Raw genomic sequence first — 144,179 nt, 5'->3', positions numbered from 1 at the left:
GACTTATTGTAGTGTGTATAGTAGAGAGAGAGAGAGAGAGAGAGGTGTAATGTAGGGGTAATTTGGAAAATTAGTTAAAAGTTAATTTTTAGTTTTTAATTCATTTTGGGATCATATCACCTCTCATATTTTTTATATATAAAAAGACAAAAAAAATTAAAAAAAGTCAAAAAGTTAACTTTTAACCAACTTTCTAATCACTCTATAATTACACTTGGTTTGATATAGGATAGGACATATCATGGGTGTTTGGGAAGTTACTATTTTAGTAGGTTATTTTAATTTTTGACTATTTTAATAGACTAAATTTTGTGTTTGGGAAGATAATTGAATTTTTTATAGTTGGATGTAATGTTTGTGAGAAAAAAAATAAAATAATTAAGTAAGATAATAATATTACTCTCTCCGTTTCAAAATAATAATTCATTTTTGGGAAATTTAATTTTTTTGATAGTATAATTATTACACTTTAAAAATATTAATTTTTCAAAATTATCTTTTGATAGTACATTTTTTTGGAATTATAAATTGTTATAATTGTATTTTTTGTGTTGTTAATAAATTTAAAAGAAAGACAAAATAAGAAATTTATATTATTTTAATCCTTGATTTTTGAAAAGTGATTAATATTTTGGGACAATGAAAAATGTATTAAGAAACTAATATTTTTGGACGGAAAGAGTATAATTTTATATTATAGTAATGGAAATTACCTAATTAAGCTCATGACAAAGGGGTGTTTGATAACATAATTTAACACTTAAAACTGAATTGATTAAGTGATAATTAAATAAATTTGTTTGATAATAATAATTGATATCACTTAAAAATTTAAATTCCTCTTAAAATGTAGACTAAAATTTAAAAAAAAATTAAGTCATATAAAACTTACTTAATTTTAATTGAATTTATAAATATTAAACATAATATCAATATATACTATTATAAACTCACCATCACCACCGCTACTACCACCACCGCCACCACTACAACTAACACCACCACCACCACAACAACAACCACCACCGTCATACCACCGCCACCACTACCATCACTACAACCACCACCATCATGCCACCGCTACTATTACCACCACCACCATGCCACCGCCATTGCCACCACTATCGCCATTACTATAACTACTACCACCATTATGCCACCACAACTACTACCACCACCACTACCACAATTATTATCACCATCACCACCACTACCACCACCACCACCACCACCACCACCATGCCACCGCCACCAGTACTTCCATCACATTCATTACCATTGTCATTATTGTCATAAAAACACCATCATTAACTACCATTACTATCGTTACAACCACCATGCCACTACCACTACCACTACCACTACCACTACTACCATCACAATATAAAAATTAAAATATATAATTAAAAATAATAAATTTTAAATTTGATTTTATACATATCAAATAATTTATTTTTAATTTAACATTTAAATTTTTTTATCAAATAACTTTTTAACTTAAAAAATTTAATATTCAATTTTCAATATTTAATTTTTAATCTTCAATTTTTAATTTTTAATTTTATCAAACATCACCAAACATGAAGCATTAACTTAATCATGTCTATAATATTTTATTAATTAATAGACATTATATAAAATCGTATCAACCTTTCATTTAATATTTGTTCACAACTCACGTGGTATGGACAGTGTCGTATTTTCGGTGTAACGGCTCTATCATTAGGGAACTTAGATGTTCGCTGGAAGTTTTGTATTCCATACTTCTCAAAATAAATCATCTTATTATTAATATATATCTTTTTAGATATTATTATTTTTTGTCCAGTCTCTCTATCAAATAAAAATGATTTAGAACTCTAAATAATAAACTCTGAAGTCACTACTAGTGTATTAGTAATGGGATCCATCACTGTTAATGTGATAGATGTGTCTCTATCAAAATAAGAAATCATAAAATCAAAATGTCCCGTGTAAATAAAAACTCTCATCATTAAAATCTACCTCTCATTTAAAATAAAAAGTCTATATTAGTTAGGAGAAATATTATAGAAGAATCAGTCACAAAACCAACCATTAAAACTCTTGCAACAGATGATTTTCTAATAATTTTCTAACTAATTCTGTGTGTATAATGCTATTGCATTAAGAGTATCTTCAACGGTGTATTAATTTTTGTATTAAATTTGAGCAATAGATTCTTTTGATATCAAGTGCTTTAACGTAGGAATTTCATCAAAATACCGATCGACCAGGCGGGTGACCAGCCAATATAATTTTTTTTTTTGCCTTGAGGCGGTAGATCAAGCGGTCGACTAGTCAGTGCAATTTTTTCACAAAATTTTGCCAAGAGGTGCTTATTTGGGAGGACATTCGGTGGTAAAAATCAAATAGCTATGAACAGTGATTCGATAAAAGATATATTGGTACTCAATTTGATGAAAGAAAAGTAAAATTCTGAATTTGATATCTATTTGATGAAACGGTTGAAACAGAAAAAAGAATAATATTTCACCAAATTCAAATTTGATGACAAATCTAAATAACCATTGAAAATGATCTAACAAAGATTAATTCTAAAAATATAAGTTGTATTTCTCCTTATGAATAATACGTTAGCAAAGCTTAAACATAAAAATTTAATTAATAATTTTTCTTGTTACAAAGGAAAAACAAAATGAATTTTAAATAAAAAATTACAATATAAAAATATGATTCTAACATTATTGTAAATGTTATTACCTCAGTCAAACAAAAATTTCAACTTCCTTTGGGTGAGATTGAGATTGTGACTAAAGTACTGGCAAAGTTGGTGGCTGAGCTGGCCTTTTGCCTTTCCACAGAGAGAATCACATGAACTAGATTAGATTATCAAATGAGTGCACATGGGGTTATTCGAATTCGAATCGAATCACATATAAATAGGTAGTTTTGTAGATACAATACGAGTATATACGGTTTAAAATATGACATTATTACGAGTTACAAGTGGACTGCGAGTTTTACCCGCACCCGTAAGAATCCGTCTACACTTAGACTCTTTCATATATATATATATATATATATTTAAAAAAATTTATGATGGAGTTTGTGAGTTTACAAATGTTTTTATTTTATTTAATGAGTTTGAATTGGATGAAATTTGACAATAATTCATTGTTATTTTATTATTACATTTTGGATAAATGTAAAAGTTAATGAAGAATTATTTTTATGTTAGTTTAGGATTTTGAATGATTTTACTTTAATTGTATTGTTGGATAGTGAATGATTTTGATGATTTAGTTTAGGATTTTGAAAAAAGTGCTTGTGTTAGTTTATAAGTTTAGGATTTTAAATGATTTGTTTGTGTTAGGAATTGATTTTGTTGTGTTTGTAATTTTATAAGTTTTAATTCATTAATTATTAATGTTGAGCATTTTAGAAAATGGAGGAAAAAATGCTTAAAATAAATATTTACAAAACGGAAAAAAAAAGACCCAACAATAAATTTTTAAAGAAAAAAATTCAATCCGTAACTCGCACATATGCAGGCGGGTCCAAACCGCAAACCAAACAGTCCAAAACCGAATCGCAAGCACTCCTGATCAGATTTAGATTCTTCCTGTAAGTTGAAACACAATATAATGTTTTTAGGTAATTGTAAAATAGTTAAATGAACTTCTTATTATTTCAAATTTTTTAAAAAGAAAAGTATTACATTTATTGGCATAAATTTTTCACAATACAGGATCTTATAATATAGATATTTCATTACAATTATATAATAGAAAGAATTTCAATCTAAGATTGTTCCTCACTTTGCATTCCGTTTTTCATTGAGAATTTTTTTGGGTATGAGAGGATCTCAATCTATTGAGATAATTTTTTAACAATCATTTTGGTGTAATTTCGTCTTCATCTCTTATGGATTATGGAGGCATGTGATTGCATTTTGAATTATGATGAACATGATGTTCAGAAATTTTTTTAAAAAAAAAAAATCAATTTACTTTAGCATAGTTCTAAATATAAGTTAGGTATACATTTTAGTCGTTTCGCCGTCAAATGAAAATTGGATTCAATTAAATATTGATAATTTTTGCTAAAATTTCAACTTAATTGTGCTTTGAGCCAAAACCATAAGACAATGTCAACTAGGTAGGTGCTTTTAATAGGCCACATTTGCAAATAGCCAGTGGTGCAAATGCAGACAGAATATTGTTGATACCATGTGTCTGAATACATAGAATCTGTTCCAAAACAATGGCACCTTATGAATCTCCTTCACAAGTCAACTATCTAATTAGACTTGGCAGCAAATTATTCTTGACACGTCTTCTAGATTGATTCTTCATAACCAAAGCATATGTTATTATTGCAACTAAGTGAAGTCCAAAAGAAAAAATAGGCAATAGAGTAGGGGCAGCAACATTACTTGCAATTTAAGATAGTTGGGGGTTTGTACTTGTGAACCTTATGCCCTAGGGCATTTCTTTCTTTCTAGTGTACACATCAGAAAGGTAGTTGGCAAAATTAGCATTAAAGTAGCTAATAGGCTTTTCAAACTTATGCCATTAGCACCACTTTAGGCATAAAAAAAGAGTTAACTGCAATTAACACATACTTTCATCAATATTTTTATATATATATATATATTTAATTGTGACAGTCAAGTGTTACACTTTAAATAATCTTTCAGTGTCATTCTTTTGTTCCTCTACCATTAATAAGACTAATGAAAATTAAAAGTGGAGTGACCAAATTACAAGGGAGGTGAAATTTTTTGATAACAGTTTAGAGGTATTAATGAGATGAGAAAAATGTCATGTGTGACTCATGATATGTTTTGTCAACTTTTTAATATCAAATGGATGAAAACGTGATATTACAATTTAATTAAGTATAAGGAGTTAATTGTTACAATTAAAAATTGAGAAGCCAAATTAAGATTTTAGTAAAAATACAAAGATGTTAAATGTAATCAATTCTATAAAAAATTATACTAACACATAATAAATAAATCACAAAATGAGGCATAAACACTTATTCTGTGAAACCCCTACAATATGAAACCCAGAAATGAGCAATATATGTTGAATCTGGGCAAAAGGTTAAATGGCCTTAAATATTCTCTTTAGTTCACAAATTAAAGATTAGCTGCTTCTTGTCTAAATTGTGAAATTAAACAATTAGATTCACAAATAAATTAAAATTATATACTAAGAATACATGCTAAGAATTACAACTAAATTACAACAGAAATACTCAATGCAATAAAATAGTAAAGAAAGCAAACCGAAATTTGCACGGTAACAGTTTCCTTAAAACCCGTGGCAGCACTCCCTTACTGTAGGAACTCTCTGGCAAACTGACTTGTAAAATAGAAGCAAAAATTTGTGTGTTTGAGACTTGACAGGAGGGTCTCAATTTATACATGTAGAGAGAAGAGAGGAGGAGCCTCCGGCCTTTATAGCTGGTCACTAATGCGCCATTAACCTCTGCAATAAAGAAATGAGTTACAAATTCCACTAATGCACCATTATGCTCTGCAATATTGCATGAGTTACAAATCCCATTATCTCTTTCATGAAGCTAACTTCATGAAGCAATTTCTCATTAAATTCTCAATGGTTTTTGGCCATTCTTTTTGTGGTGTAAAGATTTCATTGCAAGTATCTAGACCCACTTGAACCCAACACAATAGATGGTTGGGACCCACTTTAATATTTAATTAAAGTGACCAGAAACTCATTTTTTCTAACAATTCCCCACATGAATAAAAATTGACTGAATGACTCAACAAATGGACACCGTTCAACAATAATGACTCGGAGAGAGAGAGTACAACGGACTAACCCCGACATCAGAGAAAGTAGCTTTTAGTTTTGAACCTCTCCTAGTGAAAACCTATCGAGTTTATTGGCTGATCAGTAAATATGACATCTTGAACTGCTCTGTCGTTTATGTAAACTAAGACAATAAATCTCACATGGGAATTACTCGTACCACCATTATGTTCTCACTGGTATGCCTTGTATGGCCCTGAGCACTAGCCTGATTCAATGAGTAGTTTCAAAGAATTTTGGCCTTCCCAATTCTTCTAGAAATGACCCCACTTCACACTCACATAGGTGACTCTTCAAAGTATCTTGCTATACCTTGTTTGGATTCTCAACATATAAGAGTCGCTAAAAGCTTTGCTTAACCTTCAGCCCCTCAGGTATCACTGCTTAAAGGAATGGCTGGAGGGTTGTACCCCCACAGTGACATACCATTGTCATATGCAATTAGGTTGTCCCATTGAACCTAGATCTTAGGATCTCCAGTCAACTAGGTTGGTTTTCCATTCCGGTAAATTCTAAAGGCCTCAGCCCCATTCCTTTTGACGACGTCTCGACTAACACTCAATTTAGCCTTTTGGTTAGCGAATCCGCAATGTTATCCTTAGACTTTATATAGTCTGTAGAGATAACTTCATTCGACAGTAGTTATCGTGTGGAATTATGTCTACGACGAATATGTCTAGACTTTCCATTATACATATTATTCTGTGTTCTACCAATTGCAGATTGATTATCACAATGAATACAAATAACTAGCACAGGTTTAGACCAATGTAGGATATCTTCAATGAAATGGCGAAGCCATTTAGCTTCTTCCGTTGCTTTATCTAAAGCAATAAACTCTGATTCCATCGTTGATATAGATATACACGTTTGCTTGGAAGATTTCCAAGACACGACTGCCCTACCAAGGGTGAACACATATCCACTAGTGGACTTTGAGTCCTTTATATCTGATATCCAATTCGCGTCACTATAAGCTTCTAGCATCACTGGATATTGAGTATAATGCAGCCCATAATCCCGAGTGTAGCGTAAATACCTTAACACTCGCACAATGCCCTTCTAATGAGTAGTATCAGGATTACTCGTGTATCTACTAAGCCTGCTAACAGAGTAGGCTGTATCAGGCCTAGTACAACTCATCAGATACATCAAACTTCCAATTACCCGAGAATATTCTAACTGAGAGACACTCTTTTTATTATTCTTAGTAAAATGTAGACTTAAGTCTACAGGTGTCGGTGACACACTCGTATCTAATCCACTAAACTTCTCAAGTATCTTATCAATATAATGAGACTAGGAAAGTACAATTCCGCCAAATGTTCTGGTAATCTTAATTCCCAGAATAACATCTGCAACGCCCATATCCTTCATGCCAAACTTAGAGTTTAACAACTTCTTGGTAGTTTTGATCATATCATCATTACTACCTATAATGAGCATATTATCAACATATAGACACAAAATGATATAACTTCTGTTAGTGTCTTTGACATAAACGAACTTGTCATATTCGTTGATTCTAAACCCACTTGACAACATTACGTTGTCAAACTTCTCATGCCATTGTTTAGACTCTTGCTTCAAACTATACAATGATTTGACAAGTTTACAGACTTTTTTGCTTTGCCTTGGAGCTAAAAACCCTTCAAGTTGCTCCATATAGATTTTTTCATTTAAATCCCCATTTAAAAAAGCTGTCTTTACATCCATCTGGTGTATCTCCAGATTGCGCAAAGCTGCTATCGCAATCACCATACGAATGGATGTTATCCTAGTTACAGGTGAGTATGTATCAAAGTAATCTAGACTTTCTCATTGCCTGTACCCTTTGATAACGAGCCTAGCCTTGTACTTATCAATTTACCCATCGGACTTCATCTTTCTTTTAAAAATCCACTTGTAGCCTAAAGGCTTACTACTTGGAGGTAAATCCACTAACTCCCAGGTGTGGTTCTGTAAGATGGAGTCAATCTCACTTTTGATTACTTCTTTCCACAAAGGACTCTCAAGACCAGTTACAGCTTCGTGGAATGTTTGAGATTCGTTCTCAACCATATAAGTCAAGAAGTCTAGATCAAAAGACTTGGACATCCTAGCCCTTTTACTCCTTCTAGGCTTATCTAAAACCTCAATTTGATTATCACCTTGATCATCAAAATGATCATCATCACTAGGAAACTCATCAAATTGCTTCAAAGACCACGGAACCCCTTCTTAGGTTCGGCAAGGAAAAATGTCTTCAAAGAAACATGTATTCCTTGACTTCATGATGGTATTCCTATGTATGCCTGAAATTTCAAACTTATGTACAAGAAACTGATATGCACTACTATTATGTGCATAACCAATGAATATACAATCCACGGATTTCGGGCCTATCCTAACCAGTTTGGGTGTAGGTATCGCCACTTTTGCAAAATACTCCCACATTCGTAAGAATTTAGGCTTAACGCCTGTCCACAACTCATATGGGGTCTTGTCCACCTTCTTCCAGGGTACTTTATTCAGAATGTAATTCGTGGAGAGAATTATTTCCCCCATGTTGGAACAATCTTCTGTGTGAATAAAAAATTGAAACAATTCAAACAAAATAAAATAAAACTTACAGTATTTATTTTGTAGAACCGAATAAATAAATCAAAGACCAAGTTGAGTGTGTGACACTCTGTCCTTAAGACAGATTCACCCCGCTACGGTGCTTACGGTTGAGTGGCGTCTATCTCCCAAGACACAATGATCTTCACAAACTTGTACAAGCACTTCAAACAAATTTGTATGGCGAACGAAACCTGTGTTCTTATACTCTCTCTATTTTATTCTAAACTAGAATGAAGAATATAAAATGCAAAGAAGCAAAATGGATAGAAAAATGAAATTTTTCTAACTATTTTTTCAACCCTGATGACTGTTGGAAAATGTATGGTAGATATAGGAAAATATCTCTGTCCGAACAGATAAGTTTCTGTCTGTACAGATATGAAACTATTCTGTACAGATTCAAAATGGAAACTGGACAGATCTTGAATCTGTCCGAATTTTAACAGATTGAAACAAGTCTGGACAGAATTTTCTTGATGTTTTTTCCATCAACTCATCTGCAAAAACCAGTCCTGAATATATAGACCCGAACAGGTATAAAAAGAAGTGAACAGATGCTATTTGAATTGAACAAAGTCATTCAAAATTCAAACAGATTTGGAACAAAAACTGTCCAGACTGTTAAGAAACTGTCTGGTTTAAAACAGTTTAGAAAAATCTGTTTGAAACTAAAAATCTGTTGTGAAATATTTAGACAGAAAAAAGTTTGTTTGGACAAAAAATTTAAATTCAAATTTGAATTAAATTCCCGCAATAATTTTTGAAAAAATTCAAAAGAATTTTGTCCAAAAAATTAATACAAGAACCGACCCGACCCACAACCCACACCCGCGCCCAACACGGCTCGGCCGGACGGACGGACGGCGGCGACGCGCATGCACGTGTGTGGTGGTTTGGGCTAAGGTTCACTTTGTCCATAACTCCTCCCTTCTACAAACTTGGGGTGCCCCTTGGGACCCAACCCAAGTGTTGTAGGCTAGAGCTTAAAAACTCAACAAAACTCTCTTAAAGTTTCAATGTGGGACAAGCTCACAAGGAAACCCACATTAACACTTTAAATGTTCATTCTACGATCCTGAAAACGACGTCATGTTTCCATTCACTCATAAATGGTTTTGACGAACCGTCTTTACCGTGTGACTTGCCATGCGGCAAGGAACACTTCACCTCTTCGAATCCACCCCAAAAGACATTTGGGGCCCACTCAAATTTGGGCTCAAAGTCGGCCCAAAATAAGCCTAATAAACCAATTTTCCAACACCCCCCACATATTCTGTGGCAATCCAGAACTTATCAGCATTGCATTCATCATTTCCTTTAGCGTCCTATTCTTCCGCTCAGTAATTCCATTTGACTGAGGAGAATAAGACATTGTGGTTTGGTGGATAATCTCGGATTGAGCACAAATCTCAATAAACAGTGATTCATACTCACTACCACGACCACTTCTTAAAGCCTTAATCGTGCGGCCTAATTGAATCTCAACTTCATTCTTATAAAGAACAAACTTGTCAATAGCATCATCTTTACTTTTGAGCAAATAGACATAACAATACTTAGTACAATCATCAATAAAAGTGATGAAGTACTTATTGCCACCACGTGACTACATAAACTTTAAGTCACACACATCACTATGCACTAAGTCCAACGGCTTTGAACTTCTTTCAATAGAATGAAACGAAGATCTTGTCAACTTCACTTCAACACAAGTTTCACACTTGTGTTTTGGATTAATCTTAAAAGATGGTATGTGATCTAACTTGATTAATCTACGTAAAGATTCAAAGTTCACATGTCCTAGTCTACCATGACACAAATTGGAAGACTTAAGCATGTAAGCAGAAGAAGATGCATCTTTATTCATCTTTGGGATAACAGTCATTACATTGAGTTTAAACATACCCCCTAACATATAACACTTACCTACATACACTCCGCTCTTGGTCACAACGACCTTGTCGGACTCAAAGACCATGCGAAAACCATGTTTGCTGAGAAGAGACCCTGCGACAGGATTTCGTTCAAGGTCAGCTCCTTTCTTGAGGTTAACTTCAGGACTACCTTTCATTTCCCCTTAATGATTAAGGTAGCAGAGTTTCCCATAAACAACTTCTCACCGTTTGCAACCGTCTCGAAAGTTATAAACATTTTCTTCTCAGAGTAGATGTAACGTATAGCCTCAGTAGCAATCCACCATTCTCTTAGGTTTGAACCCACCATATTCATCTCAGAGACAACGGGAGACAAGTGCATGTCATCCTCATCATGTGAGTGCTCTTGCATATTTTTCATGTGAGCATGAGGTTTGGTCTTGTATGGCTTCTTCTGATTGCGACAGTCACTAGCTCGATGCCCTTCGCTACCACAGTTGTAGCACTTTCCTAAGAACCGATAACCAGGTTGATACGGCTTGTATGCCGGTTTCTTTGCAACACCACCCTTTGGCCCCAACTTTGAGCTCTTGTTCACAGGAGGTTTCTTCCTCACCCTAGAAGATCTGCCATGCTCAATGACATTGGCCTTCACTGAGGAGGTACTTCCTACTTTCTTTCTATTATCCTCCTCAATTTGGAGTCGAACAATCAGGTCTTCAACTGACATTTCCTTGCACTTGTGCTTCAAGTAGTTCTTAAAGTCCTTCCAACCATTGGGAAATTTCTCAATAATCACAACAACTTGGAATGACTGATTCAAAGGCATCCCCTCAGCATGAATTTCATACAAGATTACTTGGAACCCCTAGACTTGGCTTATCACAGTTTTTAATTCTACTTTTTTAAAGTCCAGGAATCGGCAAACCACAAATTTTTTTGCCCCGACATCCTCAGTCCTATACTTTTTGTCCAGAGATTCCCATAACTCTTTTGCTGAGCTCTTGGCACAAAACACACTGTAGAGTGAGTCTACCAAGCTATTGAACACACAGTTCTGGCAAAGATAGTCTGTCTGCTTCCATGTGTCAAGTGCCATGACTTTTTGCCTATCTGGCTCATTCTCTGTCACGGCTAGAGGATCCTCGCTCAAAACCTTTGCAAGGTTCAGCGTGGTCAAGTAGAACAGCATATTTTACTGCCATCTATTGAAGTTCACCCCAGCAAATTTCTCTGGGCACTCATGGTGACTGATCGGTCCCCTCGGAACAGTCAAAATGACCCCAAAGTTGACCACAAAGGTCACAGTTGGGGTTGGCAAGTCAGTTGCGCCGGGGATCAGACCCCCATCAACATTAATAGTAGTAGCATCATTGGTGACAGTTGCCATTTCTGAAAAATACAACAGAATATCACTTTCTGTATTTCCAGAAATTAAACTTAACACTAGAAAATCTCACAATTGAAAAGTTAATTCAAAATTAGTCTCACCACTAAATCTAGAATCGAACATGGTCAAGAATGTTTCCAAGAAGACTGGAGGGGTCACATCGGTCCCACTTAAAATCCAGTTAACCTTTTGACAAAACTTTCAAAAACATGTTGACTCCTAGTTCGTAAGAAACAATTTTCTAGAATTAAGTTTTTCCAATGGATGAACTAGGTTAAACAAACCAAGGTCCAACACTTACAAGCAATTTAAAAATTGCTAACCAAAATTACAAGCAATGGAAAGAAAAAAATTTGCTACAACAATACAAACAAAAATTCTTTTACATATTGGTAGAACTCATAACAAAATCTCAAGAAAAACATTGCTTCTAAATAAGATGAGTAAACCAATCCATAAGGATTCTATTTAGTCCAAAAATTCTTTCCTCGCTTAGGTATGCCTACAAAGAAAGTTAGTAGTAAACCACAGCAAAAAAAAAAAATACAAACTAAATAATCTAAAGAAAATAAATTATTTTAAACCTTCTAGCAAACTAATTAATAGCAAAATTGACTAATCAATTAACATCTTAGATGAGTTACAAAAATAAAATTATTACAAAGGTTACAAAACCTTATATTCCCTAATAAATTACAAACTTTTTAACTCTAAAATTAATTTACAAAAGTTATAGAAAAATTATTACACCATTAACATATAAATAAATGTAGTCAAGTTACAAAAAAAATTTAATAACTCCAAGATTAAATTAAAACTTTAAATTAAAATTTATAACTCCAAAAATTACATTTAAACTTATAACTCCAAATAAAAAAAATAAATTCAAAATTTAATTCACCCAATTAAATTACACAATATTCATGTAATAATTCTAGCAATTAACATGCAAACAATTTTAGAGATTAAAACATGGGAAAAACTAAAACCTAGAAAATAATTAACATGTCAATATTAACTAAGAATTTAAACACTGTAAAACATATTAGAAAAATACAAGGACATGCAAACCATGGTAAGAAAAATAAGAACCATGCCCATGAAATTAAAATTATATTATTAGATCTAAAAATAAAATATTCTAATCAACTTAACAATTGAAATAGAAAATTGCTTAATTCACAGTCATACATGTTTAAAAAAAAAAACCTAAGGCCAATCGTGGTAAAAGCAGCATGTATATATATATTTCTGTGTTTATTTAATATTCTAAGCATGCCATCAATTGGATGTACAAGCATGCATTGTGATATTTAATACATAAACACCACACCAGCCTATATGCACTTGTTGGTACCAAAAAAAAAAAAAAATCCATCTATTTATTGGTGGTCAAAGCAAACAGTGGGCTATGTATATATATACAGCAGAACAAAATAATTTTTTTCTTTCCATTATAAACATACTCTGTAAATGAAAACAATGGTTATAAATAACCAAATTGAATTAATTTAGTATGTAAACATATAATATGGTACTGTTGGTTTAGACCAAACAAAGCAATAACATGCATATGTATTCCTAAAAGTGGTCGAGAACCATACAAACAAAATATATTTACTGTTTTGTATTTATATGTAATCTTCACACAAGCATATAATTCTAAGTCAAAGAATCTAAGTACTGTTTTCCCATTTCTATTATTATCGATACACACAAGCAGTGGTAGCCTATTTATACAAAGAAATAGAGACTCTAATTAAACTGCTCATGACTATACATCATACAGGTGGTTCGGCTAGCGGGGCAAAACAGTAGCATAAACTCTCACACAATACATACGAATCTAATTAAACAATTAGATTCACGAATAAATCAAAATTATATATCAAGAACACGGACTGAGAATTACAATTAAATTACAACAGAAATATTCGATATAATAAAATGGTAAAAAAAAACAAATTGAAGCCTGCGTGGTAGTAATTTCTTAAAACAGATTTTCGTCGCCTCACGGGTCGAGTGTTTGAGGAATTCCGACATCTTTCTTCGAAGATACGACGGTCAAAAACCAACTACGGCAGAAGCACTCTCTGTCTAGCTTAGCGAACAAAACCCGTGACAGCACTCTCTTATTGTAGGAACTTTCTAGTAAACTGACTTGTAAAATGAAAACAAAAATTTGTGTGTTTGAGACCTGACAGGAGGGTCTCAATTTATACATGTGGAGGGCAGAGAGGAGGAGCCTCCAACCTTTATGGTTGGTCACTAATGCACCATTAACCTCTACAATAAAGGCAGGAGTTACGAATCCCACTAATGCACCATTAAACTCTATAATATTGCAGGAGTTACAAATCCCATTATCTCTTCCATTAAGTTAACTTCATGAGACAATTTCTCATTCAATTCTTAATGATTTTTTATCATTCTTTTTGTGAAGTAAAGATCTTATTGCAAAGTATCTAAACTTACTTAGACCCAACACAATAAATGGTTAAAACCACTTTAATATTTAATTAAAGTCATAAAAAAACTCAATTTTTCCAACACTGCTAATTAAACATATGCTCAAATCTTGACTCTATCCATTTGTCCAAGATATATAGTTTATTTAAATAGAAAAAAATTGGAATTGAATAACAACGGTTCTACGCCTTTTTTTTTTTTTTTTTTTTTTAATTTAATGATCTTTTATTTTTTAAAGGTCATTTATTGTACGAAGTGACAGGATTTTGAAGTACTAATCAGATCAACTTTACGTAAAGTTAACAATAATTTATTCCTAGAAAGTTATACTCTAATCCAAAAAGCGTCAAGAAAAAAAAAAGCAAACCGAAAATTTGGAGTTCAGATCTTCGGCCGCTCTTCCCAGTCGCGCTCTCAGCAGCGCTTCAAAACGACGCCGTTTTGTATATAATTTTTTTTTTTTTCCTTTCTTTTCGTCTTATTACCTTTCCCCTTTCCATTGAACCCTAGACAGAGGAGAGGAGACGAAGGAGACACGAAGGAGACACGAAGGAGAATAGCTGGTGAGGCCGTTTTGTATATATATATATATATATATTTTTTTCCTTTCTTTTCTTCGTATTCACCTTTCCCCTTTCCATTTTTGAACCCTAGACAGAGGACACGAAGGAGAGGAGAAGAGCTGGACGATCTAGAAGAGTGAGGCGACGATACAGGACGACACGAAGGAGAGGAGAAGATCTGGACGATCTGGAAGAACGAGGTTCGTTTCTCTCCCTTTCCATTCTTTTCGATTTTTCCCTTTCGATTTTCGATAACAATATTCGATAACAATTTAACAAAGCTTGAAGTTCTTGAAGACTCTGATGCTGGATTGAACACTGAATGCATATTATAAAATGACCTACAAATTCAAGAAGCATAGCATGTGTCCCCTTTACCATCTCAAATTTTCTACATAACTCACTCTGTGAGTGAAGAACATCAATGATGAAAATTAACGCGCTCTGTACCTATTTTATAAATCCCTAAGAAAATTATTTGCAAAAAGCTGAACCAATATTATAATCTTCCTTTCAATGACTCGATTAGGACAACAAATTATTTCGCAGAATTATCATTCTACTAATACAACAGCTTAATGTCTCATCCAATTAATCTTTGAATTTCAAATCCCAGTCTGTGAATTAATGACCATAAATAATGAAAATTAACCGGCATTGTACCTATTTTAAGGAAAATGTTATCATTAGATCTAAATACAATGGCTCCCATGTATATTTATTACTTTGTGAAGTGCTAAGAAAATCTAGTCAAACGTGTGGAGTGTAAACATGTATATAGTTACTCTTTTTTTAAATCTCAACAAAACTATTTAAGAGGTGGTACACAACTGCACAAAAACATCAGTACAGTCTAAATAGCCTGCAAATAATCAATATATGCCCCGAACTGTAGTGTATGGTTATTAAATTTGTAGCTTAAATAAGTGAGTTCAGATCTGAACTCTAAATAAGTAACCATGACTAGCATGTATGCAGCAATTGGGTAATCTTGGAATTGCTGAACACTTATTATAATTCTCCTTTCAAATGACTTGATTAGCATGAGACAATATTTGCAGATCGAGACTCTGATAAATTGGTCAATCTTTACAGCAATTCAAGCAGAAGAGGGAATATAGGACACAATTTGGATATAATTGTGTTTGAAAATTGGTTCAAAGGGCATGCTTCTAGTCATATTTAGAGTAGAACACAACCAAGAGAAATGATACACACCCATCGCATTTCTTTCTATTACAGAATAGATAACTAGAAAATAAAGTAGTATGATAATCATTTTTCATCTGCATCTGTTACTGTAATTGAGTAAACTGCAAATGAATTTGACCCAAGTTTGTCAAAGTATGCTCCTATAACCTGTAGACATTACAAATGCACCACATTGTTCTAAATTCTCAAATTGAAGTAGTTTTTAAATTTTTAATAAATTTATGTTATTCTCAAAGTCACCTAACCCAAACCTGGTAGTCCTATCCTACAATAGTGGAAAAAACCAAAGCATTGTTGCTTTCACATTGGTAGGATATCACATATTGAAGAAAATGATATTTTTAGACTAACCTGGTAGACTAATATTTGAAGAAAATTGAAGTAGCTTTAGCATAACCTGTAGACTAATATTTGTTGCATTCACATTGTTGCATTCAAAGTCACCTAATATACAAGTTCACTTTTTAAATCAAATGATATTTAAATGAGATTATTGATTAATAATTAGACAAGATATGAGAGAAAGAGTTGCTTTAAATATTCTAATAGATTGTTACATCATTAAGTTTATAATGAATATAATTTTTAGACTATAATAACACTAATTTTTTTTTTATTTTTTTTTATTCACACAACAACAACAAAAGATTAGTCAAACTATCATGAAATGAAAAAAAAAACTTTATCGACGTGAAGAACTTACACTTGATATGGGGCCAAAAAAATATATATTGATTTATTTATTTTGATAATTGGATATTTAATTAGGTATAATCCCAACTAATCCTCACTCATTTAAAGCATTCCCTTCATGCGAGTCGAGCAAATTTTGGGCTATACTAGTAGACATGGCCCCTAGTAGATTGATACTAATTTTATTTTTTTGCAAAAGGGAAGATTCAATTCAAATATGCCATCTTTGGCAATATTATGTATGATCACCAAACAAAACAATCAGTCCATTTATACCATTCAAGTGTTTATATATGTGTGTAGAAGAATGCCAGTTTAAGGATTTAGATTACAAACTGAGATATGACAAGTTCACAATCATTCAACAATATGTTTGACATACATAACTTCTTTCTTTTTTTAATTTATAAATATGTTTGGCATACATAACTTCAACAGTATGTTTGGATCTTGACGTTATTAATGCAAGTATAGATCCGTTTGTCAAGTGCACTTATTGATTAGGGCAACCTACAAGTTTTTATAATAACCTTCCTGTTTAGGGCAACGTAAGAGTTTTTTTTTTTTTTTAAAAAAAAGAAGCAAAAACCAAAAGATTGAAAAGTAGGTGTATGTAGGAATGATATGATTGAAGTTGAATGTGTATATAACTTTACTATGAATTGTGTGCATAATTTTGCAGATGTCAAGTTCAACTGTTAACGGAGGTACCTCAGATCAGTTGACGTTCAACAACAGAAATTGCCCTAAATGTCATAAGAAAGCAACTATTCAAATTTCGGAGACGGAACAAAACAGAAACAAATTATTTTATTGTTGTAAAAATTGCGGCGATTTTATGGGATGGTGCTTGCCTTCAAATTCACAAGGTAGACGTGAAGGAGTAGTGCAAATGGAAAATATGTCAACTGTCACCGAACAACAACTTCGACTTATGAATGAACAACTTCGATTTCAAAGCGAAGAACTGCAATTTATGAGGGCGAAGATGCTTAAGTTGGAAACAGACATAAATCAAAACTCGAGTCGTATTTATGGGTTGTGTATCTTGCTTGTAATTGGGATCATGTTAGTTATAAAAATGTAATATTTTTGTAATTTTTGCGACCCATGGCAGCTAGTGGCAGGTTGTATGGTTATGTGGTTAGGTAAACTATATCTTTGTATGGTTAACTGGACTTGTTAATTTTGTATGGTTATATGGTTATGTAATGGAACTTGGTTATTTTGTTCATTTTGTCCAGCAGAACTGTGTAATCAGTTTGTATGGTTATGTTGTGCACTTTGTATAGTTATGATTATGTTCAACCTGTCCGTTACAGGGTGTAATGAAAATAGGGAATAAGTGTATTTTCTCCATTACAGGGTGTAATCAAAACAGGAAATTAAATCAAACCTGTCCATTACATTACAGGGTGTAATCAAAACAGTAAATAATCGGAAATAAGTCCAACTTGTCCATTACATTACAGGGTGTAATCAAAACAGGAAATTTTAAAATTCAAATTGAAGAATGGCGTTTGAAGAATTATAATGGAAACCATAACATGAAGATTACCACAATTAAGTGGACAGTCCAACCAGTACAACAAATTGAATGGAAAAACAAAGTAAACTATGAATGACCGTATTAATGAAGAATTTATCATGTGAATAGTTATGAAGTAAACAAAAATGTCTTGCAACAGTAAAAATGAATAGTTAATACTAAACTATGAAACAAAGAATTTATCATGAAACAAATTTCTTGCAACAGTAAAAACAAAGTAAACTATGAAGTAAACAAAGGATTCTGACAGTTGGACTGCAGTACTATCTCGAAGCAATTTCTGAAACGATGTCGGAGTGGGATACAGTAAAGGCATTGAATCAGGCAGCATTGACTAAGGCGTGTTATTTCCCTGCAATAGTGATACATGTATTAAACTTTTTTTAGAATCTATACTACATTTTCAATGTAAAGTATGTAACCAATTACAACTCACATCATATGTAGGATACATTACATGATGTACACTTGTACGACCCATGGCAAATGAAGGTTGAGATTGGGATTCAGGTCGAGATTAGGATTGAGGTTGAGAAATATAAGTTGCACGACCATCACCCTAAAGTAAACCAACGTAAAAAAATAAAGTATGAAATGAACAAATAGTAATAAATTATTTTCATTTTAGAAAACATACAATATGAAATATTACCTCGGCATAATTAGTATGACACATGGCAAAAGAAAGTTGAGATTGGGATTCGCGACCATGACCCTAAAGTAAACCAACACAAATAAAAGAAGAATGTCCATCAAAAAAAAATAATAATGTATTTTATTTTTAAAAAACATACAATATGAAATATTACCTGAACGTAATTACTACGACCCATGCCAGAAGGGGATCCAGATTGACCTTGTGGAGTGTAAACACCCTAAAGTAAACCAACATAAAGCAAAGAATAAGACAATGCATTTTAAAAAAAAAAAATCATAATGCATTTTCATGTTCAAAAACAAACAATATGTGATATTACCCCAACATAATTACTACCCATGGCAAAAGGAGGTCGAGATTGACTTTGTGGAGTGTAAACACCCTAACGTAAACCAACATAAAGCAAAGAATAAGACAAAGTTCATAATTCCGTATGAGGTTCAATTTCCTAACGTCTATGCATGTCAAAGGTAAACACCCTAAATTACATATTACCTGTATCGAATGATTACCCATGTCTAAAGAAGGTTGAGATTGACCTTGATAAGTAGAAAAAGAACCATCCTACGTGCATCACAAAAGACCAAAAATAATCAATAAAACGCTACTAGTTGCAAGAATAATCAATCCATCAAATTAATACAAGGTTGCACACAAAAGTAAAAATTACCTGACTAGAAATATTACCCATGGCAATAGGAGGTCGAGATTGACCTTGTGGAGTGTAAACACCCTAACGTAAACCAACATAAAGCAAAGAATAAGACAAAGTTCATAATTCCGTATGAGGTTCAATTTCCTAACGTCTATGCATGTCAAAGGTAAACACCCTAAATTACATATTACCTGTATCGAATGATTACCCATGTCGAAAGAAGGTTGAGATTGACCTTGATAAGTAGAATAAGAACCATCCTACGTGCATCACAAAAGACCAAAAGTAATCAATAAAACGCTACTAGTTGCAAGAATAATCAATCCATCAAATTAATACAAGGTTGCACACAATAGTAAAAATTACCTGACTAGAAATATTACCCATGGCAACAGGAGGCTCATATTGACCTTCAAGAGTACAAAAACTAGCACCCTGCAAACAACCAAATTATTTAATAAATTATTTTCGTAACACACATAACACAAAATTGATAACACATAACAATCAGATATAACTTCAATTAATTACCTGCTTAGATTGCATTCTTTTCTTTTTCGCAATATATTTTTCCATCCCGCCCTTGATCCTCCTTCTTCCCTTAGTAGTTGCTTGTCTTTTCTTCAGTCCCTTGGCTTGGATTGGACAATCTACTTCATCACTCTGTGGGCATGTGTTAGCTGAGGAATTTCTGAATTCAGTGATCTCCACTTGACCAAAAGTGTGCACACTTAATTTGTCTTCAACCATGACACTCAGTTCTTCACCTTTTGCAAGTGACAAATGATAAGTTTCTTCACTTTCGGCGGCTCTACTTGCTATAGCTCTAAACATATTCATCAATGACCTATATCGATCGCTTTGATGTAGTTTGACATCAGCCTTCACATCATACCCACGCCTATCTTTCACAGTTTCAGCCCTTGCTTTTTTAGTCCATCGTTTGAGTATGTATTGTGCAGGAAGGTCCTTTGCATTGATTATCTCTCTAAGCACCTTTAAACAATGTTGACACACTATGCCCTTCACTTCAAATTTCTTGCAACTACAACTCAAAAAACCATCTCTATCCATTGTCACATTCTTATATTTTTTTCCATCTACATCCGTTTGAATTGTGAATATGGTACTCTCACCATCATGAATAGTGCCTACAATGGACGCTTCAATGGACTGCACGTATTCATTTTGGAATTCCTCAAAAATTGTTTTGGTGTAAATATCTGCCATTTGCTTTAACATCACAGTTGGAATGGCAACCCTTGGCAATTTTTGACACAAATTATACTCGGCTTCCAATTCTTTATACCTTTTGTCATAGAGCACCCTCTCAAAATGCTTGAAAAATTCCATCAAGTTATGATCACAATTGAGATAATCCTTCAAAAATGCATTGAATGATTCACTTAGTTGAGTAGTACTCATTCCAGCTGCCCAAGAATTCATAATATATGGCCATCCCCATTTCTCCTTCACACCAAAAGTTTGCGCCAACCAATGATTGTTGTGTGCATCATACCTATGAAGCATTTGGTCCCATTGTATTTTGAATTCTTCTTCATCATCAATTTGATGCATAAATTTTGAAAAGACACCCTTTACCCCAACATCTTGAAAGAGGGAACTCACATGCTTCACGGCATTTTGCATCAAATGCCATGTACAAAGTCGATGGTTTGTACTAGGCATGACAATTGGAATGGCCTTAGCCATCGCAGCATCTTGATCGGTGAAAATAGTTTTTGGAGCTTTGTTTGACATTGCCTCCAAAAAAATCTGAAACAACCATGTGAATGATTCGCCAGTCTCATCATACATCAACGCTGCACCGAATACAACAGTTTCTCGATGATGATTAAATCCAACAAAGGTTCCAAAAGGTCTATGTTCATTATTTAATTTGTAAGTAGTGTCAAAGGTCACTACATCACCAAATTGAGCATAGTCCATTATCATTTGTGCATCCGCCCAAAATATGTTACTTATTTGCTCTTCACAATCTAATTGGACTGCATAATAAAAGGATGGATTTTCTAAACTTTTCTTACGAAAGTATTGCAACACACTACCCGCTTCTCCATATTCCAAATCTTTTTGTCTCTTCGATCTCAAGTAATTTTTTTGGTCCAATTTGGTGAAGCCAAGTGATGCTCTTCCACCAGATTCCCTACCAAATAGCTCATAAGCAGACCTAAGAGGAATTCCAGATTCTGCAGCCAATTCTACTTCAATTGCTTGGGTGGTAGATATTTTTCTTTGGGATGGCAACATATGAATGCACTCTTGAGGCACAAGATCATGATTATGATGTTCAACAAAATCAATGGCAACATATTTTCCTAAATTTCTATCTAACTTGATACTAAATCGAGCACGACAACCACACCTCACCTCTTGTCTCGGAAATTTTACTAGTGGATCTCGCTTGTCAATACCCCGAGTTCCCTCTTTGTAACATACAAAAGTCCGTGAAGTTATTTCCTTAGTATGTTTGTTCTTGTGTGCATATAACTTCTTAATACTAAAGCCCACCTTTCCGCCATAGGTATTATAAAAATCATATGCAGCTTGTTCAGAATCAAATGACATACCCAATTTTGGCTTCCAACCACAATTAGCCAACTCATTAACACCATTATTTTCTTCGATTACCTGCAATTCGATTTATAGGTTCAATGAATCAATTTATATTACTTCAATCTATTGGTTCAATGAATCAATGAATGAATTTATATTACTTCAATCTATTGGTTCAATGAATCAATGAATGAATTTATATTACTTCGATTTATAGGTTCAATGAATCAATTAGCCAAAATCAAATGTGAACTTATTTTGTTATGGGGAGTGGTTTATTAAGGTAGTTTTATTTTATAATTTTGTAAATCTCTTTGAACTGATGGACCAGATCATAGTTATAAATGATATCTTTCATATATAACTATCATAGTTATAAATGATATTTAAAAATCAATCATAGTTACTAATCACTCTTCTTTATAATTACTAATTTCTGAATTCACAAAATCCTTAATTATATATAAATCCTTAATTATATATAAAAATTAACATAGAGAAATGTATAGAGAAAAATTAATTATTACTCCTTGTGGTTATAATAATATGAAAATGAGAAGTACATTGGTAAAATAATAGGCAAATAATAGGCTTTATTACTCCTTGTGGTTATGAATCCTCTCTGTATTTCAATCTCTCAACACTTTGATTAGTTCTCAACACTAAAGTGGTAGTCCAAACAGCTATGTTTGATCAAGAGGCATGAAAAAGTGGGCCCTCTTCATCCAAAATTTTTTCACCCTACATTGACATTCAAGGTTCTCCAAAAGCCCTAGTTTTCAAGCAGCAGAGAGAGAGAGAGAGAGAGAGAGAGAGAGAGGGCAAAGCTGTTCCATCCATCTAACACAAGATAATTTTAAAAACCCAATTCTCCAAGATACCCAGTAAGCATAAAAACTTAAATCAAAACCACAAATAATCTGGCAATGTAGGGCTTTTAGATACCCAGTAAGCATAAAAACCCAATCAAAACCACAAACTTAAATCAAAACCACAAGATAATTTGGCTGAGTTCAGAGCACAGTGCACTCTGTTTCAGAATCTGGCAATAGAATAGAGAATAGAATTACCCATTTGAAGAAGAAACAACCTGAAACTGCCTCAATCTTTGGATTAGGGGGGTCATCTTTGACATATTTGTAATGTATACATTGATTATCCAAACAAAATGTAAATATAGAGACTGAAATATACATATATACATAATATAGAGACTGAAATATACCTCGTCACAGCCGGACTCGCGTCCCTCCGCCAACTCTCTCCATTACCGTCTCCCTCCGCCAACCTCTCTCCATTACCGTCGCCTCCGTCCACCATTGTTCTCCGTCTTCGCACCAGCGCCTCTCTTCTCTCTCTCTCTTCTTCTCTCTCTCTCTCTCAAATTATCCAGCTGCGTGGTTTGTTGTTTGTTAGGGCAAAACAGAACAGAGGAGATAGGGACGAAGATGAAGTCAATCAGGCGGGAAATTCGAATTTTTCGGAACAAAAAAAAAAAAAAAAACCAACTAAACAAAACGACGTCGTTTTTTCACTCCAAAACAGCGTCGTTTTGAAGCGCTGCTGGGAGTGCTGCTGGGAAGAGCGGCCGAAGATCTGAACTCGAAAATATGGAACAGAATAGATAAATTAATAGCTGTCAAATTTCAATAAAATCAACTCATAATCTTACTTTTTGTGTATTTATTTTAAGGAGATGTAAAAATAGATTAAAAAGTCATGCGAAAATTAATGATTTTTTTTATAAATATTATTAAAAAATATCACTATTTGTTAATTTTTAGTGATAATTTAAAAATTGTCACAAAAAATATTACTAATTAAAAATTTTAGTGAGGGTTTAGAAAAATCATCACAAAAAATATTAATTTTTAACTTTCAAAGACAGTTTGAAAAATTTGTCACAGAAAAACGTCAGTAATTGTAAGTTTTAGTTACAATTTATAAAAATCGTAATAAAAAAAAGTCACTAATTATCAATTCTTAAGGCAAGTTTGGGATCTTTCAAAAAAGATAAAAAGACAAAAAGTTACTTAAAAAGTTAAAAAGTTAACACTATTCACCAAAAGTCAACAATTACGGCTGCATAACTCCCAATTCGAATTTTTCTCTACAAATTAATTTTTACAATTTTTTATTACACATTTTTTCATAAAAAGTCAAAAAGGTAACCCAAACATCTATATTTTCAACCTCAATTTTTTAGTCCAAAAAGATAAAAAAGTGCACTTATTTAGGACACCCCAAACAACCCCTTAGCGACATATACAAAAAATCGTCATAAAAAATTGTTTTTAATAACAATTTTAGTAAAACTTATTTTCAATAGGACTTAATAATGATTAAGTCTAACTATTAGGACCTATTCATAATTTACTCTTTATTTTAGGTCTTTTCTCTTTGTATTAATTGTATTGTATTTGATATAATCATTTTGATCAATAATACTGTACTTAAGTCTCGTTTGGAAACAAAAATTTTTAGTAACTTTTTGATTTTTTAACTAAAATATGATATAAAAAAATTAATACGTTTGAAATGACTTTTTGACTTTTTACGAAAAGATGTGCAAAAAGTAGAGAGAAAATGAAATTTTTGACTTTTTAATATAATTTGTTAATTTTTTAATTTTTTAATAACTTTTTAACTAAAAAAATCACTTGCCAAACGAGTCCTCAGTATCATGTTTATCACATGAGGTGACATATCCACAACCACGGTGCAGTAGATCTCATATGAGTTTCATTAATAATGTCTAACCATTGTGAATGTGTCACAAGGTGATAAACAAAATGTGATAAAAAAAAAATCTATAGTAAGTGTAATAGTATATATTGCAATATGATAATATGATTCACTAATAATAAGAAAACAATAAGTGAAATCAATACTAGTTAACCATCAATTTAATTGCTGGAATTTATAATATCTTTCATCCTTAAATCTTTTCAAGTGAACAAACTTCATTTAGGGTTCGTTTGGGAAGAACTTTTTTAATATGGTTATTTGATTTGTTTGACTAATTTAACCTGGTTAAATTAGCTTCATTTGAAAATAACTTTTTGACTTTTTTATAAGAAAAAAAGTAAAATAATTATAATTTAGATGTGATATTTTATCTATTAATTTATTTAACTTATTTTATCATTTTGTACTTTTTTAATCCCAACACATTCCAAACCAACTTGCCAAATGACAGCTTAAAACAACAAAGCAACTTACATAGTACATATCCATGGCTTTTATGTTGTCCAAATTTGATTGTAACATTCACTTAATCAAGTAAAACAATGACTACGATCTAGTAAAGCTCTTCAACAATGGCTAGGATCACTTAATCAAGTAAAACAATGACTAGGATCTAGTAAAGCTCTTCAACAATGACAAGGATCTATCATTCACTTAATCAAGTTACATGGATAGTCCTTGGACTATACCTTATAAAATTAGACTTATGTGTAGGTCATAATAAGTGAACTTATTATTCAATAGGTCTTATGATAATTAATGATATTTTTCATTAAACACTATTAAAAAATGTCGCCAATTGTTAATTTTTAGTGACAATTTAAAAATTGTCACAAAAAATGTCACTAAGTATAAGTTTTAGCGACAGCTTAAAAAAATCGTCACAAAAAAGTCAGTAATTTATAACTTTCAGCGATAATTTAAAAAATTTGTCATACAAAAATGTCACATGTTGTCATTTTTAACAATAATTTATAAAAATCATAATAAAAAAATGTTACTAATTGGCAAATTTTAGTGACATAAAAATCATCACAAAAAAAATATTTTAATGATGATTTTACTAAGACTTACTTTAATAGAACTTGATGAGAATTAAGTTTAACTATTAAGACTTATTGGTAGTTTATCCTTAAAAAAATGAATGCATAATATATACCTTTACCTTCCAATAGAGGACATCAAATAAGCCAACAGAAGACCCCTTTGAGAAATAATAATTATGGAAAAAAACAACACTTACAAGACTAACTAATTTTGATGTTGTTTGTTTTCAATGTTAATATACAAAATTTAACAAAATTTTCTTTGGACGTTTATGTGTGGAAGAGTTTGATTGGATTATTCAATTAGGAATGACAATTGAGTTTTTAAAATGAAAGTTTTCTTTGGTGGATAAGACAATTGGGTGGTTCCTAGGGTTCCCACTATTTCTTCCTTTCTTTCAACTATGCAAACAATTTTATCTTTTAGTCTCTTGAGGTTACCCATTTTGCTATTTCTTTATCTCAAAATTAATTTCTTTTTATAAAATTGTTGCCAATTGTTAACAAGTTCAAATCTCCAACGTTTCTAGTGGCACCAACCTATCCATTAATGAAATTTTTTTGTTCATGACCATCAACCATGTATACTTTGAAGAGACCGGCTGTGTCTCCATTTACATTCTTCGTTTGGATAGAGTTTTAAAAATGTGATTCCATCACACATTTCAAAACATTTTTTTTTTCACGTTTGGTACATCTCTCTCTTTTTCGTCTTCTCCATTCTTAAAAGCAAGAAGTTTTTGAATTTTGTGTCTACCCAGTCATCCTCTCGAACGTCCCTCCGGACGTCCGGCCAGTTGACCGGAATAGTATAATTTTTTTTATTTATTTTTTTTGTAATTATCAATCGCCACCTGTTGTTTGGAAAATATATATATATATATATATATATTTGTTTTTAATATTTTTTAAATATAGAATTTATTTTTTTTACACCAAAATGACACCTTATTTTTTTGAATTAAATGTTAAAAAGAGTTTGATTATGAGTTTTGAATAGAATTTAGAATAGAGTTTTGAGTTGTACGTTTGGTTATGAGTTATAACTTTTTGAATTAAGTTTTGAACACTCTTTTCAAAATTTATAACCAAACAAATTTTCTCAATTCATATGTCACATCAAAAATTCAAAACTTAATTTCAAAACATTTTCAAAATTCATAATCAAACAAATTTTCTCTTTTCAAATTATAATTTCAAAACTCACAAACTTAAAATACAACTCTATTCTCAAAGCATAATTCTAAAACTCTACCAAACGCAACTCATATTCTCTCTAATTCATTTTAATCATAGTCATATAATTTCATGAACGCTAAAAAAGGGTATAAAACTCCACCCTTGATTGTCATTACCGGCCAACTAGTCGGTGCTTCACGCCTTGTTGGAGATGCCTTGTTTTCTCTCCGACTTCTTCGCTTCTCTGTTGTCTTCAACGAGGTCTTGACTTTTATAATTTTTTTCAAACCCAAATCTTTAAACCTAGTTCTCTCTATACCGAGTCAACCTCCACTTTGCTAATTTCAGACCCAAAAAAATATCTCCAACTTTTGACACGAGGCTTGCTCTAAGGTAAGTTACGAATACATCCTTTAAGATTTGATTAAATACGAATTGTTTCTCTGTAATTTTGAAAATTACATTTCATCTCCTGAGATTTTTAATTTCATAACAAATCGCTCTTTTTATTAATAAATCATCAAGTCAATTAAAAATTTTTAATGATGTTAGAAATATTTTTCAATTAATAATTTAGGTAATTTTATTATTATATAAGAAAACAATTATAAATTTTATTTTTTTAGTTAATTCTGTTAAATAAAAAATACTAACGATGAAGTATTTGTAATTTTTCAAACTACAAGGGACAATTTATACTTTAAGCAACCTTAGGAAGTGTATTTGTAATTTACCTTAAAAAAAATACTTTTTTCACTGACAGTGTTTTTTGGGTGAATATTTTCACCAACAGTTAATATGTGCAAGTCTTTTGATTTTGTTGTGCATGAGATACTTATCATCATTTATAAACCCTTTTGACATTTACCTCAGCTCAGCTAGGCTCGTTTGAGTGGTGCGATTAGATTAAAGAATAAATAGATACTAAGTATTTACAAACAAACATAGTAATGTACACCTAAAATAATAGAAGAAATTATATATTTATATGATGAAAGTTGTAGATTCAGTGCCCCAACTCTATCTGCCGCCAAATTAAGTTGAAAACAATCAATTTTATTTATATCTTTAGATGCTTTGGCATTACATAAATTCATGTGTTGTATTCTAATGATAATTAACGAAAATGTCCACCTTAGTTTGGTTAATTTCCTTCTTTGTCCGTATACCCACCGAAAAGTTAGAAAGAGGAACAAAAATCAGATTAGGCCATTGCCACAGAAAGGGAAGCAAAGAAAATGATAGAGGATAATATTGGAGGAGAAAACAATGTTGTTTTGTTTGTTAATATACTCATTATTTCCAAAGCTAAGTTGTTTTAAATTTTAATGGAAACTGGCAACTTAGTCATTGGTTGGTCATCTTGGCTAGATGGTTACTAATAATGTAATCTCAACTGTTTGATTAAAATGCTAAAAATGTGAGTTTAAATTGTAAGGAACCGTACGATTAGAAGTTTGCATGGCTGACCTTGTGATACTAGATGCTAGTAGTTTGCTACCAAGTAATTTTGGTTTAAGCATTTTAGGTCATGTTAGTAAACTCACTTTGTTTATGTTTCACAACAAAAAAAAGGTGTTTTTTGCGACGGTAAAGAGCCGTCGCAAATGTCCCGGAAGCCGTCGCTAATACTTTTTGCGACGGTAATTTGGCTTTTTGCGACGGTAAGGGGGGGTCACGACAAAGGGGGTGGCAAAAGAGTTTTAACGACGGTAAGTACCGTCACCATTAGTTTCTGCGACGGTTAGGTGTGTTTTTTGCGACGGCACTTTTCCTGTCGCCAATAATAGAAAAAAAATCAGTTTTCGCAACGGCACGTAATTCCCGTCGCTAAAAGTGAGTTTTTGAGATGACAACATTACCGTCGCTAAAACTCTGGCATCTTATAAGTTTTGGCGACGGCAACAGTTACCGTCGCTAAAGGTGTCTTGTAAATTCCAATTGCACAGCTTTTGTGACTGTGTTGGTGCCGTCGCAAAAGCCTATTATTGTTTTTTGCGACGGGTTCTTCTCCCGTCTCAAAAAAAAAAAAAAAAAAAAAAAAACCTGCTGAAAAATTATTAAAAAAATTAAAATAACCTGTATTAGATAAAAAATAACTATAAAAAAATCGAAAAATTACAGAATAATATAAATACGTACATAAACAAAAATTGACAAATAATGAAAATTAATAATATTGTTCCATTCATAGCAATACATAAATAAAAATTCATAACAATAAAAATTATGCCACTACATAACGTCGCATAATACATACATAATGTTGCTCACAAATTTAAATAACATAAATCAAAATCAAAACCAAAAGTTTTCGTCTTCATTCGTTCGTGGGTTACAAAAACAAAAATTGGTCATAATCTTGATACGCCCGCATTCCAGAAGAAGCCAACTACTACTCAGGAAATATCTGAAAAAAACAAGATAAAAATAAATAAAAACCATATAATGGTGTTAATATTTTAATTATAGAAAAATATAAAAAAAAAATTGACTACTATATAATTAGAAAGATAGTTTAGTAAATAATTTTGACTGGACCGAAATCCGGCTCTAACTCCCAAACCGGGAACCCGATTCGAGCCCCGTCTTCTCCCACAAGTTTCTCGTGCCTAGGCGGTCGTGTGTGCCAAGTTTCGTGCTAAACCAACGCCGTTTGGTGATTTTGGGGCGTTAACGCCTCGAATTAAAGTTTCTTAAAGAAGTAGTTTGCCTAAAGTGAAATCCGACTCTAACTCCCAAATCGGGAACCCGATTCGAGCCCCGTCTTCTCCCACAAGTCTCTCGTGCCTAGGCAGTCGTGTGTGCCAAGTTTCGTGCTAAACCGACGCCGTTTGATGATTTTGGGGCGTTAACGCCTCGAATTCAAGTTTCTTAAGGAAGTAGTTTGCCTAAAGTGAAATCCGGCTCTAACTCCCAAACCGGGAACCCGATTCGAGCCCCGTCTTCTCCCACAATTCTCTCGTGCCTAGGCGGTCGTGTGTGCCAAGTTTCGTGCTAAACCGACGCCATTTGGTGATTTTGGGGCGTTAACGCCTCGAATTAAAGTTTCTTAAAGAAGTAGTTTGCCTAAAGTGAAATCCGACTCTAACTCCCAAACCGGAAACCCAATTCGAGCTCTATCTTCTCCCACAAGTCTCTCATGCCTAGGCGGTCATGTGTGCCAAGTTTCGTGCTAAACCGACGCCGTTTGGTGAATTTGGGGTATCAACTCCTCGAATTCAAGTTTCTTAAGGAAGTAGTTTGCCTAAAGTGAAATCCGGCTCTAACTCCCAAACCGGGAACCCAATTCGAGCCCCGTCTTCTCCCGCAAGTCTCTCGTACCTAGGCGGTCGTGTGTGCCAAGTTTCGTGCTAAACCGACGCCGTTTGGTGATTTTGGGGCGTTAACGCCTTGAATTCAAGTTTCTTAAGGAAGTAGTTTGCCTAAAGTGAAATCCGACTCTAACTCCCAAACCGGGAACCCAATTCTAGCCCCGTCTTCTCCCACAAGTCTCTCGTGCCTAGGCGGTCGTGTGTGCCAAGTTTCATGCTAAACCGACGCGGTTTGGTGATTTTGGGGCATTAACTCTTCGAATTCAAGTTTCTTAAGGAAGTAGTTTGCCTAAAGTGAAATCCGGCTCTAACTCCCAAACCGGGAACCCGATTCGAGCCCTGTTTTCTCCCACAAGTCTCTCGTGCCTAGGAGGTCGTGTGTGCCAAGTTTTGTCCTAAACCGACGCCTTTTGGTGATTTTGGGGCGTTAACGCCTCGAATTCAAGTAAAGAACGCAAAGATGCATTTTAGCTTAGAATGCAAAGATACATTTTATACCTGATCTTCTGGTGGTGGTGTATATGGATTCTCGTCTTCTGCAGATTCCCTAAATGCCCGGTGGCCACTCGATGCATCAGGAACCTATGTTAGTTAGTGCATAATGTGTTAATCATATTCGAATTTCATACATAATCTTGAGTGAAAATTGAACTATCAAACAATTGTGATGTTTATATGGAACCTGTCTGTTGGGATCCACACTCGCCCCCTGTGACACAAGGGCCATCATCTCAGCTCTCATCTGCTGCAAATGTGTAGAGAACTCTGCTCGCAGCTCCTCCCTCAACTCATCCCTTAGCTCAGCACGAACCTGCTGCGTGATCTGATCAATAGTCGATGGCTGGGGTGTTGACTGTGATGACCCAGCACCATCTTTATACACCACTCTCCGAGGCACGATTCTCCCGTATGTGCGACAATATCCATGTCTGTCATGACCTATCAACTCATGGAAAATGGCATTCCTAGCCTCCAAAGTCCGACCATCCTCAGGTAGCATAGAGAGTTGACGATTAAACTCATCCTGTATTGAATAAGACACACAAGTATACGCCAAATTAAGATGGTTGACACACAAAAAATAAACTTTAAATACAATCAAAGGTGTTTGGAAACTACCAAGGTCTGGATAACCTCTGGGTCATCTACTCTACGTGTCATAAGCCAAACATTCATCTTATCAGTAGACTCCCCCTTACTGGTCATCTAAATTTTTTTTAGAAATATGAAAATTAGAATCCAAATAATTTGCAAATATACAATGTTTATTTATATACAAAAATAAAACAATAAAATGTAAACCGCATGCCGTATCTGAGAGAAAGTAGTACGCCCTGTGGTATAAGCTATGCCGTGAGCTCGCCGATTTTTAGCGTTCCTACTTGCAATTTTCTATAACAAGTTCAACAAATGTAAGTATGTAAATATGATTTGTATGTTTACATATCATAAATATAGCGTAATTGTATACCTCAGCATCGGAAGTATGCCAATACTCCACAAGTTGTTCCCACTGGCTTGGCACAACGTTCATAGAAACATCATCCTTCAGATTAGGATCAGAGCTTCTAGGCTTGAAATACTTAGCCTTAAGCTTGTTCTTGTGATCCTTCCATATGCTGTTGCAGTTTTTCATGCAGATTGGCTTGTACTCCTCTGGACATATATTCAAATTGTCCTATAAAACACAAAGTTTAAGGCTAAGTATAACACAAATTTGGAATTCGAATTTGTGGACAAAAATATACTTTTACCTTCACATCCTTCCAGATAGCATCAACAATATCATCAGGCACACTGTTCCAGTCAACAAAAGTAAGAGGAACAATGTTACCATTCCGGACAATAATGCCAAGTTGAGTAGTTAACTTGGCCACGTTATCCCCTATTGGGCAGTAATTTCCATCAAATTGTATGTGCAGCTTTTTACCAATACCCCACTCTTTAATGCCCTTGGCACATCCTCTACCACGCCTAGTCGAGGTTGATGAAGAACTAACATGACCTGCGATATACAATAATAATAAACAATATGCAATGGTAACAACCAAATACAAATTTAAATAATGTGAATACAAATCATATCAAATAAACCTGATGTGGGCTGTGAAGAAGTCGAAGGGTCTGCAAAATACAATGAGAATAAACAAGTTATATATAATGAGCATAAATAAATGTATGTGTAAATAATTTTCATGCAAATCAAAGCAAATTTAAATACCTGCGGATGGCTCATAAGCTGATGATGATAGCTGTTGTGGTGCCACTGATGGTGGACGCACCGATGGTAGGCGTGGAGGCTGAGTACATGGTAGCTGCTGTGGTGCCACTGATGGTGGTCGATACGGTGGTAATGGCCCCTCAGATGGTGGTGGCACTAATGGCCCCTCCGATGCTGGCCGATGTGATGCCTCCTCTAATGGTGGTGCTACTGATGTCCTGTTATGTAGCACATCAAACATCATGCGCCGGGGATGATCAGGCTTCCTCTTCCTTCCCATAATAATCTGCAAGCAATATAACATTAATTGACATTAGAAACATAGACAATGGTTTGTCATCAACTATAATATGATATGAATTGAACTAATACAATTACAAAGACAAAGTAAATTAAGAAATTGATGATTAACTACAACCTTGGCCTTAATTGAATTACTAATATTGATTACATATCAACCTATTTGAACATCAACTGTTTCCCCTTCTGCGGCTTCCCTTACCCAACCAACTTCTTCATCACGAAGCATTATATTTTCTTCCAATTGTTGGCTCATGTATGGCTCGATTTGTGGATCAGTTGAACTCATATCAAATAAACCTCTTTGAGACATCTTCACCACGACTTGCCAGTCTGGTTGTAACGGGTCTGCAACATACCAAACTTGCTCTGCTTGGGACGCCAAGATGAAAGGTTCATTGGTAATTCGATCATCTCGGTACAACAAATGATTGAAGTTCACCAACGTGAAATTGAAGACATCTTCTTTCTTTCCGTGAATGTTGTCAATCCAATCACACTTAAACAACACATGTTTCTTCTCATTGGAATATCGAATCTCAACAATATCTGTCAATTGTCCATAATAGTACACAGACCCCAGACGAGGATTCTTGTCTTTTCGACTAGCATAACTTATGGTATCTGCCTTCAAAGCTACACCACAATTTTGTGTGGCTCGACGATCATCCATGGCCTTTACTAGATACCGAAACCCATTCAGTATATACCCGTTGAACCTCCTTGTCAGGTTATGAGGACCATTTGCCAATAGAATAATCTCTTCAGAAAGTATGACATCAGTAGTCCTTCGCAAAGTTTGGACCTATTTAACACGAAAATGTAAAATTTAAAATATAGATCGACTTAAGTAACTAGAATCTATAGAGTTAAATACATACATGTTCCTTGAACCAAATGTGAAAAGTTTTAAAATGTTCACGCCGAAGTTGATGATCGTCGACACGAGGCATTTTGAGCTTAAGTACTTCAAGGTGTTTGCTGTGTAGATTGAAATTTTAGCCATACAAAAATTTTAGTTGAAAATTCAATAAAACATAATAAAATATTGAGTGAGTGACTTAACCTACTTTATGAATGGTTGAACCGCGCTTGTATTGCATAAGATGTACTGATGAGCTTGTACCCAAGAAGTATTATCAAGATAAAAGCTTGTGTTTTCACCAGTAGCATGACCCAAATTATCAGCACCACTATAGTTCCTCACGGGTCGACTAGATTTGGTTTCCACATCACTGAGATATTGTGCACAAAAATTCATGCATTCTTCCATAAGATATCCTTTAGCAATTGATCCTCCATAAGATATCCTTTCCAAATTATCAGCACCACGCACGTATTGCTTCAAAGTAAGAAGATACCTCTCAATTGGATACATCCATCGAAACTGAATCGCTCCACCCAATAACGCTTCATCAACTAGATGTATAGGCAAGTACTCCATTATATCAAAAAAACTCGGAGGAAATATTTTCTCTAGATGACAAAGTGTTACAGCGATACGATCTTTAATATATTGCAAATCCGTCGCACGATTCACTTTCGAACACAATTGTCTAAAGAAATTGCTCAATTCAATCAAGGGTTCAATTACATTCTTCGGTAACGATCTGCGAATAGCCAATGGAATAAGTTGTTGCATCAGAATATGACTATCGTAGCTCTTAAGACCCCCAATGCTTCTATCATGTAAGCGCACACGACGTGATATATTGGATGAATACCCGTCGGGAACTCTTACTTCCTTCAACACTTTCAAGAACAAATCTTTCTCATCCTTGGTCATCGTGAATTGTGCTGGTGGTAAATAGGCTTTATTCGACCCTCTTAACTGCAAATGTAGGGGTTTTCTAATATTCATATCTTGTAAATCACGCCGAGCATTAACACCATCCTTCGATTTTCCTGCAACCCCTAATATTGTCCACAACACATTGTCACAAACATTCTTCTCTATATGCATCACATCGAGGTTGTGTCTTATTAGATTGTGCTCCCAATATGGCAATTCATAAAAGATACTCTTTTTCTTCCAACTATGGGTGCGATGTCCAGCTTTCTCCTTCTCTACCTGTCTCCTATGCCTCTCCTTAAGGTCATCCCTATTGTATTGGGTTAAAATACCCTCAGATTCTAATTGTAGCAACATCTCAGTTCCAGACAACAATTTTGGTTTGAGTCTGATCTCCCGACTACCATCAAATGATACTTTATCCTTCCGAAATTTATGGCCAGTAGGTAAAAATTTGCGATGACCCAAGTATGATTGTTTCCTACTATGCTTCAACTAACACGATGTAGTTTCCTTATTGCAACAAGGACATGCATATTCTCCTTTAGTGCTCCATCCTGACAAGTTTGCGTATGCAGGAAAATCACTAATTGTCCACAGTAAAGCTGCATGCATTTGAAATATTTGATTTGTTGATGCATCAAATGTTGACACACCCTCATTCCATAGTTCTTTCAACTCCTCAATCAACGGTTGCATATAAACATCAATCTTGTCACCAGGTCCTTTCGGGTCGTCAATAAGCACAGATAAAATTAGAAATGGTTGCTTCATGCACATCCATGGCGGCAAGTTGTATGGAATGAGCACAACAGGCCAAGTGCTATGAACTATGTTCATCGTCTTGAATGGGTTAAAACCATCAGATGCTAAGCCAAGCCTTACACTTCGGCAATAATTACTAAAGTCAATATTCCGACGGTCAAAATCTTTCCATGCAAGGGAGTCAGCAGGATGCCTGAAGACACCATCATCAGTTCGTTCCTCTGCATGCCATCTCATTAACTTGGCCGTCTTGGATGACATAAACAACCTCTGCAACCTTGACTTTAAAGGAAAATACCTCATCTGTTTTGCAGCTATTTGTTTGCCACCTGTGTTAGGACCATTTGAACCACCATCACCATTTGATTTCCATCTAGAACTGTTGCATATGACACATTTATCAAGATTGGCGTCCTCGTTTCAAAACAACATGCAACTGTTGGGACCTGCATCCCACGTCTTATACGTGAAGCCCAAATCTGTTGTGACCTTTTGAGCTTTATAATATGAGTCTGGGAGTTTCACACCCAACGGAAACGCCTCATTCAATAACTCAAGCAACATGTCAACAGACTTGTCCGTCCACTGATTAAGCACCTTCAAATGTAGAAGTCGAACAATGAATGACAAAGATGTGAACGTCTGACAACCCGGATACAATTCACTTTGTGCATCTTGAAGAAGTTTGAAATACTTTGCAGTCTCTGCATTTGGACCGAGCTGGGGTTCAGATGCATGGGGATCAGGCCCCTGTGGTTCATCACCCTCAACACTTGTACCGGCATGTGGATTTCCCATAGCCCCTTGTATCATTCCAATCATATCATCTCCAATGTCTAAATTAGCTAATGTTTTATTCTCTCGATTACTATGCAGAGATATGTAAGATTCCCCATGATTAATCCAATGTTTGTATTTTTTAAAAAAACCATTCAAAATCAGATGCTCCCGTACACCATCTCGTACAAAATAGTATCGATTCTCACACTTCCTACATGGACAACTGATCATCGAACCTTCAACCCTATTGGTGTAGGCAAACACAAGGAATTCATCAATCCCATTAATGTATTCACTCAACATCCTATTTGGCAAATCAATCCAACTCTTATCCATCATCTGTACAGATCCACAAGAATATCTCACCAAAGTAACTCTAAATATAATACCTACACATAAATATTCACTCGACATCCTATTTGGCAAATTAACGAAATGTCTAAAATTCCTATTTAAGGTTTAAATTAATTAAATTAAAAATTAAAAATTTATTTTATTATAAGGGTTAAAATCCTGTTTTTTTTTTTTTGTATTTTTTTTATTTTCTCTTAAATATTTTTATGACTTATTTAAACATTTGCAATTTAAATTTGTTATCGAACCATTACATGTGTATGATATCAAAAATACAAAAAAAAAAAAGAAATTCTATCATAATAAACAGATTTATTATGGTACTGTATTTTAAGATTATTGTATATATAGACAGATTTATATAGACATCTCTGAAATCTGTTTATTGTATTTTAAATAAACCAATAAACAGATATATATATATATATATATATAGACATCTCTGAAATCTGATTATTTAAGATTATTTTATATACAATAAACAGATTTATAAACCAATAAAATAGATTTATAAACAGATTTATAAACCATAATAAACAGATATATATAAACCAATAAACCAATAAACAGTTATTTAAGATTATTTTAAATACAATAAACAGATTTATAAAAAAAAATTAAGATTTAAATACAATAAACAGATTTCAGATTAAGATTAACTGATTTATACATATATAGACAGATTTATATATATATATAGACAGATTTCAGATAAACAGATTTATATATATATATAGACAGATTTCAGATTTATATATATATAGATTTATATACATTGCATATATATACAGATTTATATATATAGACATTCATCTATATATATATATATATATATACAGAGACCGAGAGAGAGAGAGAGAGAGAGAGAGAGAGAGAGCATACGCAGAACGAGAGAGAGTTGTCGCCGGAGCACCACTACTTGTCGCCGTCGCCGCCGCACCACCGCTGGCTTGCTCGCCGCACCACCGCTGTCTTGCTCGTAGCCCGTTTGAGAAATTTGGAGGTGAAGTTAGGGATTTAGGGAGGAAGGATCGAGCGGCAACAGGAAAAAGAAGAGGGGGGATTTTTTTATTTTGACTTTTTGCGACGGTATGCTGTAGACCGTCGCAAATAGAAGGCAGTAGTTCGTAAAACGGCGCCGTTTGAATTAATACTTTTTTGCGACGACAAATTTCCGTCACAAATGAGATATGCCGTCTCAAAAAAAAGGTGTTTTGCGACGGTTTTCTTTACCGTCGCTAATACTTCCGCATTTCCGACCCCTCCACTTAGTTTCATTACTGACGGGTAAGTGCCGTCACTAAAGGCTATTATTTGCGACGGGTGACGTTACCGTCGCAAAAAATCGTTTTTTGCGACGGGGGCGCGGCGTCGCTAAAAGCTCTGTGTTTTTTGCTATGTTTTCCTGTAGTGTTTACTTAGGTCAGTAGGATGTAGGAGGTGAAAAATGGTACTGAAGGATACTGTGACAGTACAATAGAAGAGTAGAAGTTTCAAAGAAAGGTAGATGCTTCAAGGTCGTTCACTTTGTACTTGTGTATGAGATGTTTTGTGGTTAATTATGACTAGCTATTACACATTGACAGTCAAAGGGAATGCTCATAACAAGGCGAAAGACCAATCATCAACCCAAGGATTGAAAAGTTGGTAGCCAGCATGGATTTCGGACGGAGGCAATGTTAGTTACTATATTCGTAGACAATATTCCAGACTCTATGGATCTTGAAGGATTGTTCAATCTATTTTAAAAGTTTGGCCTAGTTAAGGATGTGTTTATTCTAGGAAAGAGAAGGAAAGCATCAAGATCCAAATTTGGGTTTGTAAGATGTGATTGCGAGGTGGCTATAGGGATAGCAATCCAGAAGGCAGATGGTTTGTGGTGTGACAACAAGGAACTGACGGTCAAAAGAGCAGAGTTTCAAAAACCTCAAAGATCTGGTCAACTGGAGCAAAGAGGGCAGAGCAAAGGTGAAGATGTGAGGAGGATAAATCAACAGTTGCAGATACAGCAGGGGCTGGGTAATGGAACTAAGAAGACATATGCGAAGGCAGTAGTAAAAGGCAGAGCCAACGCGGGTGTGCAGGTGGTAATAAAAGCTAATGAGGAAGGCAATGGTTGGCGTTATGAAAGCTTAGTAGTACAATTAAGCAACTTTTTAGCTTTTAAGGACTTTAGAGCAGAACTTTGTAAAAGAGGGATGCAGGATGTGGTTGGAAGAGAGGGGGTTGGTCGCATAGTACTGTTAACCTTCCCCTCAGCACAGCATATGCAGGTTGGAAGGGAACAACTAGAAGGATGGGGAAAGCAATGGTGTGATTCAATTGAAGAATGGGGGAAAGGTCAGTTTCTGGAGCAAGCGAGGTGTGTCTGGTTGAATTGTTTTGGCATCCCAATCAATCTTTGGAGTATTACAACTATTCACAACATTGGTAGTCATTGGGGGGTGGTAGTTCAGTTCGAAGAGGATATCAATAACCCATAAACTTTCCATCAAGCTAAGGTAAGAATGATAACGAAGTATATGGAGATGATTAATGCGACAGTTTTTTTGGAGCATAGAGATAAGCACATTCTAGTAAGGGTCTGTGAAGAAGTCCCTAGTTGTTTACCCCGGAGTCCAAGTAGTAGCAGAGGTATGCAACATGAACAATTGCACTCTAATGCAAAAGAATGGACGGATCAGATGTCCAGCAATGGTGGTAATAGTAAGATTGCAGGGCAAACTACTCCAACCAGAGAAGAGGAGGGTGTAGATGGATGTGATGATGTTAGTAGGGTATTGGAAACAGTGATGGCCAGATTAGATGAGCTGGTTAGGGAAAATGATGGTAAACATGCAATAGTTGTAGCTGTCAGAGAGGGTGGCATGGGGAATGGCCTAGCAGGTGCATGCTCTAGGGAGAAGGGGCTAGTGCAGGAAGTCAATTCACAACAGGCCATGATGAATAAAGTTCATGAGTTAGATGAAGCTATATGCACTATAGGCTTTCTAAAATATCTGAGTGGACCAGCGGGTGCAAGACCCAATATAAGTCTAAAAGTTCTACTTGAAGGCATGCAGGTTGGGCCTGAGCCCAGTGGGTCAAATAAGGGGGTGGGGTCGAATCTCAGTGACTGTGTGGCACAGACCCAAATTAGGCCAACTCTGGCCTAAACAAGCCATAGGGCTGTGGTAAATAGGGTTGGTCAAGGAAGAAAATTCAGGGAAGCAGCAACAAAGAAATGGTGTAATTCAGGAAAGAAGGGCAGTGATCAAAGGAGGGGCATCAATCTAGTTAGAGGCCATATCAAACAAAAAGGCATGGCGGGTAGGCTTGGCTTCCAAAGAGGAGTCATTTTCAGAGCTTCAGTAGTGACAACAGCCAATTCCTTGTCTATCTCTCAAAGTCAGACTCTGAAAAGAATAAGAAATCTAATTGAGGAGGCTCAGTCAATAGTGAATGTTAGAACATTATTGGGAATGCAGTGCCAAGGCCAAGAAGAAGAGGTAGTGAGCAAAATAGTAGAATTGGAAGAGAATGACTTAAGAAGAATTTTAGCTGAAGTAGAGGCAAATAGAACCTAACTAGTGTCTAAACAGGGGTTAAGGTGCAAGCTGTGATTGTTGTAATAAAGATTTTATCATGGAATGTTAGAGGGCTGAGAAGGCCAGAAAAAATGGGAAAAATTAAGAATTTGGTGAGGGAAAAGGATATTAATGTGCTGTTACTCCAAGAAACCAAAAGAAGCCCAATGGATGACAACTTTGTCAAAACAATCTGGCCTTTTGAGGAGATGGGGTTTATGCTGGTAGACTCAGATGAAAGTGCAGGTGGCCTGCTGTGTATTTCGAGATCACAAGTTTTTGAGCTTCAGGATTGTTGCAGCAGCAAGCACTTCATTATTTTATCAGGTATATCTTGTAATTCTTTTCCATGTGTTATTGTTAATATTTATGCTCCAAATAAGGCTATGAATAGGAGACAACTTTGGGACTCTTTGGTTAGTATTCATCAACACTTTCCAAAGCCATGGTGTGTGGGAGGGGACTTTAATGAAATCAGATATATGAGTGAGAGAAAGGGCTGCTCAAGAAAAAAGAGGGGGATGACAGATTTAAATGAGTTTATAGAAAAGATGAAATTGACCGACATGCCTATGCTAGGCAGACAGTACACCTGGTGTAAAGCAGTGGAAGATGATAGGTGAAGCAGGATAGATTGATTTCTATTAGATCCAAAATGGTTGGAGAAGTTTGCTCTCAAACAATGGAGCTTACCTAGAACAATTTCAGTTGCTAAATGAGGATGATAGGGATTGGGGACCTAAGTTCTTCAAGTTCATTAATGCTTGGAGATCACACCCTACCTTTATGTCTGAAGTCAAAAAAAGGTGGGAGGGCACACAAGTGCAAGGTTGGCCAGAGTATAGAGTCGTGAGAAAATTGAACGTCGTGAGAAAATTGAATATCTTGAGGAATCATCTGAGGGTGTGGAACAAGGAAGTGTTTGGCAATATAGACACTCTCCTAAAAGCAGCTGAGAAGGAGTTACATGAATGGGATCTGAAGGCAGAATCCAGGTCTTTAACTGATCTAGAAATTAAAAGAAAAAGAGAAGTCAGAATCCAGGCATGGCAGCTCAGCAGAAATAAAAAGAGGTTGTAGCACCAAAATCCAGGCTGCAGTGGGCTAGATATGCAGACAAAAATACTAGGTTCTTTCATATTATGGCAAGTAGAAGGCAGACAAAGAATTTGTTAGACTTAGTTTTAGTGGAGGGTAAGAGTCTAGAGGATCCAGTTCAGGTGAAACAAGAGGTGGTGATGCACTTCAGTCAGTAATTTACTGAGCATTCGATGCACAGGCCAAAAATTTCAGGTCCTTTTGCTAGTATTAGCCCTGAGGCAGCAATGAATTTGGAAGCTATGTTTACTGAAGCTGAGATTTGGGCTGCAATTCAAGAATGTAATGGGAGCAAGGCCCTTGGACCAGATGGTTTAACCTTGCCTGCATACAAAGTTGTTGGAAAATAATAAAAGGGAAGGTAATTCAGTTGATGCATGAACTCCACACACATGGCAAGCTGTCAAGAGAGATTAATAGCTCTTTTATTGTTCTTATCCCTAAGAAGGATAACCCTACAGGCTTGGGGGACTATAGGCCAATTAGCTTGGTAAGTTTAGTATATTAAATCTTGGCCAAGGTGTTATCTAGAAGACTTAAGAGGGTTTTTCCTTCTATGATAAGTGAGGTACAATTTGCTTTTGTCAGTGACGGGTACATCCTTGATGGGGTGCTAATAGCAAATGAGGTAGTAGATGGGTGGAAGAAATCTAAGAAGAAGGGCATTATACTGAAGTTAGATTTTGAGAAAGCATATGATTCAATAAACTGGGAATTTTTCATGTCAATGATAAGAAACTTTAGATTTCGTGAACAATGGATTAGTTGGATGAAGACTTGTATTTCCACTGCTAAAATATCTGTCTTGGTTAATGGTGCACCCACTGAGGAATTTCAACTACAAAAAGGGTTTAAGGCAGGGAGATCATCTCTCTTCTTTCTTGTTCATTATAACAACAGAAGCTCTCAACCTGTTATTAGGGAGGGCTACAGAGAAAGGTTTATTTCAAGGTACCATAGTTGGATCTAATGAGTTGAGTATATCACATCTCCAATTTGCAGATAATACTATTATATTCTGTGAAAGAGATAAGGAGGAAGTGCTGAATATAAAAAGGGTGTTGAGGTGCTTCGAGGTGATGTCTGGGCTAAAGATTAATTATCATAAGAGTGTTGTTTGTGGTGTGGGCTTCCAAGAGAACCAAACTAAGGAGTTTACCCAAACCTTGAACGATGACTAAGAAATTGCATTTCTTAGGTCTGCCATTAGGGGCCAATCCTAAAAGGAAGAGTACATGGCATCCAGTAGTAGATAAGGTGAAGAAGAAGCTATCTTCTTGGAAGAGGAAGTTGTTATCTTTCGCGAGTAGACTGACTTTGATCAAATCTGTCCTCTCAAATTTGCCCATCTGTTTTCTTTCATTGTTTAGGATGCCTAAGGGGTGGTTAAGACTTTAGTGAAACTTCAGTCCTTTTTTCTATGGACAGGGACTGAAAATAAGAAGAAAGTACACTTGGTCTAATGGAGGGAGGTTATCAAAAGCAAAAGGCAATGAGGTTTAAGTATGAGAGACTTAGGTGAGGTGAATGACTATTTGCTACTAAAGTGGTGGTGGAGGTATGGAAGTGAAGACAAAGCTTTGTGGAAATCTGTGGTGTGTTTAAGGTATGGCAGAACTGGTGGGGGTTGGATACCATCAGTAACCGACACAGGTGGAGTGTCCATTATTTGGCAGGATATTGTAAAGCTACCTTCAGTGAACCAGCACCTAGGTGAATTTTATGGTGATCATTTTAAAGTAACTGTTGGTAATGGGAGGAGAGTAAAGTTCTGGTCTGATGGCTAGGTCCATAACAGAGGATTGAAGGTGGAATTCCCCAGATTATATCATTTATCCATTGAGAAAGAGGAGTCTTTGCAACAACTCAGTGCTAAGAAGAGTAACTCGAGGGTGTGGCAGCTTCAATTCAGAATAAGGCTATTAGCTTGGGAATAAGAGAAGCTGCAGAGGTTGATATGTCTGCTGGTATCATCCCCTGCAATTAGGTTCGATATTGAAGATTCTTACTCATGGTTAGCTAACAGTTCAGGGCAATTCTCAGTGTCCTCTGTGTGGAGGTAGCGGGTGGCAGCAAAAGGGCCTGGTATGAATGTACCTGCAGGGATATGGGCAAATTCAGCCCCCCCCCCCCCCCCCCCAAAAAAAAATGCAATTCTTTTGTTGGCTAACTTGGAGAGGCAGAGTGAAGACTTCATTCTTCCTAAAAAGGATTGGGGTTTTAGCTGCTAGTGCTAATTCTCTTTGTGTGTTCTGCAATGTTGAAGTGGAATCTCTGGAACATGTGTTACTATTTTGTCCAGTGGTCTGGGAGTGTTGGTCAGAAATGGTAAAATGGTGGGATCTGGTATGGGTAATGCCTGGATCAGTTCAGGATCTGTTGCATTGGTGGTCGGATGGTAAGTTCAATTCAAGGGCATCCAGAATTTGACAGATAATTCCTTCAGTTGTTTTATGGTATGTTTGGAAATTGAGAAATGATTGTCTATTCAAGGGGGCTCAATCAACTTTTGAAGACTTATGTGAAAAAATAAAGGTGCATATTGCTTTGTGGGCCAAATGGGTATTGCAGTTTGATTACACAGTTCATGATTTTGTCTTCAATCTACAACAGATTAGGTTGTCTGTTTGAGCTGTTTGAGGTGTTTTTTGGTTCTGGGTTTGTCAGCAGTGGAATATTATTAGCAGGTGCCTGGCTTAGGAGTTCCAGCAGTAGGTTCCACTGGATGTATTAGCAGCTGTTACTTCCTTGGATCATAGCTCTGTCTTGATTTCAAGGCAACACAACAAATGGAGTCTGGTGCCTCATAGAGGGTGTTTTGGTTGAACTACCTGTTATCTTGGTGATTTTGGTGACTAAAAGAGGGTGTGATGGTCTGCTATTACTGGTTTGCTCAGCATTCTGATTATCATGTTCAGCTCATCAGGGGCTGCACCTAGTGTTTTGTTTTGTTGGATGGCTTTGTTGTTTTTCTTACTTTGCTTTGTTTGTCGGTTTCTCACCAACTGGGGCTTGGAGCTTGAGCTAGCTCCAAGCTCCTCTTTATTGATGTACTCTTCATACTTTATATGTTCTCATCAATAAAGATTTCTTTTGCTGATCAAAAAAAAAAAAAAAGGAATGCTCATGCCATCCAAATTGATTAACGGGAATATGTATATTCTTAGAGTTTTATATGAAGCCCCAATAAAATAAAGAAGACCTAATTTATAAATACATAGTCCTCAAAATACGAACGCTAATCACATTGTCCAAATTGATTAATGGGGAACATGTGTACTTTCAAAATTTTACATTAAACTCCAATAAAATCAAAATGATCAAATATTGTTTTCAAAGTATTTGCGTTTTGGTCTCCAGTATATGTGCTTTTGTTGCATTTTGATTCCAACTTTTAGTTTTGTTGCATTTTTTTTTTTTTTTTTGTAAAGTTCTGAAAATATCCATTTCTCGTTAATCAATTTAGGCAGTTTATTATAAGCATTGGTATTATTTAAACTCACCTTCTGCAGTTTAGATATCAAATTCAAAATTAGATAAATTACACTGTTGGGTTCCTTTAATTTGGGCAAAATTTCACTTTTCAATTTAAACAATTTGAATACTACATTTTTAATTTTGTTACAATGTGATATTTTTGTCATGAGTTGCTAACATTCTGAAAGGAAAAAAAAATCATGTTTAAAACTAGAAAGACTAAAATAGAATTCAAAATAAATTATAGACTATTGGTGTAATGTATTGCTTAACATTTTTAGATTCTTCTACACAAAATGAACCGAGAAAGTAAAAACACTTGACATGGTTTTGAAAAAAAAGTCATTAAAGACCAAAAAAAAAAAAATTACATATTTGGAAGTTCCCAAAACAGTCCCTAGTTCATGGACTCTCCAGATAGTTAGAAGTAATTCAACCAATCTGGCAGATAGAGTTAAAGAAGGAAATCATTCCAACAAGGAAGACAAAATAGAGGGCTATAAGAGGTTTTTTTTTGGGGAAGTTAAAAGAGCATTTCACAAAACTTACATAAGTTTGTTACAAGTAATTCTGTCAATATTTCAGTATCACTTGATTAAAAATGGAAGAAGATACTAAATTAAATAAATGAAAACTCGTGGTCAGACCAATGCCCAAATTAGCCAGAAGATCAATACATTTGTTCGCCTCTTGATAGCAATAGATGATTTCAGATAAATCTAATTTATTCATCAAATACCTGTAGACAAAAATGTTTTTTTTTTTTTTTTTTGGGTTTTCATCAGATGATCCACTACTAAAGAAATGGTCTTTTGAGTTGGTTTTTTGAGTCGGCAAATTTTACCGTCGCAAAAGGTAGCCTTTTTGAGACGGCACAGAGTTGCCGACTCAAATACCAAACCTTTAGTGTCGGCACCGTTGGCCGACACAAAAAATTAATATTTGATAGTATTATTTGAGTCGGTTGAATTTACCGACGCAAAAGATAGACCTTTTGAGTCGGCATAGACCTTTTGCGTCGGTAAATTTGTGCCGACGCAAAAAATTAGACCTTTTGAGTCGGCATAGACCTTTTGCGTCGGCAAATTTGTGCCGACGCAAAAAATTAGACCTTTTTGTGTCGGCAACTGATGCCGTAGCAAAAAAAAAAATTTATAACCAAGATATATATTTATTTACTTGATTATATTTAATAAATATATTTATTTATACATATACTTTTATATTAATATTGAGTGTATATACTATAAATAATATATATCTCGTTTAATATCTGAAAGAGGTGTGGTGGTGAAGTGGGTGTAGTGCGTTGACCTTGGGTCAACTTGTCCAAATAGGTGTGTGTTCGAACCTTGGGAACCTCAGTTTGCGTCGGCAGATTGCCGGCTCAAAAACTTTTTGCGACCCCACCATTTTCGTCCCTTGAGTTGCCGTCGCAAAAAATTTTTGCATCGGCAAATCCGCTATTTGCGACGGCAAGCTGCCGACTCAAAAGCCCTGCTTTTTAGTAGTGTGATTTGGCTTTACATAAATTCATGTGTTTTATTCTTATATATGATGATTAACGAAAATGTCTACCCCACATGGTTAAGTACCCTCTGTCCATACCCACCAAAAAGTTTTAAAAAAAAGGAACAAAAATCAGATTAACCCATTTCCACAGAAAGTGGAGTAAAGAAAATGATAAAAGAGTATTTGTGGAGAAAACAATGTTGGTTTGTCTGTTAATATAATGTAAATTTAATTATACGTTAATTACAAAGCCAATTTCTTGTGAATTTTGTAGGACAATCTTCACTATATTTAAATTAATTAAATTTTATTGTGTACTAAACAACAACCAGAATATAAAGAAATAAAGGAAATGAGAGAATTTGTTTGATTACAAAAATTAAACTCGAAATAAAAATAAAAATAAATAAATAAAAACAGATTTTATTTTGTTACAAAAACAAAATTAAAATCTGATTTAAATAAATAATAAAAGACTGGAAATAAATTAAATAACTTACTTGATTTAATTTCTTCGAATTACAATCTGATCAAGTCCAATATTTGACACTGTGTCCTTAAGACAGATTCATCCTCTCCACGGTGCTTTCAGAAATTGGACGTCTATTTCCCAGGATGAAATGATCTACTACAAACAATAGCAGCACTACAAATTGTTTGCCTTACGAACACACTAAGTGTTTACACTCTTTCTTTCAGAAAATAAATGTAACAAAATGCAGAGGTGTATAGCAGAGGATGCAGTACGAAAATTGGAGTAAAATCCAAATGGGAGGCTAGTCTATTTATAGATGTAAAGGTGGCTATTGGCTTTGAATTGAACAGGTATGAAACTTGTTGGTTTTGAATTCAAACAGATTTGTATCTGTTGGGTTATATTTCAAACAGATAACAAAACGGGAAGGGCCCTGTTTGAGTGTGCAATAATACCAGACTGGTTTATTTCGGGAAGGGCCCTGTTTGGATGTACAGTAAAACCAAACCAGTTTAATTTTGAATTATGGATTTTATTTTACCAAAAAATAAAATTAAATTCAAATGTTTTTGGCCCAAAAAGATTAGTATTGGGCCGAACAAGCCCAACACAATCTCACACCCGCGCCTAAGCCCAGGCCCAGCCTGCCTGACCGGACGGACGGCGGCAGCGGCACGCGCGCGCGTGTGTGGTGATTTTTGGGTCCAATAGGTCTAGCCCATTTTGCCCATAACCTCTCCTTCTAAAACACTTGGGTACCCCTTGGAGCACACCCCAAGTACCAAACCCAAGCCTTATAAACCCATTCAAAACCTCCCACCAAATCAATGTGGAACAAGCCATTTTACAACCTTAAGAAATTTTCACCAAAACTCCATTTCCATGGAGCACACTTTGACTTCAATTTTCCATTCACTCGGTAATGGTTTTGAGTAACCAAATATACCACGTGAATCACAACGCGGCATAGAATGCGTTACCACTTTGACCCATGAAAATCGACGCACGGGGCCCATCTAAAAAATAGACCGAACTTAGGATAAAATTCTGGTTTTACCCAGAATTTATAATCATTTCCAACAATCCCCCATATGAATGGAATTTGATGACAACGGAAATGCAAAAATATGCAGATTTATCGAAAGAGTATAAGTCAAAAATATCTTGCATCAGGATAGGTAGTTTTCGGCCTTGAACCTTCCCTAGTGATAACCTATCGAACTTACTGGCTAACCAATGGACACGATGCCTTGAATTGTTCAGCCATTTGTGTAAGCAAAGACAATAGATTCACACAAAATATCTTCTAACACATCGTGGTTCTCACTATTGTGTTCATTTTGGCCTTGAACGCGCTTGGTTTTCATAAGTGTTTCTAGAGAATTTAGCCTCTTCATTCTCATAGAGCCGGCCCCAGTTCAACACTCATATAGGTGATTCTTATTGTGAGTATCTCCTTATACTCGTCTTGATTTATGCCTCAATCAAGATATAAGTAATCATTAAAAGCAAAGGTTATCCTTATACCCCTGCATATAACATATGTTGCAGATATCACTCTCACCATAGGAATGGGTAGGGAATTTTTAATCCCTTAGTGATTTCTGGCGAGCCATACATAACTTAGTTGTCCCTTTGAATTTAGTTCTTGGGATCTCCAGTCATATAAGTAGGGTTACTATTATGACGACTCTTATGTAATAGGCTTTAATCCCATCCCCTTCGATGAACTATATACTAGCTCTTTTGTCAAACATTTTGTTAACGGATCCACAATATTCTCTTTAGATTTTATATAATCTATTGAGATTATTCTGTTTGACAACAATTGCCTTACGGTATTATGTCGACAACGAATATGTCGTGACTTACCGTTGTACATATGATTTTGTGCCTTGCCTATTGCAGACTAACTATCACAATGAATACAAATAGCTGGCACAGGTTTTGGCCACATTGGAATGTCTTCTAAGAAGTGACGAAGCCATTCTGCTTCTTCTCCTGCTTTGTCCAAAGCAATGAACCCGGATTCCATTGTGGATCGTGCGATGTAAGTTTGTTTCGTGGATTTCCAAGAAACAGCAGCGCCTCCTAGAGTAAAGACATATCCACTAGTGGATCTTGAATTTTTAGTATCCGATATCCAATTAGCATCACAATAACCTTCAAGTACTGCTGGATATCGAGTAAAGTTCAAACCATGATCACGGGTGAATCTTAGATATCTAAGAACCCGAATGATCGCTTTCCAATGGTCTTCTCCGGGGTTACTAGTGTACCTACTCAATTTACTGATAGCATAAGCTATATCAGGACGAGTACAATTCATTAGGTACATTAGGCTTCCAATGATTTGGGAGTATTTTAACTGAGACACTGCATCACCTTTATTTTTCGATAAATAAAGGTTGACGTCTACAGGTGTTCTAGCTAAATTCATATCATCCTTGATAAATTTACCAAGAATTTTCTCAATATAATGTGATTGAGATAATGCATATCCGTCAGATGTTTTAGTAATTTTCATTCCTAATATAACATTTGCGACCCCCATATATTTCATATCAAATCTTTTGTTAAGCATTTGCTTAGTTGATTTGATCATGTTTTGACTGCTTCCAATGATAAGCATGTCATCCACATAAAGACAAACTATGACATATCCTTGGTCAATGTTTTTAACATGGACACATTTGTCACATTCGTTTATCTTAAACCCATTAGTAAGCATTGCATGATCAAATTTTTCATGCCATTGCTTAGGTGCTTGTTTTAATCCACAAAGGGATTTTACAAGTCGACAAACTTTCTTTTCTTGCCCTGATACTACAAACCCTTCTGATTGCTCCATATAGATCTCTTCATTTAGATCACCGTTTAAGAAAGTTGTCTTAACATCCATTTGATGTATTTCTAAATTAAATAACGCTGCTATAGAAATAAGCATGCGAATGGATGTTATTCTTGTCACAGGGGATTATGTGTCAAAATAGTCCAGACCTTCCTTTTGCCTGTAACCTTTAACTACAAGTTTTGCTTTATACTTGTCAATTGAACCATCTGCTTTCATTTTTCTCTTGAATATCCATTTATATCCAAGAGGTTTAGAACCTGGTGGAAGATCCACCAATTCCCAAATATGATTTTGCATACTGGATTCAATTTCATTATTAACAGCCTCTTTCCACAAAGGTACTTCAGGACCTTTCATTGCTGCCTTAAAGCTTTGAGGTTCATTTTCTAACAGGTATGTCAGAAAATCTAGACTAAAGGATTTTGATGTTCTCGCTCTCTTACTTCGTCTTAGTTCATCATCAGTTAAATCCTATTGGTCGAGACTATTACTAGTCTCTTGTGTTTGATTGTCATTAGTCTCTTGACTTTGTGTACAATCATAAGTTCTTTTCTGTGAACTTAATTCCTGTCCTTTCTTAAGGAAAGACGTGTTCAAAAAACACAGCATTCCTTGACTCTATAATAGTGTTCACATTTATATCAGGTATTTCTGATTTATAAGTCAGAAACCAATATGCACTACTATTCTGAGCATAACCAATAAACACACAGTCTACTGTTTTTGGTCCAATCTTAGTCTTTTTAGGAACAAAAACTTCAACTTTTGCCAAACACCCCCACACTTTTAAGTATTTGTAGGAAAGTGGTCGACCTTTCCACAATTCATAAGGAATGCTTTTGGTTTTCTTGTGGGGTATTCTATTAAGAACATAATTAGCAAACAATATTGATTCCCCCCACAAGTTCTGTGCTAAGCCTGAACTTAGTAACATGGCATTTATCATTTCTTTTAGGGTTCTATTCTTCCTTTCAGCAATTCCATTTTGCTGTGGAGAATAAGGTGCTGTAGTTTGGTGAATAATGCCATGTTGTGCACAAAATTCATCAAATGGTGCATTATGTTCACCACCCCTATTACTTCTGATATAAATCAATGAATTTCAAAACAAATTCAAGAAAAAATCAAAATAATTATGACTACTCAAGTCAGAATTAATGTTTTGACAAAATCATACCCTCATAAAAAATTTGCCTAAGAATCAAACAATTCAAAAACCCATTTCATTGTATACATTCTTGCAACTCAATAACAAATAAATGTCACTGTCATAAAAATATTTGTGACAAAAGAAAATTAAATTATCTCAACTAATGCAAGAGATACACCCCCATATTAATAAAATGGTTCATGGTTTAACAAATTCTACTACGTAAGTAAAATAATTATTAATGACATCTCATGTCACATAATTCAAAATAAACTAAAAATCAACATAAAAGAATTCTTAAATTTACTTTCCAATTAAATTGAACAATATAACTACATACATCTTCATGTTTAAATTTCTCTGGTGTTTAAACACCCATTCAAATTGATTGGAAAAACTCAAATTAATCAACATATCAATTTAACATTCCAAATCACATGAAATTTTTGTTAAGAAATAACTTGAGTTGACATCATACATGCATATCAAACGCATCAACTAAAAATAATGAATTAATAAAATAAATTAATTATGCATGATCCCAAAATTTGCATCATGAAATAAAAAGATTCTCAACTCATAAATAAAATTCAATGCGTTTTGAATTTTAAACTCGAAAATGACAAAACATACCTTCATTTAATAAGTTTGATTTGTACATAAATAAACTAATTAAATATGCATGCAAAAGTCCTTGTGAATATATATATATATATATATATATTATTCCGACTCATATGCAGAAACTATTCACGACTACAGATCCACACACAGAAATGTAAAAATGATTCAAAAAACCAATAAAGAAACTAAACTTGCCACAAAGGTTTCTTTGTAATAAAAATGAAATTTGTTTGTAAATTAATATTTTACTCCAGAAACAAATTCTCCCATGTACTACGACAAAGTCAAAAGAATTATGATAAATTAACAAATTAATTTTCTAGTTACTAAAACCAGAAAATAAATTATAACATAAAATAATTTTATTTTCCTTGTTATTTAAACTAGTAAAATAAAATACCGAAATAATATCTGATTACAAAAATTCAGAAAAAAAAAACCACAAATTAATTTTCTAGTTACTAAAACCAGAAAATAAATTATAACACAAAATTATTTTATTTTTCTTGTTACTAAAACTAGAAAATACTGTAATTTTATTTTCCTTGTTACTGAAACTAGAAAATAAAATACCACAAAACTATCTTATTACAAAAATTAAAAAAAAAACACAAAATAATTTTCTAGTTACCAAAACCAGAAAATAAATTAAAACACAAAATAATTTTATTTTCCTTGTTACTAAAACTTAAAAAATAATATAATTTTATTTTCCTTGTTACTAAACTAGAAAAATAAAATACTAAAATAATTTTCTGTAACACCAAATAATATTCTATAATTATTAATGACACCAGTATATTACTATTAGTTGTCAAAGAAAAGAGACAGTATATTACTACTATCTGTCAAATAGCATAAATCACTATTGTTTTTTCAATCAGAATATTACTTTGAAATTACAGAAAATTAAATACATTGAAGATACCAAAAAAAAAACATTAATCTGTTTTAAGATTGTAGGACAATCTTTACTGTAATTAAATTAATGAAATTCTGTTGTGTACTAAACAACAACCAGAATATAAAGAAATAAAGGAAATGAGAGAATTTGTTTGATTATAAAAATCAAACTCGAAATAAAAATAAAAATAAATAAATAAAAACAGATTTTATTTTGTTACAAAAATAAAATTAAAATCTGATTTAAATAAATAATAAAAGACTAGAAATAAATTAAATAACTTACTTGATTTAATTTCTTCGAATTATAATCTGATCAAGTCTAGTGTTTGACACTGTGTCCTTAAGACAGATTCGTCCTCTCCACGGTGCTTTCAGAAATTGGACGTCTATCTCCCAGGATGAAATGATCTACTACAAACAATAGCAGCACTACAAATTATTTGCCTTACGAACACACTAAGGGCGTGTTTGATTCGTGGGATTGGAGGGGGGACTATCCACTATTTGGATTACAATCCAAATAGTGCTCCTTATCCGTCGTTTGATTTTTTTTTAGTCTGGCGGACTCCATGTCCGGCCGGACTCCATGTCCCCTATATGGGGGACTATCCTGTCCTGGGGGAGGGGGTGGGATTGTTTTGGGGGACTAATCACTGTTTGGATTAGATGCGAAAATGACAATTTTGACCCTCTACTATTTAATTATGTATTATATTTAATAAAATTTAATAAAATTTAAATGTCTCAATTTAAAAATAAAATAATTTTATTTAACTTTTTATTAATGTTTTATTTATTTAATTTTTTAAAATAATTTTTTATAGATATTTTATTGATGTTTTATTTTAAAATTTTGTTTATGTTTTATTTAATTTCATTATTTAAATTTAATAGATGTTTTAATAGATGTTTTATTTAAACAATTAGATGTTTAATTTCAACAATAAATAATTTCATTTATTTAAATTATGTTTTATTTAAACATTTAAACATTTGTACATCAACATGTTTATTAAATTATTTCAACATCTGTACATCAACATGTATATTTATTTAACATCTATTAAATTATGTTTTAATACGTCAACATTTGATTACATCTACATTTGTTAATTGTTAATTATATCAACATTTGTTAATTGTTTAAACATAATCTGTACATCAACATTTATTTAATTGTTAATTGTTAATTGTTTAAACACAATCTGTACATCAAAATAATTTCAATGTTAATTGTTTAAATAAAAATTTAAACATTTAACCATTAGTATGTTTAATTTCAACAATAAATTTTTATTTGTTTAAATAAAATAATCTGTACCAGTCAATTTTTTATCAATATTAGTATGTTTAAATATCTTTAAACAAAATTTAACAATTAGTATATTTAATGTTTACTAAAAATAATTAAAATATTAAAGATATGTTTACTATTGCTATTACTTAGTAAACAATTGAAAAAGGGTAAAATAGTCTTTTGTTCATTTATCCTATCCAGTCCGTCCAACCAAACGTTGGATTCACTGAAAATAGTCCTATCCAGACATCTAATCCCATGAAAAAACAAACACAGAATACATATCCAATCCGACCAAATAGTCCGGGGGATTCACAGTCCCAGGACTCAAGTCCGATGGATTCTAATCCCCCATTTTTCAGTCCGTCCAATCAAACACACCCTAAGTGTTTACACTCTTTCTTTCAGAAAATAAATGCAGCAAAATGCAGAGATTTATAGCAGAAGATGGAGTACGAAAATTTGAGTAAAATCCAAATGGGAGGCTAGTCTATTTATAGATATAAAGGTGGCTATTGGTTTTGAATTGAACAGGTATGAAACCTGTTGGTTTTGAATTCAAACAGATTTGAATCTGTTGGGTTATATTTCAAACAGATAACAAAACGGGAAGGGCCCTGTTTGGGTGTGCAATAATACCAGACTGGTTTATTTCGGGAAGGACCCTGTTTGGATGTACAGTAAAACCAAACCAGTTTAATTTTAAATTATGGATTTTATTTTACCAAAAAATAAAATTAAATTTAAATATTTTTTGTCCAAAAAGATTAGTATTGGGCCGAACAAGCCCAGTCCAACCCAACCTTACAACCGCGCCCAAGCCCAGCTTGCCCGATCGGACCGGTGGCGCGCGTGTGGTGATTTTTGGATCCAATAGGTCTAGTTCATTTTGCCCATAACCTCTCCTTCTAAAACACTTGGGTACCCCTTGGGGCACACCCCAAGTACCAAACCCAAGCCTTATAAACCCATTCAAAACCTCCCACCAAATCAATGTGGGACAAGTCATTTTACAACCTTAAGAAATTTTTACCAAAACTTCATTTCCATGGAGCACACTTTGGCTTCAATTTCCCATATACTCGGTAATGGTTTTGAGCAACCAAATATACCACATGAATCACAACGCGGCATAGAACGCGTTACCACTTTAACCCGTGAAAATCGACGTACAGGACCCACCTAAAAAATAAACCGAACTTAGGATAAAATTCTAATTTTATCCAGAATTTATAACAATTTCCAACAAATTTTAAAGCACAGTGGCGGCAGCTAAGTAATTGGGAGAAGAGAACACACAGGATAAAATTATACAAAACTAACAAACTTAATTAATTTTAAATAATATATCATATAATAAAAAAAATTCAAAATCTGAAATACAATCCACATTAATAATGTGATAGGTATTACATCAATTAGTAAGAAAATTATGTGAAAATAATGTTGCACTAGTTTCGATAAATTTTGTTGCTTTTCTATTTAACCTAATGTCAGTTATTGGTAAGAATGACTCTATATACACTGAATTAAAACATAGAAAACTATCAAGATTTTACTTGTCGGCACAATGATGCTCACTATTGGTGAAAAAATTTGAAAATACTAGTGAATAAAGATACCTATGTGAAACCTGTCGTGTTGATTTTATGTAAATAATTTTTAACTCTATTTACGTAGATTTATGATCTGCTGGTAATGATTATAGCAACTAGAGGTGTGCACGTGTTAGTTAATAGTTTGGATGAAATAATCTCAACCAAACAACCGTCAACGGATTGACAGTATCTTAATCCATCGACAAGCTGCACAACCTCAAAATTGATTTTAGTATTTTGGTGATTTCAAACAAGTTAAAAATTCTAATAACACATTGTAAAAACATATTCTAAAGTCATAAACTTTATACTACAATTGTGAAGCTACAAAATCAAAATAAAATAAATGCTTAATAATATATTTGTGTTTAGGAAGTGACATAATGAGGGGATAGGCAAGGAGGGGGTGGGAGTAGCACTAAGAAGTATAGTGGGAGATAAAATTTAGAAAATGTGAAGATTATGTTTAACATTGAAGTAATTAATTCATATAAATATTGATGAGCTGGATTAGTTGTTTGGAGATACAAGGTTTTAAATCACCCATAACTGAACTTACATAAATTTATTATACAACGCTGCTACAGACCCCACTGGGGGTCGACCCCCAGTGACGTGGCGCGCCCCCATTGGCCAGTTTTCTTTTTTTTTTCCTTCTAATCCCGCAGTGCCACGTGGCACTGGGGGTCGGTGGGGGTGGGATTTACTGGGGGTCAGACGCATTTCCGTTTATTATATAATCTGTCTAACTTAACTCAACCTATCAACACTCTCAAATCACAGGTGGCACTAATCAAACCGTTTTAACACTTAGATGATGAAGTCATCAGAGTTTGACCAAATAATAAAACAAGAGTAATGTTAGAGACCCCAAATATTCTACCAAAAGTTTTACCAAATGTCTCACATGGGTGTGGGACCCACACAATGTGGGTCTCATGTGAGTCCCACACCCATGTGAGACATTTGGTAAAACTTTTGATAGAATTTTTGGGGCCTCTAACATTTTTGATAAAACAAAGTAAAGAATCCAACCAATAATACAAATAGAGTAAGGAAGATAATTTTTTTTTTTTTTATTAAGTCCTTTGTTCCTTGCAAAGTGCATATATGGCATCAGAGTTTGACCAAATAATAAAACAAAGTAAAGAATCCAACCAATAATACAAATAGAGTTAGGATGTTTTTTTTTTTTTTTGTTAGTCCATTGTTCCATGTGAAATGCATATATGGATCTTTTTGATGCCTCTATTTGGCATTTTACTAGTTGTTTGTGTATGTAGTCTTCACAATGGCATATGCTGAGGTATCTGTTTTTTAATGGAATGTCCCAACTCCCATGATGATTAATTATTCAAGTGAGACTTTGGGAACTAAATAATAGCAAGAATCATTTTTTTTTTAAAAGGTTATTTTTCTAGTTATTAGTGTTGTGAATGATGCTTTCAAAATTGGTGCCTCGTTTTATTGTTCACATATGTTCTATGAATGTCACTTGTCATGATTGATATTTGAAAATTGAAATATATATTTATTCTATGTATAAAGTTTAGAGGCTCGTTATGAAAGTGATGGGACTTGACCGGCCTAGCAAAATCAAATCATTTTTATTTTTATTTTTTTATAGACAAAATGATCTAGCCTAGTCTAGGAGGAGAGGGAATTGAAAAGGCGGCCTAGTGAAACCAAATTAAAAAAACTAAAAGTTTATTCTTATTTTTATTTTTAAAATTTTTACATGCGGGCTTTATAGTGAGAATTCGTTGAAATGATTTCAAACTGGGCTTTTGAATTAAATCAAACTAGGCTTGCATGTGGATTAGCTAAAATCAATTTGGACTTGGTTGTGTTGGTTGACATTTCAATTCCACAATGTACAGTTCCTTGGTTCATCACATTCACATTAATACAAATAGTGATCAATTAAAAGAGTCTTTTGGGAAAAAAAAAATATGATAAAAAAATTCCAAAAATACAAGTTCATTAAGCTAAAAATTTGGACTTTTTGCTGGCCAACTCCGAGTGCAAACCATTTACATACCTTATATAACTGTAATAACGTTAACTATTCAACACAACTTATGTGTAATCGTATTTAAAAAGTTAAGATAATCATTTTCCGATTAAAAAAGGCAATTTTTAAGCTACTACCAAACATAACATTAGAGAGCCAACAAGGAATGTTAGAATTCCATACACTCTTGTAGTCAAGGGCCCAGGGTTGGGGAAGGTTTGGGCCCAAAACACAGAAAGTGCCTAAGTTGCTGCAAGACAATTTACTCTAGCCCACGTCCCAAGTAAGCCCGATCCATTTCAGATGTCTCAATGATTTTAGCATATATTTCAGATAAGAAACCTTTTTTTTTAATTATTTTTTTTAGGAAAATGCGTTGGACCCCAGTGGGAGTGCTAGGGATCCTTGTTGATTGGCTGGAAAACATTTTTTTTTTTTTTTTTTTTTTTTGGACTTCAGCCACTGGCAGTGTGCCATGTGGCACTGGGGGGTGCTGGAGGTGCCTAGTCATTGGGGGTCTCCAGCATCACTCAATTTTTTATTAACTTCTATCCTTAGAACACATCAAGATCTTTAAAAAATGAAGTTCACACCAAGCACTTATGCCAAAGCCAATCACTAAGATGATCAATGATAACTAATCAGTTGAGCTGGTTTCAATCACTGTTTGTGATAGTTGGATTCAGTTGTTGAAAATTGAACCATTTACTCTTAATTTGGTTAGTCTTTTTTACAATTTACTCAACGTTTTAAGCTTTAAAATATTGTAATAAAGAGACTTGAAGGCTCAATGTCAATCTTAGAGCATGTCCAATGATAATTGAAATTATAGAATTGTCAAAATTATAATTTGACATGTTACAAGTAGATTGTCAAATTATAACATTAGTGTTTCAATGGTACAAAGCTATTTCGGCACAACTCCAACCAAGATCAAGACATTTCCAAGATGACCACTCTAAATTATTGAGGTCATCTGATGACCGCCTTGTGTAATACTTGATACATCTGGTATGTGCATACATTGTTGTTGTTATTGTTGTTGTTGTTGTTGTTGTTTGATTCTATTTATCAAAATTTTGGTGAAATTTGTTTGAAAAAAAAAATAAAAAATTTGGAGGTTTTGGTGATGAATTTTATTTTATTTTAAAAATGGTGAATTTTGTTTTTAAAAAATTTATCTATTTTTGAGAGAATTTTTTTTGAGAATGGATGAAAAATAGAGAGACAGAAGAAGGGAATGAAGGAAATCAGTTGATTTTGACTGAGCTGGCAAATTTGACATTATCAAAACTTATATCAAATTTAATACAAATTTTAACAAATGTCAAATTTAACACCTACTATAACATGGAACTTAACTCAATCCAAACTGTCATATTTTAATTTTGACATCTATTATAGCAAACTATTGGAGAGGCTGTTAGTGACATAGAGGCCATGGAGCCCAATCTAACATTTGGTGGTAGCCTTTTTGATGGACAAATCTAGGAGAGCTCTTGACCAATACATATACCAACATAAAGAAAAGGCTGACTATTGTGTTTGACTTTCATTGATGATAGGTTTTATGAGTCTCCAACATATTATTTCACCATCAACCAATTGACTATTAAGCCAACATAGATGTTCACTCACAACACATATTATGTTCATTGTACCCAACCAAGCAAACTTTGTCTTATACATTTACTGGGCTTTGACTTTGACTTCCAAGTCCACAAGTGTCAACAAGTTTCCACATGGGTCCATTGCAAACAATCCACCTCCAAATAACTTAAATGTATAACTCTCAAAACTTACATAAAATTGTGTGACAGTAAATACATATGATAAAAACATTTTAAAGACTGAGAATTTGAACCAACAAATACACATGAATCACCATGGATCTCTACAATATCTTGTTCTATATGTTAAAGGCGACTCAAAAAAAAATAATAATAATAATAATATTCTAGAAGTATTTGAAATGTTACAATCTTGGAGTTTAAAATTGATTTGAAACAAATCAATTTCACCAAATAGTATTAATTTCTCTATTTTTAGAATAGCTCACTAAGACAATACAAATATATAGGTTCAACAACCCAATAAATAAATAAATAAATAGATGGAGTTACATCTAGAGGTTATTGTAAGGAGGGAAAAATGTTGAACCTAATTGTTGGGTTGAAATCATCAACATATTTTTATCAAATGCTTACAAAACTCATTTTGTTCTTATCTAGGCTTTTTTTATTTTATTTATTATGTTTTACATTTTTGTTTTCTTGGTAATTTAAATGAAACCACACCTCGACTCTTTGCAGGTATTATATACTTTCCTTTTTATTTGGCTGCATTCCCTTGGTCAATGCTTGTGGCCCTGGAGACTTAATATAATTTTATTTCCATCCCAATCTGAGGTGTGATAACTTCTAATTTCTATAACATATTGCTTAAACAACAACAATTTTAAACAACAACAATAATAATAATAATAATGTTTTTTTTTTTTGCAAAAAAAAATTTAAAATCAAATAGTTTTATTTCTTCCCCGATATTTAGTGACAAATCACAATATTTTGCAATGGTTTGATAATGATACAAATCTATGATATTCAAATAACGTGATAAAATATCAAATAGCTCACTGCCATGACCAGATGACTTATTTGTGTCATCGCAATAACTTTGAACCATATCAAGTGTAACGTTTATTACTCTTATTAACAATTTTTGTAAATGTAAGTAAAGCAAATGAACTCGATGGTAACAGTTATAAATTATAACAAAAAACATTGTAACTTTTTAAGTCATATATTATCATCTTAGTAGCAACCAAGATTAGTGCTTTGAGAGCAATAATTTTCTTTATCTCTAAGCTTTATAAGTATTAGATTGAAAAGTAACACATTCAAAGTTTGAGTGTACATGACTATCCTAGGAACTTGGAAGGTAGCTAGGTGGTGAAAGGATGGAATGATGTTAAGGTGGGTCTTAAATACCAAGCCTTATAAAAGAAAGGTGAGAACAAAGAAGTATACTCTGTGTCATGGCACAAAATGAATTATGTGAAGGAAAACTATTTGATTTTTACCCTTGGTAGTAAAGTTATTATATATTTGTACATACTTGAGTCTTGATTGACTAGTGAAAAACTGTGTAAACACCAAATTTACATGACTAGCCAATAAACCTTTCACTTCAACAAGTTACATGACTTAACTAACATTAATTAGTCATTGGTTAATTGACAAATATTATTATGAAAATTACATCAAAGTGGACACTCAACTTTGTAAGAAAAATTGGTAACACATTATGTCAAACATATACAAGAAATATCTCCGAACAAATAGCATGTAATACCTAAACATAATAAAAACGTGTTAAACAATGACTTTTTAATAAAATGCAGAGATCTTGAAAGAAATATAAGAGAAAATCCACACATTAAAAGAAAAAAGTGTTAAATGTTGACTTCCTAAGAAGATATAGAGATTTTTAATCTTGACTAATGAAGACTGTTAATTAATAATTACCTAAGTAAAAGATTCCAACACTACTCAATTTTTCCTAGTCATATTTCCTAAGTGGTTGCTAAATATTTGTACTGTTAGCTCTATGCTTTTATGACTTGCATTTTATAGAAGTTAGATGATTATACTTTACTTTTAAGTCATATCTTTTTCTTTTGCCATGTGATATTCCTTCATTTCTCACATTATTTTCTATCATTGAGCTTGAACATCACACAAGTTTTTCCTTTCTTTAAAAACAATATTTTGTATTAAAGTTAAAAAAATATACCAATTTCAATCTGAAAAGTGCTTGTAGGAAGTGAAAGACCCAACTGTAAATTTGTAGAAAAGTGCATTCCATGTTATCCATTCCATCCTCTTTTTGGTGTGTTTAACAATGTCATTGTTGAAAAAAACAAAAGAAAAAGAAAAATGTATATATATATATGAAAATTGCAAAATTATTATTATTATTATTATTTTTTTCAATCTTTTCCTTTTCACTTCTTTTCATATGCTTGTCTCCACATGATAAAAACAAAGTATAAGCATCAAAAGGAGAAGAAAAGGAAAAAAATAAAAAGATGTCTATCTAAAAACTATATATATATATACATTTAATAAGAGATATGTACACAATTATATTATATTAAAAAGTTATATTTTTAATAAAAAATGAATGGTTGTCTTCATGGCTTGGCAACCTAATTTTACTTTTCCCAACTACAATAATATTTTTTAATATTTATTTTCTCCTTCCGGACTCCACTCATTTCTTAACCAAATTACATAATTCCTTTGCTTTAACAATTAATAATTTTGATTTTTTAAATCACACCCAATATTTTAATTTCATTTCTTTTTCTACTTCTATTACTTTTTTAATCACAATTCGGACAATCTGAGGAAAGTTAGAACCCAAATTAACTCCAAAACCTATTTTTTCCCAATTTCTCAGAACAGAGCAAGAAAAATTCAGCCTTTTCTTCTCAATCTCTCTCTATTCCCAAAAATAGAGTAATTTTTTTTTTCTTGAAAAAAAAGTTATCACCATTAAAGCCCTTTCTCTGTTTTACTCTGCTAATAGCAACAAATTTGAAAATGAATAGTTTCAGTTCTGTTTTAGATTGAATCTACTTTACTCTTTTTGTTCTAAGAAGCTTCTCAAGCTTCAAATTTTTCTTTATTTTCTTTTCTGGGTTTTGAGTTGTGTTTTTCTTTTTCTTTTTTCTTTTTTCTTTTTTTCCAAAAAACAAGAAAAAAAAAATTTCTTTTTGGAGGAATTTAAGGAGTTTTCGTGTGTTTGGGTTTGAGTAAAATGATGGGTTTTTGTTGAGAAAATCCTAGAATTTTTTTTTTAAAAATTTAATTTTTAATTTTTTTTTAAACGGTCTTGGGTATGGAAGGAAGGGAAGTTATTAGCAGTAGTGGGGTTACAGTGGTGGGATCAGATGCTCCATCGGACTACCATGTGGCTCCTAGGACAGAAAACCCTAGCCAGGTCACTGGATCAGCTCCGGCTTCCGCAGTGGGCGTATCGCCGCCGTCTGCGGCGGCGGGGTTCCCACTGACGGTGAAGAAGAAGAGGGGTCGGCCAAGGAAGTACGGCCCAGATGGGACAGTCACTATGGCGCTTTCTCCGAAGCCAATTTCGTCTTCGGCGCCGTCTCCGGTGATCGATTTTTCGTCCGAAAAGCGGGGAAAAGTCCGGCCGGCGGGGTCGGCTAGCAAGCAACAGCAGCACAAGATGGAGATGGAGAATTTAGGTATTGAAAATACATTTCATTTCATGCCCTTGTAAAGTTAATTGCTTTGTGTTGTGTTTGTATTGTTGAAGATGAATGAAGTGTTTTGTTATGCATAATGATAGTTGGTGTTTTGAACATGTGCGAATTTGGGTTTTACTTGATTTGATTTGGCGGCGGAATTGATGTCAAGTGTTAGAATTTTAAGTGTGGGGTAATCAGGTTTATGGCCTACAGTTCTTCTATTTTGTACAGAACTATGTGTTTCTAGACTTTTTCTATGGCATATAATGCTGGTTTTGATGTGGGACCTGTGATTAGATACCCCAAATTGTATCCTGATGCAAGTGTGTTAGCTCTGAAAGCAAGTTGGGATTTGTGGTTTGGTGTGGGAATGAGGAATATTCATTTATATGGGCTGTCTTTTAGTACTTCTTACCTTTTTAGGAGATCATAACAAGAGGAGTAAAAGAACCAAAACTATGGAATGTGCCATTCTTGTTCTGCTGCGAAGAGGGGAAAGTTGTTTAACTGTTTTTTTAGATGTTTGTTTGGACCTGATGTCATGTAGTATTTTGTTCTCTTGGAAAACGAGTAAATTTAACGGATGTTCATCATATTGTCATTTTGTAAGATATTCATCGTATTGACATTTTGTTTTTGATTCTTTCTACCAAGTGGGTAGGATTCCGGAAAATCAATGTTAGGCAATTTGCCAGCTACACTTGGCAAAGCCTCACTGGAGAGCATTAGCATCTGTGATTTTGACATTTGATTTATCCTCTCCGGTATCATTTGTTTACTATTGGGATTCTCATAATCTTCGATGTCTCTAATTAGTGCGATAAAATTCATTTGAGAGGGGCAAAGAGTGTATATTTTTGAAAAAATCAATTGCACATCTCATCTTGCTAGTGTCCCTATTATTGGCTTTCAATTATGTTGATTCTATTCTTGTAGAAATTTTTGTGCATATTTGGTTAATTATTAACACCGTATTATTATTTCTTAAACAAAATGGAGATTTGTTTTCTCTTTATGGATGATCCATTCATTATAAACTTCAATGCTTTTAACATTTGTGATGTAATGGTTTATGATTAATGGAATAGTATTTTGTATGTTGAATGATTTTTATATATTGATTGGCTTTTTCATGTTGATGAATTAGTGAACGTTAGTTTTTCATTTTTTTGGTGGTTTGCGAGTAAAAATTAATAAATAAAAATATGTAAAATATAAATATGTTTTTCATATCTCCACGTGTTCATATCCTAATTTTTTGAAGATCGCCGCACGCAGTATCCATGTTTGTGCTTCTGAGCTCAACATATTTAATAATAATAAACTAAAATAATAATATTTATACGTTACATAATGCAATCTTTAATATATCTTTCATGCAAAAATAAATACACCCTTCCAACCCTAGGAAATTTCAAATGAGCTGTTTTCACTCTTGCTCCACATTCTGGTCACTTAGTTTTTGCCCTTTGTTTTAATTGCTAAATGTGTATCTATGACTGTTTATTACCCCAGGATTTAGTATATGATAATATGACTGCCCTAATACTTGAATTATTATAAGGTTTGATGGTTTATGTGTTTATTTAGTTGTTGTGTTGTTTTATGATAATTTAGGTCTGTAGGCCAGGTTTTCCTGTTCGTTAAATATATGGAATATAGAAGCCTTATGGGGTAACATAAAATTTCATCAGACTCCAAAATTACTCTACTACTTCGTTTTGTATGTCTCTGTTATTTAAATTGGAAAATCCATAAGTTTGTTGCTAAGAGCGTAAGTTTCATGTTGTTATTTCTGAAGTCAATGTTTCTCTGTAGGTGAATGGGTTTCATGCTCTGTTGGTGCTAATTTCACGCCCCATATAATCACCGTCAATGCTGGAGAGGTAAATGTTAGCACAATTGGTGGTTTGTTTGAAGATAATACTGTATCCTGTGTTTATATAAGGTCTGAATAGACATTTTAAAAAATCTGTATATATATTGTTAAAGATAAAATGTGTTAAAAAGATATGCAACATGGTCCATGACTTATTATGACTACCATTTCTCACGCTGCCTACTATAATTGTCAAATATTTTGGTCCCATTGTTTTTTTTTTATGGAACTTTAAATGTCATGTTTAACTTTGTAATTTGCAAATGGAAGGTATACTCGAAGTGAACTTGATCTGTTTGTTGCGTTGATTGATAGCATATTGCTTTGAAAGTTAATCACGTGCCCAGAGATCTTTGTTTGTCAAAAGAAGAGGAATGCATGATCATGATCTTTAACTTCTTTTGGAGAACTTCTATTACCATGATTCTTATATTCAAGAAGTTAAATTTGAATTTATGCATTAGTGATTTTCTTTATGGCTTTTTAGGATGTTACCATGAAGGTCATATCATTTTCTCAACAAGGGCCTCGGGCAATATGCATTCTTTCTGCAAATGGTGTAATTTCAAGTGTCACACTTCGTCAGCCTGATTCTTCTGGTGGTACATTGACATATGAGGTTTTGCATCTAATCTTCTCTTTCACGAAATAGTCAATCTTCTTGGTTACTTCTATATGAATTCATTTTTGAAGAATTCTTAACTTTCTAGTGGATGATCCTAAGTATTATGAAATTGAATTTGCCTGAAATTTGCACAACCCAATCAGCTATATTGACATAGCAGTCAATCTTCTTGCTTACTTCTCTCTCTCTCTCTCTCTCCCCCCAATCAAATATGGTCCTAAATAGAGCCTTTTGAAAACTAAAAGATCATGTAGCCACCCCAAGCAGTGGGTATTAATATTAAGGGTTTGTCGAGTATAATTGGTGCTGCCTCTCTCTCCCCAATCAAATATGGTCCTATATAGAGCCTTTTGAAAACTAAAAGATCATGTAGCCACCCCAAGCAGTGGGCATTAATATTAAGGCTTTGTTGAGTATAATTGGTGCTGTCTAAATCAACATTTATAACCTTCCTTTTATAGGTTGTGCAATCCATATTTGGTGTTAAAAATATGTATCAGTGTTACGCGCCTTATCTACATCTTTATTGGGTATAATTGTTACTATTCTGTAAGTGTAACTTTAATTTAATTACTAGATGTTTTCAAGCAATACCAGGCTCAGGAAAGGGCAAATTGAAAGAATGAAACTTTTGAAATCGGTACAATTCAAAGGTGGAGCCTATCTGAACATTGTTTAGGAGGGTTTTGCCATTTTTTTCTCTATAATTGTATATAATTTGAATCCCCTTGGTGCCTTGTTAATAGTATTTACATATTAAAGTTTTACTTCCAAAAGTGCCTGAAATGGTTATTTAGATTACTACTATGCTTGTCAACATTTTGTGTGTGTGTATTTTCTTATGTTTAACCATGTCCAGGGTATTTTAGTGATTTTAAATTTCGCTGGATATGAGCTGTATTAATGGTTCATTGGTCTGTCAAGATATGTTTTTGGATCTTTATATAATGATGGCTTTACTGTGTTTAGATGGGTTGTAGAGCTCAAAGCCTCAATTTTCTACTTGAAAGGAGAGTTTTCCTAAAACCCTTATATGGCTATATACTTTTCCAAATTCAATTGAGGTCGCTTTAGAGAAATTTGTGCTTTGAAGCTTTTCTGGAATTTTATGATGAACCTCTAACTCTAGGTGTTATGCCCAAGATTACCTACAAGAGATTCCTTGAGTTTATTGCGTCTTTTTCCCATTCTCTTTATTTTTTTGAACCTTTCCTAGAAAGCTGGCAACCAGATCTTGATGTACCTTTGTTTTATAATATTATCCTTAATACTGTATTGGATAAGCCTAACTGATCCCTACTTCAATCAAACCAATCCAGATAGTATAAGGATCCAAAATCTACGGAGTTACGTTGAAAGCACGTTACAAAGAGGCAATCTTGTGAGTGCAATAGGAAACCATTTGGCTTCAAGGCAATTTAGGGTTTTTGAATCTCACCTAGCAATTGCCTTTTTTTTTCTTTTTTCTTTTTTTTTCTTTTTTCTTTTCTTTTTTTTCTTTGTTCTTTTTTCTTTTTGTTGTTTTATGGATGTTATATTGATAATCAGGATAAAAAAATTCGTTGTATTTTTCTTGATTGGGATCCAGCTAGTTTCAATATGTGATATAACAAACATCAAAATAGTCTTCTCTTCTCATCTTTAAAAACTCATACTGGCAACTATTGTTGATTTAAAATTTTCACACTCTGGCACAGTTGTTGTTGAGTTAAACATCAAAACTACGTATCAGTTTAGCCATTGCTCGCTAGATATTACACCTCTATGGTTATGTTTGATTCACAAAATTAATAGTGAAGTATTAATAATTCTATTAAATTAGCGTGGTATTCACTATCCAATTAGATTAACATCCATTGGATTAATAATCTCACTCCTATCCCATTACTAATAATCTTACAAATTTGTTAGATTAATTATCTATTGGATTAATAATCCTAAATCAAAATGTTAAAATAAACATAGAATAATTGGGCCCACAGATTAATAATCTCAATCTCATACTCTAATCCGTCCAATCAAACATGCCCTATATATTAGAAAAGACATGCCAAATATCTTAGAAATAGTTTGGGGGATTTGAGAACAGATGACATGGGGCGGATTCAAGGCAGGTTGGCTAAACCCCGTACTCATCCCAAACTCAATTTGGGTTAACATTTCCAAACCCATCCCGGCTCTGATCAGTTCCATCCCATTTCGGTCCCAATAGGAGATTGTGGTACTATGTTGTTTGTCACTCGTTCTTATATTCTATTATTCATCATTGACTCTAATGCCATCTCTTTCTACTGTTGTTCTTTCAGGGCCGTTTTGAGATACTCTCCTTGAGTGGGTCATTCATGCCAGCTGAGACTGGAGGAATAAGGAACAGATCAGGTGGCATGAGTGTCTCTTTAGCCAGCCCAGATGGACGAGTTATGGGGGGCGGAGTTGCTGGTTTGTTAGTAGCAGCCAGCCCTGTGCAGGTATGTTCTTTCTTCTAAGCTGCTAATCGAGGAATACATCCCTTTTTGAGTTGTGAGCTTTGCATGAACTGTGATATTTTTTCCTCTGTATTATGAATCAGATTGTTGTAGGCAGTTTTCTAGCCGGGAACCAGCATGAACAAAAGCCCAAGAAACAGAAAACAGAGTCCATAACAACTACTGCCACACCAACGGCTGCCATCCCGATTTCTAGCACACAGATGGAAGAGTCATACGGTTGGCAAGGGCCACACACTTCTACGACACCAAAGCCAAATCTCTCGGCTCCTTCATTCCATGGAAATAACTGGCCTTCATTGCCTCCAGACTCGAGGAATAAGCCAACTGATATCAATGTAACTCTGGCTGGATAGTTTTTTAAAGAGAGCCTCCGCTGATTATGCATTATGAGGTTCGTTACTGACCAGTGAGCGCGTTTGGCCATTAAAAACTCCGATCGACACATCTCACTTCCCTTTGTTTGTTTGTTTGTCTGTCTGTAAACATATTACAATTTATTAGTAACGGCATGTCGATTTCCGATGGGGGGTTTGTTCTCGTGTTGTGGTTTAATTAGTGCGTTAGGCAGGCTTCGTCTGCCTCGGTCTTCCTGTAGAATATTTTACTGTTATCATTACCCTAGGAGTTTTTAACTTTTTTTTCGTGCATTGTGATTCGAATACTAGTTGTCTTTATAATATTTTCGGATTTGGCTCCTTTCACTGTCTTCTCTATATTTCTTCACATTTGTTGATCATCATACAACAGACTATTAATTGAACAATGCAGATATCATCATTTAACTCTATTTTGGAAGGTATCAGACTCAATTATGGATCAAATTAGGAATTCGACATATAATCGTACATGCATTCACAAATCATAGGTTTTATTATAAAACTTTGGAATGCATCTTTTGCGAGTGATTAAGATGAAAATCTCGGACAGCTAACTACACCAACATCAAGCAATGCTCCCTTACCTGATCATGTATACACATGCATTCACCGTAAAGTGCATTTTAGGTCATTGAATTTTGGTTTTGAAAGCTCTCTTTCTTTCTTTCTTTATTTTTCTTTTTCTTGCTTTTTCATTGGGAGCATAGCTTAGTTGTTTTTCAAAAGCCGGTGCCTAGCGATCGAGCCCAATCTTTGGCAATTGATTGCTCTAAATACTGCAATCGATTGCTTGAGGTGGTCTCACTTGTCCTTTTTGGTTGTTTTGAAAACAGCTTATGGTGATTGATAGATATTGATTGGCAACTGATTACCAACCTCTATGTTGGAGCCCTGTGTTACAATCCTGCATTGATTGGCATAGGTCTTGACCATGTGCATATAAGCATTTTGGGCATCCTCTCTTTATAAATCGCTTTTCAAGGGTAAGTTCTATCAAGGGGTTCGTATCACCTTTTCAACCTCCAATAAGCAAAGCAACAATAAGGGCAAAGTGGGAATCAATTGCCTACATAAAAATTTGCATTTTACAAACGATTCAGAGAAGGGATTTCATTTAATTATTAAGACAAGAATGTACATCAAAGAGACCCGGTGGAGAAATACCATGCGCAGTCTACCCTCCTTTCTTTCTTGTAAATCATCTTCAAGACACCATAGACATGTTAGCCAAGGTTTGATTGTAAGTCCTCCGCTTGTGTCTTACTACACTTTTTTAATAAATTTTTCCTTGAAAGTTGAGACCGTGATTTTTTCTCCCTTGAAAAGTTTTCCTGATTAATTTTCACATTATATGCCACATCTTATATTTCATGGGCATTGAATGAATCATTGAGATAAATTAAATAAATTTTAAAATTTGACCTATTCACATACTTTCTAGACACAAATATTCTTGACTTCTGCTTTTTCATCTTAAAAAATGCTATGAATCTATTCTTATGAATCCATAATTTATTTTAAATGTGTTTGTGTTATGGAGATTAAATTAATGAGATGTGGAATCTATAAATAAAATGAATTTGAACCAATGATTTTTTTTCTAAGTAAATTTTGGGTTGACAAAGAAGGATTTATAGTGTTGTTATTTTCATACTCAATTGTGTGCTTGAGTTTCGGTCTATGCTCAAATATTCCTTGACTTTGCTTTTTGGTCCTTAATTGTGGTTTTTAGTTTTAGTCTATTGGTCTAGCACCTATACTGCTTTTAGTTAGTCAAACAAATTCTATATCAAGCAATAATAATTAAAATGGATTTTCTGTAGTAGAGCACCTTCTGTAGTTCTGTAGTGCAATCTATAATGTTTTGAATGATAATGCGCTGGACGATTCTGTTTGTACTCAAATAATAACTCAGTACATTCAATTAAAATTTTAAAATTTTGGTTCATATTATATTTTAATATAAATTTATTAATAAAGACAATACACTTTTTTTGGATGAATAAGAAGGACAATACACATTAAATCTTAAAATAAAATATATTTCATATTCAACTCTTTTCATCTTCTTAAAAGTTTCAATTATTTTTGCTTTATCTTTTTTCTCATTCCAAAACTTCTCAACAAAAAATAGCCCATTGATATTGTCATCTATATTAACCCGTTAGACACTTCAAAATTTCAATCCACCACATCAAAATTCACTATTATCATCAATATTAATAAGTTTGGGGTGAGTGCTGTCACAATACCTTGCAGTGAGAAAACCCACCATTTTGGTGGGTTTGATTTGTATATTAAAAAAACAAAATAAAATCAATGAAACCTATGGTGTTCATTCACTACAGACCCGACTTCACATTTCGGTTATTATAAGGAAATCAATCTCCACCCAAATTTTGTTTGTCAAACTTCCAACCATGAGGAGGCATGTGAATGAGGCAGGACTCACGTAGGGTTAATGGCCTGGGGGATTCAAAGAGTGATGCTGGAGACCCTAGTGACTAGGCACCCCCAGCACCCCAGTGCTACATGGTATACTGTCAGTGACTGAAGTCTAAAAAAAAAAAAAATTATTTTCCAGCCAATCAGCAAGGACAAGGACCCCAGCACCCCCACTAGGGGGTCCAACGCATTTTCCGGATTTCAAATAAGTGGATAGAAAAATTTCACTCCAACATTTAGGAGCAACAACTCATTATGAACCCTGATTTTGATCTTACAAATTGAGTTTGTGTGTGAAATTAAAGGTTTTGACTTGTTTATTATTTAGATGTATTTTGAAAAGTAATCTGAATATATATATATATATATATATGGTGCATTAAAAATAAACTATAATTCTAAATAATTTAATGGAGTGTATTGAAAAAATAAACATATTTAATGATTTTTTGAATAGAATCCCTCAATGTGCCACATCAAAAAATAAATCAAGAGTTGAAATTTAAACTAGAAGAACAAAATTAAAAACAACATTTTTAAATTTATTTTATTATTTTAAAGCACTACAGGGGATCCAAATTTAGTTAGTCATGTGCTAGATGACCTGGCTATTTTGGAGTAATTGTAATGGGTAAGGTTAGGGATATCAAATTTTCTATTAAATAAATGATCAAATGTTTTATATGAGTGTGGGGTCTATACTACCCCACATCTATGTGAGACATTTGATCATTTATTTGATAGAAAATTTGATACATATAACATTTTCAGATTATAATTACACAGCATGATTTGCAACATGTGTGCGCCTCGTCAACCATAGAGAGAGAACATAATGGTGATTATTGTTAGAAAATAATGATTTTTCAGTAATTTTAATTCAAAATTAAAGTAAGATCTAACCGTCGGTTGAGGTAGGTCAAGGTGGTTTTATATTCTCTTAAGTGAGAAGTGCAATATAGAAAAGATGAGCCGAAACTATTAAGTTGTAACTGAGAATTGTTTCATAAAGTAGATATCAATAGAAGTTGGGCTTGGGCTTGGGCTTGGGCTTGGGCTTGGACTTGGACTTAGTCTTAGTCTTGGTCTGGATTGGCCTAGGCTTGTATATGTGGCTATGTTGTACTTAGTCTTGGGCATGGGCCAGAATCTGCTATGCTGGATTGGACTGGTCTTGTGCATATGTTTTAGACTGGGTTTGGATCGGATTGTAACCCAACACCCGTATCCATTTTGTAACCCATCTAATTAGATTATTTAAATAGCATTATATATATATATAATCCAAGGGAGGTTTTCAACTTTTATAACTCTAATCTTTTGACGATGGAGTTGATGATCATATTATACACATGGGAGTTTTGTACCTTTGTAACTTTAGTCCTAATGGCTAAAGTTGATGGCCATTGATGCTAGATTTAATGATAGACTTCATGGCTAAGACCCCTTCCCTACAACTTACATGTATAAAAATAGTCTTTTCCCTCCAGCTTAGATGGATGATATGGAAATACAGCTCTAGTACAGGGCCCGAATATGTAAGAGCTCGAATGGCTCAAAACTGGTTTCCCTTCCAAAAATTGATGCACGTGGAGCTCGAAACTGTAATTCTTTCCCTTCTCTTCTGCCTTCTTCCTTCCCTTCCCTTCTTCCTTCCGTTTTGAACTTTCAATTGAGAGAGTTATTGAATCAAAATCAAAAACAAAAACTCAAAAAAAAAAAAATCAAACCCAACAAAATCAAATTCAACAAACCCAGCAAACCCACCAAGAAACTCACATGAAAATCAAAATCAACAAACCCAGCAAACCCAACAACCCACATGAAATAAGAAAAACAGAGGAAGAAGCCGCATCTCTTCGTCGCCATCACCGTTTACACAGCCCGTCGTTCTTCTCCCTTCGTTTTTCTCCCTCCTCTCTTCCTCTCTCTTCTCTCTCTCTCTCTCATTTCTCTCTCTTGCCTCCCGCCTCTGTTTCTCTCTCTCGCCTCTATGTTCAAAAGGAAGAAGAAGAAAAGAAAGAAAGAAATAAAAGGAAGAAAAAGAAAGAAAAAAAATGAAACCCAAAACGACGTCATTTTGGGTTTCGAGCCAAATTCGAGCCGTTGATTTCGGGCCCTCAAACAATTTTCATATTTTTAAGGTGGAAATTTTGTGATTTTCTTTAGATAAAATTGGAGAACATTTTTATACTAAAGAAACTTTTCTATCTTCTTTGTGCTAGCCCCTTCTTTGGTTCTTATTAGAGAGAAAGCGTATGTTGCCATTGTCAAGTTCATCGAAACTCTTCAGAAAGTGTTTCTCCATTAGTTGACTTCGACTGTCATATCCTAAAAAACAGGCGCCAACGTACCACTAACACTTATCGGGAGGCGGTGAATTTTTTTAAAGAAATTGTGACATCACACAGGTTTCGATTTGCATCTCTTATCTTTTGTTCTTAAAATTTTTAGATTTGAACAATTTCTTACATATTATTTTATATGTTCATAGGAATCTATCTTGTAATATGTTCTATGATGTAATCTAGTTTATTTATGTATTTTTAGTTGTATAATTTATTTTGTATTTCATTCTTTAATAATAATAATAAAATTATTTTGTCATTTGTATTTATTTTATTTTATATATTTTTCTTATATTATTACAAAAAAAATACCCACAATGATAACATTGGCAATAATGATTATATCATCAATAAAATCGTGGAAATGATGGGTCAACGATGTTGGTGATGATAACAATAACATTCATGATATGATTGTCATTGGCGTCGGGAGCCTGTGGTTTATGAAAATTATATGATGGTATTAGGACAAATATAAGTAGTGTCCCCATCTTAATTTTGATTGGTTAAAACAATAAAATTTAGTATTTTTTTTGTTAATTTTTGAAAAATAACTTGACTAATGTCATCCTATTCATGATGTGGAGTATTTCTCTAAATCCACCAACTAACTTCTTGTGATTATAAGGAAGTTGCGGATGAATTTCCAAAAAAAAATTGTTTAAAAAGAAATTGAGTTCATTTCCATGAAGAAAGGTAAATAGAGTTTCCCGTCAAAATGTTGAGATGCATAGCCATGAAAATATCAAACTAGAAAAAGCTTCACTTGATTCTATAAATATGTGATTTCTTAACAAACACTATAGTTCGTAACATTTCTTACTATAATTGATTCTTAACTTACACACAACTATTGATATTGAAATACAAAGACACTATTTTAAATACAGATAAAGATCACATTTTTTTTGTGTGATGTATATTTTGTAATCATACCTTTTAAGTTTTATTAAAGTATAATCTTTGGGAGTGTGATTAAAAGAGGTCATTTTTAATCACTTTTTAAAAAGTGTCATTTCACATCTTTGTGTAATTAAAAATATTTAGATCACATATAATAAAAATGAGATATTTTCATTTGTCAAAAGTATGATATTTAACTGTTTTTGTAGGGGTGAAATTGGTCTGTCAATATAGGTGCTGACGTGGCCCAAGGTTATTTGTTGGTGACTTGGAATGGAGATATGCAAGGTAGACAGATGTCTTGATGCAGAAGTTGTGTTGGAAGCATGTGACCAGATAAACAAAGCAAGCAAAAAAAGTCTTGAGGTATATCTCATTATTAAAGTTTGGGACTCAATGATTTATTAAAAGAGTTTAATTTAATTTGATAATAATTATAATATATTTTTATATATTATATTTAATTTATGAAAACTCAATTTAATTTAATAATAATTAAAATTTTGATAAAATAAGTCCAAGATTTAATAATATATAGATATATTATTATGTTCATCCGAAGTATAGCTGAGCGGCAGCAGCAGTGCTTGGTGTATAATTCTGGTTTCAATTGGTGTTGTTTGTGGCTCTGGATTTGACTTGGTCAAACAAGAATTGGTGCCTTGGTTTGTTGCTCTGCTTTCAAGCGGTTGGTTTAGAGTTCGAGGTTGATTTGGTTTGTTATTTTGGATCTTCTTTAATTTTCTTTGAAGCTTTTGGTTTATTTATTTGGTGAGGTGTTTCTTCTTATTTATTTATAATTATTTAAAATTCACTTAAAGATGGTTTTGTAAAACCATTCATGTCTCGTTTGTAATCGTTTGGAAACTATTTAATTGATAGTGGAATCAGATTTCGATCCCGTGAACGTAGCTCACATTGAGAGAACCACGTAAAAATTCTTGTATTGTTTTTGATTTAATTTTTTCGCATTAATTTTTATCCTCATTGATTGATTTACTTGTAGGGAATCACATATTTTTCCTGACAAAAAGTGCAGTTATAGAGGTTGAGGCAAGTGAGCAGTTCTTCCTGGCAGTCGAAAGAGCACACTTGCATACGTCAAGGAGAAACACATGACTGCAGCAGTAGCGACCAAAGCAAAGGAACAAAGTGGAGAATTCGAAGGAAAGATCATCATTCAAAACCCATTTCACAACACTTCTGTGAAAAGTTAGGAATAGCTGCAATTAGTTTCTTTAGGGGTAGTTCATCTGTAATTTATATTAACAGCTAGTCTTGTGTTCTTGTATATTGTTCTTCTCCTTGTTCTTGTTTGAGTCTTGTAACAAGTAATAATTTTAGTAATACAATTTCACTTCTTGTTTTTTTTCTATCAATCGATTCACTCTAAAGAAGTCCTTAAAATTCTATCAAAGCAGAAGACTCAACTACATTGCTTGATCCGGTTTTGCGAGATTTTGATTCTTAGTTTGTTGATTGGCTTCTGTCGATCACATACAAACCAGAAGTTTATCAATAATAACATAATCACAAAATTCAAAAAATATATCTTTTTTTATAAATAACATTCAAAATATAATCACAATGGTTCATAACTTTTATCATAATGGCATAATGAATATCACAAACATTATAATTTTCATTATAAAAATTAGTAACTTCATTATTATAAAGGATATGCATGGTAGCATTTTGCAAACAAAATACATCAAACTGATGTAAGTTTGAGTAATGAAAACCACGATTGAAAATAAAGGTATGATTGCGTATATTTTACCATTTCTAAATATAAGGTTGTGGTTGCATATATCTTACTATTCCTAAATTCACAAGATAAAACCTTGGCCAAAGCATCATAACCTATGATACTAGTTAACGAGAAGGTAGTGTATATGCCCTAAAATGTGATATATGGAGTAAAGTCATATAGAGCAAAATTGTATCCTATGGATCACAGTAAGAATTTACAATTTTAAAGTATTTTCAGAGTAACTATTTTTTTAACAATAGACATTTAATAAAATATAATTTTTTTTCCTAATTAATCATGTAGCAAGGCATTTCTAGAAGTATTATGACCTATTTTTTGATGTTTTATCCTATCAAAACTCATTATAATTTATTTTTTTTTAAAATTTTCAAAACCTCATCGTTAAATTTATTATTTTGAAACAAAATATAACTTTGGAACATAGGTTTCAAAATGTAATTGTCTAGGTGTCAACATTTTTTGCGTGAGAATGTCTGTAGCATAAATAACTACAACAAAAACAGCAAACTGACAGTTGCATTGCATTCGAAGGAAAAGTACAAAAATTCCATCAGGGTAAAAGATTTTGGTAAACTGTTATTCTTCTTAATTACTGTTCACACTCACAGATTAGCAGGTACCACTTAAGTCAGCACCACAATCACCATCATCAAAACTGTCAGTAAGCTAGTGAGCTGGCTTTAGGAATGGCAACGGGTCGGGGCGGGGGCGGGGCCGGGGACTCTACTCCCCGTTCCCAATCCCCGGCGGGGAAACTCAGCACCCCCCATCCCCGTCCCCAACGGGGATCGGGTTTCCCCGATCTCGAAAAATTCTTGAGGTTTTTTTTATTTTTTTTTATTTTGTTCAAGAACAACAAATCAACATAGCAAATCTAAGTACCAACAATCATTATCAACAGATTTAAATTAAAAAAACAATTAATCTGAAAAAAAATATATATGTTTTCATTATCATCAACAGATTTAATTTATAAAAAAAAAAAAAACAATCTGAAAAAAATATATATATACATAATCATCATCTCAACAGATTTAAATTAAAAAAAAATTGAAAAAAAAAACAGAGGTACCAACAATCAGATCAAAGCAAGAGAGAGAAAGAGATAACAGATCTGAGTACAGATCTAACAGTAACAGATCTGAGAGACCGTGGCTGTGGCGAGATCAACGGCGGCTGTGGCGAGATCAACACAGGTATTAGCGGCTGTGGCTGTGGCTGTGACCGGCGGCTGTGGCTGTGGCTGTGGCTGTGGCCGTGGCGAGATCAACGGCGGTGGTGGGACACGCCGACTGTGAGAGTGAGAGAGTTGAGAGAGAAGAACGAGAGGGTGAGTGAGAAGAACGAGCGGTTATGGCTGTGGCGAGATCAACGGCGGTGGTGGGACACGCCGACTGAGAGAGAGAGAGTTGAGATAGAAGAACGAGAGGGTGAGTGAGAAGAACGAGAGAGTGACAGAGTTGAGAGAGTAAGTGAGTCAGATAGATATAATGAAGTCAGATAGATATAATGATATACTATTGCACTAGATATATATTATAATACAACTAGTGAGTCAAACAGATATAATGATGCACTATTACACTACATATTTATTGTAATACAACTAAACACCAACACCGGTATTAGCGGGGAAATTTCGGGGCGGGGCCGGGCCGGGGCCGGGACTCAGGAGCCTATCCCCGGCCCCGGCCCGAAATTGATCAGGGAGTGATTTTTTAATACCATCCCCGTCCCCGTGGGGATATTTTTCGAGAAAAAACCACTTATTTCGGGGTCGGGGGATCGGGTCCCCGTCGGGCCGGGTTTAAATTGCCATCCCTAGCTGGCTTCCCTCTAGTAGACCCGTGAGACCCCATTATGAATCTCATTTTGATAATCTAAATCGTTAATATGTAGAACTCGTCGAGCACTATATGACTGTAAAAAATCAAGTTAATCGGATATCGATAGCTGTGTGATCAAATCAGTTTTGTATTAAAAAAATATGGACGGTGAAAAAATAAACAACAGACAGAAATCTTATCTGATGAGATAGCTATCGATATCCGATCAACGTGATTTTTTACAGGCATATAGTATTTGACGAGTTCTACACCTTGAATGATTTGGATTATCGAAACGAAACAACAGTACCCTCCAATCCGATCATAGACTGGAGGGAAGCCCCACCAACTAAAGGCATCATTATTGCTGCCTAACAAAACTAAAATAGTGTTTGATAGAATTTTAGAATTATGATTTGAAAATAAAGTTGTATTTTGAATTTGTGAGTTTTGAAATTATGATTTTAGTATGGAAAATTTGTTTGGTTATGAGTTTTGAAAAGAGTTTTAAATTGAGTTTAAATTAAGTGATGTAACGTATGATATTTGAAACAAAACTTACAACTCATAACCAAATACACAACCCAAAATTCTATTCAAAACTCATAAAAAATTTTAAAAAAAATTCACAATATTTTTTTGTAATATAAAAAAAAAAACAAAAAATCAAACACTATTCCGGTCAATCGGCCGGATGACCGGTTAGCCCAAATTTTCCCGTCTTAAAAAGAGTTTTCAAAAGTGAATGTGAAATTAATTTTTAAAAATGTTAAATAAACACCGCACTCAAAAGTGAGTGTAAAACTATGTTTTGAAAGTTCAACCAAATGGAGCGTAAAAGCTTCTTGATTGGCTCTTTTAAATATTGAATAGTCAATTACACATGTTTCGTTAGTCGATCAGTCAACCTCAGGTTACCTCCAAACCTAGGCAAGTATTACCACCAATTTCAAATTCCATGGAAAAGTTCGCAGAGCCAACCATTTTGTCAAAGAAAGCTGTCAATATTCCTGAAGATAACTTCACAAGACATCCAAGTACTGTTTACGAGTAACAACTTGAATATTCAGACTTGTGGTCATTATATACTTTAATTTGTCGGATGAGATGTAAAAGACTAACCCAAATTCATCATCTATGACGTGTTCACACTCGACCTGCTAATGCAGAGTGTGTTTAGTCAAGACGGGACGGCTCTGGTTCAGATTTCCAACCCTTCTAAAATGTGTCCTCTTTCCAAATTTTGCTTTCAAGAAAAGGAAATTACGAGGTGAGTTATCTAGCAAGTGTCATTTTGTCAACAAAGAGGTTATACATGCTAGATTGTACTGACCGCAACAGAGTCAATGTTTATACTTTCTACTTGTCTTGGCAATGCCAAGAGATAATGAGAGATTTCCTAGTTTATGCTTCCAGAATAGGCTTGATCAACCTCTCTATATCTCATATGTAAAATGAGAATATACATTATATTTTAAACTTTCTGAGAAAACACCTCTTGCCTATTCCATTAGTCTGATATAGACCTATAAAATGGTTTACCCACATCAACCAATTGTACGCAACACATGGCATGAGACTTGTCTGGTTACTGGTACTTCTAGTGCTCATTCTATGTGCAGCTACTTATGTGGCACTTCTATATTTCTCTCTGCCATTGTACCATAACATTCCCGGATTTTCATCTAGTCATCTTTTCATGTTTTTGGTGTTTCACGCTATATGCGTCATTGTTGCCAAAAGTTACAGACCATCATCTACTGACGTATTTGTTCTGTTTTCGTCTGTCCACTTTCGTTGTGGAGTAGAGGAAGAGCACACCGAAGACACAGATCCAAAAGTTACAGACCATCATCTACTGACGTATTTGTTCTGTTTTCGTCTGTCCACTTTCGTTGTGGAGTAGAGGAAGAGCACACCGAAGACACAGACAATACCTACGAGGAGCAGAGCAGCAGCAACAATTACAACAACGATAATTATGATAATGACGATGACAAAAATGATGATGAATATTATCATGGTTCGGATGGTTACAATGGAGAAAATGATGACGATGGTAGTGATGGTGTTGTTGGTTGGGACGATGATGAAGGAATTGACAATGATTTGGAGAGCAGAATTGAGGGATTCATTGCTAAGGTCATAAAAGGATGGAAGGAAGAATTGTCAAGAGAGAATCTTCACAACAACTATGTGGATTAACAGATTTGGTATAAAATACTGCACATTGATGTTCCATGGTACAGCAAGTTTCATTTTTGTGTTTTGTAACTGGTTTTCTATACTTATTTCATTTCTTTTTTTCAAATCTGAACTTCACCTTTTTTGGTTGGGAATTTAGCGTCTACAATTGTTGTCTTTTTCATTTTCCTAGATGTGTCCACTTTTAGGGACGATTAAACGTGCACGCACCACACAAAAGAGCTGTTGTAATTTTTTGTTTTGTAATAAAGATATAATAGTATCTTGTGTTATTTGACCCATCTTAAAGAGTAAATTTTCTGTAAATGAAACGCTCACCAAACCAGAAACAATCTTTCCAGTTGTTGATAAGGTTCCAGCTAAAGTTTCTATTTTTCCCCAAATATGGATGAAAATTTTCCTAACAGTACAGTTAAAGTAACTAAGCTTTGCTACTAGTTGAAAACCTTACGGTGTGTTTGGTTGGGAGATTTGAGGAGAGATTTGGAAAAGGAAATGGAAAAGGTGTGTGAAACTAGGTGAAATATAAGTATGTTTTATTCACATTTCACTTACCTTTTCCATTTTCCTTTCCAAATCTCTCCTCAAATCTCTCAACCAAACACAGCATTAGTGTCATCATAATTTCCTTAACTGGTAGCTGGCAAGAAAACATTCCTAACAATCAAAGAAATTGACCCAACTCAAGGTATGCAGTTTATGTTGATTTGACCCAGCATCAAAGAAAATAATCTACTGGCTTCTCCTCAACTACAACAGAGCTCGTCATTATAAAATACTTGTACTAGCATAATAGCAGCAAACGAGCATTAATTTCTAAACAGAAATCACTTTCAAACCAATTCTCATCACCACTTTGAAGTCCAACTCAGGAACATATTTGTAAAATTAAAGAGAATACAAAATATATAAAGAACAGAAACATGGAAAACTAGTTTGTATGTCTATCATCACATAATCCAATAGTTAATTCAACAAATAGATGTAGTTCGCTCAGCCAAAATGAATACATAAAAAATCAACCAATTAATATTTTTAGGAGATGGCTCGCCCCAATAAAAAATAGTAAAAATTAATAACAATAAGAAAAAACAGAAACAACAAACGATGGCTTTGCAGGATATACTCCCAACTACATATGAACAATGAAAAAAGAGATGCCACTTGCTATATGTTGAAAAAGGCAACAATATCACAGAAATTATGGGTTAAGACTTGCAACATCTTGGGTTAGGTTCTAGAGTTAAAAAATAAAAAAATTAGGAACTTTGGAGAAGGCAACAATTCTGGCTCAGTCTAATATTGGTCACAGCTTTTAAAAGAGTAAACATTCCATTCCATGCTTCGCCATTGCTTTCATAAATAATAACGAACAAATTAAATAAATAACTTCAGTGTCAATTTAAACCTTCAAGTATTGGATTTTCCTGTAATTTATGTTCTCTCAGGATGAGGAGAATGATTTAAGCAAATGTTCACATATTCCGTAAGCAGTTGATTGACTATCCACACCATGGGAAGGCACTCAAACTTAGGAGCAATAATTGAACCAAAAAAAAATAGAAGTTAGAACCTAAGGAGTGAGTGCAGAACAACTGGTTGCCAATAGATCACAGGATGGGAGATAATTTATCTTGGACAAATACTAAGATTTCTGCAAAGTTCCTCTTATATTCTGAAATTCAATGACACAAACTTCTTAATGGGTCGGAACTGATCTAACTAGAATAATTTGAGAATGCAGAAACCTGTTTTCAGCAGCATTATTGTCATGTCCCAGAATGGATTCAATTATCTTTGACACATCATAGCCAAGGAGCTGAAAGATCAGATAGTTGGACAATACAAAACCTTGCTAGGAAGATGAATATCTACATACTAAAGATTGAGTGATCGCCTTTATCGCATTTTTAGAGGATATACCCATGTCTGCCTCTGGCTCCTTAAATTCTTCCAAACTAATTCTCCATTGGGCAAAATAAAAACATCCTCAATAAGAACTTATACAATGGTCGCTGAATCCATGAGCTCCAGCAACCAACAGAATGCACACCCGGAGGTTGCTGATACAACCCCTGACTTGACTGTATAAGCAAATCCAGAAACCCTTGACCTAGACTGAGAGTATACTCAACCTGATCAGACACTTCACAAACTCAAATTCAGATACTTCACAAGCATGTTGACTACCTCCCCCAGCCCAGAAGAGGCTAGAGTATCACCTATAATTGAATGAAAAAAAATAATAATAAAGTGACGTAACAAATGACTTGCATAGCATGCATTCACTGTTAGCAACGAGAAATCATTATCAACTAATCCAAAGTGTATCGGAGTAACTCAACTTGTTCAACAATTGAATTATCATAAGCCAACAGATAATGTAAAAGTAAACCACAATAAGGTTGATGCACTTTCAAATCCGATATTGGCACAAATGGGCGATGACATATCAAATCCAATATTGGCACAAATTTATGAATATATGCATAAAAAAGGCATATAAACAAACTAAACTGAAATTTCTGCTCCATCCCAGTTCCAAGCACCCTATCCCAGTCCCTAGGGATGCAATTTGGGTAGGCTGGTAGCTGGTTCAAAGAAAAACAGTCGGAAATAATTCGCCAAACATGGTAAAAACCAGTAGATAGGGAGGCTTGAACAGGGAACCATAAACCATGTACATGGTATGCCCACATTTTAACCACCACACCACCTTTTCACTCGGTAATTATTTAGTAACATATATTTAAAAGGTATCTGTTGATGGAACGGGTTTAATTTGGATGTCCACAGTATTTTCTTTCAAATACATAAAGTATAATTAATTGTTTCTGCAAACAAAATATAATTATATATATATATATTCAGTAAACATATTTATATTAATATATATGTATCTTGAAATATAAAAATAATTTAAATAAATATATTTAATACCTACATTTTTATTAAAGTATTGTTTTTAATATATTTATGAGGTAATTATGACATCATAGTTTGACTTTGATTGACCCGACGATTGAATTAATGACCCCTTCACCTGGTCTTTTTTTTTTTTTTCCCTGTGTTTGTGAGCTGTCAAGGTTTCAAAATGTTGTTCTGGGCATTCTTCTATTAAAAATGTGCTACACAAATTGTGTAGTCCTTTCATAGATAATATGCATATGGCACAAATACTTCTAGAAGGGAATCATATTCATATTGGATACCATATTCCTCAAGTACTTGGTGATACATTTCTGATATTTGAAATTAATTTTAATAATTATTGCACAGTGGTAGAGTATAATTGGAAAAAGTAATACAAGCGAATTTTTTTAATGCTTTGCTTACATATTAGGGAAGAAGAAAATAGTAAGATTAAAATAGTACCCTACGTTTTTCAAAATTTTTGAAATGATGTATCCTTTATGGTGTCCCATATCTATATCTATATCTATATCTTTTAAAAGTATGAATATATATATATATATATATATAATGATACTTATAATTAAACAAGCAAGTAAACTTACATACCACACTTTGGCATACAACATTTAAGTGTGAAAGGGAAAAGTACAAGAGCAGCATAAATAGTTTAGACTCGATATTGAAATAAAAATTTTACAAGATCTACTAGAAAAACTATTCTTTAAGCTTATATATAGTACAATATTAAAAATTAAAAAAATATATATATTTACAAACGTATCTTGACTGTATAATATTTTTTTAGGGTTTTTGTATTGTTGTATCCTAGTTTGACTAACCAAATAGCCCTTGATAGAACCGAATGGAGAAGAAAGATTCATGTAACCGACTCCATTTGATGGGACTTAAGGCTTGGTTTGGTTTGGTTTGGTTTGGTTTGGTTTTTGTATCACCGTATCATCGTATCTTACTAGTATCTTATATCCGTATTCGTGTTTCATAGGATAACAACATTCCTCAATTCAAATGTTGATACCTTAACTAAAGCTTTCATAATATAACTGTAAGGGAAGGGAAACAGACTAGGCACAATGTGTTTCACTAATTAACACATATAGGAATATTTTATTAATCTGTCAACCTCAAATCCTCTATAAATCAAGATAAGTTTTATCAACAACTTAAAATTCCATGGAAAAAGTTCATAAAGCAAAGAGTTCTGTGATTTGGTCAAAGAATACTTAAGTTGTCAATATTCCTGAAGATAAATTCACAGGAAATCCAAGTACTGTTTACAAGTAACAACTTGAATATTCAGTTCAGACTTGTGGCCATTACACTGGGGTTATTTTTTGGAATGTCCATCCCAACTACCCAGGGGCTGTATCGTCACATAGGATATAGGTTCACCCAAATTCATCATCTATGATGTGTTTACACTTGACCTGCTAATGCCTAGTGTGCTTAGTCAAGACACGGGTTGGAAACAGGTTGGTTCTTGTTCAGATTTTCCAACCCTTCTAAAATGGTGACCTCTTTCGAAATTTTCGTTCAAGAAAAGGAAATTAAGATGCAAGTTATCTCATAGGTTTCATTTTGTCAACAAAAAGGTTATCCGTGCTAGACTGCACTGACCACAAGAGAGTGAATGTCTATATACTTTCTACTTGTCTTGACAATGCCAAGAAATTTCCTATTTTATGCTTAAAAGCTTTAACTTTTCCACGACCACGATAGACTAAATCAATCTCTCTATCTCAAATGTAAACTGAGAATATAATATTTTATTTAAACTTTCTGAGAAAACACCTCTTGGCTATTAAATTAATCTAACATAGACCTATAAAATGGTAACCCACATCAACCAATTAATTGTATGCAACAACCGTCATGAGACTTGTTTGGGTACTCGTACTTCTATTCTTCATTCTATGTGCAGCTACTTCTCCGTTGCTACTGAATTCCTATTTGCCATTGTATCACAACATTCTTCAATTTTCATCTAGTCATCTTTCCGTGTCTACGGTGTTTCACACTATAGTGTGTGTCATCCTTGCCAAAAGTTACACACCATCTACTGATGCATTGATAGGTTCTTGCATGTCCTCCACTTTGTTTATGGAGTAGAGGAAGAGCAAACCAAAGACACACAACACCTACGAGAACCAGAGCAACCATCACAGGAACAATGATAACAACGATAATATTGAGGATGATGATAACAAAAACGATGCTGATGGATATTATTATGGATTGGATGGTTATGATGAAGAATATGACGATAATGGTAGTGATGACGTTATTGGTTGGGAAGATGACGGAGAAGAATTTGACAATCATTTGCAGAGCAGAATTGAGGGGTTCATTGCTAAGGTCATAACAGGATGGAAGGAAGAATTGTTAAGAGAGAACCTTTGCAACAACTATGTAAATTAATTAAATGGGTATGAAGTAATACAATATTGCATTTCAGTCTTTGGAGTTGTGCATATAATATAGCATGCAAGTTTCACTTCTGAGTTACGCTGTAACTGGTTTATATATTTCTTTCAGTTCTTTTCAAATTTAAACTCCCCCATTTTTTGGCGAGGATTTAGTTTCTATAACTATTGTCTTTGTTTTTTTTAATCCTAAATATGTCCATTTTTAGGGACGATCAAATTGTGCACCATTGCACCATGCAAAAAACTGTTGTAATACTATGTTTTACAGTAAAGATATTTCTTGTGTTATTTTACCTATCTTAACAAATAAATAAGCTCCTAGTATGAGTTCTACGTTGGTAAACAAAGAACTGGGTGATAAAAAAACCTATTTCCAAAAGTAGCGCACCATCATCAGGCCAGGCTAAAGAAAGACATCAGGTCAAAGAGCTTAGATATGAGGAAAGATTAAAACGACAAGAAGAGTGCTTGGAGAGGAGACAGCTCCAGAGGAAGGAATTCTCGCAAATAAGGAAGCATGTCAACTCCAAAAAGGAAGCTCATCAATGAAATGCTCACCAAACCAGAAAATTGTTTGTAATGGATAGAGAATTACAACTTATTTGTTGAGCCAGTGTTAGAGCTAGCATTCTAAATTTTTAACCTCTGCTTCCATGTTAAAGGGAAACCAGCAACAAATACTTGACGACAGCCCAGATACAGTTCCTATTTTTCCACAAACATGAATGAATATTTTTCATAATAGTACAGTTTTAGATTTGCAAAAAAGACTGGTTTGATACTAGTTGTTTAAAACCTTAGTGTCACAATATTTCCTTAATTGGTAGATGGCAAGAAACCATTCCCAACCATCAAAGACATTGACCCAACTCAAATTATGCAGCTCATGTTGACTTGGCCCCGCATCAAAGAAAATAATCTAATGCGTAGTAACAACTAATTGAATTAGCATTATAGCAGCAAAAGAAAAATTTTCAAAATAAAAATCACTTTTAAACAAATTCTCATAACCACTTTGAAGTCAAACTATTAACATATTTGTTGAATTAAAGAGGATAATCTACTAGTGATTAACTAAGTAAAAACATACGTGCCAAATTCCATAATCCTTAATACTGGAGATGCCGAGTGACTTGCATCATCAAAAAAATCCATCACACCACAGGGAAAAGTTTGTACAGTATATGCTCACAAATTATTTGTCAAAGGCACAAAATACATAACTAATAGAAACATGGAAAAACTAGCTTGTATGTTTTTCCATCACTTAATCCAATGGTTAAATCAAGGATTAGATGGAGTTCCTCAGCAAAAATGAATAGATAAATAGATCAACCAGTTAATATATTTAAGAGATGGCTCAGCCAATAATAATAATAACCAACATAAACAACAAAACAATGGCTTTGCGTACTCTTAGCTACATATAAACAATGAAAAATACATGCAACTTATTATATGTTGAGAAAGGCAAAAATATCACAGAAATTATGAGTTCAGAGCCTTTTGTGTTAGGTTCCAGAATTAAAAACTAAAAAGCAAAAATTTAGGAACCTTGGAGACTCATTAGAAAAGAAGGCAACAATTCCGGCATGGTCCAATATGGTCCAACACTGCTTTTAAAAGAGTAACCAGTCTTATTATATTGCTTCACCATTGCATTCATAAATAACTAAGCAAATTAGATCATTGATATCGCAGGTTACAACCAGCTGAGTAACTCTTTTTAGTGCAAATTTCGACTATATAGTAATGGATCTTCCTATAATTAATGTTCTCTCGCGACGAGGAGGATGATTTAAGCAAATGTCCACATTCCATGAGTGGATGATTGACTATCCACACAATAGGAATGCACTTAAACTTGTCAATAGGAGTAACAATTGGACAAAAAAGCTTAGAAGTTAGAACCTAAGGAGTGTCAGACAGCTGGTTGTCAATAGGTCACAGGATGGGAGTTAATTTTAGCATGCACAATGACTAAAAATTTTGCAAACTTCCTCTTATACTAATATTCAACGGACACAAACTTCTTAGTGGGGTGGAGATTGATCTAAACTAAAAATAATTTGGCAAGCTTATGAACTTATGGCAAGAGATTCACACCAATAGAAACGAAGATAGCAAGGGAAACACATGGACTTCAGCAATTATAGTCACAAAAGATCAAGAAAAACACTAAACTCAAAACATAGATGAGACCATAACAGTATATAATCAGTTCCATAATTGTTATATTAATATTTCTTTGACAAAAGAAAGCTTTTAAGAGCCACCAATGGGAAATCATTGATCTCAGAGTGATATTGCTCACCATAATACACTTGTGTACATCAATTACAGACTGATTAGCTTATTATATAAGTGCCTACATAAAACTTAAAAACATTCCAAATTGTATAAAATCCATCAACCAATACGGTGCACAAGGAACAAGTACACTAACCAAGACCTGTTCCTGCATCTTTTCTTGGTGCATCAGCCTTAATACGGGGAGGCCGAACTACACGATCAATGATTCCATATTCAAGAGCCTCTTGAGCGTTGAAGCGCTTCATCCGGCTTAAGTCCTTGTTGATCTGCTTATTTACAAAGATATAGGAGGTTAATCAACCAGGAAGACATTGAAAGTCCAGCAATAAGCAAATTATACCTTCTCAACAGGCTGGCCTGTCTTGTTAGCTAACTCTTTAAAAAGGTAATCTCTGATTCTGAGAAGCTCATTTGCTTCATTACGAATGTCATCAGCCTGTCAAAAGATACATGAAATAAATTGTACGGAAAGAAAACTTGTACGGTTGGAAACATATCTATTGCAAGCTTTTTACAACAACGACAATTTACAGTCATACCTGACCACGAGCAGCTCCAGCAGGAGATTGTAGTGCAATTCTTGAAAGAGGCATTGCAAAGCGATTACCCTTCATAAGAAAAAGTAACTAGAGATAAAACTACCAGGAAATAGATTTATAATAAAAAATATTTAGGAGTGTGGAAACAAAATCACAACATTAGTGGCCAAGATAAGGAAGCAAAGGTGAGAGTGTGGCAAAACAAGGAAAGGTAGGATTAGAACTAGGGGTGTGCAAAAAACCAAACCACCAGTGGACCAGCCCGACCCGTGCATGTCATGGATGGTTTCGTAGGACCATTCGGTCAGCAGCGGATAGATTTCATGAAAAAATGTTGATTTACAGTCGGATGACAGATTTAATTAAAAAATATCGTTCAAACCCGATCTGACCGATATATATATAATAAATAAATATTATTTTAGTTGTTCAGCTTTTTAAAGTTACCTTGATAAGCTAAATGAGTTAAAGTTCCAAGATAACTTGTCCTTTCCAAGTCAGAGTTGTATGACAACTCACCTAATCCCCTTATCAATAAATTCTTCACATTTTTCAAGTCTAAGATGAGATATATACCATCGCAAATAAATCTGAGAGATATATAATACTCCATATATGTTTTCCAAGGCCATATCCATTTTCCCAAGAAAAATAGATTCCTCTATTTTTTTCTCTCTCACAAAGATTTGACAACTTCATTTACTCTTGTGACTCTCTCTCTCCTCAATCCTTTCGACTTCTCTTAGTTGCAGGAATCGCGCAACTAGGTGGCGATTCTGAGTAAGAATCGCGATTCCGCAATTCCGCGAAAGAAACATGTAAGAATCGCGTTTCTGTGGAGAGAGAAATGCGATTCAGTCCAAGATGGGATCGTAAAGGAGAGAGAGAGAGAGAGAAACCCTAACCTGATCGATCGTCTTCGTCTCTGAGGGCTTCGATCTTCGTCACTCTCTCGATCGTCTTCGTCTCTGCTTCTCTCCCTCTTCATCTCTGTTCGTCGTTCTCTGCTTCGTCTCTGTTCTCTGCTTCTCTCCCTCTTCGCGTCTGCTTCGTCTCTGTTCTCTTCACTCTCTCTCTTCGTCTCCATGTTTACTATGTTTGATCATATATATTATATATATAGCATATAATATATATAATTTATCATATAATATATATAATTTATCATATATTATATAATACATATACTTTATCATATAACATATATAATTTATCATATATATAATATATATATTATATTATATATTATATAATATATATAATTTATCATATATATTATATGTAATAAAATGTATAAATTATAATTTTTACCATATATAATAAAATATTCAATTATTATTTCTTAAAATATGATATATAATAATAATTTTTGTAAATTATTATTTCTTAACTTTTTAACATATAATAAATAAAATAAATCATCCAATTATTTAAAAGAAATCTAATTAAACCATATATAATAAAAAAATTATAAAATAAATTATCTAATTTTTCTTTTTATTTATTTTAACATAATTTATTATTTCTTATTTATTATAATTTTTTATTTATAATATATAAGCACTCCTAATTTACGACTCCTCTAAGTGGTCACGTTCCCCCGCTCCCGCTCCCGCTTCGTGCAACTAAGCGACTTCTCTTTCTCTCTCTCTCTCGCTCTCTCTCTCTCCCTCACCCACTTTCTCTCTCTCTCTCTTCGACTCTCTCCCCTTTCGAACTCATCATCTCTCACCCTCTCCCTCATTTCTGTTTCTTTTTATTTTTCTTTCCATTTCTATTCCGATGGTGATGGTAGTGGCAGGGACGGATGAGGTCAGTTAACAATGATGTTGGTGTTGGCGGCAATGAGCGATGGCAATGTGATGAGTGAAGGCGGTCGCCACGGCGATAAGTGAAGGTGGTCTCCCTCTTTCACTTCCCCCCCCCCTCCCCTCCCCTCATTTCCTTTGCTTTACTCGCTCTATCACGGATCTGTAATCTATAAGTGTATATACATAAACTCAATTTGTTGTTTTGAACTCTCAAATCCATTTTTTTCAAAAATTCCTACCGGATTTTCGAAATCAACCGAACTGACCGCCAAACCATGACTTTTGAGTCGGTCGACGACGGGTAGCTGGTTTTCTAACTCGAATGTGTCGGTTTGGCTGACGGTTTAAGGGTAAAACCGACCTGAACCGACCCGTGCACACCTTTAGAACGAACAAATTTGTGAGATGGTAAAGGTAGCAGATGTTGAAGAGAAAGAGGAAAAATTGCCTATGATGTTCTACCCCCATACAACATAAGCCTATAATTACACAAATTAGTAATAGTGATACTGTCCATATTGCAGGTAATGCAAGGGGACAAGAAAGAACGAATTAACTTGGATTAAAATAAGAAACGATATGTTAACTTGTGGTTTAGCTAAAATTATAACCCTTGATTGTACAGAATGGACAAACAAGACTCGCGTAGCCAATCCCAAATAATTGAGACAAGACTTAGTTGAGTTATTTGAGTAGGAATACCTCATCTGAATCTACTAAGTTGAAAGAGTATCCTAATCCAATAAACATGGCCAACCTATCATATATCCGTTTAATGTATAGTTACCATCCAAAAGCCAAAAAGAAGTCGGTGAACATAAATTTGTTATTAGAAATAGACAAAAGGATTTTCCCTGTTCAATTATAGTAGCTTGAAGTAGCCAAATACCTCACATGGTACACCAACAATCACAGATTATGCCTTGTGTTATTGTACTACTATTTGCCAACAGGAGAAATAAATATATTACCTTTTCTCCAGCTGCAACAAGGAAGCCTGCCAAATTATAGGCATAGCCCACACAATGGGTTCCAACAGGGCTTTTCAAGCTCTGCATTGTGTCATAGACAGCCATGCTTGGAGTTAGCTGCAAAAAGTGCATGTTCTTAGCAAAAAATAAATAGATTCTACAGAAGATTTTAAATAAGAAAGCAAATCATAGTTTAGTAAAAGACATGACAGATGAACAACTCACATCACCACCAGGACCATTGATGTACATATACATCCTTTTGGAAGAATCAATACTGTCAAGGTATAACATTGTTGCCAGTATCTGGTTGCTAAACTCTTCATCTATATGTTGCCCAATGAAGATAACTCGTTCCCGGTACTGCACCCCAAAAATTTAGTGAAATTCTTAGAGAATATAACAAAATGTATAGATTTGTAGAAAATTATTCAGAAAGTAACCATCGACCCCAGAGGAAGATGTGGCACATGGAGGGGGAAATATAAACCAACATTCTCTGGGAATCACTCAAAAAATTCAGCACAAAATTTGGCAAGGTCGTTACATGTACTACTAAGAGATAAATGTCTAGATTTTCTAACAAGACAAAATGTTCCAAATTCTAGGCAACTAAGGTGAGAGAGAAAATGCCCAAAGAGTGTCACATCCAAGATAGTTTTGTTGTTCCAGGGTCAAAAAAAAGTTTGCCTACTAATTTGATTAGAGAAAGTAGATGTAGTCACTTACAAGGGCATTCCACAAATCAACCCACTGCCAAGTTCCCTCACCAGGAGTTCTATAGGGCACTCTTGGTGTCCCTATGGGCATCATTGTAACACGTGCTCGTGTTGGTTTACTGTCACAAGTCCTGAAATTGGAGAAATGAGTCAATGTACACATTCATATTTTGCACCAGTTACAACAATTGAACATAAAACTTTACAAGCAAGGCGCATACTAATATCAACAGTCAACACTAAACTGAGTAGAGAGTTGAAAAAAAAAACAAATACAACATTCAAAAGCAAATCAAAACACTGAAGTGAAACTGACTCAGTTGTGTTGATGCAGCTAGATATAGAATAAGGAAAATGAATTGTGGCCCTAAAAACAGTGGCCCTAATGGCCCTAATTTCCTTTTCTGGATAAGTTTGTTTTTTTTTTCTTTTTTTTTTTTGCCTTATTTTTTTTTGTTGCCTTATATGGAAATTTAGGGGCATTCGGGCCCCTAAATTTCGAGCTACCAACCAAAACCGATAGAATAATTTTGACTGAAAAAAATTAAAAAAAAATACGAAAACTACACGTTCACGGTGTTTAATTAAATTCATTAAAAACACCTCCAAAGTTACAATTTTTATACAACAAAATGCAGTTCCTATTGAAACCTGAGAATTATACATAGTGCACTTCTCTCCATACATACTCAGTCCTTAATTCCATGAGGAATTTTGGGCGTTTGCAATAAATTAAAATGATACGAATTTAAGTTATAATTGAATACTTTCAATACATAACATGAACATCAGTGGGAAAAAACAAAAACCCAGATACCAAAACTATACGAATCACCTGGATTGAATGCTCTTATGAACTTTATTATGGAATTCAACGTTCAAGTTAGGTTTCGTACTGCCAAAAAAACCTGCCCAGAAGAAAAGGGAAAAAAAAATACAAGAAATCAGCGAAACCCATAAGCTTAGGTGAAAAGCATTGAGCATAGAGTTATGAAGCAAGAGCATACTGGGAGATTGAAGCTTCAAACCCACAAAAGTCTTGGTTGCACAGCTGCCAAAGGAATAAGGGATTCGTAGGCAAAAAAGTCAATTCCAAATTGAAACGATGAATATAAACAAAACTGATTGGAATAGAGTGAACCTGAGGGAATGCTGAGGAATTCCACTCCCAGAGTGTAGACATGAGTTAGAACCAGTTGTATGAAGGGAGATAACCATTTTAGAGGCAGAGAGAGAGAGAGAGATTCTAAAATGACATAAATTACAGAGTAGTCTCCGAAACCTTACATTAGGGAATGTGGTATCATGTAGATACGGTGCCGTCTTTCATAATTCAGAGAAATTTTTTGTAATTTTTTTTTTTTTTTTTTTGGGGAGAACTGAGTAATCAGGTTAGCTTACGCCGATTTCAACTAATTTGAAGACCTTGAAATTAATGACCAAATAAACTTATTTTTTTGAATCTGAAAAAAAGGATATTTTGGGGTATCATCACGACATTCGTAAGCTCAGGTTTCGGGATAATTGGTTGTCAGCCTGATTTAACCAAACTCATAGGAAATGACCCACCACCGAGACACCAATGAAAGGTTCCACCACCGAGGCACCAATAGAGCGTAACTTTACATGCCACAGACAAGCTCAGATTTCGATCGGAGTACAAGGCGAGGTCTCTGCAGAGAACCAGTTGCAAAGCAACCTTTGTTCTCCTCCCCCAGGATTTGAACCTAGGTCAAGCCTGGGAAATGGAAAGCATTCACCATCAGGCCACCACCCCCAATATGGGCCATAAACTTCATTGGCCCAAGGTTTGGCCTACATGAAATTTGAACATGTGACCTCGTGATAAGCCTGTAAATGACCGTAATCGTTCGTTAACAAACTCAAATTTGAGTTTAGCTTAGTAAAAACTCGTTCGAATTTGGTTCGTTAAATTTTTTTTTCATTCGAGTTCGAACTCGAGCTCATTAAATTTTTAATGGGTAAATTACACTGACACCCTCTGAGGTTTCTGTTTAATACAAATTCCCTCATCACATTTGAAAAATTACGTTCTCCCTTGAGGTTTGTAATCTCATTATAAATTATCTCATAAATTGTTGATGTCATGCCATAAAATTTTCTAAAGGATCATCTTGCCTCCTTTTTTTTTTTCTTCTATTTCTTCTTCTTATCATCATGACTACATTCTACAACTTTTTATTATTAAATTCTACTTAAACATATTATTATTGAGTGATGATATACAAACATAAATTTTATAAAGAATTTTCAAATCTATAAAATAAGGGAGAAGGGTTTTTGAAAATGTATAAAATGTATGAGAAACACATTTCCTTTGAATGGCTCAGATCAATTCTAATAAATATCCATGATTGAGATTAATGATGTTCCCGCCCAACACTCTTCTCCCTAAGATACAAATGATTTGCCTCAGTATCTACCGTCTGTCTCCCCGACTCTTCTCCCTCAGTATCTACCCTCTGTCTCCCTATACCCTCTGTTTACCCACCTTCCCTCCCTATCTCAGCTTTTGCATGTCATTTCTCTGCCTACCCTCCCTATCTCTCTCTTTCTCTCTGTTCTTCTTCTTGAATTTTTTTTTTTTCCTCTCTCAGCTTTTGCCCTCATCAGAGCTTACTTCGACTGTGGATCACTCTGACCACTCTGACCATTGTTCACTCCGACTGCGACATCACTTCGGCTGCTGGGCTATTCGTTACAGTAATTTTTTTGTTTTTACTTTTGTCTTTCCTCATTTCTCTCTATTTTGCTGATGGTTGGGTTAGTTTATTACTTTGGTTCTTATTTTTTTTTCTTTTGTTATTGCTTTGGTAACGTTTGGTAGGCATGACTATTGAGTAAAATTGAGGAAGAAGAACAAGTTGACTACATTAAAGAGTAGTCATCAATCTAAAAATAAAAATTAAAGAGTAGTTGCAAAGGCTACATTCAAGTTGACTCTGTTTTTTATTACCAAAATCTTCGTATGTTATGTTTTTTATTAGTTGGCTATGTGCTCATGGTGTATAGTTACCAATTTTTGTCTCTCTTCCTTTCTCTCAGTGTGTTGGGTCAGTATTTTCCATTGTATTTTCAATGTGTTGGGTTAGATTTTTTGAATTCCATTCTATTAACTTCATGGAAATAAAAACTTATGGTTGTTTTTTCATTAGTAATCAAGAAAGCTTTTTGGGAAATGGTAAAACAATGTATGTATCTTTCCATTAAAACTTCATGGAAATAAAAGCTTTTCATTAGTAATTCAAGCTATTTTTGGTCAATATTTTGTATAACCTCCTTTCCTTCTTAATGGTAAAGTTATACACATTGTGTTTACTTCCAATATTCTGCCATTAATTAGGTTACAGAACCAAACAATGTATCGTCAACACCAAATAATATCATGTTAATAATTTTTAAGTTATTTACACTAAGATTTTTTAATTATTAAAATAAAATAATTATATAAATGTTTGCATTATAATTAATTATATAAAATAATATAAGGGGATTATGACAGAATATTTGCTTTGAATCTCAAATTTTTTATATTTTTTTAGTTTCTTCATATATTCTCTCTATATGATTTTTTTTGTTAAAAAATATTACAACTTCTCTTTAAAAGTTACTCGGTGAAATAAAAAATGCCTCCAATTTTGAAAATCAATGTAGTGAAAATGCCTCTGTTTTGAAAATAAATGTCTCTGTTTTAAGGGGATTGAAAATAAACATTCATCCCCAATTGTAATTATATAAATGCCTCTATTTTGAAAATGAGAGGATTATGAGAGGATAAAATAATATTTGTTTATAATTAAAAAAAGTCCATTAATCCAGTGAATAAAAAACAAGGCAAATATTTTGGCCAATATTTTGTATTTTGTGTTTGTGTTTGTGTTTGCATACCCCAAGGCAACCACAAACAATATGTAAGTAAAGTTTGTTTGTAGCTCATGAAAATACAACCTGTTCACGGGCCAAAGAGTTGTAGCAAACGAAATATTACACCCCCTCCACAAATGATTTGGTGTATGTTTCGTTTGCTACAGCTCTTTGGCAAATCTTAGGATTGGGCATGTATCTTTTCTTGGTGTATGTTTTCATTTGATTGTCATTTTACGCTAATATTTATTTTCATTTGACCATTGTAAATTGACTATTCTTTTTCCCTTACACATTCTTTTGATTATCTACCTTCCAATTGTTGACACACAACATCAAAATTGATCATTTTTTTTCTAACTTAACCCAAAGATTTGTTTTGAATCAAATTGGTTGTTTGTGCACCAAGCTTCTCAAATTGGTTGTTTGGCATAGACAGACCTTGGCATAGGTTATGGGTTTGCTCAAAAAATGTGAGTTTGATTAGAGAGAGAGAGACAGGTTATTTGGGACTTGGTTTGTGGTTAGTGCTCTATGTGTATAAAGTTTTATTTATCACTCTAAAGTTTTTGTATGTATAGATTCGATTTCTTCAAGAAAGAAATGTTAATATTGTTATCCGTGATGAGCATGACCTTAATACTATTCGCATTCATGAGGTAAGTTTAAAAGTCACTTGAACATTGGACATGCATTTTCTTATCATTTTAAAAATAATTTATAAATATATTCCACTTATTTTTTATAGGCATAGGCAAAGGAAAAGGAAAAAGACAAAGCAATATCAAAGGAAATAGAAAAGGCTATCCTTTCTGGCAAAAGGAAAGGAAAATACACATCCTGTAGAATGGTTTCTCAACAATTTTTAAAAGTTTATTTTTCAAATATTATATATAAAAAAATTTATATAGATTTTTTTTTTAGGAATTGCATAGTATCATATACTCTTTTTATGTACATTTTTTGAAAGTTTCTTTTTCAAATATTTATTCAATTCTTTTTATTGAATGTGAAATGTTTTTCTGAAGCATGCTAAAGTAAGCATTTATACAACATGCTAATGCATTTGTATGAGCATTAATCTGAATTTTTAATATGTTTGTCTATTTGTATGAACAAATGTTGCATTTACAACATAACATAATAAAAATGTAAAAGAAAAAAACAAAAAAGGAAAAGAAGAATAAGGAACAAATATGTGATGAAAAAGAAACTATATAATATAATTTTTTTAATTTTTATTTTTCTTATAAGAAGTTCTTAAGGAAAGAAAAAAAAGACAAAAATAAAATTTAATATAACGGAAAGAACAAGAAGAGTGAAAAGGAAAGTAGAAAATATCACACACTAATATTCACATTTTACGTATCCAATAATCTAATATTTACCTTTTCAACATACATTTTGTAAAGAGATAGGTAGTGTCTTTTAACTAATAAGTGCATAGTGAGTTTGCAGTTTTGTGTTCTTAATGTGTTTTCAAATTATTTTTTCCTCCCTTTTTAAATTTCATCAATACATACATTGGTTCTTATATGACTAACAACTCAACCGAGTGAAGAGGAAAAGTTAGTAAAAAGGAAGAAAAAATACATAATGAAAGGGAAGCAAGAGAGGGGATAATCTTTATACATTTTATGTACCTACTTATATAATATTCTCATGTTAGGCACACAATGATAATATGTTATCAAAAGCTGCATTGGTCCAACGTGCACAGCGAGAATGAGAAAAAAATCAAAAGTTATGTTCTGCATACCAATTGGGACAACGCCTGAGATGAGAACGAGAAAGATCAAAGGAATGTATTAATCCAAGACAACATTCTTTAACACCAAATTGGTAAACAACTATGTTTAATTCTTGAAATATATACTCTTATTATTACCACTTTATTATATATATTTTGATTTGTTCACAATCCATTTCTATAGGCCTGCTCCTACAACCCCATCTAGAAATATTGGTGTGGTCATCCGTGATGAGCACGACCTTAATGTTATCCGTGTTCGTGCGGTAAGTACAAAATCAAGTCAAATATTGTATGTATTTTATTTATATAAGATTATATAAGATTTTTTTAATCTTTTGAATATTTTGTTTATATTTGTTAGGCAAAAGAAAAAGAAAAGATCAATCCAATGTCTAAAGGAAAAGAAAAGATGGCTCCTACTGACAAGAGAATGACAAATGCATGTCAAGTGGTATATATTCTTTTTAAAAAATGAATTTGTTGTTTTAAGTTATTTTTGTAGAATGATAATATATTTTCCTATAACTTGCTATTATTTGTATGTGTTTTCCAAATGTATTTATTTTTATTTTGCATAGATATATGTGTATTTATAATGTACCATCCATAAGTTGCTACTTATATGAAGAAAAAATATATAAAGAAATGAGAAACTAAATAATATAGGTTTTTAATTCTTAAAGGTATAAAACAAAATGCATGAAGAAAGAAAGATAACACTATTGAAGGTATAAAACAAATAAAATAGAAAACAAAATTAAGAGAAAGGAAATAAATAAGAAGATAGTTTCATTTTAAGCACAAATTATTCACATATTTGCATCAATGACAAAATATTTTCATTTTATTCACAAAATGATACTGTAATATCAAAAGTTGCATTGGCCCAACATGCACAGCGAGAGCGTGAAAAAAATGAAAAGTCATACTTTGAATTTGAATGCTTGCAACGAGAATAAAAAGGATTAGAAGAATGTGTTCAACTAAGACAACCTTCTTTAACACCAATTCGTCACGACCGCACTCGTTTGGAGTGGGAAACAATAACTGAAGATTCTCATTCAGCACAAAAACGAACAATGGTTATCCATCATTCTACATGTTCGTTTTCAATGCCAAGCACATCTTTAGCTCTACAAAGGAATCGGTAAACTACTATATTTAATCTTGAAATACATACTTTTACTCATACCGTTTTGTTTTACAGAATTTTATTTATGCACAAATATTCGTAGGTGTCCTATAAATCGATTTCTTCAAGAAGATCTATGTACTGATGATGAATTAGAAAATATGCCTATGAGTACATCGATTGACGCCTGGGCACACAAAGATTCTTGCCGCCATTATCTTGGCAAGATGAATGTATTATGTTCTTATTGTTCAGCCTTACATTGGATGGATGAAAAATTGACAAAATCATCTATGAAGCGTCCCTTATTCAGAACTTGCTGTTTGGAAGGAAAGATTAGACTACCTTTACTTATTACACCCCCCTCCACCACTTCAGGCGTTGTATGATGGAATAATGATCAATCAAAATCCTTTCGAAGTTATACTTGAGTGTACAATGTAGCCAATGCTTTTACGAGTCTTGGTGATACATTGGATCATAAAGTACTTAGTGGAAAGGGCCCTACATCATTCACAATTCATGGGGCGTTGCAACATCGAACAGGATCATTACAACCATAACCAGGGCATGATGCGAGTTATGCTCAACTGTATATCTATGACCCATACTCAGCTTTAGAAATTCGTAATCGTAGAAATCTTAACTTGAGAAAAGATGTTCTCAAAACTATTCAAGATAGTTTGTTGTAAGTCAATGCATTTGTAGATAAATTTTGCCAGGTTTATGCCATTTTACATCAATTAGACTCGGTAAGACACAATCTACCTGCTCATCTTCATTACAATTCAACAGCTGATCGACGTCAGTATAACCTACCAACTGCAGATGAAATTGCAATTGTAATACTGTAACGACCTCTCGTATATAATGATTAGCACTTAATTAATTAAGGAGATTTGACATTTAATTGCTAATTATTCCAATTTAATCTAGGTTTTACGAAAAGTATGGAGATTGATTCATTTATGGTTCTATTAAGTGCTTATTTTGGAATTAGAGATTAAGGGTTCAAATGGTTTAAAGAAGTGAAATTAAGAAGTTGAGTCGACTTAGTTTTAATTACAGACCCATTTGGGAGTTCAATTAAATATTCGATTCAGTTTAGTAACATTGAGATCTGATTAATTAGGTTTGAATTGGAGAAAATTTAGTTAATTAAATTATGAGGATTGAGAATTGTGATTATTATGAATTAAATTTATTTATGGGGTGTTTAATTTGGATATGTAATTTATTGACGAAAATTTGAAGTCTGATTAGAAATTAAAGGCCCAAATAGCTTGAGAAATTAAAATTGATAATGGAAATATGTTTAACTTAATATATGGAACCTTTTGGAGTTTGGTTAAAAATCTGATTCAGATTGACAGATTTAATTATAATTAATTAGGCCTTAATTGAAGTCATTCGGACTAATTAAATTATGTTGGACTTGTGATTAGTTAGGATTAATCAAGATTAATTAAAATTAAGTGGTGTTTAATTAAGCTGATATATAATTATATACTAATTTAATTCTACCCAATTAATTGGCACGTGGGGGTTTTAAGAGAAAATTCTAGAAAGTTTGAGTGTTAGTGAGTCTTCATGTTTTATATGCATTTGAAGAGAGAGAGAGAGAGAGAGAGAGCTCATTGTGCTGAGGCAAAAACAAAACTTATCAAAGCAAGGGAAAATAAAGGAAGAAAGGTGAGTATGTATTCATTCGTTCTGTTAAGGGAATTTAAAGAGAGAGAGAGAGAGAGAGAGAGAGAGAAACAACCGAGAGAGAGGGAGAGCGTGTAAAAGTTCTTGGAACTTATTTGCTAGAAATTGAGTAGGAAAGCTATGGGGAAAGCTAGGGAAAAGTGGAGAACTGAAGAAAAGTTCAAGAATTTGCCAAGAAATTCATCAATTTGAAAACTTAAGGTAAGAAATTGAGACTTAAATTTTGTAGATAATTTACTTACAAGCTGAAATTAAAGGGTAATTGGGTTTAATTTCATAACATAAGAAAAGAATGTAGAAGGTTTGAGTTGAGTTTGATAATTAAGAAATTGATGTTGTGATTAAATATTTGAGTTTGATTTTCTTCATCCTTCACATATTTGAAGTTTATCATTACATGCATTGTAAATTTTCAAGATTTTAGTATGTAATTCATATTTTAAAGTTTATGAGCTTGAGATTAAATTGTGATATAAATTAAGAAGTCAAATTATAAATTGAGCTTGATAATGGAAAATTGGTTGGATTTGATAAGTGTTGTATACATGCATCATGGATTTTGAGGAATTTAAGGTAAACAATTTCATGTTTTGAAGAGAAGAATGAAGAAATTTTATAAGAAAAATCAAGTTTATGGAAATTTGGGGGTTAATCCTAAAGTTAGACAAGGTCTTGATTTTACTATGAAAGATAGGAATTGGTTTAATTTTAATTTAAAAGTTTTATTCAAATTAAAGAGTATGAGTTTATGGAAAATCAAACATTGATTTAATTTTGAATATAGAAAATTAATTAGTTTTAATCTTAATGTCATACATGCAAACACTTTCCTAAGAGTCATATAGCTTCAATTTCATGTACATTAAAAGAAATTAGTAAAATGGTGTAGAAATTGAATTAGATTCAAAATTATATAAGTTAATTTGAAAATAACCATTTTGGGTTTGAACTTATTTGTCTTATATGAAATTGAGTTTCAATCACATATGCATCATGAATTTGTAAGAGTTTTGGGAGTCTAATTCATGTTTTAAAATTTGTGGGTTTGATGGGGAGAAAATGAGTTAAAACTAAATTTGAACAAGTGGAGCATGATTTTGAATAAATGATTTCTAATTGAGGGTGTTTACTAAATTATGCAATGATTCTCCATTTTTGTGTACCAAAAATACGTGTTTTGAGGCTTTGTATATCAAATTTAAACTTCAACTGCAATTCTGGAAATTTCAGAATTTACGCTGTCCACTCGAGCTAGGAAAGTCTCGCTCGAGCATGAAAATCGAGCTCCCAGAAGTTGTTCAAATTTTACAGTCCGCTCGAGCGACCAAAGTGGCGCTCAAGCGAAGACCCCATTTTCAGCATATTTTGGAAAATTGCATTTAGTTCACATTTTTATTCTCATATCTTTCCAAAGCATTCTAGACATGATTTATGACTCAATAAAGATTAATAAGCTACTAATCAACATAGATTAGTTAGTTAAAGAATTAATCATTGATCTAGTGGTAATTGTTTAAGAAACCAAGTAAAAGATCAATCTAATTGGAAAAGAAGGGCTTAGTAATGGAAGAATATGTGAAATAAGAACCCGGTTTATTTGAATGAGAAAGAATAAGCGTAGTAGAACTTCGGACTATTTAGACGGAAAAAGACTAGAAAAGTTAAGTTTGATCAAGGGAGTAATATTGTATTTCAATGTGTATATGTTATGTGCTTGTGTAGGTCACGCGCCATTGTCTGCCTGATTTATCTGATATGTCCAGTCCGTCTGCTTTGCTTCTGCGGCTACCTGTGAGTAATAACATAGTAAAGCTATGTTCAACCTTCTTTATTTTCTGTATGATGAAATAAGAATTATTTTCTGAAATGTTATGTTCTGTACATTGAATGATTGTCCAATTTCTGATATGTATTCATGACATCCTTAGTATCATGCGATATGTGTTGGCTGTTACCCGGTATCAGAGGTTCCATCATGGAACTTAATCTATCTGCACTCTGTTACCCGTACTAGAGGCTCCATCATGGGGCTCAGCGTGTTTATTCTCTATTACTTGAATCCGGAGGTTCCTTTATAGAACTGGTTATTCGTAACCCTCACGTATTTGCATCTGTTCTGTATCTGCTCTGTTAGCGCTTATAGATGTATCACGTATACTTACGCATAATCTATGATTTCTGTATATGATCTGGACAAATTATGAATTTGATATGAAACTGAATTATGAATTCTGAATCTGTACGGACTCATTCATTAAAACCCTTTACTTTGTTATTATTCACTGGGCTCTACCTCACTGTATTATTTATGTATGTAGGTGATCAGGCGCGTGACCAGGCTTAGAGGCATCTGCCTAGAATCTGTTTTTATCAGCCAACCTATGTGCCTCCCGTGGATGTTCCGGACATGTCAAGTGATTATCGCTATGTGATTTAAAGTTTAAATTATGTTTTCTTGTTTGGTTAAACAAGTCTTGTGTATTTTGAAAAATGGGCTAAGTCCTTTTGTCTGATCTGTATATATATTATGACGTAAGGATGATGTGTATATATGTATATAAAAAATTTTAAAATTTTTCTGTCTCATATAAGTCTGCACAGCTCAATGGACGTTGTATATTTGTTATCTGCTTCCGCTAGCCCTTAATATTATGTTAAATTGTCTCGGAGGCCTTCGGTAATCGTAGGATTACTGGCTGGTTACGATGCTAAACCTATAGGGGCGGGTTTGGGTCGTGACAAATACCAGATGATGGAACAGAGGTAAATGGAATGAGAGATATTGTCTTACATTTTCGAGGAAATTATAAGTTGATGCAAATTAATTAATGTCACCCAGCATACTTGCCATTACATTATGTTCTATTATTTCCATATGGTAAGCTTGGATGGGAACCTGAGTTGAAATTGTGGAACGTTCAGTATGATCGACCTTCAACTGATCGACTTACTCAAATGAATTTTTATAGTTATCGTTTGTTTGAACGACCCACAGAGTATTCAACAATTTTGAGAGGTGGGAAACTATTTTAAGAGTTTTTGGTAGATTCTTGGGCTGCAACTGAGCAAAATCAATTGACATACTACAAGCTTAATCAAGGGAAACTTCGAGCTGAGTTTCATTAAGAGTTATCAGATATGGATCCAGATTATGTGTGACCTAGTCAAATTGGTCAAAGGTTTGTTTTGCCATCTTCATTTACTGGAAGTCCAAGACATATGTTTGAAATCTTTCAAGATTCAATGACTATCACGCGATACAACTAACATGTAGATATTTTTCTTACCATGACTGCAAATCTCAATTGGCCAGAAATTACTTCAGCATTATTACCACATCAAAAACCTATTGATTGTCCTGATTTAATTGCCCGTGTTTTAGAGTTGAAAAGAAAATGTTTGATGAAGGAGATAGAAACAAATAAAGTGTTTGGAAATAAAATTGCACATATTTTTACAATTGAATTTAAAAAATGAGGCCTCCCTCATATGCATGCACTTTTATTTCTTAAGGGTCCAGGCAAAATTCAGATATGTGCTCAAGTAGACAAATTGTTCTGTGCAGAATTTTCAGACCCAAAAGATAATCCTATGTTTTTTGAAACTATCAAATGTTGTATGGTACATGGACCATGTGATGCTCAAAATCCGCAAGCACCATGTATGGAAAGTGGTAGATGCACTAAGAGATACCCTCGAGCTTTCACAGAAACAACAACTATAGATCAAGATGGATACCCTATCTATCGTCGTCGCAATAATGGTCAAGTACATACTATGAAGGGGCAAGAAGTTGATAATAAGGATGTCGTACCATGCAATGCATATCTTTCTAAACTTTTCAACTGTCATATAAATGTGGAAGTTTGTGCCGGAATGAAATATGTCAAGTATATACATAAGTACATTTATAAGGGTTGTGATCGTACAACGATGGTGTTAGGAATGATAAATAAGATTCAACAATATCTTGATGCAAGGTATATTGGACCTCCAAAAGCTGCTTGGCGAATATTTGGTCATCCTTTACATGTATAGATGCCAACAATTGTACGATTGACACTTCATTTACCCGGAATGCATCGTGTTGTTTTTAAACCAGAAGAGTCATTATAAACGATTCAATCTAGAGCTGGTCAACAAATGTCAACTCTTACTGGCTTCTTTGCCATATTGTGCTGCTAGTGAAGATGAATGTCCATTCACTTATCAAGAATTTCCACAACATTTTGTTTGGCTTAAGTGAGAAAAGAAATGAAAATCAAGAGAAAGGGGATATGTAATTGGTAGAATGTACTTTACTAGCCCTAATTGTGGTGAAAGATTTTATCTGCGTTTGTTACTAACCGTTGTCAAAGGACCAAAGTCGTTTAAGTCTTTACGCACGGTCGATAATGTTATGCATGATACATTTAAATTAGCATGTGTTGCAAGGGGGCTTTTAAAAAATGATGAAGAATAGATACAATGTTTGAAAGAGGCTACAGTTATGAAAACTGGATATCAATTGAGGAGATTGTTTAGTATTATTCTCACCCAGTGCTCTCCACTAAATCCATGTGCATTATGGAATCAATTCTCAACGCATATATGTGATGATCTTGCACATAAGATTTGTACATTGTTTGTCATTTCTAACCCAACTGAGACTCAAATTGAAGATTATGGTCTCCATCTTTTGAAACAAATACTTCATCAATCAAGCAAAAGTTTAATTGACTCCCCACCCATGCCATAACCTACTGCAAATTAGAGTGCAGTAGTTGGTAATTGATTGATATTCGAACATCAACAACTGCAAAGTGAGGCACAACAGGAAGATCCACAAATTACTATTGATTGTCTCAACAATGGACAGCGGAATACTTATAACACAATCACTTCTTTAGTTTTTCAAAATAAATGAACTATTTTCTTTCTAAATAGGGTGGAACAGGGAAAACATTTTTGTACAATACAATTGCATTAAAATGTCGCAGCATTAGGCATATCGTTGTTACTGTGGCTTCATCTGGAATTGTGTCATTGTTACTGGTAGGAGGTCGTACTGCACATTCAACATTTTCCATTCCGTTAGATGTTTTGGAAAATTCACTTTGTGGGTTTAGCAAACAATCATTACAAGCTGAGTTATTTACAGAAACAAAACTCATAATTTTGGATGAAGTTCCTATGCAACATAGACATTGTGTTGAAGTGGTTTATCGTATATTAAGGGATATTTATGATAGTGAAAAGCCATTTGGGGGTATTACTGTTGTTCTTGGTGGAGACTTTCGACAAATCTTACCAGTTATGTCCAAAGGAGTTCGTGGGCAAATTATGAATGCATCATTAAGACATTCTATTCTATGGAAGCATATACATATCTTAAATTTGGATTTCAATATGCGTTTGAATCATAAAGGCCATGAAAATGCTAATTTTGCAAATTTTTTGATGGAGGTATCATTACTTTAACCTTTTTCCTTATTATAGAAATTATTTTAAATTAATAAATTGTGTTTACACTCTTACTTTTTTATTGATTTCACTTTTTTTAGATTGGGACCAATCCTCAAGAAATCGTTAACCTTCCATCAACAATACACAAATGTCAAGATTTGAATGAATTACTCTCTACAATTTACCCACAGTTGAATATAATAGAGACATCAACCCCAATATTTTTAACTGAATGCACAATTCTATCTGTGCGTAACGATAATGTTAGTGACATTAATACTACTGCGTTGAATATCTTTCCAAGGAGATTATATACTTATCTTGCAACAAATAAAATATCTAAAGATAATGAAATTGATCCTACCATTACAAATAGATATCCTAATGGCTGCGAACTTTTAAGTTAAAGTTGAAAATGGGTTGTCTTATAATATTGTTGAGAAACATTGCACCGAAAGATGGATTATGTAATGGTACAAGATTGATGGTTACTAGGTGCGACACTCACATAATTGAAGCTCAAATTTTAACTGGAGAAAAGTTTGATAATTTGGCATTCATACCAAGGATATCTTTGACACCATCTTCTTCAGAAATGCCATTCCAAATAACAAGACGCCAATTTCCAGTCCGATTGGCATATGCCTTGACCATTAATAAATCTCAAGGACAACCTGTGAAATTTGTTGGGGGCTGATTTACGCATACTAGTGTTTAGCTATCGGCAATTATATGTAGCATTGTTCAGATGTACATCCTTTGATTGTATAAGTATTCTCCTCCCTAAAGATAGTTTGGATTCTACTACAAATATTGTTTATCTTGAGATGTTGTTCTAGTGTTCTATGTAGATTACATCACGTTTTATCAGAAGGTAACCATGTAGATTTATTTCTATTGATTATATAATTTTTTATAAAATTTCAATTTAATAATAATTTAAAACATGGACTTTTGTAGGATTGGATAAAAAAATCTATGGAGCTTAAAAGAAGAAATACGACTAGCTTGCTTCGATGGGGATGTAATAAAGTAATTTCAATCTCAAAGTATTTTGATATGTATATTTCCAACAATGTACTAATCTATATTTTTTTTGTTTTCACAAATTACCAGATTGTTGTGCATGTTCCTCTTTGGGGATATGTACAAGTTGATACAAAGACTTTTTGGAAAGTAATAAGAAGGAAGTTTGAGCAAACACATGTTTGAAAACATGTTATTGACACATCTTTTGTAAAGCATACATATTTTGGAAAGCTTTAACCTACTTTTTGTAAAATTTTAACCCACTATTTTGGTGTATGACAATACAATGTTTGTTTTTCTTATGTAGTTATAATTTGATTGACAGCAGTAGCTCTAACTGGTATGTATTTTAATTTTAATTTCTTTTAGATTGCAAAGCACTGGCTGGTGTGAATTATTTGATATTTAATTTTTTTTTTATATTTGATTTGTTTGGAATTGTAGAGTATAAGCTATTATGTTTTGTTTGATATTTAATTTTCAATTCAATTTGTTGAGATTGTAGAGCACCTATTAATGTGCTTTATTAAATAGATTTAGTATTTTTTTTCTTTTTATTATAAAACTTTAACAAGTATACGATAACTTTAATTTTTGTTTTTGTTTAATGTTTACAATTTTTTTTACTTGCTTTTATATTTTGATTTACAATACTGGTGAACATCATAAATCTTATATGTTTGCTTCTTAATTTGCATTAAGATTAGGGAGAGTTGTTATTTTATTTGAGTTTTGTAGAGCGTGTAATACAAGTAAAATTGTTACAAGTTCCTTAGGAAAAAAAAAAATTTAATATGTTTATCAAAAAAATGACACAAACCTCACAAATTTCAACATAATACGTATAAATTATAGATTAAGCCCGAATGATCTGTCACAAAAAGAAGAGATTTCGGCGGTGATTCATCCACCTGGGGGCACTCCGACGATCAAGTCAGTTATCTCTCAAAGATAACAAAAGTGCTTAACTCACTATTTAGAGCATAAAAAGCATATCTTAGACCCATGAAGATGCCTCTCTTTTATAGCCAACACAAACCTAGTCCCAATAGAAATCTAGTTTCAATAGACTTAGGATTACTGCTAATCTTGGACTCCTAATAGGATTGAGATAAACTCTCTAAGTGTCTTATCTTTATCCAAACTGAAGTCCTCTCCCATTCTAAAACTCTTGTCCCTTATCCGCTTATCCCGGATTCTGGTATCTTCGCAAATAACCTCGGCCTAGCCGAGATGATCTCGGCGTCATGACCAGGACACGTGGCACCTCGGCTGGCACTTCGGTGACATCTCGGCCACGTGTTGTCATTCAAAAATTATGTCCCCACAGGGGGTAAGTGTAATTTTCAAATGTGAGGGAGTGTTAGTGTAATTTATCCATTTTTAATAAATAAGCTCAAATATACTAAAACTCGACTCATCAACTGGCTGGTTGAGCATTTATTATTTATATATTAAATAATGTAAAAATATGTATAAAAAATAAGATAAATATGTTATTTATACATTTAAAAAATATAAATATAAATATAAATAATAGTTAACTATACCTGGTACATTTATATAATGGTGGTGGTAGATATTATTATTTTGATAAAATATTAATTTTTTTAATATGTTTATATATATTGTATATGTAATTGTATAATCAAATTTTAATTGTAACTTTAGTCTTATACGCAAGTATAAGGTAGTGTTTGGTAGAGTTTTAGAATTATGATTTGAGAATATAGTTGTATTTTGAGTTTGTGAGTTTTAAAATAATGATTTGAGTGTGACAATTTTGTTTGGTTATGGGTTTTGAATTGAGTTTGAAATTTTTGATGTAACATATGATATTTGATTCAAAAACTTACAACTCATAACCAAACACATAACCCAAAATTCTATTCAAATCTCAAAAAAAAAAAAAAAAAATTCCAAAAATATTTTTTATTTAAAATATAAAAATAACATGTGCAAAAAAAAAACACTATTTCGGTCAACCGGCTGGACATCCGGGAGGGCATCTAGGAAGATGACTGGGTAGACATGTTTTTAAAAGTGGGTGTGGAATCAATTTTTAAAAATTCTAACCAAACACAGCACTCAAACTAAGGTGTGGAATTACATTTCAAAAACATAACCAAACACAGCCTAAATTTATAAATTTTTTAGCTCGTTAAGATTCGTGAACAGGTTCAAACTCGAGTCAAGCCTAAGCCAACTCGGCTCGAGTTCGGTTCGTTAAATTTTTATTCAACTCGAGCTCAAACTCATTAAAATGTTAATAAATAAATCTAAACATACTAAGTTGTGTTTTGGAAAGTTGGTAAAAAATTAACTTTTTAGTTTTTTTAGTCTATTTGGTCTTTTTGTAGATAAAAAATGTGAGAGGTAATGTGACTCAAAATGGATAAAAAATTAAAAATTGATTTCTTTTTTTTGCTTCCCAAAGGACTCCTAAAACTCGATTCGGTTCGATTCGTTTGTAACTCTGTCTAGTGATAAGTCGTTTAATGCCTCATTTCTCCACTAAATAAAACTCAGAGAACTAATTTTAGACCCTCGGAATTCTAAGGGATGTTTTGGAAAGATAGTTAAAAGTTTCTTTTTTACTTTTTTATTTTATTTTTTTGTGAGAGAAGGAAGTGGGTTAAAAGCTAAGAAGTGACTTTTAACCCACTTTTCAAAATAGTCCTTACCCTGAACCGTTGATTATTAAAAAGAACTAATTTTTTTATAATTCTTTTAAATAAAGTACATTTTAAGAAAATCAGAAGAGTTATTTATGAAATTTAGAAAATTTTATTTTCGTACAAAAATAAAAATGATAGGTGTTTTAAAACTTTTTATTCTAAAAATATGAAAATAATAATAATAATAATAATAATAATAATAATAATAATAACCAAAACGAAACAAAAGTAAATAGCATACCAAACAGACTCTTAACTTGCAGTGAAATTTTATTTCATAAATATGATGAGTTTGTAGGATATCATTACACTTCTTATTTTCTATTTCTTTTTTGAATGATTGACATAATTTTTTATTTTTTATTTTTTATTTTTACAAGGATACAGCACATGTATGGAGAAAGTTTTATTTTTATTTTTATTGACATGGGAAATACTTAGAATAACAATTAAAAATATTTTTCAAAATTTTATGGTAGAAACCAAGTTGACACCAAACCTAGATCCAATTGAAAAGGCCTATTTGATTTAACTTATTGCAAGTTAAAAAACGCTGAAATGCGCGGTTAAGACAGAGCAGAGATAGAGCACTCTACAGAGCGTTTGAAACGTGATTCCAAAACGCTAAACAAACATCATACTCAAACTATAGTGTAGAATCACGTTTTGAAATCACAACCAAACACAGCCTTAATCCCTTGAATTTAAGTTATTTTCCCACAAATCATGAAGTTATAAATTGCATCAAATATCTTTACACAAAATTTCAAAATAAAAATAATAGTAAGTCAAAAGTACATCTAATAAATTGCACCAAATAAGACAACTAATAAATAACACTCATTAATCATTGCTCAACATGTCAGCTTCAAGTCGTTGTTCGGCACTTCTCTTCATAAAGATTTAAGATAGAGAAATTTTTTGTCACTCTATGCTAATAGACCTAATGCCCCCTTACCAAGCCTGATAAATCTTCATCTTCATCCTACCAAAAGTTTGGTTTACTTTCAAAGGTTTCAGAGGTGATGTGTAAGTTTGGAACTCTTTGGCCTGGTTACGGTTGTGTGCATAAACATGTTTTATTTCCTAAAAATTCGAAAAGAAAAAAATCAATAAGCAAATATTTAACATTTTGATTTTCTTTCCAAATGCGCATAATGTCTCCATCAAAACAAATCAAAAGATGGTGCTATCACATAAAATGCAGATAGGGCAGCAACAAAGCTCATATTACAGGTCCAAAGAGAACTTCGAAGACAAATCAACATTTGCCGCAAACCTATAGTTATTGGACAAATATCAACAAACATCCCTCAATCATACAACAATTTAAGAAAGTGGTATATCATAATCAAAACTGAAGCCAGGGAAGCCTATCACTAAACCCTAGAACAATTTCAAATTATATCAAATACAGAAGACCTAGCCTTGAAATAAAATAAAACAGCAGCAAGAGTGCTGTCACTCAATAACATGCTTCAGTGGACAGTACACACTGTTTTTTCCATGAAGTGTCAATGTAAGTTAGAACGCTTGCTCTTCTTCTTCCAATGCGTTCCAAATTGTCCTACATCATAGGCACAAGGAAGATTGTAAGGCTATCGTGTCTTGTTGGTCTGAAAAATTGAAAAAATAAGTTTCTTGAAGGAGGAGACCTTCTAATTTGACATACCAAAATAAAGAGATACAGAGGAGAAAAACAAGATAGCCAAGTTTGAAAAACCGCCGCTTCTTTTCCCAATGTAGGGAGTTGAAAATCTCAGTTACGTCTACCAGGTGCTGCCTTAGCATGTACCTGAACACAAAAGGGACAACTAAGCATAAGTGATTTGATTCATGGTGATAATGGAACTTCAGATATCCAAACATTTCACACCACTTGATCATGATTCATAAGTTGGGTAATTGAATACAGGCATCATTATATTATGGGCAAAATAAGCATACACATGCATGAGATAAAAGAAAACAAACTAGGTATTTTTTTTTTGTAATGCAAAAATCATAAGTTTCACATTAAAATATATTTTCTAACTGTTTGGTTGGTTGTATTTCAAAAATATCCTGGGAAATTTTGCATAAGCAGAATATTGAAACAAGACAACTATCCAAAAACTTACTGCAGAATAAATATTTCTTAACTTTAATTACTAATAACTTGCCCAAGTAGAAGAACAACACATGCATTAAAGCTGAGAAATTCTACGAAAACCGATGCAGATCCATCTCTTGCCATTTTTCTTTTTAACCGGAATGAGATTAATTTCATTGCATTTTCTTTAGAAGATCATTTTCAACACCCAAGAAATATACAAAAATGCCATTATGTAGTTGTTTGGAGATTGCTTCTGAAATTTTTTATTTTCCATTTTTATAGGCCCCCTTTACCTTACCTCTTCACCATGTAATTTGGTACCAGAAAGAAAACATAAGGAAAGAAAAAGTTACAACAAAAGTTAGAAGTATTAACAAAGAAAACATAATGTTAAATAACTTAAGGTATACTTCAAGTTAACGGTTTGAAAAATATGTAAAAAAAGAATTTTCTTTCGGACATTTTTCTAGTTGGAAGAAAAAAAGTCACATGAATTAGTGATGTAATATACCTCTTGCTTGTAATGAAGAATTAAACTATCCCAACGGGATTTAGGCCAAGATTTTTCAACGCAACTACCAGATCAAGCAAATCTGATTTCTGCCTAATATCATTATGTTGTTAATTAGAGGGGGAGGAGGAAACAGTAGAAAGGAAAAGGACAAAAGCATTGAAGAAGCAAATGCAACTGCTTGTCAATGTCATATATAACAAGCAGAGAACTAAGTTTATGAAAGAAGTACAGTTGCACGAGAAAAGGACATGTGTATGGGTATATATATGTATGTTATTTTATTTTTTTAACTTTTAACATTGGAATGCCTCAGCACCATGTTTTAGGAGAATCACAAACACTAAGAATTCAAATCATGAAGAAAGGGCTAATCCCTTCAAATCAAATTAAATGACTTACAGCAAGGGAAAATTGGCTAGGCTAAGAAACTAATCTTCTCTATAAAACCACAACACAGGAACTCCTGCATCTCCTTTTATCTGTACCAAAATCTTGAAATAAGTTCTCATGTTGATTGCCTTCTGCGCTGCCCATTCTACAAGAAATATGGAACCTAATCGAACTCAGAATGCAACAAAGATACAGAAGAAAATTTGTGATTTATACTTAAAATCGAAAGGCAAAGTCAGCCAGAAAGGTCATTGATTCGGTAGTACTTTCAAAAAACTGAACGGAAAAGGTGCTATTGTCACAAATTAAATAGATAGGGACAATGAGAAGTTAATATTTTCTAAACAAAAGCCTTGAATTCTGCATGACATATGAGGTCTGCATCTGAAGCACTCAAAAGTCTCAGGAAGTAAGAATGAGAAACCGATCAACTTGCAGGAAAAGACTCAGACGATTTCTATCAAATTTTTCTTTCTGTTTGATGCGTCTCAAAGGACTTCTCTTAATCCACTGAAACTTGGGTCCCAATGACGCATCTCCGAGCCATCTAAGGTGTTGGAAAACTATCGAATGCATATAATTCTTCCTAAGAAACTCATATTTAATAAAGAAGTATGGTAACTGATGTATGCCTGAAAAAAGTTAAATATCATTGCTGCTGAGCATGAAGATGAAGGAATAAAGCAAAAACAAGCATATGCTATACATGTGTACCTGATTGTAAACCACGACATAAAGACAAAGATTAAGCCAAATCAAATTACTGTCGATAGTAGATAGGTGCTAAGCTCTCCAGACACAAATATATGCATGCATCAGTTGTGCATTTCACTCACATAACATTTAGAAATAGATACAACCTGAATTTTTGGAGCAAGTGTAGAGATAAAAACTTACACTCTCACATTGTAGTATAGGTATGGAACACTCAACAGTGACATAAACCAATGCCCAGTTATTAGATAAAGAAAGCACAAGACTCCTTGAGTGATAAACTCTGGCATAATCATCTTATTTATCCGAGATGCAGAGTCATATGGGTTGATGTAATCGAACTCCAAATCAGCCAAGCACATAAGCTGCAACAAAACTTTTAATTGTCAGATTCCAAATTCTTTCAAACCTCATAAACAATGAGCAAAAAAAAAGTATAACACCCGAGGGCCTGCTCAATCCCCAAACAACATTTTTTAACTATGTAATTCCAAAAAAACTTGTTTTCTTACATAACTTCAACTTTTTTCTTAAAAAAATAAAAATAAATCATTCTTAAACTGCATTACATGTTAAAGTATTTGATTACCCCATCCTTTCTATAATAATATTTGATTATATTGAGAATAATGAAGGTCAAAATTACAAAGCAGAAAAATTGGCAACACATCCCTTTCAATTACATTCATAACTCTGATAAGAGCCCCAACCCATTGAATCAGATACTCTAACAAGTTTCTTCTGATAACACCTTCTCTAATAAACAAAAGCAAAAGGAGGGCTTGTCCCTGATAAAAAAAGAACTTTCCATTAAAGCTTTAATTCTTTTGGAAGCTGATCTCCAAAAATAGGGGATAGTTAAATCTCTTTCTCTCTTTGTTAACTACAATACAGGTACCATATAATGGAACATGGTATTTGTGGGTGAGAGGTGTGATTAGAGGTAGTCCGGGAAGATGGCGGGCACTTCAATGGCCTGAGATCACCGGAGGTGGAGAGGAGGATGTCAAGGCAAGCTTGGAGAGGGAGAGGTTGGCAGTGATAGACCTTGAATATTAATGCAAAGTGAGAGAGGGTGTTTAAGTATGAAACTTGGTTGTCTTGTTGTTCTTATGTCTCGCTGCATATACGATACGTTATATAGGCCGCAGGAGTATTGGAGCCCAAGCAAACTGTTGGACAGGTGGCTCATTCTCCTCAACTTTGCCAGAAGTGATATAAGCCCTTCTGCCGTCTGTGGCTTGACGGCAGGCGGAGAGCAACGTTTCATGACAGGCAGAAAATAACGTTTCGTATATGCATCGGATGACATGAACGTAAGGTCATTGTTGCCTCTTCTCCAAGCCTGGTCGAGATGGAGTTGTCTTAGCAAGAAGACAAACATCTCGACGATCCCATGACCTCAACCGCCAGTCCAGTATCCTCTGATGATCCTGAGCAGTAGTGCCTGGGTCCTGCTCCCAACCTAGGCATCCAAGTAGATAAATGGGCCAGGGCCCACCTTAGTGTTTAAGAGAGCCAGGGGCTCGCCTCCAAGCGACCAAGTAGGAGAATGGGCCGCAGGCTTATCTCAATGTTTAGGAGAGCCATTGTTTATCAATCCAAGTCCAAGTGAGCCGGAGGCTAATTGTATTGTTGTTTGGCCTTGGAGCGAGGTATGAAGGACCATGGGCCCTGGGGCCATGATGCTGCCTGTTACAGTGCTCTTCATATCTAGATATATTTGGGCTTATATGTATGCTCCCGCTTAGGCTAAGCATATAGTCTTGGCTGCTTTGACACATGACGCCCGTAGGGCTCGCCATGTAGCAAACATACAACATGCCCGACGTGGTGCCTTATTGGTCTGCCACGTGGGTGGGATTTTGGTGATGTGGCACCTGTAGGGCTTACCACATATTAAGCTTGATACAAGTACCCACAGTATTCATTACTGGGTCTATGAGACAGCTTCAAATTCTTAGAAACGTAATAATTTGTTATTCTCGATGAGAAGGCGGGTCACAAATAAAGTATCAAAATAAAAAAAGGTGGTCTACAGACAAGTATTATCTGCATGCACTGTCTCGTTAAAGTGAACTAAGTACAAAAGGCAGCACAACTAATTCTAAAGTGTTACGTGATTAGTGATTTGATTCCTTAAAAAGGGAATGAATTCCAAATCATCTCAAAAAAAGTAGAAACATGATCAGCAAATGACATAAATTCATCAGAAACTAACAAGTCCAAGTGCAAACATAACATATAACAAACAAGAGACATTAGTGAGTCATATAATGAGAAAATTCATCCATCAAGGCATGCATATTTTTCTTTAAATCATAAGCAACAATGTAAACAAATATGTTGGAATATGAGCATAAGAATGGAAGGTTAATAAGGTTAGATTATAGAGAATCTAACCATAAAGATGACATATTTAAGGTACTTAAACAATCTCTATTCATGCAAATTTCTATAAGAGTAGTATATAATCAGTTAATCAAAATCATACTCTATAGTAACTGATTTTCAAATTCTTCGGGCATTATGAGCATTACCCAGTAAAATTTCCCCCAAAATATAAGATGGGTAACATGAAAAAAACCCTAAATTTGGAATTCTCAAGTTGCAGATCATGAATACGAGTCTCTGCATATAAAATGCGAGTAAAAAAGGCAGCACATGGTTCCAAAATCAATCCTTATGAATTGGAACACATAGATTAGAGTTTGTGGGGAATTTGGGGGAAAATATACCTGGTAAACAACAATAACGATGATAATAATGAGGACGAAGAAGAACAATAGCCATGCGAGTAGATCACCCATTTTCGCCTGCTCCCACCCGTCTTTTTTTAAACCCGGTGAAGGATTGGAAGCCTAAAAATAGAACAAATTATTCATAGGTCGTAGATTTAATTTTTATCAAATTTTATTGTTGATTAAAATAATTTTTTTGTAACATTTTGTAAAAATTATTTATAAGTTCTATTCGGGAGACTTATGCTACATATGATCCTACTAAAAAATTTATTTTTTCATAAGTCTTATGGGAAGTTTGTTGACACATTTACCCTCAATATTAGTTTTTTTTTTTTTTTTTTTTTTAGACAGGAAAAGCAATTACAAAGAAAAGGGAGCCTCCGAAGCCACCAACGCCATTAAGGAGAGAGGAACTTCTTCCATCCAAATGCGAGGTGAATCAAAATCAAAAGCTAACCTACTTAAACAATGAGGCACAGAATTGCCATCTCTATAAATATGCGAGACGGATGAGGAATGGAACTGCAAGAAGAGTGCCTGAGCCACATCTACGAAGTGATCATAACACGACAAATTTTTTGTCTTTCCTTGAATTGCAGACACCGCGTTGAGAGAATCTCCTTCAAGCTGAATATTATCCAACCCCAAGTCATATCCAAATTGAAGCGCTTTAACGGCACCCAAAGCTTCCACACAATCCACATCTTCCAGATAATGAATTTGCTCAACCATAGAAGCAATAATCAATCCATTACTGTCACGAACAATAATCCCAATACCAGCAAGTGCTTGGGTCTTCTGAACCGAACCATCAAAATTCAATTTAAACACACCTTCTTGTGGTGCAACCCGCCTTCGAACCTGCATACGATGCACTGGAATTTGGCTGCATTGGTGAACTTGAGCATGCTTTGTAACATACTTCTCAGCAAAAGCCATAACATCATCTATGGTTCTTGCCTTATTTTCAAAGAGAATGGAGTTCCGCTGATTCCATAAACCCCAACAAATAGTAAAAAATAAAGCCATCAACTTCATATCATACTTTGTCATAAGATTGCAAACCCACTAAAAACAATTATTAATAGGCATAACGTTGAGAACCACCGAAATCGAGCTGGACATCCAAACTTGCCATGCAAACCAGCAATTATGAAAGCAATGGCTCACGATTTCCACTTCATCACCATACGACTCACATAAATCCACAGTCACGATATGTCGTTTTCCGCAAATTTTCTCGCACTGGTAACAACCCAAGACACATTTTCTAGCCAAATATCTTGATTTTAGTCGGAATCTGCAACTGCCATAGAGCAGTCCAAAACTGCTTCCTTGACAGACCATCATCAGAGGTGACACCAAGGCCATCCGAGCAGCCCATATCCACACACAAATGATATGTCGATCGCACTAAAAATTCACCATTTCGCGTAAAATGCCAAACTAATTTATCCGGAGGTAATGTTGGACAGATAGGGATGCATTGAATAGCTTCACCATCAATGCCCAAAAACTGTTGATTAAGAAACTCAGAGTTCCAGATACCAAGTTGGGAATCAATCAACTCACTAACCTTTGCATTGTCCGGGAGAGTGGAAGGTGGCAAAATGACCTTAAAAGTATGAGGCCGGGGAACCCATTTATCAGACTTAACCGAAATGCTCTCACCGTTTCCCACTCGCCATCTCAACCTAACATTAAGTAAATGTCGAGCGCCCGCTATACTCCTCCAGGTGAAAAATGGGTTGCTTCCAAGCAACGCATCAAGGAACGAAGTGTGAGGAAAATACATGGCTTTTAACACCCTTGCAATCAACGAGTGAGGCCGTTTCACAATTCGCCAAAATTGTTTGGCCAACATAGCTGCATTAAATTCATTAAGGCAGCGAAACCCCATCCCTCCACTCAATTTAGATTTGCACAAATGCTTCCAGTTAGTCCAATGAATTTTACAGGCTTCCTCCTTTTGTCCCCACCAATAATTGCACACCATTGATTCAATTTCATGGCACAGACCAGCAGGTAATCGAAAACAGGACATAATATAAGTGGGGATTGCTTGAGCAACAGACTTGATAAGGACCTCGTGACCCGCAACCGATAATGATTTCTCCTTCCACCCATTCAAACGATGCCATACTCGCTCTTTGACAAAACCCAAAACGGATCGTTTAGAGTGACCCACACAATACGGTAACCCCAAATAGTTCCCGTACGTCGCCATGGAACCCATCCCAAGAATTGATGTCACCACCTGCTGGGTAACCAAGTCCGTATTTTTGCTGAAACAAATAGCAGATTTTTGGAAATTAATTTTCTGCCCCGAGGCTTGCTCATATATTTGAAGGACATCTCGTAACACCTCGGCTTCAGCTTCAGTGGTAGCCACAAATAGAAGACTATCATCAGCAAAAAACAAATGCGATAATCGTGGACTACCGCGGCAAAGAGAAATCCCCGACAACTGGTTGTTTACCATAGCATGTGTGAGAAGCGCCGACATCCCTTCCGCACAAATAGTGAACAAGTATGGCGAAAGGGGATTCCACTGTCTGAGCCCCCGTGTTGGACGAAACAATCTTGAAGGCTTTCCATTAAGAAGAACCGAAAATGATACCGTCGACACACAACTCATGAGGAGTTGCACAAAACACTGCGGAAAACCCAATTGGAGCATCATTTGATGAATAAATGGCCATTCCACTCGGTCATAAGCTTTACTCATATCTAGTTTCAGTGCGAGAAATCCATCTCTTCCGGCCTGCTTGTTCTTAAGAAAGTGAAAAACTTCGAAAGCCAATAGCGCATTATCTGTGATCATTCGGCCTGGTATAAAAGCACTCTGAGTGTCAGAAATTACTGATGGCTAAACCTCTTTAAAGCGATTGGCCAACACTTTGGCAATAAGCTTGTAGACAACATTACACAGACTGATTGGCCGAAATTCGGACATATGCTGGAGCTTTTTAACTTTAGGGATAAGCACAATAAATGTATGATTAATCTGTGAAATATCATTGTAACAACCCTCATACTGTTTACTGATTAATGACTGATTGATTACCGATAATCACCGATTACTGCTAAACGGAACTGATAATGACTGATAACTGACTGATAATTGGACTGGTAAAGGTACTGAACTGACTGACTGAATTGGAAACCGAATTGATTGAGTATAAGTTAGTTAAATTGCATTCTATCTGTTTGACTGTAGGAATATCTGTTCATTCTTATATGTTTAAACTGCTAATTGAAGGCCTTATCGGCGGCCGAATTAGAAATTGATTGATGTTTTATGATCCACATAATTAATGTGATTTTATAGTATGATTATCTGAAAACTGATTAGGTATGATTAAATTAGATTAAATAAGCTAATTAAAGAGTTGGACTTAATTACCGAATTGCCACCCTTAGTGGTCCACTCAAATACACACACTTGAGCCTTGTATACACTTCAATCAGAGCATTTCATCAGCTCATTTCTTGAGCTTAACCGACCAAGAGGGGGAAAGGGAGAGGAACTGAGTTCTACCTTGTGAATTGCTTAGGGAATTGAAGGTTGATTGTTGCTTTGTGGTCCTACACTTGTAATTGAGGCTCTAGGTAAGAGAACTCAACCTTTATTGATGTTTTTGAGCTAGTTCTTGCATGATTCATGCCTCATTTGTAGAGCTAAGTCATGATTTGGTTCATTAATGGTGGATTGAAGCTCATCTCTTGCATGCATGTTAGTTTTGTTGCATTTTAAGGTTGATTACATGGACATTAGTACATGCATGCTCATATTGTTGTTATAGACCATGTTTTCATCTGGTTTTGAAAAGAAATGAGCTCATTTGAGCAAGCTTTGGAGCTTTAATTTGGTTTGAAACTCATGCATGTCATGTTTGAAGATTATTCTTGAAAATGATTTAAAATTGGTTTGAAATTGGGTTTGAATTAAACACCCTTGGGCTTTGATTTCTCAAATTGAGCTTTGAACCACGTTATTCTATGTGTTTATAAATGTTTTCTAGAAAATGAACCCAAGAGGATCGGTTTTAATGCATTTAAACTTGAGTTTGAGCTTGGAGGTGCAATCTGGGTTTTCCAGATTTCGCACTTCCGCTCGAGCGGAGAAAGTTACGCTCGAGCGTGGAATCCGAGCGACCAGCATCCCTCTGCACTGTTTTGCAGTCCGCTCGAGCGGAGGATTGGGCGCTCGAGCGGAGTCATGTCTCAAGCTCGAGCGGGCGTCGAGCGGAGATTTCACCCATCCAGTACTTTTACAGTACGCTCGAGCGTGTACCTTTGTTGCATGTCCGCTCGAGCGGGGAAACATGCGCTCGAGCGGGACTCTGTTTTTCTGAAAATGCTTTTAAATGTGCATCTTTGCATCCTCATCCCATCCTAGGCATTTTTAGGCCTAGTTTAAGACATCTTGATGATGATATCGTTGTAGAACACACCGAGGCAAATTAGGGATTAAGTTATGATGTTTCCCAACTGTGTAGCTTAGTGTGTGTTCAACCTGTGAACTGTGTAGGGTTGGCAACTGGGGAGACACGCTCTAGCATACTGTAGCCCAGAACTCTGTGAGTAACAATTGTGTAAAGATATGTTCAACTGATATCTTTTGAATACTGAACTGAACTGTTTACTGAACTGGTATTATTGAATGAATGTATGTCCTTTATTTCTGAACTGTACTGTGGCATCCTTAGTACCTACGGTTTACTGTTACTGTTACTGTTACAGAGATCTCTGTCGGTTCCCTCGTGGAACCACTACTGTTTACTGACTGATGGCCATCATTACTGTTCGGTCTTTTAAGACCTACTGTTACTGTTATGCTAATGGATGTACCACATATGACTGTTTACTGTACTGAACAACTGAATGACTGATTGAAATGAACTGTTTTCATACCGTAAGGGCATTCATTCTTAACCTCTTTACATATTGTGTTATTCACTGGGCTTTAGCTCACTGTTTATATATATATGTAGGTGTACAGGCACCAGACCGCAGCTAGGAGCGTCAGGGTAACTCCAGTTTTGTCAAGCCAGCCTATGTGCCTCACTGCGAGGTTCCGAGCCTATCTGTTAAGGCTTAGGGGTCTTTTACAATTTCCCCTTCTGTACTGTTTTACTGTTCTGTATAGACCGAGTGTTACTGTACTGTTATATAGGGTTGAGCCCTAGTCTGAATGATTGTAAATATTCTGTATAGACTGTACTGTTTGTATATGTAAGAATGCATGAAAAGTCCTTTTGCGTTCAGACTGTCACAGCTCAATGGACACTATTTATTTACTGTATTGGCTTCCGCCAGGCCCTGTACTCTGTTTTACTGTATTACTGTTAAGCAGGCCTTCGGTAATCTCGGATTACTGGCCGGTTACGGTGCTAAACCCATAGGGCCGGGTTTGGGTCGTGACAGAGTGGTATCAGAGCGATACTTACCACGAGTTATACCGCACACACGTGTCCAAATGAGCTATAGGGTGTCCTAGAAAAGTTATTAGGGCATCTCATGAGCATGATAAGTGTGTGGTTATGTTATGACTGAATACATGCTAATGTGGTAAACTGTTAAACAAATGACTGCTTATGTTTAAAACTGTTATAACTGCTTATAGTGAAATGGACAATGCAAATGAACCTGAATCCTCGTCTACCGAGGCAAGAATGGAAAGAATGGAAAGAATGATAGAACTGATAACTGCTAGACTGGAACAACAACAGAACCAACAGCCCCCACCTCCTCCTCCTCCGGTACAGCCGGAGCCTAATGTGAATGTGAATGATGGGGATATTATTGCTCTCACCCATAAATTCAGCAAGATGAAACCGCCATCCTTTCAGGGAGGATTGGAACCGCTAAAGGCTGAAGCTTGGGTGCTTGAGACAGAAAAACTATTTGAAGTGTTTCCGTGCTCAGAAGCGAATAAAGTATTGTTAGCTACCTTCACCCTACAAGAAGAGGCTAGAAGGTGGTGGATGTTAATCCGTGATACAAATACTGTTATGACTTGGGCTCAGTTCAAGGAGTCCTTCTTTGAAAAGTACTTCCCTCAGTGTGTCAGGGATAGAAAAGTGACTGAATTTGAACAGCTAAAGCAGGGCACAATGTCCGTTGCGGAATATGAAACCAAATTTACTGAACTTGCCCGTTATGCACCGCATATGGTGGATACTGAGTATAAGAAGGCCAGAAAATTTGAAGGTGGCCTTAATGTCGCAATCCTTGACCGGATAAATGTTTTGAAATTACCGACTTTTGTGGGTGTTCTCGACCGGGCATTGATGGCCGAGTCGAACATTGCAGCAGTGAAACAATCTGAAACACCAACAACTGAATGGCATGGTAAAAGGCAGGGTTTCAAATTCAAGAAAGGTAAGCACAACCCGGCCAACAAGAAACAGAATACGGGGACGATGACTAGCCCCAGCCAAGGGAGTGGATTCATACCACCCTGTTCTGAGTGTGGCAAGAAGCACAAGGGGGTCTGCTACAGAATATCTGGAGCCTGTTACAGGTGTGGCAAGGTGGGCCACATGGTTAAAGACTGCCCCTCTGCTCCACAAGCCAGTAGTAAAGCTGCACCAAGCGCAGCAGCATCAACTGTAGCACCAAAGCCTAACCCCAGAGCTACCGGGAAAGAGCCCATGAGGCAGGGCCGAGTGTTCGCCCTAGTACCGGGAGATGTGCAGAATACCGAGACCGTTGTGTCAGGTATCCTCTCTATCTGTACGCAAAATGCATATGTATTGATTGATTCGGGGTCTACACATTCTTATGTATCATATGCTTTTTCACGGAAATTGAATAGACCCTTAGAACCCATGAACTATCTGCTAGCCGTATCATCACCCGTAGGAGGATCTATGACTTGTGCATATATGTATCCCGCATGTGAAATTATTGTTGGGGATATGCATTTGTTTATTGATTTACTGCCATTGAACATTGATCATTTTGACGTAAAATTGGGGATGGATTGGTTACAAAAATATCATGCCACTATTGACTGTGTGACCAAGCAAGTTGTTTTCCGTCCACCTGGTTTGCCTGAATTTGTGTTTAATGGAAGTGGAGTAGTACCTCCTCCGTATTTGATTTCGTCGGTGAAAGCTGTTAAACTGATTAGAAAGGGATGTAAAGGATATCTGTGTTCTGTACTGACTGTGTCTACTGATGATGGTGTAAAAACTGATGTGAATTGTATTCCTATAGTCAGAGAATTTCCAGATGTTTTTCCAGATAATCTTCCAGGAGATTTGACTGACAGGGAGATTGAATTTACCGTTGATGTGATTCCCGGAACACAACCAGTTTCTAAAGCTCCTTACAGAATGGCTCCAACTGAACTGAAAGAACTGAAAGTGCAATTGCAAGAACTGTTAGACAAAAAGTTCATCAGACCTAGCACTTCGCCATGGGGTGCTCCTGTTTTGTTTGTCAAGAAGAAAGATGGCTCACTGAGACTGTGCATTGACTACCGTGAACTGAATAAGGTAACTGTAAAGAATAAATACCCATTACCGCGCATTGATGATTTATTTGATCAGTTACAGGGTGCGCAAGTGTTCTCTAAGATTGATCTCAGATCGGGGTATCATCAACTGAAGGTTAAACCGGAAGACATTGATAAAACTGCTTTCAGAACGAGGTATGGCCATTATGAATTTTTAGTTATGCCATTCGGAGTCACGAATGCCCCTGCTGCTTTTATGGACCTCATGAACAGAATTTTTAAACCGTACCTTGATGACTTTATTGTTGTATTTATCGATGACATATTGATTTACTCCAAAAGCATAGAACAGCATGAACATCATCTGAGACTTGCCCTACAAACCTTAAGAGAACAGAAACTGTATGCTAAGCTGTCTAAATGTGAATTTTGGCTTGACCATGTTATGTTTTTGGGGCATGTTGTTAGCAAAAATGGAATTTCTGTTGATCCGCAGAAAATTGAAGCTGTAGTGAACTGGCCTAGACCAACAAATGTGACTGAAGTCCGAAGCTTTTTGGGATTAGCTGGATATTACAGAAGATTTGTCAAAGATTTCTCCAAAATTGCCCTACCACTGACACAGTTAACACAAAAGGGGACATCATTTGACTGGACTGACCAAAGGGAATCTGCCTTCCAGGAGTTGAAAACTCGATTAGTGACTGCACCAGTTCTTACCTTACCTTCAGGTACGGATGGTTATACTGTATTTAGTGATGCTTCTCATAAGGGTTTGGGATGTGTTTTAATGCAGAATGGGAGAGTTATTGCTTATGCTTCCCGACAGTTGAGACCACATGAAAAGAACTACCCGACCCATGATCTGGAACTTGCTGCAGTAGTATTTGCACTGAAAATCTGGCGTCACTATCTGTACGGGGTGACATGTGAAGTATACACCGACCACAAGAGTTTAAAGTATTTCTTCACACAGAAAGAACTGAAATATGAGACAGCGGAGATGGCTGGAACTGATTAAAGACTATGACCTACAGATATTGTACCATCCGGGAAAAGCCAATACCGTTGCCGATGCACTGAGCCGGAAATCGATTGGAAACTTAGCCTGTTTGCTTACAGGACAGAAAGAGTTGCTTTGTGACCTTGAAAAATCTGAAATTGAAATTGTTTTGAGAGAACAAGGTGGAATCTTAGCTGCTATTTCTGCTCAACCGGCACTGATTGAAGAGGTTAAAGAAAAACAGCAGCTGGATGATTTCTTGAAGAAGATCATCGAGGAAAGAGAATCCAAACCGAGACCGGGATTCAAATTTGAGAACAATGTACTGAAATTTTAAGAAAGACTGTGTGTACCAAATGATACGGAACTGAAAAGAAGAGTTCTGCAAGAAGGCCACAATTCGAAATTGTCTATCCATCCGGGAAATACGAAAATGTACCAAGATCTGAAACAGAATTTCTGGTGGCCGGGAATGAAGAAAGAAATTGCTGATTTTGTATCCAAATGTCTTCATTGCCAACAGGTCAAAGCTGAACATCAACGACCTGCCGGACTATTGCAACCCCTACCCATACCAGAGTGGAAGTGGGAGCATATCACGATGGATTTTATCGTTGGATTACCTCGCTCCAGAAAAGGTATGGATTCAATCTGGGTTATTGTTGATAGACTAACCAAATCTGCTCACTTCTTACCTGTCAAGACGATTTATAATGCGGACAAATTGGCTGTCATCTATATTGATGAAATTGTTAGACTGCATGGAGTGCCTGTGTCTATTGTTTCTGACAGGGATTCGAAGTTTACATCGAGGTTTTGGCAAAGCCTACAGACGGCACTGGGTACTGAACTGAGACTGAGTAGTGCCTATCATCCTCAGACAGATGGCCAATCAGAAAGGACCATCCAAACTCTGGAGGATTTATTGAGAATGTGTGTCCTTGATTTTCAGGGAAACTGGGAAAGTCACTTGCCCTTAGCTGAATTCGCCTACAACAACAGCTACCATTCAAGTATTGGTATGGCGCCTTTTGAGGCATTGTATGGCAGAAAATGTAGATCTCCAATTTGCTGGGCAGAAGTTGGAGATGGGCCTTTGCTTGGGCCCGAGATTGTGTATGAAACAACTGAAAAAGTGAAACTGATACAGCAAAGACTGAAAACTGCACAGAGTAGACAGAAAAGTTATGCAGATGTCAGAAGACGGGACAGAGAGTATGAAGTGGGTGATCACGTTTTTGTGAAAGTGACACCAATGAAAGGCCAGACTCGTTTTGGAGTCAAAGGCAAGTTAGCACCAAGATACGTCGGACCGTATGAGATTATTGAGAAAATTAATCCGGTAGCGTATCAAGTTGCGCTCCCTCCTGAAATGGAGCATATGCATAACGTCTTCCATATTTCCATGTTGAGAGACTACCTACGGGATCCCTTCCATGTAATAGAGCCTACCCACGTAGTGTCGACTGATGACTACACTTACGAGGAACGGCCTATACAGATTGTCAACCGACGGATCAAGAAACTGCGAAACAAAGAGATCCCGCTAGTAAAAGTTGACTGGCAGAACCACGGTAGCGTGTATGCCACTTGGGAAAGGGAAGATGACATGGCCAAAAGATATCCTGAACTGTTCCCACTGAACCCTGTTTTCTTCCAGAATGAAGGTAACTCGAGTTTAGAGGACTAAACTCTTTATAAGGAGGGGAGACTGTAACAACCCTCATACTGTTTACTGATTAATGACTGATTGATTACCGATAATCACCGATTACTGCTAAACGGAACTGATAATGACTGATAACTGACTGATAATTGGACTGGTAAAGGTACTGAACTGACTGACTGAATTGGAAACCGAATTGATTGAGTATAAGTTAGTTAAATTGCATTCTATCTGTTTGACTGTAGGAATATCTGTTCATTCTTATATGTTTAAACTGCTAATTGAAGGCCTTATCGGCGGCCGAATTAGAAATTGATTGATGTTTTATGATCCACATAATTAATGTGATTTTATAGTATGATTATCTGAAAACTGATTAGGTATGATTAAATTAGATTAAATAAGCTAATTAAAGAGTTGGACTTAATTACCGAATTGCCACCCTTAGTGGTCCACTCAAATACACACACTTGAGCCTTGTATACACTTCAATCAGAGCATTTCATCAGCTCATTTCTTGAGCTTAACCGACCAAGAGGGGGAAAGGGAGAGGAACTGAGTTCTACCTTGTGAATTGCTTAGGGAATTGAAGGTTGATTGTTGCTTTGTGGTCCTACACTTGTAATTGAGGCTCTAGGTAAGAGAACTCAACCTTTATTGATGTGTTTGAGCTAGTTCTTGCATGATTCATGCCTCATTTGTAGAGCTAAGTCATGATTTGGTTCATTAATGGTGGATTGAAGCTCATCTCTTGCATGCATGTTAGTTTTGTTGCATTTTAAGGTTGATTACATGGACATTAGTACATGCATGCTCATATTGTTGTTATAGACCATGTTTTCATCTAGTTTTGAAAAGAAATGAGCTCATTTGAGCAAGCTTTGGAGCTTTAATTTGGTTTGAAACTCATGCATGTCATGTTTGAAGATTATTCTTGAAAATGATTTAAAATTGGTTTGAAATTGGGTTTGAATTAAACACCCTTGGGCTTTGATTTCTCAAATTGAGCTTTGAACCACGTTATTCTATGTGTTTATAAATGTTTTCCAGAAAATGAGCCCAAGAGGATCGGTTTTGATGCATTTAAACTTGAGTTTGAGCTTGGAGGTGCAATCTGGGTTTTCCAGATTTCGCACTTCCGCTCGAGCGGAGAAAGTTACGCTCGAGCGTGGAATCCGAGCGACCAGCATCCCTCTGCACTGTTTTGCAGTCCGCTCGAGCGGAGGATTGGGCGCTCGAGCGGAGTCATGTCTCAAGCTCGAGCGGGCGTCGAGCGGAGATTTCACCCATCCAGTACTTTTACAGTACGCTCGAGCGTGTACCTTTGTTGCATGTCCGCTCGAGCGGGGAAACATGCGCTCGAGCGGGACTCTGTTTTTCTGAAAATGCTTTTAAATGTGCATCTTTGCATCCTCATCCCATCCTAGGCATTTTTAGGCCTAGTTTAAGACATCTTGATGATGATATCGTTGTAGAACACACCGAGGCAAATTAGGGATTAAGTTATGATGTTTCCCAACTGTGTAGCTTAGTGTGTGTTCAACCTGTGAACTGTGTAGGGTTGGCAACTGGGGAGACACGCTCTAGCATACTGTAGCCCAGAACTCTGTGAGTAACAATTGTGTAAAGATATGTTCAACTGATATCTTTTGAATACTGAACTGAACTGTTTACTAAACTGGTATTATTGAATGAATGTATGTCCTTTATTTCTGAACTGTACTGTGGCATCCTTAGTACCTACGGTTTACTGTTACTGTTACTGTTACAGAGATCTCTGTCGGTTCCCTCGTGGAACCACTACTGTTTACTGACTGATGGCCATCATTACTGTTCGGTCTTTTAAGACCTACTGTTACTGTTATGCTAATGGATGTACCACATATGACTGTTTACTGTACTGAACAACTGAATGACTGATTGAAATGAACTGTTTTCATACCGTAAGGACATTCATTCTTAACCTCTTTACATATTGTGTTATTCACTGGGTTTTAGCTCACTGTTTATATATATATGTAGGTGTACAGGCACCAGACCGCAGCTAGGAGCGTCAGGGTAACTCCAGTTTTGTCAAGCCAGCCTATGTGCCTCACTGCGAGGTTCCGAGCCTATCTGTTAAGGCTTAGGGGTCTTTTACAATTTCCCCTTCTGTACTGTTTTACTGTTCTGTATAGACCGAGTGTTACTGTACTGTTATATAGGGTTGAGCCCTAGTCTGAATGATTATAAATATTCTGTATAGACTGTACTGTTTGTATATGTAAGAATGCATGAAAAGTCCTTTTGCGTTCAGACTGTCACAGCTCAATGGACACTATTTATTTACTGTATTGGCTTCCGCCAGGCCCTGTACTCTGTTTTACTGTATTACTGTTAAGCAGGCCTTCGGTAATCTCGGATTACTGGCCGGTTACGGTGCTAAACCCATAGGGCCGGGTTTGGGTCGTGACAATCATTCACCCCATTCAAAACCCTAAGCACAACATTACTCACACTAGGACCCATCACGTGCCAAAATTTTTGAAAGAATAAAGCAGGCTTACCATCAGGCCCAGGAGCCTTCGTTGGATGCATTTGGAGAAGCGCATGGTGTACTTCAAGTGCAGAGAAAGGGCGACTTAGAGTAACAGCACTACGAACTGAAATTCTCCTTTGAACCAATTGGAGCACCGGGTCCATTGTCAACCCCACGCCTGCTGAAAATAACTCTTGAAAATAAGTCACGAAATTATCCTCCATCACACGGTGCTCCGCTTGCTAGATCCCACAGGAATCGACTATGCCGTCAATCTTCTTCTCTTTATGTCTTTGGGTGGCCTTGAATGAAAGAAAGAAGTATTACGGTTGCCATCCTTTAATATCATAAATAATAGTAAACTATATATAGGAAATTGAATGTTACCATAAATCATATCTATATAAACGTAACGTAACGTGACACCTACATAAACGTAACGTAACGTGACACCTATTTAGGAAATTGCATGTTACCATAGATCATATCTACATAAACGTAACGTAACGTAACATGACACCTACATAAACATAACGTGACACCTATGATCTATGGCAACATTCAATTTCGTATATGGGAAATTGAATGTTACCATAGATCATATCTACATAAACGTAACATAACGTGACACCTACATAAACGTAACGTGACACCTATGATCTATGGAAATTGAATGTTACCATAGGTCATATTTATATGAAACGTAACGTTACACCAACATAAACCAACAACATTTCCACATTCAATTTAAAAAAATAAAAACTCATTAAGTTTGCGAAACGTAACGTGACACGTTACGTTACGTTTATGCAGGTGTCACATTACGTTTATATATGTGTCACGTTACGTTACGTTTATATAGGTGTCACGTTACGTTACGTTTGTGTAGGATCTTGTGGAATATATTCCTATCTAAATAGGACTTGAGACTCTATAAGAAATTACACAGGACTTAGCCTACCATAAGTGTCTGAAAAAAGACTTATAAATAAATCTCCCTAACATTTTTTATATGTATTGTTAAAAGTTGATAATTAGTGACTTTTTTATCACCATTTTTATAAATTATCTTTAAAACTTACAATTAGTAATTTTTTTGTGACAAATTTTTTTAAACCGTCACTAAAACCTACAATTAGTGACATTTTTTATGACAATTTTCATACCGTCACTGAAAATTAACAATTACGGATAATTTGGGAAGAAGTTAAAAGAAGCTAACTTTTTAGTTTTTTAGTTTTTTTATACAAAAAAAACTAATTTTTTAAACATAAAAGTCAGTTTTTTATCAATTTTTCAAAACACCACTTAGTGATATTTTTTAATAGTATTTAATAAAAACGTTTTTAAGGGGCACTTTGGGAAGAAACTAAAAAAGTCAACTTTTTGGCTTTTTAGCTTTTTTAGCTTAAAAAGTCAACTTTTTTAGTCAAAAAAGCCAGTTTTTTTTTTTGTCAAAAAAGTTACTAAAAAGTCAAAAAGTCAGTTTTTTGCCAACTTTTCAAAACACCACTAATTCTCACATGACTTATTAGACAATAAATCAGTCTATTAAAACTGGCAATACTCCCCTTAAAAATAATTTACTCCTTTTATTTTTTATAATTTAATACTTGTTACTTTATTTTTATGTTCGATTATGATTAACTTGTTTGGGAACAGACTTTTTTAGTTACTTTTTGATTAATATATAATGTAAAAAAAATTAGTATGTTGGGGATGATTTTTTAACTTTTTACGAAAAGATATGTAAAAAGTAGAGAGAAAATAGAATTTTTGATTTCTTGATATGGGTTGTTGACTTTTTGACTTTTTTAATAATTTTTTAATTTTTTGACAAAAAAAATCACTGGTCAAATAAGGCCTTTCGATTTATAATGTTTTATTTTAAAGGGAAGCGGTTGGAATAATAACTCCATTCAAAGTAGGCATTTTTAGTTGAATCAGAGCATCTTCAATCTTTTATTAAATTTAAGTAAAAATTTGATAAAAACTTTAATTTGATATGATACATTCTAATAGTAAAAATTTAAAATTTTCATCAAATTTTATTACAAGCGCAGTTATCTGAGAGCACGTCCGGCCCAATTACCACTTACAAAATTTGATAAAAAATCAAAAACTCTGTGGATTTGATGAAAAATTAACTCTCATTTCTTTTAATATAGATCCAATGAAACAATTAGAGTATCATTTTAACTAATTTTTTTTATCAAATTTAAATTTAATGAAACAATTTATAAAAGATTAGAAATGGCGTTATGTATGTTATATTGAATGTTCGCTTTCACTTATTTTTTAAGTAAAGATAAATAGTCAAAATTAAAGATATGGTATACTAACTAAAAATTAGATCGAGTTGAATATGAGTTGCATGTATTGTCACATATGACGTATTTTTTATTTTTTTATCAGTACAGTAATTATAATTATCAAGTGACACATAAATTTGAATGCAAACTCGTGAGAATTAACATGAGATCACTTGCGTTGTGTTTGGTTGAGGAATTTTGAGAGAGATTTGAAAAGTGAAAGGGAAAAGGTATGTAAAATTAGGTGAAATATAAGTATGATTTATTCACATTCTACTTACTTTTTCCATTTCTCTTTTCAAATATCTCCTCAAATCCCCAACCAAACACAGCATTAATGGTGGAATTATTACTCTTTACTCTTTTTAATGTGCAGAAGATTCAAAATATAAAAATAGCTCATTTCATTTCTTTTTTCTTTTTTTTTTTGTCTTTTATTTCAATAAATTCATAATATAAATATAACCCTAATGTGCAGATGGAATCATCCCCCCCCAACCCAATACTTCACTTGGCTATATAAGCACCATTTTTCTACAATGGATAAAAAGGTGGCACAAACACACAAGTTGTCATTATCATCTGGAAAACATGGAAACTATACACAGAACCCATGAACTCTGTCAATGGAAATCGAAACTTGGACGACATTTTTTGGTTTTAATTATTAGCCGAATTAAGAGGAGAAATTCACAATTGGTCAGGGTTTTATGCACAAGGTAAACGTTTTGGGGACCCCTAAGAAGTTAAATTAAAAGGCTAAAGCAAGAAATCCATGAATTTTGTGAATGGAAAGGCAGACTTGGCCACCTTCTTTGCCTCATCGGAGCAAGTTGAATTGGAAACAGAGGTCGGTTTCCGGCACAGATAGAAATTTCTCGACCCCAAGTTTATCAACTTGTCCTCTGCCTTCAAGCCTGCATTGCCAAATGAATTTTTAATATTCTCACTAGAACGTGATATATTGCATAAGAATAACTAATTTCGACAATTAATTCACATGAACATAAAATTTCATTTATCTGCTTAAAAATAAGGGTGAATTTATATTTTTTTAATCTATTTTTATAAATATTTTAAAATCTATAAACTATTTGTATTTAAATATATATATATATATATTTAAACAATCAATAAATTTTATTAAATTTTTTAACCAAAAAAACAAATTAATTTCACTTGTCTTGAAAATTTTATTCATTTCTCTTTCTCACCATTGCATGCCATCCTCATTTTATTCATTTCTCTTTCTAATAGCGAGCAATCACTTTTGGCCACTATCAATTGCCTCTTGTTGGTGGCACCCACCTCGAGTCACCATATCCTATCATTCATCGTAACACTTTTAGTTATTAATAATTATTTTCGACCATCATTTCTCGTTAGTAATCATAGTCGATTCACAGCAATCTAAAAAATTTGTAACTAGATTCTTACCTTACAATTCGAATATAGCCGAAGCCGAATTAATTGTTTTAATCCTAAATCGCAAGCAAACCGGCCAGTTCCATTACATAACGGAAACTCGTAGTCAATGCTGTACAAAACTGGACCGATTGGCTGTCATATTATTATTATATTTCTAAAATTTTAACTTGAAACTAAAAATAAAAAAATACGAAAATTAAAAAATTTAATTTTTAAAAAATTTAATTCAAAAAACTCAAATCAAACACATTATATGTTTTTCATAAATTTTTCATTGTCCTATTAACACTTAGGTTGAAAATAGGTTAGTATTCAATGAAAATTTGATGATATGATAATAATATTTTTGAAAATATAATTCATAGATTTTTATTTTTTATTTTTTATAATTTAAAAATGTATACCACGAATAATAGAACAAAAACAGTAATAGTAGTAAATTAAAAAAAAAAACGACAATCGATGGATACCTTAGGCCTATTTTAGAAAGATGATAAAAAATAATTTTTTGACTTTTAATTAAATTTTTTATTTTTTTAAACAAATAATTTGAGAAGTTGATAAAAAATAACTTTTGATATTTTTTTATTAATATTTATTTATAATGTCAAATCATAATAAAATAACCATAAAAATCCCATTTAATTTAAAATATTTACAACTTCATTCATATAACATATTTTGCCACATGAGCTAAAAAAATAACTTTTCAAATGAAAAAAAATTCAAAAAGCCAATTTTGACTTTGGCGAAAACCCAAAAAAGGCTAAAAGCCAACTTTTCAAAACAAGCCTTACTTTCCAAGCTAAACTGCGAATAGTGAAGCTCGAGATGCCGAGGATCGGATTCATTCAACAAGGGCCGCCTCATCTCCTTCACGTAGATCTCTATCGCCGCCTTTATCAAATCTCCGACGGCGTTTTCCGGCGACATCACCACCTGCACCGGCCCCAAACTTCCCTGTATATTCACGTTCAGCAACAATTTCGTGAACCTCCGTGTAATCTCCGGCGGCAGCGTCAGTTTACCACCTGGCACGGAGATCAGACCGCCGCGTCGGCGCACTAGTTCGGAATGCGCCACGGAGTTCGGAGGAAGTTGGCCGCCGTTGTGGCGGCGGAGGAGTGGTGGCCGCGAAGTCATTGGTGGTGAGAAGATCGCGGAAGAGAGTTGAGTGATTTAAATGGCTTGAAAGTTTCAAATCAGAGAGACTTTACATGAAGAGGGACGCGCGGGGGCGAAGTTTCGTCGAAAGTGTGCTTTTGTATATGCCCCTCGCTTTTTTGCGGATATATGATTTTGCGTAATGATTGAGGTTTGGTTGGAGAAGTGTGTTAGTTTTTTAATTTTTTTAGTTGTTTTTGTTTGGGGTTAAAAAATTTGGTTTGAAAAGGATTTTTAATTTTTTTATGAGAGAAATAATGTAATGATTATGGATTGAATGTGATGTTTTATTTTATTAGGCTAAAAAGTCTATTTTATTTTTTATGACTAAAATAATTAAAAAAATTGACTTTTAACTTCCCAAACGAAACCAGAGAGTTATAATATTTAAAATCTAAAGAAAACTTTACTCATGTGGTAAAAAAATAAAATAAATAAAAAGTACATATATCATATTTTAAGAGCATCTCCAACCCAATCCTCTCATCAAGAGATGAAAATAATTTTTTTTATTCAAAAAGTAAATATAGAGTATGTTACTATTCATTTAAACTTCAATCATAAATCTTCAAAACACTTCATCCTCCCTTCATCAAAAAATAAATTTTGTTCATTAACAAATATTTAATTTTAAAATTTTTGTAAAATATATTTAATATTATACTCATTTTAAAGGTATGATTTCACATTTTTTAATGATGTCAATTTTATAAAAATTAAATTTACATATTAAAAGTTATTTGTAATATAATAAAAAATATAAAATGAATAGTATTTTGGAGGACATCCTCAATTTTTCATCCTCTCTTCATATTTGGAGGATCAACTCATCCTCCTTCCAAATAGAGATGGATTTAGAGGATGGGTTAGAGCAACAAATCCTCTATATCTTCAAATATAGAGGATGCATCGGAGATGAGCATCTCTAACCCATCCTCCATATCTTTAAATATGGAGAATCCTCTTCCAAAAACAACTCTAACCCATCCTCTATATCCTCCTCCCAAATGGAGGAGGATGAATTGATCCTCCAAATATAGAGGGAGAATGAAAAAATGGAGGAGACTCTAAAACACTATTCACTCTATATTTCTTAATTATATTCGAAATAACTTTTAATGTGTAAATTTAATTTTTATAAAAATGACATCAATAAAAAGTATAAAATCATACCTTTAAAATGAGTATAATATTAAATATGTTTTACAAAAATTTTAAAATTAAATATTTATTAATGAACAAAAATTACTTTTTTATTGGAGTTTGAATGAAGGAAATGAAGGTTTGTAATTGAAGTTTGAATGAATAGTGACCTCCTCTATATTTACTTTTTGAATAAAAAATATTATTGGAGATGCTCTAAGTGGGCCTCATCTATTTAACACTCCTTTAAAATTCTTTTTTTAGAGTTCTCAATTATTTTTGATAAATTTTCTCAATCATTTTTGATAAATTTTACTTCTTACCAGCAACTCTAACGATTAATCAAATTTTTTATTAAATTTAAATAAAAAGTTGATAAAAGTTTAATTTAACATAATGTATTTTAATGATTTTCATTAATTCTGTCAGTTGTTCTATAAAGGGAAAATTCTCATCATGTTTATCCGAAAATCTGATTGTTTGGGAGGTTGTTCATTCAGTCATCTACTAATGGTCATATACGAAATGTTAAATGCTCTTTTAATTTGATAAAAAAATACACCGTTCCCTTCATTTAATATTAGCGGTAACCATGCACGGGCAAGTAACAAAAAATAATAAATAATGTTGAACATGCTAAAAATTAACAATTAAATACTATGATATTTATTTAGATGTGTATTGAAATAATATATTTAGTGATCTTACTATATTTAATTAAATAAATTTTAGAAGAAAAAAAAGTTGAACTAAAAATTAAGAGTAAGAGTGGATTCTGTAAATATAAGATATAGATAAAAACAAATTAAGTTTAAATTTGAAGATAAACTATAAATAAATATATATATATATATATAAGAAAATTAGACAAATCCTAGAAAAATAAGGTAGAGAGAAATTCAGTAATTGAAAAAAAAAAAGTTGAAATTTAAAATTAAAAAAAAAGATATGACAAACTTGAAAAGAAAAATAAAATCTAATATAACTCTAATAACAGAAGAAATGGAGAGGGTAATAATTAAAAAATTAGATAAGAGTGAAATGCCACTTATAATTTTTTAAAATTTGTAAAAAAAAAAACTAAAATAAAATCGAGGTAGTATGTTAAAAATCATATAAGATTTAAGTGCCACTTATAATTTTTTAAAATTTAAATTTTGTGTAGTTAAAAAATAAGCAATTATGTTATCTTATTATACAAATTTTAACTCTATTTTGTGTCTACTACCTATAATTTAATAAAATTTTGTTTTCTAAAGCTACTTAATTGAAATAAGAAAGAATAAAAAATTATAAGAATATAGAAAGTGAAAATCACATAAAAATAGAATAAACTTAATTAAAAATCAAAAGCAAGAATCGATCCTGTAAATATAAGATAAAGATTAAAAAAAAATCAAATGCAAATTTGAAGATAAATTATATGAATATAGAAAGAGAAACTTAGATAAATTGCAAAAGTAAAAGAGAGCAAAAAACATAATATGAGATTTAAAACATGTGCTTCTTTTCACATAAGATGCTAAAAATTTGCATAATTGGTTAAATCACCCGTTTAATTTATTTAGAACGTTATTTTTGTTCTCCAATCTTTTTGCCTAATTTCATATTGTCATAGAAGTTAGGTTTTGAGATTTATAAATTTATTTATTTATTTATTTCAAATATCATTGGGTAAGACATAAATTGATGAAGAAATTTGAATTAGAGTCAAACTCATCTTTTATTTTTAAATATTTTGAAAATCTTTTTTCTTTAAATATTTTGAAAATCTTTTATATCCATGCCATAAGTAATTAAAAAGTGAAATAAAAAATATAAAAAAAGATAAGAACAAATAGGAAAATAGAATGAGAGAAGAATGGATGTGCCACGTAGGAAAGAAGTTCATGAGATGTTAGGATTGAGAGTTTTGTTTTGATGAAGAAATTTGAATTAGAGTCAAACTCATCTTCTATTTTTAAATATTTTGAAAATCTTTTATCTTTAAATATTTTGAAAATCTTTTATCTTTAAATATTTTGAAAATCTTTTATATCCATGCCATAAGTAATTAAAAAGTGAAATAAAAAATATAAAAAAAAGATAAGAAAAAATAGGAAAATAGAATGAGAGAAGAATGGATGTGCCACGTAAGAAAGAGGTTCATGAGATGTTAGGATTAAAAGTTTTGAATTTTTTAAGAGATCACTACATTTGCTTATATATATAGTATAGATTAATTTGATGAAATAGTTAAAGCATTGTTTTTGTCAATTTTTTATCAAATTTAAATTTGATGAAGATGCAACATTGGAGATAACCTAACATGTAATCAACAAGATTCCATACTTGAAAAATTACTCAAAAAATTAATGATAAAAATGAATCAATAAACTACATTTATTGTGGATGCAAATCATTTTCTATTAACTTAAAATTTACGCCACATATTTACTTTTGAGTTAAAATTTAAATTAAATTTTTATAAAACATAGTATTTTTTATAAAATTAAAAAAAAAATTAGAAATCCAAAATTTTGTATCACGAAAATTGTCCAGATATAGACTAGGAGAAATATCATCACTTCAGTAGTTTTTGTAAAAAAAAATAATTATAAATAAGTGATAAATTTTATAAATATTAATAATTAAAATTTTAAATTTTTTTATAAATTTATAATTATTTTCTGAAACCATCACTAATTTTTAATTTTCCCTACGGACTATGAATTGTGAGTAACAAGTCTAACAAATCTAGTCCACATGTTAAATTAGGGGTATTTTTTTAAGGTCCCTGATATTATGATTTTATAATATAAAGGACATCAAATATTTTTATGATGTCTAAGGTCCCTTAACAGGATCCAGAGAAATTTCAGTCCCAGAGAAATTCTCTCCAGAGAAAATTGAAATCCAGAGAAATTAAGTTCCAAAGAAATTCTCTCCAGAGAAAATTGAAATTTCTCTGAGTACCAAATAAATCCAGAGAAAATTGTGGAAAGAAAATTTGTATGGCTATCCAGAAAATTTCTTTGACTTTGCATATTTCTCTGGCTCTATTAACTACAATTAAATCCATGTCTAACAAACCCACAAACCCACAAATTTCTCTGGTCCAAAACCAGAGAAATTCTCTTCAAACCAGACAAACCAGAGAAATTCTCTCTATTTACAGTAAAGTTGTATTTTTATGAACAGAACTTGGTGATTGAGTTCAAAAACCAGAGAATTTCTCTGGTTTCAACCCAGAGAAAATTCAGTTAAAAAATCAGAGAATTTCTCTAGCTTCAACCAGAAGATCACTTTTCTCATTAATCTACACTTGGCTTCAATTTCTATTTTTGTGAACTTAAGAATATAGGATTCAGATCCTCCAGTACAATAGCACACCAACATTTCAATAGTCAATGTATTGCTTTTTGTCAAAACATAATTAGAAATGCTAAAAGAGAACAAATACACAGAACTGTACCGTGTAACCTAGAACAAAGTAGAACCACACCAAGTACTTGACTCCATACTGGTATCCACCTTTATTGGAAGTTCATCAAACAAAATAATTACTGTGTTAGATATAAACTGTAATCTTCAACAAAGATGACTTCACCTAGAAGAATCTTCAGAAGTGAACTTAAGCGAAATACTATTGACGCAACGAGAGCCGATCAAAAATATCACAGAGTATAACCCAGCACCGTCGGAAGCGAACCTGGATCAACGCTGCACCAAAACACATGTCCAGAGCCGACGAAGTAGCTCGATGTCACGGATCTTTAGTCCAGCGTAGGAGATGAAGATGAGCGCCTGGATCGCGAGGGCTTCGGAAACGAAGATGTATGCGATTGCGATGAGAGGAAAGGAGAGAAGGAGAACAAGGCCGGGAATCTCCACTGGGTAAAGGACTGAAATTTTTCTGTTGTATGTTTAGGGATCTTAGACATCAAAAAATAATTTTGTAAATCTCTTCCATTATGAAAAGTGAGAGAGGGACCCTAGACCAATTTTCCCGTTAAATTATGGGTAAAAAAAACCTCACTAATAAAATTATTAGATTCAATATAATTTAATTACTTTCATCGATCACAAATTATTATTTCATTTAAATTGATTTAAATAGTAAATTTTATCATATTAATATTTAAAAAATAACATGATTTAGCCTCCGTTTGGGAAGTGGGTTGGCTTTTTGATTTTTTAGCTATTTTAGCCTAGGGCTAAAAAGCCTGGTTTGGGAAGGACTTTTTGACTTTTGGACTTTTTAAACTTTTTTTGTGAGAGAAGAGTATAATAATTATGGGTTGAATTTGATATTTTATTTTTTACGACTAAAATAACTTATTTTATTTTTTATGACTATTTTAACCCTTAACCCACCAAAACTAACTTCCCAAACTATATAATAATGGCCCGTGCACATGTACGTGTTGTGGACCTCACGACGAGTATGAGGAAGTAGGGGTGAGCAGCGGATATACCGATCCGCCAAAACCGACCGAACTGAACCGATCCGCCGCATTTTGGACGGATGCGTGATGACGAGCGGACGGTTGCGGGTTGATTTTCTCCAATCCGCCAATTTGGCGGACGGATGGCGGATTTGAGATTTTGTGGCCGCAACCGAACCGCCAAATCGTGAGCACCCCTAGTAATTTATAAAACTTTGTATTTTCAATTTGTTTAAATATTATGTTTGTGTTTTCAATTGAAAAAGAGTTCAAATATTCTGTTGAAAAAAAGTTTTCAACTTGAATATATTTTTTGAATTGAGAAAAATAAACGTATTATTCATCTATATTTTTTAGTTTTTAAATCTAACTTTAAAAATAATAAATAGAAAATATGATATATGCTGGTTGGTTTTTGTTTTCAAAAACATATGTAGACACTACTCTGTTCATGATTTTGGTGGTTTGAATTGTTATTATATTTTAAGAATCACAGATTATAATACTTTATGTAGATGAATTATGTTGTGATTGTAATATGTGGATGAGGCATGCAGTGATCGTGATATTCTAAAATTTTAAACTTTCTTTCTTTGAATAAGGCATACAGTGATTGTAATATTTTTTTAAGTCATTGATTGTAATACTTTTTTTTTTTTTTTTGAGGAAGTACACAAGTTGAATTATGTTGAAAATTTATAAAATTTTAAACCGCCAAACCGATTCGCATCCATCCGCCAAACCGCCAATCCGCTCAATCCACATCCGTCGGATTGGCGGACGGATGCGGATTGATTTTTTTCAATCCGCCAATCTGGCGGACGGATGGCGGATTGGAGGTTCCGTGGCCGCAACCGACCCGCGCCCACCCCTACGAGGAAGGCAGGGGCAATATAATATAGATTCCTTGGTACTGACATTAGATTGGATAAGAAAGTGATGTTCATTTTGCAAATACATTTGCAAGTTTGGGACCACCCTCACCTTCAATTTGAACCCTAAAGTTGGACGTTTTACATTTTATTTAAGGGTAAATTACATTGACACCCCTTCAATTTATTTGAAATCACATTATCACTTTCCTTATTTCTTGAAATCACACTGTAATCCCTTATTTTAGAATTTTGTATAACAGTTTAATCCTTTTATTGATCAAACGTTTGTTGACCAAACAAGATTAGATGACATCATCAATTAAATACCTCTAAATGCCAAAATTGTCTTAAATGAATTTGCATTGCATTTTATGAGATGAGAAGTTTGTTTTGCTAGCTTAAGCTAAGTGAGATGTTTGGTAAATTGAGAAGTGTTGAGATGTTTATTTTTCTCTGTTTGGTTGAGTTTTTAAAATTTATTTTTTTAATTTAAAAATTAGATTGGTGAAAATAATAAATTACTAATTTTTTCATAAAGTTTTCTCTTTTATATGATGGAAATTATGTTTAAAAATTCAAAAATATATTTTTGTGTGTGTTTATTTTTGTCAAATTAATTTATAGTTTTTTTAAAAAAAATTTACAAAATAAGTTTAAAAAACTCAAGTAAAACAGAGTCTTCAAACAAAAATTAAAATAGTCTCCAACTTGAAGTGCCTTCCTTATGTGCAAACCTCCCATATATAGAGAAAATAATAAGAGGCTACGTCTATATTTGGTTTGATTTCTAGAATTTTTTTTAATTTTTTTTTAAAAAGAATTATAAATTAATTTTGTAAAATAAATTAAAAAATCAAAAATACTTATCAGTGTGTTTGGTTTGAGTTTTTTGAATTAAGTTTTTTGAAAACAGAGTTTTTTGATTTTCGTTTTTTTTTAGTGAATATTTTTAAAATTTTAAACATTTTTTTTTACTTTTTTAGATGCACCTTCCTTAGATGTATCTAAAAAGTAAAAAATTTGTGAAAAAATATTTTTAAAAATTAATAAATACATAAAAATACAAAAAATATACTGAATTCTTGTTTTTTTTTTTATATTTTTGGTATTTAGTGAATTTTTAAAAGGTTTTTTTCAAAATTTTTTTACTTTTTAGATATATTTATGTTAAGTATGTCTAAAAATTAAAAAAATGCTCAAAATATTAAAAAAAATTCAGTAAAAACAAAAAAACAAAAAAGCACGGAAAATAAGAAAATAAAATTTTCTGAAAAGTATTCTTGAAAAATGATAACCAAGCATAGTGTATCATTTTTATATAATCTTATATTTCGGGAGTTCATAAATATATTTTTGATATTTAATTTTTATTAAATTAGTTTCTATTCTTAAAAAAATGAAAATAAATAAATAAATAAAAACACACATGGCCGTATTTGAGGGTAGATTAGGTGAAAGGAATTATTTAAAATGATCTAAATAAATATATTTTTTACCTTTTATGAAAAGAGTTACAAGTCAAACTTGACCTACCACATATAACTCATAAAAGGGGTGACGGAAGGGACGGAGCCAGTATAGAACTAGGGGGCATGTGCCCCTTCAAATTTTAATAATTATATTAATATCTCTATATATATAGTAGGAAAATGATTTGGAGCCCTAAAATAATCCCCCCTAATCCCCCTAATTTTCATTTTGGGCAACTGTTTTCTTTTTTTTTTTTTTTTTTTTTTTACTTGATATGGAAATTAGGGGGATTAGGGGGGGTTATTTTAGGGGGATGTAGCATTGCCCTATATAGTAATATATATATTTTTTAAATTGTAATAATTCCTTTACTATAAATTTTCTTTTTAATTACAAGAAACCTATTAAAATAGATCTTTCTATTGTACACCTCTAAAAGAGATGTATCATATACAAATTATGGCTTTATAGTATTGATATTATAAATTTTCATAACCAAATTATTTTCATTCGTAAATAAAATGATCACTATATAAATTATAACAAAACAACACATATTCAATTATAACAAAAAAAAAAATACAATAGGTCATAACTAATATTACAATGAGTCATAACTAATTATTACTTGATGTATAACCAAAAACCTCTTCAGTTATAAACAAAATAACAATCACAAGAAGTTATATCCAACACTACAATTTGCCATAACTAAAGACCATAAATATCAAAACCGACACTTTTTTTGTTATGTGTTTTATAGAATTTTTCTATTAAAATATATCACTTCTATCTCAACTTATCTTCTTTTTTATTTTTTCAATCCACCTAAAATAGTTGCTCCCCAATATTTGTATAAAATTAAACATCGAATCCTTAAATTTAAAATTCACATTTATCTAAATAGACTTTTAATATTTAAGTTTAATAATATCTCATTGTTATTTATTATGAGAATAAAATAAAATTAATATTGTCATTAATTTGTATCCGATCACTAAATTTTTTACTCCGCCACTAGATAACAGTGTGATTTAAACTAATAAATGGGGGTGACAGTGTGATTTGAAACCAATAGAGGGGATGTCAATGTAGTTTTCGGTGAGTTTTCTTGAAGTAAATATGAGGCTGCAAATGAGCTGAGTCAGTGTGCTTGAGTTTGTTTATTAAAATTTTTACGAATTTAAACTTGAGTTTGAGTTCAATAAAAATTTAACGAATTAAGTTTGAACCTATTCATGAGCCTTAATGAGTTAAAAAATTTATAAATTCGTACTTGTATATGAGACTAAAGTTACTATTAAAATTTTAATAATACAATTATATATACAATATATATAACATTCTAAAAAATAAGTCAATGTTTTATCAAAATAATAATATCTACTACCACTATTATATAAATGTATTATCTATAATTAACTATTATTTACATTTATATTTTTTAAATATATAAATAACATATTTATCTTATTTTTTATACATACTTTTATATTAATTAATATATAAATAATAAATATTAAACGAGTCAACTAACGGGCCGAACTTTAGAACGTTTTGACTTGTTTATTAAAAATTTAACGAGTTCGAGCTCGAATGCAAAAAGAATTTAACAAACCAAGTTCGAATGAGCTCTTACCGAGCTGAACTCGAGCCTATTCACAAATGGTTCTGTTTATTTGTAGCCTAATATAAGCACATATGGTAATTTGATTTTTATTGATTTACAACAGGGACCTCAAATATCACAACATAAATGATATTTGATTATTATTATTCCAAAATTATTAACGTTGTGTTTAGTTTATGAATTTTGATAAAAATTTAAAAAGAAAAAGAGAAAAAAATATGTAAATTACAAATGAAATCTATATAATAAGGGCGGAAGGTTTTTGAAAATGTATAAAATGTATGTGAGATACATTTTGATCCAATGGCTGAGATTAATCCCAAGTTTATATCAATGGCTCAGATCAATAGATCTCCCGCCCAAACTACTCTTTGCTCTCTCTCCCACGTCTAAGCTAAACACATCAGCTCTACACATTCTCTCTCATCCTCCTCCTCCTCCTCCTCCCAACGGCATTTTCTTCACACTTTTCTTCTCTATGGCTGAAGTGGGTAAAAATTAATCAAGTCTTGGTGCTAGGCCCAATGCGATGCTCACTCCAAGGTGGAGCTAGGTCGGACCTCAGCCCTATGGCCAACACTTGCTCCAAAGCAAGATAATCATAGGAGTTCGGCCCAATGTACGAGCGTCACTCCAATGTGGGCTGAGCAACATGGTGGACCTCTTGGTTGGACAACCGTTCTAGAGCAGACCAACTTAGAGAAGGCCAATTCACTGAAGATCTTTCTTGGGCCCACAAGAGACAAACAACTCTGCTCCTCTCCCTCTGTATGAACAGAACGTGGAGACATGGAGGTGCAGAGGGACAAGGTGCATATATGACAGACCTGCATCTGAATGGAAGGCGGAGTGGTCCGTCCTCCTCCAATGAGAGATGCCCGCTAATGAGACAAACAAAACAGACCTGCACCCGAGTGTCAGGCGGAGTGGTCGTCCTCCTCCAATAAGAGACGACCACGAATAAGACACATTGGACAGATGGCGGAGAGAGAAGGACTTGAACGACAAATAACCTTCTCATATAAAAGGTGAACACTATTCATTCTCAAGGGATCCGAAATCCACACACTTAACACATATACACTCTTTGTATTCTCTCTTCTCTCTTCTTCCTGTCCCTGAGTCATTGACTTTACCATCAGAGGGGTTTCCGACCAAACCCCAGTCGGACAGCCTCACCGTTTGTTACTCTATGCAGATCTTTAATTCCCAGAGCACGTTGTTCATCCACGAAGTTCAACCCTTCTTCATAGTGCGGATATCACCCCCGCACAATTGGCGCCGTCTATGGAAAAACCACTGTTTGCTTCGTGACGACCTCCGGCGATGGGAATTGAAGATACACCCTACTCTGGGCTAGTAGAGAGGACTCCAATGACGGAGAGAACCAAAGATAAGGGTCTGCTATTCCCTCTAGCGCACGATGACCTTATGGACCATGACGATCAGACACCCAATGTGGCGGAGCGATGTCGTGTCATTGCTGCTGAGACATCTCAACGCCTTTTTGTTGAGAAAGACCACCGTGACCGCATCATCGACTCAATAGGTTTGGAGATCACTAAGCTTCGCACCCAATTGATGAAGTTCATGGCGACCCCAGTGGAGCCAAGAAAATTCGTTGGTGGACCATCGCAAAGGAGACATACCCCTTCTCCCCCTCCGCCTCGCAAAGAGCACTACAGTCGTGGTCCTATTGGTAGAGAGCGTAGCCGGCCGATTCTGGTACTTAGGGAAGGAGCCAGCAGTAGGACGAATAACCTACAAAAAAATAACCCACAAGAGAATTCTTATAAAAGGCAAAGGACCGTTAGCTGCCTATCTAAAACCTTTCATTGTCGTCGCGACAAGTGACCACACAATTTGAGAAGTTAGCTGAATGATAACAGAGAAGAGGCATGACGGCTATGCAGGGAAGGAGAACGTCGACGAGATAAGGAGGAGGAATGCTGGCTCAATAGGGAAAGAGACCAGTTGGATCGGTC

General features: G+C 33.9%; 9 protein-coding genes and 2 long non-coding RNA genes across 13 annotated transcripts; 5 read left to right on the top strand and 6 right to left on the bottom strand.

Moving 5' to 3' along the window:
- Nucleotides 1-10,499: 10,499 nt before the first annotated feature.
- LOC145805448 (uncharacterized) lies at nucleotides 10,500-11,696 on the bottom strand. The gene is made up of 3 exons (XM_082900583.1): nucleotides 11,526-11,696; nucleotides 11,235-11,462; nucleotides 10,500-11,120 (listed from the first exon to the last, which is right to left on the bottom strand). The coding sequence occupies exons 1-3, from the start codon at nucleotides 11,694-11,696 to the stop codon at nucleotides 10,500-10,502; spliced, it is 1,020 nt and encodes a 339-aa protein (XP_082756709.1).
- Nucleotides 11,697-14,796: 3,100 nt separating this feature from the next.
- LOC145805841 (uncharacterized) lies at nucleotides 14,797-17,867 on the top strand. The gene is made up of 2 exons (XR_014347996.1): nucleotides 14,797-14,928; nucleotides 17,316-17,867. It is a non-coding gene; the product is annotated as an uncharacterized LOC145805841 (long non-coding RNA).
- An 832-nt stretch (nucleotides 17,868-18,699) lies between these two features.
- On the bottom strand, nucleotides 18,700-23,392 carry LOC114276945 (protein FAR1-RELATED SEQUENCE 5-like). Its single transcript, XM_082900582.1, has 11 exons — nucleotides 23,344-23,392; nucleotides 23,143-23,255; nucleotides 20,027-22,147; nucleotides 19,862-19,930; nucleotides 19,687-19,755; nucleotides 19,511-19,573; nucleotides 19,336-19,404; nucleotides 19,160-19,222; nucleotides 18,992-19,057; nucleotides 18,835-18,897; nucleotides 18,700-18,741 (listed from the first exon to the last, which is right to left on the bottom strand). The coding sequence occupies exons 1-11, from the start codon at nucleotides 23,390-23,392 to the stop codon at nucleotides 18,700-18,702; spliced, it is 2,787 nt and encodes a 928-aa protein (XP_082756708.1).
- A 37,884-nt stretch (nucleotides 23,393-61,276) lies between these two features.
- Nucleotides 61,277-68,106, top strand: LOC114262035 (AT-hook motif nuclear-localized protein 1). The gene is made up of 5 exons (XM_028202362.2): nucleotides 61,277-62,414; nucleotides 64,236-64,303; nucleotides 64,784-64,915; nucleotides 67,228-67,389; nucleotides 67,491-68,106. The coding sequence occupies exons 1-5, from the start codon at nucleotides 62,048-62,050 to the stop codon at nucleotides 67,761-67,763; spliced, it is 1,002 nt and encodes a 333-aa protein (XP_028058163.1). The 5' UTR covers nucleotides 61,277-62,047; the 3' UTR covers nucleotides 67,764-68,106.
- A 9,915-nt stretch (nucleotides 68,107-78,021) lies between these two features.
- On the top strand, nucleotides 78,022-79,569 carry LOC145806183 (uncharacterized). Its single transcript, XM_082902377.1, has 2 exons — nucleotides 78,022-78,353; nucleotides 78,892-79,569. Exons 1-2 carry the CDS (start codon nucleotides 78,247-78,249, stop codon nucleotides 79,286-79,288), a joined length of 504 nt encoding a protein of 167 aa, XP_082758503.1. The 5' UTR covers nucleotides 78,022-78,246; the 3' UTR covers nucleotides 79,289-79,569.
- A 7,288-nt stretch (nucleotides 79,570-86,857) lies between these two features.
- Nucleotides 86,858-92,442, bottom strand: LOC114262036 (ATP-dependent Clp protease proteolytic subunit-related protein 2, chloroplastic). Its single transcript, XM_028202363.2, has 9 exons — nucleotides 92,143-92,442; nucleotides 92,009-92,052; nucleotides 91,837-91,909; nucleotides 91,012-91,132; nucleotides 90,508-90,645; nucleotides 90,283-90,399; nucleotides 87,501-87,569; nucleotides 87,302-87,397; nucleotides 86,858-87,227 (listed from the first exon to the last, which is right to left on the bottom strand). The coding sequence occupies exons 1-9, from the start codon at nucleotides 92,217-92,219 to the stop codon at nucleotides 87,090-87,092; spliced, it is 873 nt and encodes a 290-aa protein (XP_028058164.1). The 5' UTR covers nucleotides 92,220-92,442; the 3' UTR covers nucleotides 86,858-87,089.
- A 6,945-nt stretch (nucleotides 92,443-99,387) lies between these two features.
- LOC114262065 (uncharacterized) lies at nucleotides 99,388-102,067 on the top strand. The gene is made up of 3 exons (XR_003629200.2): nucleotides 99,388-99,682; nucleotides 101,204-101,272; nucleotides 101,800-102,067. It is a non-coding gene; the product is annotated as an uncharacterized LOC114262065 (long non-coding RNA).
- A 1,347-nt stretch (nucleotides 102,068-103,414) lies between these two features.
- Nucleotides 103,415-104,941, top strand: LOC114262047 (uncharacterized). Its single transcript, XM_082900581.1, has 2 exons — nucleotides 103,415-103,513; nucleotides 104,408-104,941. The coding sequence occupies exons 1-2, from the start codon at nucleotides 103,415-103,417 to the stop codon at nucleotides 104,939-104,941; spliced, it is 633 nt and encodes a 210-aa protein (XP_082756707.1).
- A 4,894-nt stretch (nucleotides 104,942-109,835) lies between these two features.
- Nucleotides 109,836-115,244, bottom strand: LOC114262037 (protein cornichon homolog 4). 2 transcript variants are annotated; one of them, XR_014348927.1, is made up of 5 exons: nucleotides 115,085-115,244; nucleotides 112,530-112,711; nucleotides 111,642-111,777; nucleotides 110,306-110,428; nucleotides 109,836-110,200 (listed from the first exon to the last, which is right to left on the bottom strand). XR_014348927.1 is itself a non-coding variant. In XM_028202365.2 (4 exons), the coding sequence occupies exons 1-4, from the start codon at nucleotides 115,154-115,156 to the stop codon at nucleotides 110,158-110,160; spliced, it is 420 nt and encodes a 139-aa protein (XP_028058166.1). In that variant the 5' UTR covers nucleotides 115,157-115,244; the 3' UTR covers nucleotides 109,836-110,157. The 2 variants fall into 2 exon arrangements, 1 of the variants encoding a protein (XP_028058166.1); XM_028202365.2 differs by lacking the exon at nucleotides 111,642-111,777.
- Nucleotides 115,245-115,450: 206 nt separating this feature from the next.
- On the bottom strand, nucleotides 115,451-116,029 carry LOC114322087 (uncharacterized). Its single transcript, XM_082900580.1, has one exon. It carries the CDS (start codon nucleotides 116,027-116,029, stop codon nucleotides 115,451-115,453), a length of 579 nt encoding a protein of 192 aa, XP_082756706.1.
- Nucleotides 116,030-130,609: 14,580 nt separating this feature from the next.
- LOC114262066 (uncharacterized protein At4g22758) lies at nucleotides 130,610-132,757 on the bottom strand. Of its 2 annotated transcripts, XM_082902376.1 has the most exons (4): nucleotides 132,283-132,744; nucleotides 131,495-131,604; nucleotides 131,272-131,381; nucleotides 130,610-130,974 (listed from the first exon to the last, which is right to left on the bottom strand). In XM_082902376.1, exons 1-3 carry the CDS (start codon nucleotides 132,626-132,628, stop codon nucleotides 131,322-131,324), a joined length of 516 nt encoding a protein of 171 aa, XP_082758502.1. In that variant the 5' UTR covers nucleotides 132,629-132,744; the 3' UTR covers nucleotides 130,610-130,974; nucleotides 131,272-131,321. The 2 variants fall into 2 exon arrangements, with proteins under 2 accessions (XP_082758502.1, XP_028058208.2); XM_028202407.2 differs by lacking the exons at nucleotides 131,272-131,381; nucleotides 131,495-131,604 and having other exon boundaries at nucleotides 132,283-132,757.
- Between the last annotated feature and the right edge of the window lie 11,422 nt (nucleotides 132,758-144,179).

Source organism: Camellia sinensis, chromosome 13, assembly GCF_055761805.1.
Source record: "Camellia sinensis isolate YWXY chromosome 13, ASM5576180v1, whole genome shotgun sequence".
In the NCBI taxonomy this organism is placed as follows: domain Eukaryota; kingdom Viridiplantae; phylum Streptophyta; class Magnoliopsida; order Ericales; family Theaceae; genus Camellia; species Camellia sinensis.
Note: the sequence above shows the minus strand (reverse complement) of the source record. Positions and strands in the feature narration are given on the sequence as shown.

What these genes read in the sequence shown, in the direction of transcription:
- LOC114262037 (XM_028202365.2), bottom strand. Translation starts at nt 115,156, where the DNA reads ATGGGTGATCTACTCGCATGGCTATTGTTCTTCTTCGTCCTCATTATT. An exon ending in CTATACTACAATGTGAGAGT is followed by an intron (nt 110,429 to 112,529) that starts GTAAGTTTTTAT and finishes TTTTGTGTTCAG; the next exon opens with GTACATGCTAAGGCAGCACC. An exon ending in CTCTGTATCTCTTTATTTTG is followed by an intron (nt 110,201 to 110,305) that starts GTATGTCAAATT and finishes CCTATGATGTAG; the next exon opens with GACAATTTGGAACGCATTGG.
- LOC114276945 (XM_082900582.1), bottom strand. Translation starts at nt 23,392, where the DNA reads ATGGTGGACGGAGGCGACGGTAATGGAGAGAGGTTGGCGGAGGGAGAC. An exon ending in GAGGTTGGCGGAGGGAGACG is followed by an intron (nt 23,256 to 23,343) that starts GTAATGGAGAGA and finishes TGTATATTTCAG; the next exon opens with TCTCTATATTTACATTTTGT. An exon ending in TGGGTAATCATTCGATACAG is followed by an intron (nt 19,574 to 19,686) that starts GTAATATGTAAT and finishes GGTTTACGTTAG; the next exon opens with GGTGTTTACACTCCACAAGG.
- LOC114322087 (XM_082900580.1), bottom strand. Translation starts at nt 116,029, where the DNA reads ATGGCTTTTGCTGAGAAGTATGTTACAAAGCATGCTCAAGTTCACCAA.
- LOC145806183 (XM_082902377.1), top strand. Translation starts at nt 78,247, where the DNA reads ATGCAGAGTGTGTTTAGTCAAGACGGGACGGCTCTGGTTCAGATTTCC. An exon ending in CAAGAAAAGGAAATTACGAG is followed by an intron (nt 78,354 to 78,891) that starts GTGAGTTATCTA and finishes GTTGTGGAGTAG; the next exon opens with AGGAAGAGCACACCGAAGAC.
- LOC114262066 (XM_082902376.1), bottom strand. Translation starts at nt 132,628, where the DNA reads ATGACTTCGCGGCCACCACTCCTCCGCCGCCACAACGGCGGCCAACTT. An exon ending in TTCGCAGTTTAGCTTGGAAA is followed by an intron (nt 131,605 to 132,282) that starts GTAAGGCTTGTT and finishes CAATCGGTCCAG; the next exon opens with TTTTGTACAGCATTGACTAC. An exon ending in GGCTATATTCGAATTGTAAG is followed by an intron (nt 131,382 to 131,494) that starts GTAAGAATCTAG and finishes GATGAATGATAG; the next exon opens with GATATGGTGACTCGAGGTGG.
- LOC145805448 (XM_082900583.1), bottom strand. Translation starts at nt 11,696, where the DNA reads ATGGCAACTGTCACCAATGATGCTACTACTATTAATGTTGATGGGGGT. An exon ending in GCCCAGAGAAATTTGCTGGG is followed by an intron (nt 11,463 to 11,525) that starts GTGAACTTCAAT and finishes AACCTTGCAAAG; the next exon opens with GTTTTGAGCGAGGATCCTCT. An exon ending in TCGGGGCAAAAAAATTTGTG is followed by an intron (nt 11,121 to 11,234) that starts GTTTGCCGATTC and finishes CCTTTGAATCAG; the next exon opens with TCATTCCAAGTTGTTGTGAT.
- LOC114262036 (XM_028202363.2), bottom strand. Translation starts at nt 92,219, where the DNA reads ATGGTTATCTCCCTTCATACAACTGGTTCTAACTCATGTCTACACTCT. An exon ending in ATTCCTCAGCATTCCCTCAG is followed by an intron (nt 92,053 to 92,142) that starts GTTCACTCTATT and finishes TTCCTTTGGCAG; the next exon opens with CTGTGCAACCAAGACTTTTG. An exon ending in TCAATGGTCCTGGTGGTGAT is followed by an intron (nt 90,400 to 90,507) that starts GTGAGTTGTTCA and finishes CACTTTTTGCAG; the next exon opens with CTAACTCCAAGCATGGCTGT.
- LOC114262047 (XM_082900581.1), top strand. Translation starts at nt 103,415, where the DNA reads ATGGTGTTAGGAATGATAAATAAGATTCAACAATATCTTGATGCAAGG. An exon ending in TATTTGGTCATCCTTTACAT is followed by an intron (nt 103,514 to 104,407) that starts GTATAGATGCCA and finishes CTTTCTAAATAG; the next exon opens with GGTGGAACAGGGAAAACATT.
- LOC114262035 (XM_028202362.2), top strand. Translation starts at nt 62,048, where the DNA reads ATGGAAGGAAGGGAAGTTATTAGCAGTAGTGGGGTTACAGTGGTGGGA. An exon ending in TCACCGTCAATGCTGGAGAG is followed by an intron (nt 64,304 to 64,783) that starts GTAAATGTTAGC and finishes ATGGCTTTTTAG; the next exon opens with GATGTTACCATGAAGGTCAT. An exon ending in TAGCAGCCAGCCCTGTGCAG is followed by an intron (nt 67,390 to 67,490) that starts GTATGTTCTTTC and finishes ATTATGAATCAG; the next exon opens with ATTGTTGTAGGCAGTTTTCT.